General features: G+C 41.4%; 7 protein-coding genes, 1 long non-coding RNA gene and 3 pseudogenes across 14 annotated transcripts in view; 6 read left to right on the top strand and 5 right to left on the bottom strand.

Annotated features, from left to right (window-relative positions):
• Nucleotides 1-2, top strand: part of LOC123466487 (protein ANTAGONIST OF LIKE HETEROCHROMATIN PROTEIN 1-like) — a 4,631-nt gene extending 4,629 nt beyond the window's left edge. For all 6 annotated transcript variants that reach the window (XM_045172239.1, XM_045172242.1, XM_045172241.1 and 3 more), the window contains one exon: nt 1-2. This exon is cut by the window's left edge and continues 259 nt beyond it. The gene's annotated coding sequence lies outside the window, so the exon portion shown is untranslated.
• A 209-nt stretch (nt 3-211) lies between these two features.
• Nucleotides 212-1,640, bottom strand: LOC123471215. Of its 2 annotated transcripts, none has more exons than XM_045172244.1 (5): nt 1,471-1,640; nt 1,048-1,380; nt 762-973; nt 484-668; nt 212-418 (listed from the first exon to the last, which is right to left on the bottom strand). In XM_045172244.1, the coding sequence occupies exons 1-4, from the start codon at nt 1,551-1,553 to the stop codon at nt 511-513; spliced, it is 786 nt and encodes a 261-aa protein (XP_045028179.1). In that variant the 5' UTR covers nt 1,554-1,640; the 3' UTR covers nt 212-418; nt 484-510. The 2 variants fall into 2 exon arrangements, with proteins under 2 accessions (XP_045028179.1, XP_045028178.1); XM_045172243.1 differs by having other exon boundaries at nt 762-976; nt 1,471-1,639.
• Nucleotides 1,641-30,021: 28,381 nt separating this feature from the next.
• LOC123471355 lies at nt 30,022-35,765 on the top strand (annotated as a pseudogene).
• Nucleotides 35,766-38,020: 2,255 nt separating this feature from the next.
• Nucleotides 38,021-38,532, bottom strand: LOC123471432. Its single transcript, XR_006645895.1, has 2 exons — nt 38,396-38,532; nt 38,021-38,318 (listed from the first exon to the last, which is right to left on the bottom strand). It is a non-coding gene; the product is annotated as an uncharacterized LOC123471432 (long non-coding RNA).
• Nucleotides 38,533-45,603: 7,071 nt separating this feature from the next.
• Nucleotides 45,604-46,597, top strand: LOC116920634 (annotated as a pseudogene).
• Nucleotides 46,598-69,176: 22,579 nt separating this feature from the next.
• On the top strand, nt 69,177-70,852 carry LOC123471129. The gene has a single exon (XM_045172050.1). It carries the CDS (start codon nt 69,268-69,270, stop codon nt 69,985-69,987), a length of 720 nt encoding a protein of 239 aa, XP_045027985.1. The 5' UTR covers nt 69,177-69,267; the 3' UTR covers nt 69,988-70,852.
• A 31,080-nt stretch (nt 70,853-101,932) lies between these two features.
• Nucleotides 101,933-103,422, bottom strand: LOC123471289 (uncharacterized protein K02A2.6-like). Its single transcript, XM_045172454.1, has one exon. The coding sequence runs from the start codon at nt 103,362-103,364 to the stop codon at nt 101,997-101,999; it is 1,368 nt and encodes a 455-aa protein (XP_045028389.1). The 5' UTR covers nt 103,365-103,422; the 3' UTR covers nt 101,933-101,996.
• A 10,756-nt stretch (nt 103,423-114,178) lies between these two features.
• On the bottom strand, nt 114,179-115,072 carry LOC123471354. Its single transcript, XM_045172594.1, has one exon. It carries the CDS (start codon nt 115,070-115,072, stop codon nt 114,179-114,181), a length of 894 nt encoding a protein of 297 aa, XP_045028529.1.
• Nucleotides 115,073-116,816: 1,744 nt separating this feature from the next.
• On the bottom strand, nt 116,817-118,046 carry LOC116920628 (annotated as a pseudogene).
• Nucleotides 118,047-124,323: 6,277 nt separating this feature from the next.
• LOC116922103 (ATP-binding cassette sub-family G member 1) lies at nt 124,324-129,337 on the top strand. The gene is made up of 16 exons (XM_032928522.2): nt 124,324-124,594; nt 125,277-125,504; nt 125,604-125,734; nt 125,884-125,958; nt 126,032-126,074; nt 126,147-126,336; nt 126,412-126,557; nt 126,653-126,711; nt 126,806-126,985; nt 127,113-127,149; nt 127,218-127,336; nt 127,424-127,617; nt 127,692-127,860; nt 127,944-128,044; nt 128,138-128,293; nt 128,387-129,337. Exons 2-16 carry the CDS (start codon nt 125,371-125,373, stop codon nt 128,729-128,731), a joined length of 2,079 nt encoding a protein of 692 aa, XP_032784413.1. The 5' UTR covers nt 124,324-124,594; nt 125,277-125,370; the 3' UTR covers nt 128,732-129,337.
• Nucleotides 129,338-132,651: 3,314 nt separating this feature from the next.
• LOC123471353 (PDZ domain-containing RING finger protein 4-like) overlaps nt 132,652-144,179 on the top strand; it is an 11,762-nt gene continuing 234 nt past the window's right edge. The window contains exons 1-6 of the mRNA XM_045172593.1: nt 132,652-132,873; nt 134,071-134,243; nt 140,787-140,924; nt 141,550-141,786; nt 143,532-143,851; nt 144,110-144,131. Coding sequence (XP_045028528.1) covers nt 134,223-134,243; nt 140,787-140,924; nt 141,550-141,786; nt 143,532-143,851; nt 144,110-144,131 — 738 coding nt within the window. The 5' untranslated portion in view covers nt 132,652-132,873; nt 134,071-134,222. The remainder of the gene's footprint in view (nt 132,874-134,070; nt 134,244-140,786; nt 140,925-141,549; nt 141,787-143,531; nt 143,852-144,109; nt 144,132-144,179) is intronic.

Genomic DNA, 144,179 nt, shown 5'->3' with positions numbered 1-144,179 from the left:
TCGAGAATGTTTAAGATTGATTTAACCTATCTTCTTCCTTCATCTTCCTCATCTTTGACTTTTCCTTCTCTTTCTTCCCTGCTTCATATAACAATTGTTCCATTTTGAATCGTATTTCGTCCTTTATGCTATTACTCTTGATCTTAGCAACTATAAAGGAAAAGATTGATGGGTTATTAATTAAACTTGTACGTTAATTGAGAATTGCATAGCACTTATAACTTTATCGGCAAAAACTTTGCAATAATTTCTCCACTCCTTTGTCACTGCGTCAAGTTCTTCTGTTTTCTCTATCACAGTATGATTTGGTTTATCATTAATCAACTGCGACACCAGCGATGAAATATTTTTTCCGCTTCAGACTCTTCTAATTTCCGTTTGCGCTTTATACGGCTATCAGGATAACTTGGAAGAGCATCTACAGGGGAAATGAAATAATGTAAGTACATATCATTTACAAATTTAGTAACAATCCCACTGTACCAGACGATGAAGTTGAAGGAGTGGGTGTCAATGTTTTTGGAAAGGCTTGTGGTCGACTTTCAGTTGATGTCTTTGAGTCAATAATAGTAGTAGGTTTGCCAGCTTTCTGGCTTTGACTTGAAGAAATGGAATCCAGTTTTTTTTTGCTGTCAGTACATTTTTCGTACACGATCTATTCATGAAATCTGTATACAATCGTAATTGGAATTTACATTAAACAGATTCAATAAAAAAAAAGAAAACGATGTAAATGAAAACATTGCTACACACATGTGTACCTGAAATTTGTAGAGAATCTTCGCTGTTAACAAGGGATTCGTTGTCTAGAGTTAGTGACTGTGTATCGTTTACTGATACGAAGGACACGTCATTCCAATAGAGTACATTGTCTTTGTCAGTATTTCCAATTTCTTCATTCTCCATTTGATCCACACCACGTTCTTGAACTAAATCAATATGTAGTACCTTTGCTGAAGAAAGATTGGTAAACCTGCTGTAAGGTAAAAGATAATATTGCTGAAGGTGTGCCTTGTTATTTAAATAAACAATTGTAACAATTTTTACGCTCTCTGTTTAATGTGTTCGTCCAGAAAAGACATTGTGTGGTACAAGTCCCACTGCGGAAGTTGGTGCCTTGAATCTTCTGTGGAAGTCCCTGTTGGATCCTCGATGTTGGACACCTTCCTAACTCTTCTGAATTTATCTACAAGCTGTGTCCACTGAGTGGTCACATCTTCCACAGTGCAATTTTCAAAAAGGTGTGAAATCTCTAACTTGGCGTTTGTTTTCACTGTTATGTCTTTGTAGGATTTGGAGTTTGTGTCATAGAGACACGGGTATTTCTTGACTGCTTCTATTAAAAGTTCACGTTCTTCCTCACACCATTTTCTTGAAGACCTGAAATGTATTTCCAGCACATTATTTCATCAGAACAATGGGTTTTGAATATAACAATGCGATTTGAACCAACAGAAATGAAATGGTTACTTGTTTCTTTTCTTTGGTGACTTCTTTTTTGGCGAGTTGAAGTTTTTTGACGGGGACTGTTTGTTAACACCTGGAGGAGACATAGTAATTCAGTAAACAACTATCCAGAAAAGAATAGCAGAATTTTAAAATTGAGATCACAGAAGTCAACACTAGCGAGATTTAAGTTATAAGAACAGACTATAAACAACAGTAATACTAAAAAAAACAAAAGAATGAAGACAAGCGTGTTATATTTTGACTACGTAGTGCGAAAACGTTCAAAAATCTTATGTAAAAATGAGATCAATCTCATTTTTACGTAGTTACGTTTTGACTTCGTTTTCACTCCGTTTTGAGTTTACGAATTACGTACTACGTAAAGCGTTGTGTGTGAACAGTTTTCCGTTTCGACAAACGCAATTCGTAACGCAAAAACGCAATACGTAGTACGTAAGATTGTACGTAAGACTGTCGTTCTGAACGTACCTTAACCCCACTAATCCCCAAGAATAACAAAAACGGTGTTGGACGAAACTCTTTAGTTAGGATAGGAAACCAGAGAAAAAGCGGTTAGACAAAATATTTCAAAAAAAGACCTGACAATTCTAAAAATATTATGAAATTATCTGTTGTGTATCGAAAAAGACTATAGAAAATTTAAGCATTTTAAACAACAAATACTGTTAAGTAAATTATTCACAATCCCTGTGTGTGAAGCACGTAATCAATAGTAAAATGGAAAAATTGCTGAATTTTTCCCCACAAACCCCTAGCAGCAAGCTCAAGCATAGCTTTTCCGGTTCCTCGCAGCCTTATGATGACTGTCATGGTTTTTACTGATGAAGTACCAATGTTTGAGAAAATTTCTCATTTAAAGAGGAATAAGATAATAATTATATTACCATTCGTTGTAAAGTAGTCATTTCCTTTAACGACTTTTCAAGCAATTGATATTGAGCAAGCTCACAAGCGGCTGCCGTGGCCACCATTTTAACCTTTAAAACGTCTTTATCATTTCCACAGGTCACTGCTATGTACGTCACCGTTTCTCTTTCCCTGTTCGTCTATGGCTCCCACTTCCGCTACCAAATATTTTTCCACGGATGTTGCTGTGGTTACTGAATGATTTAATGACGAAGGAACTTGCGATGTTGTGTGAGAACACAGATTTTCTTTTTCAATTAGTGCTCTTGAACTATTCATAGGTGTTTTGTCACAATGGTTTCAAAAACTGACATAATATTTGTCCTTTGAGGGAGCCAGTGTGGAAATATTTTCTGCCAATGATACATGTATATCGAGGAACAAAATACAATGACCATTTTCCGAATTCTGAATCTCTTACGTTACCTCTGCCAGAAGATTTGGTTGATGAAGGTACAGTACCTACCAGAACTCTTTGGAAGCCTGAGAGAACCTTATTTTTACCCACCATTCCCATTAAAATAAAATTGGGTAAAAAATTAGGGACGTTCTCACTATTTATGAGAACATACACACAAAAATAGTACCATTTGGGTGAAAAGTGTATTTCTAAGCGAACCGCAAAAACGGCGTTTTTGCATAAGGTACTCTCAGGCTTCCAAAGAGTTCTGGTAGGTACTGTAAATTAAGATTTGTTCCTGTAACTAGATCCTTTTGTACCTAAAAAGGAAAGATTGCAGTTAGTTGTAGTGGACGTATAGTAAAAAAATGTGGGAAAATTACCGTGAATATCAATATTTGGAACTACAGCTCCATTGCCACATGTAGACGGACGACTATAGTTTTGGGTGAAACTAAAGATATGCAAACTAAACCCTACGGCATCATTGTCTTCACCAAAAACCTCGGGAGAAGAAAAAGACCTATTCATCATTTCCTCAAGAACAGTATAAGAAACGGTATACTGAATTTTGTTGTACGAGAATCTTTTCTTAGAATGAGATGTTTGCTTCTTTGTCTTATCGATGGCTAGGGCCTCCCACACAGCACACTGAAATTTTTTTAAGGATTTTTATTCATCCTTACGGTAATACTAGGATTTCTTTATTCTCTCCTGAAATCCTACAATAACTACTATAAGATGATTTTTGAAGGTGTCAATGACCGACCAAAACTGCTGAATTAAAAGGATTTTTATGGTCACCGATGCTTTCGTTTAGGCATTCACTGGGACGACTTTTTGCTCTAGCAAAAAAAACCTATAAACTTTCTTCTGCCATTTTTTTGTAAAATCCTCTTTTATTATCAGTTGATTTTCATTAATAAACAATAAACAGGAGGGCAGGAGAACCGCTGTATTCGTTTCCGTATAAGGCTCGAAATTTGGCCTTAAAACGAGCGTAATTCTTCGGATTTCCATCGAACGGCTGGCTCGTGAAGCTCGGGGTACGTGGAGGACTACAGCAACCACCATGAGAAGGGTTTGAGCTGCCATTAGGCTGGTGCTCAGGGGACGTGTCCGAAGAGGTGTCGTCCCCAATGGAAGGGCCGCAGGCTGGATGCATGATAGGCAGTGGTCTTGAAGGCTGCTCTCGTGAAGAGGTATCGGCGTCAAGCAGAGTTCTGCGATGCAGTACCGTGGCTTCGAGGGACTTCAAGGTAGACCGGGTGGAAACGTCTTGTCTAGCTGATAGAGTCTGTGGTCGGCTAGGAATGCGTGCTCCTTGGTCAATGACTTGCTCCTGAATCGTTCTCAGGTGGACCTTGCTGACGCTAATCTCCGTTCGAAGACCCTTGATCTGTGCGTTTAAGTCTAACTTAACTGTTTCAATCTTCTGATCCATATCGTGCAACGTCTTACTTGAGTCTTTAACCAACTGTGTGTTGGCGACGATTTCAGTGGACATGACATGGGACCTGTCTATGAGATTGTCTAGTTTCTCACCCATACCCTTTAAAGCATTACTCAACGTTTCCGTGACTGATGTTGCGTTGGCTTCCATCTGGATATTTGTTTGTTCCAACTTTACTTCCAGCTCCAGCATTTGCTTTTGGATGTACAGGTCTAGCGGGCTGATTTGTCTGGGAAGATCGGTTGGCGCCGACCGAGTATACCTCTTCTGACACAACGTTGTGCCAATCGTGACGTCTGAAGCCGACGTCCCAATAGAACTGACTGAATGACGAGACGACGTGGCATACCTAATGGCGAAGTTGAGGCAAACAGGCGACTGCAACAGGCGACTGCTGTAGACCAAACGTTGCCGACGAGACCCATGTGCGACCTTGCTTCACTTAGCCGGTGTTCTATGGCCGTAGAACACGGCATATTAGCGCCTGCTAAGTTCTGCATTGTTTTTTGCCTAGTCTTCGTTCGGCTGGTAACCAAAAACGTCCTTGGATAACTCTACTGCTGATTTGTGAAATGGTAAGTTGTAATTATTCAATATTACAGTGACTGCTAATTAATATTACAGCTACTGTCACTTCACAGTGACAGTAGCGAAGAAGGTGATTGACGAACTAAATGTCCCTATTGAGCAGAAGTATTCTCTTTTCTTACTTACAACTTTTATCACGTAATTTTTTCCAGGAAACATTCATGGTGATCCAAACGAGATGAAAAGTATGCCAACTTACTGGAATGATTCGCAGATGACTCCTCTTTCCACTCCCCGTCCATCGCCATCACCAGGTCCATATGAGCCATCGTACAGCAGTCAACAAAATTATTCAGGAAATTCAAAAAAGAATGGTAAACATTTTATCTATTAATAGACAAATAACTTTCACACTTTAAAGTTGTTTGTAATATTAAATTAGAGTATTGATGTTCTTACAGTGGACAAAGGTGGTATGGTTGCCAAGGCCGTCCTATCAATAACTTAATAAAACCTTTATATCTATGCAAACTATCAGCCTTACCATTCTTCCTTTTATTTCTTAGCGTAGAAGGTTGCAGAGAAAGCTTGGTAGCTCCAGATGAAAATTTTTTTAAATAGGTGTAGTTGTTCTTCAACGTTGACTTTGTTGTTTGAGTTAAACTCTCATTTTCTTCTTCACTGTCTTAATCAGTCGTTGAAATTTCACCAGGTAGTTTTCTACTTTTTTCAATCCTTTTTCGATAACCTCTTCCAATTTCAGATGCACTAGTGATAATTGGTAAGCCTTTCTCAGCTCGTGGGAGATTTGCTCTTGCTTCTTCATATGAGTTTAAAAGGAACAAATTCTATCACTAAATAAAAGATTATTGAACAAAACTTAAAGCTGCATTATCAAATTGGTGGATAACTTTAAAAGAAGGATTGCATTCCCAAGTTTGAATATCTGGGTCCTTTCCATTGAAAAGTAAGCTCTGTTTATATGCAAGAGAATAAGAATGGTCTGCTGTGTACAAAACGTCTTTCAATATCCAATTCTTGGCAACCATATAGATCCAGCATCTTTTTAACGGAGGTTCTTTCGGTACTTCAATCATAAAATGCGACATTTCTTTAACCTTTATCTGAACATGTTCATACAGCTAACGAGTCATTAACGCAATCAACTCCGACAGACGCTTCCAAAATGGTGGCAGTTTAAAAACCATGCTTCGAGTTGCCTTTCTTTCAACATTTTCAATAAATTTTTAAAAAAGGTAAATTTTGCTATTACGTAAAAATGTTAAAAACGTAATGATGTGTAAAGTATTTTTTTTTTTAAATTAAAACAAGCATATGAGTTATTAACACAAACGCCGAAAGTATGAATGATGCAACACTAGTTTGATATCGATTAGTTATCCACACTCTGTCGTCAATGATGCCATAATGACGCTACTCATAATTGTGAGTGATTATTTCGGATATTATCATATATATTTACAACAATCGGAAATTTCAATGGCATAAGTACACATTACGTTTCAATATGAATATAATAAGGCATCTTCTGTAAGTTAACCAAATATTTATGTTTATATTTCAGTTTTATGTGATCTGAATTGGCTTCCTATTAAAGAACTTTCAATAAAGGAAATTTGTCTTTACCTATTTCCAACACCTTGTATATTGTTACAATTGCCGAAAGATATCAACAAGGTACAAAGCTATTTATTTATTTTAGTACTCCAGCTTTTGATGTAATTTTTTTCTTTGCATTTCTTTAGGTGTAAATGGAGCAACCTCTATCTTTCCATTTCTGATTGTGAAGAAGAAATTCCAACGTCAGAGCACGATATAATAGTAAGGTACACTATCGCCTATCCCAAAACCGGTGAGTGTTCATAAGGTGGTTCTAGGATTTCCCGCTAGGTTCCCTATCCTAGGAGGCTGGTCATCTACAGGGGTGATAGAGCAAAAAACCTTTTTTTATTTTTAGAATTTGTTATTATCAGTTCGTGTGCTAGAAAACTAAATTGACTAGGGCTCCTTTTTATTCCCGATTTTTGGGACATAAATCAAAATTACGGTGCAATTTGGGAATTTTTTATTTATTTTTTATATTCATCCTATTTTTAAAAATTGAGCCGTTTGCGGCGTTGCCTAGTTTTCAACATCATGTTTTGTATTGTATGACTCGAACAATGAGGCAGTGGCTATGAGTGGGACAGAGTGGGAGATAGACTCGGCCGACTAGACGTTTTTGGTATTGGCTGACACCGTATACGTTATGTTTCTGCTTTGAAATAAAAAACTAAAAGAATTATGCAATGTCGCAAACGGCGCAATTTTTTGCCGTAGACTAAATATTCCTAAGTGAAATACAGGTAATTTTCAATGCTATAAGTTTTTGTGTTAATATAATAACGTTCGTCTCGTTTTAGAAGCCATATAGGATACTCCCATAAGACAATTTTCCCCATATAGTTGCAAAAAGAAAAGTATGCTCAAAGTGATCTCCAAATCAAATTATTTCGCAGTGTATATTTTTCTAATATACCTTATACATTTGAAGAAATTCAATTTGATTTCATGCTAATTTACGCTTGTTTCGCTTAATAATAAAATTTGTTTTCGCATGTTGAAGTTAAGCATTAAGAAGATTGCCACAATTGAAAGATATCTATTATGAGATGTATTACGGATAGTTACCCTCTTTCACATTTAAATATCTAGTTACATCTATAGCATAGATATCTTTAACATATCTTTATTTAAGATGAGAGTAATCAGATAGGATTATATCTTTAAGATATCTAGAAGTTTTTCTGTTCTACTATGAGATGGACGGATAGGGGGCATCCCTGGCGAATCAATTGGATATCAGAAAGCACCCCAGCCACCTCCAATCCGTTGAGGATTGACATTTCTTCTACAGAATACATATTCTGTAACCAACGGACGAAAGTAATTGGATAGCGCACGAAAGCATTGTAATAGCATACCCCGAACCGTAATGTTGGAAGAGTCATGACATCCCTGGTCATCAACTAATGGAATGACAACTCTATTAAGTATTAGATTATCAAAAATCAATCTATTAGGTACCCCACCTTTTTTATGTGGCTTTATGGATGATGATAGTGTCTGCCTCTATCGTCTCGCTAAAACAGATGTCATGACTTTGTAGTCACAATTCAAAAGAGATAGTAGCCGAAAATTAGAAATTCCACAAAGCCCTGAAGACTTGAGAATTAGGCTAAACGCCGCTTGGCTCAGAGATTCCCTTTCAAGGATATGGTTGAACATATCCAGATAATGGGGTGCGATCACGTCCCAAAATTCGACGTAAAACTCGAAAGGAATGCCATCGGTGCCAGGGGGCTTGATTGGTTTCACCGATATTAGAGCAGCTGTAATCTCAAGGAGGGATATTGTTGCTGTCAGGTTTGAGGTTGGTTTAAAGCAATCTCTCACTCCCTCAAAAAGATCAGTACCTGCCAGTGTGTAAGGAGAAGGTTAATTTTTAAAAATTTTACTGATATGTGAAACAATCTCTCCTGAAATTTCCTCTTTCGTCGATAAGCATGTGCCATTAGAGGCAATGAATCAATCAATATGACACTTTCAGTAGTTAATTCTAGCCCTATTTACGCGAAAAATATTGGCTTCCTTAGGGTGTTTCATATTTTACTTATGGGGAAAAAAATTTCTATTTCACTTATGGGAAAATTTTTATTTTCTACGATATTATTCCTGGATCGTGAGCAAAAAGAATTTTTTTTCCATTTTTGGCATTTTTTCATGTTTTTATCAAGAAGGGAGGGGTAAAAAAATTTTTTTTTTAAGAGCTCAAACTTGGTATACGTTTTTTTTTCATAAAATTTAATACCCCAATACAAAAGTTCGTAAAAATAAAAAAATAAAAGTCAAACCGGAAACACCCTAGGCTTCCTCTACTTATTGACCTTCAAAGCAGCGGGAATGAATCCCATGCCCTTTAAGTGTGCTCTCCTTCCAAGACTTTGAGAATTTCCTCAACTGGTGAAAGGCAACCCAATCAAAGGTATCTGCTTCGGCCAACTCCTGAATACAGGACTGGTAGCAAAACTTCGTTTCCCTAATCATTTAAGCTCTTTGCCTAGAATAATCTACCGAAATGCGTTTGATACCTGGTTTTAGAAAACTCTCCAACCAATTTGCACCATTACTTTCCGTAAGAGGATGATTGGCAGATTCTTGAATAAAATTTGTTACATTTTTCTGATAACCACCTTCTGATAATATGAGAGTATTTAATTTACACAAACTAGCAGGAGATCTACTACGATGTGGGAGACCGAGATTGCAAGTAAAAATGGACTGTACCGACTGATGATCACTAACCGATAAAGATTGCAAACAAATATTTAAAAAAAATTCTGCAAAAGATCGACTAGCATATATCATATCAATCCGAGAAGAACCGGAGGTAAATGGTGTGCCCCGGTTCACTATCATTTAGCTTTTTCCAGATGTCTACCAGATCAAGACGAATAACCATCTCTTTCAAAGCATAGCTGACGATATTACTTTGGGAAAGAAAGGAGTCGGAAGTTGCCTTATCTTGGATGTCGTCACGCAGTAATTATCACCCATCAACCCGATGGGCAGTCGAGTAGTAATTGTGTAAAAAGGGACGGTTTGACGAAAGAAGTTGCTTCTCTCGGTTTTTACGTGACTACCTGACGGGGCATTGATAGTAATGAACGTGAAACATTTCACGTCAATACTATCCCTGATGACTACATTAACTTCTTTCCCCTCCAATTCTGTCCTGACAATACCACTGTGTTGGGACAAAAAATTTGAGGTGTATGCCTCTGACGTAAACGTAGTTCTAGCGACCTGATTTCTCGTATCTAGTACAGCAACTAGGCCTAAGAGATCCTGTGGCTCAACCTTCAAACTAACACTTCAACTAACGCATACTCAATCTCGGGTATTGAAGCCAAAAATTGACATCGACACTATTGAGCCACTTGGCAGCCATTGTCCCCTAGACAATGAAAAAAACTGCCAAGGGGATAGGAAGATCCCCACACAAGTAAAGAAAACAGCGAAAAGGACAAATTTAAGGAAACACGAGAAAACTGTTGGGGACTGGTGCAACCATCTCATTATCGGCATTAGTCAGATGTTGTTCAGACAAACGTTTGATTCACCCGGCACTGTCCCTATTTCGCATACAACGTGTGTTTCTACTACTTACTATTACATCTAGTTTAATCTATCATCGTATAATATATCTAGTTAAGTAATTAAAATACTTTCATCACATGAGATGACGTGTAATTCCAATAAGACACGATGATGGTTATTAGAAATTAATGGTATTAATTTTTGTCTAGTGCCAACAGGTTATGGGCCGACCGACAACACCCGAAAACTGTCATATTTCCACTAACAGGTGATGAGTGAAACAGAAGAAGTAGTAATTCCAAATTCTCAAACAATTATGGAGTAGAAACGAAAGTATTTCCAAGCTCGAGTCTATCTATTATCCACTATTGACGAATCACAGCAAAGACTGCTTCTTGACTGCCATAATGCTAACCAGGTGTAAGAAGCACTGACAGCCCAACAGATAGAGCACGCGGCTGATAATTAGTACAGCCTTCAAGCTCGAATATTCGTATATCAATACGAACCTGGTTAAGGGATAAAAGCACCTGTTTCGAAAGTAAAGAATCTCGCTCACTTACTAGCTGATGCAGGTGTCCCACTCACCGAATGGCAAATCGTAACGAAAATTGTATGCACTCTACCACAAGCCTACCACATGTTCGTATCATCATGGCGACGTGTATCAGTGGAAGGTCAAACCATTGCCTCTCTTACAACAGGCATATTCTAAGAAGAGCGATCACGTGTAAAGGACGGGGACAATGGAGGCTAATCAGAGCTCTTCAACTTCAGATGCTGCATTTCTCGTCCAACCATCAACAACCACATTCTCCTCCTCGTCCAATTTTTCTCGAGACTCATGTAAAAAGAAGATGGGAGCATATCATTTCCTACGTGGTAGCTACTCAAGTGGAAGACAGAATAATTTACAACAAACAAGAAACGATAATCAAAGCTATGACGGCCAAACATGCGGATATTGTGGACAAACCAATCACATGGAACCTGAATGCCGTACTAAACAGCGACATGAAAGGCCAAAGAAAGAAATGGCAGATTTAGACGCACGTGTGGAAAAAGAGAAGAGAGCTATGGCCAAAGACACTTTAAATCTGGATGTGGCCATCATGGACCAAGATTACAGCCTTCTATCCGCAACTTCCCATTTTAACACAAGAAGTACGGGGGACTATTTCGCAGACTAGGGTGCAACCCGACATATGACTGATCAAAGGAATACCATCTGAACTTTCACGCCGGTTTATGACGGCTCATGGCCCGTAAATGGTATCGGATCATGAAACTATCCAATTGAAGGTTCTAAAGATGTCGACATATGGAGTTATGTGAATGGAGTACGAAAAGCTGTCACTATTATAAATGTACATACCAGGTCTCAGAACAAACCTTATTTCAACTGCAGTAGTTACTGAACTTGGGTAGACGATGACCTTTTCCTGGCCTAAAGTACGTTTTGTATCCAAAGAAGATGACGTGGTAATGGTTGGTGATCGAGTGGGTAAAACTCTATACCTATTTGCCATCAGATAGAAACCACTCAAAGAAACAAATGGATGATGCTTTTCAATCGTATTTGTCATTGGGGCTTACCACCTGCCATCGACGACTTACACATGCTAACTACAAAACCATTATTAAAATGGCATCAAAAGATTTAGTTGACAGACTTGACCTAGCCAATAATGACATCCCTTCTCATCCAGGCACGGGTTGTGCATTTGGCAAACACCAACAATCGCCATTCAAAACTGGACGCAACCGAGCAAAATACACTAGTCAATGGATTCATTCAGATCTATGCGGACTGATAGAAAAGGCGATGCCAAACGGTGCACTGTATTTTTCCCCCTTCATTGACGACTTTAGTGGATGGCGGTTTATCTACTTCCTGAAGAAAAAGTCTGAGACCACTCAACGTTTCATGGATCTTTTTTGTGTTATCCGCAGTGAGACGGAAAACCTAGTCCGAATTTTTCGTACGGATGGTGGAAGTTAATAAGCTGGATCTGAATTTGCCCAGTGGCTAAACAAAAAAGGTATACGGCACGAGACTAGTGCACCCCACACACCAGAACAAGACGGTGTTTCTGAACGCGGGATACGAATAGTATCCGAAGACACTCAAAGCTGCATCTACGACTACTTACTACTACTTGAACCATGGGCAGAAGGAGTGTCCAATAGTACAAAAGGACTTGTTAACGAATGTCACTTACCTTTTTACCTATGGGGAGGGGCCGCCTCATACACTGTGTATACGCTAAACCGTGTCCTGTGCCTATAAGACATCACCTATAACACCGTTGGAAGCATGGCATAACAAACAACCGAATGTTGCCCTTCTCCACCCGTTTGGCTCAATCGCATTTGCACACATACCAGGCAGGCAGAGCGCAAAAAATCGGATCCGAAAAGTTTGCGGTGCAAACTCGTTGGCTACAGCCCAAACTAAAAGGCCTACCGATTCTGGGACCCATTAAACCGCACGGTGAAGATAAGCCGTGATGCAAAATGGCGAACATCATCGACTCGTCAACGTTCCCAAAGAGCAGCCATATGTTGCACAGTAAATGGAGCGAACCGAGACGATTCCACCAAATATAAACGAATAAAAAAAACCTTTAACTACGGAGGAGATCAACACGCTCGTGAAAGTTAACAAAACCACCGTTCCTGTAGAACAACCACGCCGCTCTCTCCGTGGCCATATTCCTAAGCGACAATGGGATGTGTTGCTGGCTAATGACATGCACGGCTATGGTGATTGGTATGAGCTTAGCAGTTACACCGATTCCATCACCTGCTTAGATGCAGACCAATGGCACATAGCAATTGGAGAAGAATACAAGTCCCTAATGGCAAATCGAACCTGTTCATTTATGCCATGCCCACCCGGACGAAGACCAATAAAATCCCGCTGGGTCTTCAGCGTAAAACCTGCAGCAAATGGTGATCCCGCTCGACACAAAGCCTGATTCGTGGTGAACGACTTCAGCCAAAGATCGGGCATTGACTACACTGAAACCTACGCATCTGTTGTGACCCATGACACGCTTCGGCTAGTTATGGCCAGCATTGCTGTGAAGGACATGAGCATGGTACAATTAGACGTCAAAACTGCTTTTCTTCATGGCAACCTGAGAGATTTATATGGACCAACCAGATGGATTTATTGTACCAGGCAGGGAAACGGAAGTATGTCACCTAAAAAGGAGCATTTACGGCCTAAAACAGTCATCTTGAGTTTGGGGTACACATTTCAGCGATTTTCTCGTCGTCACTATTCTCGTTCCTCATCAATCATGCAGATGATGGAGGTATTTTTATTCTACTGGCCGGCATCATGATTAGTTGGTCTACGTTTTGGAGTTAATCAAACTCCCGCACTCGATAGACGCGTTGCTCAAGACCGTCGATCATGAACTTATGTTCATGAAGAGCATCAAACCTACTACGCATTGTTCCATAACTTCTTGAACGACAATAAACTCTTGCAGGAATGGTTAATGTATGATGTGATGTAATGATAATGATTTGCCTGTCGTCCTCGACGAGAACATTAACTACTACGGTGGCCTGGCAGATCAACAGCCTGTTCAGCCTGGACGATATCAAAAAGGTCTACGGCTACCACCCTCGAATATTTTAAGCTTTAAGCTTTCTTCTTCTTGTCGGAGCTTTTTGAAAAGCGTGCTGCTGATGCTTTTTCCTTCTCCGCTATCTACTAGTGCGTGGAATGAACAATTCCCTACTTGCAACCTAATTTTCGAAGTGTAGGTGTTTTTGGATATGAACTAGAAAAATTGTTTTGGCTTAGGTTATCCACCGAGTGGCCCAATATACGGTTCGGTGGCTTTCGTTTTCCGCCTGAGCCCGCAGAATGCCTGCTCGTTCTTGGGGCACTTCGTGGTGACTTTCAAAGGGTGGCGGGGGTCTCGGGATTTTAATAGTGGGGCAGAAATTGTGGCGACGGTTTACTTCCCTGCAGGTGGTGCATGTTTCGTTCCGTTACTGATACTTCGTAAAACAATTTTCTGCCGTGTGGAACCCGTTGTTGTTTTGGAAATCACAGAACATGGATGCTCTTCTGAAGGCTTCTGGTTGTACGAGGTTATGGTGCCTTGCTTTTGGATTGGACCCGGGATGACGTGGCGCCAGCTGGCAATACAATGTCCGCGAGGCTCACGCTGAAATTCCGACGTCTATGCGGAAGCGGTTCTGTCGATTTTTCTGTTTAATTTCTCTAGGGCTTCGAGTACCCCTCGCTAACTTGTTTCGGTTGTTCGGAATTTTAGGTGAGCTGTACGTTGCATGTGCGCGTACATGTATTTTGTTTTCCTCAATAGCCATTGTGGCCAGTTCAGCCTTGTCGATCAACATTTCGAAAGAGTTAAACTGTTTGTGTTTCAGGTGGGTTTGCAAGTCATATTGAAGGCCTTCTATTAACCTATTCATCATTATTTGTTCCCTAAAAGCGGTGGTTACCGCTTCTAGGACGCCTTCCATGGGGTACGCTATACAGAATGCCTTCCGGATGCGGTTAGCGTAACAACGCATATTTTCTTCTGGTTCTCTCTTCATATAATAGAATTCCTTGCTCCGCTGGGATTTTATCTCAGTTGAGTGGAATATCTTTAGTAATCTTTTTTTGACAACTGAATAGTCCTGTGCTCGTATGGGGTTATCTAATTTGAATTTATCGAATTCCTCCACTGTTTCACCATACAGCTTTGAGCGCATGAGGCGGAGTTAACGCGCCTCTTAGAAGTTTCCCAAATCTAGCGTGGCTTCGTGTGGGCCGTCCAATCGTCAAAACGGCCGGACCTCTGTCTATCGCAAAAAATAGCAGCTGATTTAAAAGCTTGTATTGTTTGTTTCTGATGAGTCCTCTCTATCTTATCGTCTACGGTTACGTTAGTTACTGTTAAGTGGCAGCTGGGACTCAGGATTCCTCGGAGTGAGGTGATTGGCGGTTGAGTGTTTAACCAGCGAGGGTTTTGTTGCCAACTCAACTGCGGGTTAACTGGGGTCGAAGCTACGAAACCTGGAGGGGGGGGGGATACTCTGAGAGGGTTGTCCGGATGGAGAGAACGTGTGTGTGGGGGATGTATTATAGCCCCACTGTGGAACGGATAATGGGGTGACCGCTTTTAGCGTTGAAGACGGACATGGTGTTGTTGTTTCTTGTAGAGGTTCCGCTGTTAGTGCGGGTCGTGTCTGTTTCACTTGGGTCAGAGTTCGGGTGGTATTGATCACTGTCCTCATATCTAGGCCGTCTTCTAAAAGCAGGGTTAACTCCTTTTTGTACGCCTCGGAGAATGTCCTTGTCTGCGCTGGGGGCGATTTACTTGTCACCGGCCAAACACGGGAAGAACCGGTGTGAATGACAATTTTCAGTTCGACAGTGTCTTCATTCACGAGGAGCACGGAGGTCCAGATACCGGTGTCGGGTGTATGGTGTGGTGGTGAGACATGGTGGGTGGGACAAGTGGGGGGCGTCGGGCTATCTACGGGTTGGGGAGAGGTGGATTTTGTTGATAGAACTCGGTTGGTTGTTTAGGGCTTAGTTCGTATTTTCTGGGTTCTTGGGGGCTTGTTGGATGGAATCTAGCGTTTGAACGTCGATCAGTCATTCTTCGGTGCTTTGGACCGGGTCCACTGAGTATCCAGTAAGGGGTAAAGTGTAAGTAGGACAAATAGCGCGACGGTTGCATGTTCGTCGGCCAAGTAAATCGGTAGTTAGCTTCCAAATGATGTTGGAGCTCGAAGACGAGTTCTTTCACCGGACGCCGGGGATTGGGGTGTTCCAGTACTGGCTGTGAAACGAGGTTCTTGTTGTATGGCCGGGTGTGAGCGAAATGTCAGTCTCGTAAAGGAGGGTGCTCGCTTGAAGCAATAGCTCTTTCCTTTCTTCCTCGGTGTCTCTGTTTTTAATGATCGAAGCTATGGTGAACTGTCCAGGTTTTTGTTACGGTCCAGGCTTATTTCTGTTTCTTCCCTGATCCTGTTAGGAGGACTATTGAGGTTCACAGGGGTGTGGTTGGTTGGGGGCCGAAGGTTTTTTTTCTGATGCTTAAACGTACCCCGTCAATTTCGTTGGCGTACTCACGTACTTCCTGTATAGTGAGGTAACCGACTTCCGATCCCTGAATTTCTTTGCAGCTGTTGAAGAACTTCTCTTATTGTTCGTCGATATATTTCTGATTGGTTGCGTCTGGGCTGTTTCCGTCCTAAAGGATGGAAAATTTGGCGGAAGGATTTCCCCCAACGTTTAAGAAGTGTTACCTTCTTTCCTGCACTGCCTTCTTCCCTCACCATCACTATGCTCTTGGGAGTGGAGTAGTGTACGACAGTCGGGGCCCTGGGTATGTAGGAACGATGGAACTCGACGTAAAGCGGCTAGGCTCGAAGGGAATGTTCTTTTATTCCAAATGTTTAATACCCTGCGCGGTGTTACTAGGTCAGAGGAGACAATAAACCACTCTTTGGGAATCTTCCACTTCTGCGTAAGCGATCATCGATCCCCTTATCTTCTCCAAACGGGGCATGCACGAACGATCAAAACGGCAAAGCAGGGGAAAAGGCAGCTATGTCTAGCACTTTGAGTGTCGAGGGTCGGCATGACTCGGCGTGAGTACCTTTAAAGCAAAGCTATTGATCCAGGACATCAATCCCTATGTAGGTTCTTTTTAGCTGGTAAACGACAGAAAACTCCTCTTCGTGAATTTTCACTTCCGCGTGAGTGTCATGGAACGCACTACACGGCAAAATAGGAGAATGGTATAGAAATAAAAACGGTAGTTTCTGAATCGCAAGTCCGTCTGACCGAACTCTAACAAAAACAGATGAGCGTTCGATGAGCAAGCGCAATATAAATTAGCTCGGACGGCTCGCACGTTCAATCACGCCGCATGGAAAACTACCCGACGTCCGTTCATTAAATGCACATGCGAAGCATAGTGTCCGCACCACGAGGCCTAAAAGAGTGAATCATCGGTTGGAAGCGGGCTCGAGTCGGTAAAAAAACACGAGGTTACGGTTCGACTTCGCTGCAACCAGATGCAATAATCGGTTAGTCATGTCTGACGTGACTTATTTAATCGCTCAACACAAAACGCTCGAAAAGTACAAGGTTAGTTTATGCAAGAACAAGGGACAGATTCTGGTCCGACTGTAATGGGTGGTATACAAATGGGGTTTATGATCCGTTAGCCAGTAACGTCAGCTGCCCGGATATGAAGAGAACAATTAACAGAAAGAGAGGAGGGATAGATCATCGATTACTCAAGATTTGGGAGACATCGTCCTGGCGTCGAGCAAAGCAGCACGGTGACTGCGTTGGTACGGCTGGCAAGTGGTTGGGCTGACTCTGCGGGATGGTGCTCACAGGAAAGATGGAGACAACAAGTTAGGCACCGAAGAATTTTTTTTTCTCACCACTTCGTGAAACAAGTTAAAGCACTGAACACTACGACCAACTACTACGAGCGCTAGCTAAAAGGGAACTAACTCCGTGAGCGAAAGAGATGTGGGTTTTATACCGCACCTCAACCTGGAGATGTTAAAGTTAGTATGGGTCATAAAACATAGAAAACAAAGGCCCCCAGTTCATGAAGGAATGTGAACTGGTGTGACAAATAAACAAGGTCAAGAGATCAGGCTGAGGCATTGACACCTCGGTTAAGCGGAAGAAAATAATAAAACAATCAATAGCAATAGCGGAGAAAATAGGATCAAATGAAGGGAAAGCGGCGTACAAAATTCCCGCTGAACAACTTTTAATTTAAAGTGTTTTAACATAAGTTAAAAGTCCTTACAATATGAAGAAACTGATTGGAAAATTTTAAATACAATTATAAAGAACGTTTGCGATTTAAAAAAATCTATGACATTGAATAGTGTTTCATGTTACTCTTCGATACGTAACCCATTTGAAAGAAGTTATACCATCAGTACTAAATTAAACAATAACTGTTTGATGTTTTTAATTGCTGATTGGCGTGCATTTATAAACTTCGCCTTTAAACTATCGATATTTAGCGGTGTTTACATTTATTTTAATGAATTGGCAAAGCAGCAATGTTTAGCAGACGAATTTGACCTATCAAATAATTTCATTTATTTAAGACTATGAGTTTATTTCCTGAGCAGCAATATAGAAAAACTTTTTTTAAGAAGACAAAAACCAAACAAGTTAAAGCGTTTCTACAGTCAAATAAAACACGTAGAACAAGAATTCATCCAATCAAATACAACAAGAATGGAAGATCTATGTAAACTTCAACTATACTGACCACATTCGATACTGATCGACATTTTCTTATAGATGAAGACTTTGAAGGCGGTTTCAGTATATCATCTCTTGATAAAAACGAATTTTTTTCGTCAAGTGACGGCTATTGAAGTTCTGATTAGAGGTGACATTTCTGGTGATTTCCTAAGAAATGGCGATTACAATAACTCATTTTCATCAAACGATTTTCTCGAAAAATTGCAAGAAGAGATTTTTATTGGATCACAAGATTTTGCAACACAGAGTTGACTTGGCCACTCACAAGGTGTTGGTCGCGCCACACTGTTGTGGTTTGTCATGGCTCACTTTTTCCACGGCTGTACCAGGGATACTGCCGTAACATCCTGAACCATCTCTTTTGCTAAAATTTAATTAAAAATTTTTTTTTAATATTTTTTTGAATCTTGCGAATACGGTGTGGCTAGCTAACCAAAATTTGTGCTCACGAAATTTCACATAATGTGGCAGATAAAATTTCTTGATTAGTGAAGAACCAGAAAAAAGAAAGGTAAAACAAAACTTATCAAGAAAACAAAGCAGAAAAATAAAAGATATTTGCTAATAAGAGAAACAATTGAACGATTGCAGCTTTCACCTCAACAGAGGAAGCCGAGGTTTAAGCAGCTTCAGCAGTAAAGAAGGCATCAGTCGCAGAACATGGTAATGAGCTAGCGTAATAAATTAAGTACTAGTTACTAATTTCTGAATTTATTTCATATTTAGATGATGTGAACAGTGCGCTACAAAAGGCTGTTTGAATGGGATTCAACGATGTCATTTCAAAAGAGGAAGTTTTAGTCAGTGTTGCTGGCCAAGTCAACTCTGTGTTGAGAGCTTAGTGTTGGAAAGTTGGAGCTGAGGTATTTCCTAGTAAGATGAGCATTATACAGCCAATCCACTTATGCTGCAACAAATTCTATGTTAACCGGAATACGGGAGTTGAAACAACAGTAATTTTCTTAGTCATCTTTCGAAGGATTCTTGCATTTAACTCCATACGCCAAGAATAATACATCTGCAAGAAATAGGCGTTGAAAAGTATCATCACTTCGGAATTCGAAAATGCTTGCCAGACCAAGTACGACGAATTTTGCTGTCTCCCATCACCAAGCCAGTGCAATTGTTATTTAATATTGATGGAATTTCGTTTCGTTCGTTTTAGCAATAAGTTGTAAAATTACATTCTGGCCTCTGCTAGGTCTCATCAAAGGAGAACCCAATCTATTTTTCATCGGTGTATTTCATGTGATTAGTAAACCTGAAGATATGAACGCGCACTTTATCTTATTCATTAAGGAAATGAATTCAATACGAATGAAAGAGGGGGCATCAATCTGGAAGTGCCATCTGGAGAAATTCAACGAATACCAATTAAGATTGCAGCTTTAGCAGGAGACAATCCGGATAAGTATACTGGCACTGGAACAGCCACTGGAACAGCCACGCCACTAAGGTAACGATTTACGACGACCAAAGTAAAGCAAGGATTGTATGTTTTAATAATTTCTTTTACCTGCCATGGTTTTACAGAATTCGTCTTCCAAATGCACAAATAAAGGGTGTAGCTTGGGGGAACAATTCAAGATGATAAAATATGTAATTCTAGATTAGATGATTGTAGTTTATTAAAGTTGCACGCAAAAATTACTTCAATTTTGGGTTAAACAGGATACCCGTTGCCATTTGATAACGAAAGCTTACCTGCTGCGAATATCTAGAAAACTAACAAATATGAGAAAGAATGTACCCTTGGAATTCGTGCGACGTCCTCGTTCATTTAGTGAGCTGCCACGATGCAAGGCAGCTGAACTTAGGCAGTTTTCACTTTACACAGTACCCGTTGTGTCGGAAATTCCGACGAGTGAGACTCATCGAACGGAAATGGACGACCGAAAGCAAGACGAAGAGGAGCGGCGAAGATTAAGTGAACAGCCGCAGAAGGGAAGCGAGAATCCAATTGTCCAGGGAAAAAGGAATAGGCAGCTAAGGAGAAAGGGAAAGTCCGTTGGAAGGAGGAATAAAATAAATAAACCGAACAAAGAAAGCCGGAGTCGATTACAATGATATTGAAACTATCGGGCAGCTTTTACATATATATATGGAGACACCTGTTGAGACGAAAAGAAACGACGAGGAATTGGAGCTGAAGCCATACGGAAGTAGCATGAGTTCAACCCGCCAGATAGTCAGGATATTTCCGCAGGAAAAGTCCAATTATCAATTGCTACCGATTCGACAACGGTCAATGCAGGTGCCTCCTAAACATGAATAATAATTCCGCAGGAGGAATTATTTTATCAAGACAATGGTGTAGTTTTTCATGCATATAAGAACGCGTTCGTCTTTAGCAATACACGCATTTTTTTCACCGAGTATTGTGTCGCGCTGTTCTTTCTCATATGTCCAGCATGAAAGTGTCACCACCATTTGAACTATCTTCCTATGGCTGCAGCCGCTGTACCGCTACCAGTAAGTACGTTAACGGCAGCTGCATAGGCGATAGCCAACTATTCAATAGGTGGAACCGGCCAACGGACGATCTTACAAATCGCCCGCGTCAAGCCCAGGACAACCGGGCACTTTCTTACGCACGCCGCCGGCCATCAAGGGTATCTCCTCTGAGACAGCAGTAACTGGCCCTTCGAAGACAGAAATTCCGATACGTTGTTCTGAAATACCAGCTACCAGGTCCACTGTACTTTATTTGTTTACATAACGTGATTAAGTTACTGTCTTCCCCGCTACTGTCTTCCCGATGAAGTTATCCTTCCCCTTTTGATAGAGAAACAGTATGGCCTTATTTCTTTTAGCCTTCTAAGGAATTTTGTCCAGGAATCCCTGAAGCTATATTGCTGGCATTTTGTCACTATAAATACATGACTCCTTCTTAATAGGGATGTCAATTATCGATATATCGCATCGGAAAAAATGAAAAAATCTTTTGTGATATATCACATCGAAAAATCCGATATCCGAATAGTGATACCGATCTTACTTACCGCCATCTACCGGTCAACATCTAAAGCTAAACAGCCATTTACCGGTCAAAATAGGCACTACGTTATCATTTCCCCGCTCTTTTCGACAATAGATTACAAAATTGGACGGTATTAGCCAATGGGTAGATTTCTTAAGTTAGGGTAATTACTGTTTGTTTGTAAACGTTTGTTTTGACAGTCGCTTTTTCCGTAGCTAATACTGCTAGTTCACTATACACCAGCGTTTTGAAATTTTCCAAAAATAAGGAACAATAGGAGCTTATTGTGGAATTATTTTGTTAGGTCCGATACCTATGCTGTAGATCATAAAGTAACATGTAATGCGTGCAAAAAAGCTATATTGACTAGTTGAAACACGTCAAACATGAAAATTAATTTCCAAACTCGTCATTCCGAGCAAGAAGATAACATTTATCAAACATATGTGGATGAAGAGGCCGAAAAGGCCCTGCAAAACTCAGCAGCATCCACTTCTAGACCCACTGTGGAAAGTAACGAAGGTAAACTTTGATAAATTATGAATAAATCTCTAACAATATTATAGATTAACAACTTTTTTATAAGAAAGGTGCACCGAGTATTGCAAAGACATCGGCCACTAGCCGTCGGCTTCACAGAGACGATAATAACACTGATGTTGTTCCCTATCCAACTGAGGGAGTTTTCATGGAAGGGTTCATAAAAAACTTGTTGGATTTATCGCTAAAGATATGCAACCCATTAAAGCAGTTGAGAATGGAGGTATGTTTTGACACTTATGTTAATGCTATTTGAAGTTTTTGGCTATCTCTTTTCTCACTCTTTGCAGGCTTTGAATATATGGTGCGTTACCTTGATCCTCAGGTTACGCTGCCGTCAAGAACAAACATAGCAACCACTTTGATTCCACGGGAATTTGAAAGTGCAAAAGCTGCTTTGTTTCTGCAACTCAAATCTGTTACTTATGTGTCTTTGACAACAGATTGTTGGTCATCTCGGCGCATGGAATCGCTTATGACAGTTACTCTCCATTTCATCGTGAATGGACAGTTCAAATCACGCGTTTTGGTTACCTGCCCCATGATCGGTTCGCATAAAGCAAATAACCTGAGTAGTAAGCTGGAAACGATTGCATCTGAATGGGGTATCACCGAAAAAGTAGTTTGTGTTGTTACTGACAATGACGTCGAACATTGTTGCGGCTATAAACTTGCTGACACACAAGTACAGGGAAAAAGGTATGAGAAGTTTAAACTCTAAAATAAGCCAGAAATAACGTACTAATCTGATGTATTTTTAGGTCTTTGGAATCACCTTCCATGTGTTGCTCACACCTTACATCTTACTGTAATAGATCCCATTAACAACACCCTTGTACAGTATCCTGCCTAAAAACAGGCTGGTCGCGGGGAAATATGTATTCCTTAGTCCATAATCGTGGCTGTACTTTTCCTTATGGCTCAAGCAGCCGAGGTGCCCGGAATGGCAACTAGTGCCACCTTTCTAGCTGAATAATTTTATGAAACGGCGAACCACGTGCTTCAGCTGTTTTTTGTTTTTTGTTTTTTCGGTGAAATTTCGCCTGTTTATATGCTAATTTAAAGCTTTAAATAAAAAAGAATTGTAGAAAGAAATTAAATAGTGATGGATGACTTGAGCAACGATGAAAATGACATGAATGAAGGGGAACCAGAGAGAAAACGCACTAGAAAGAGGGGGAAATATAACAAAAATGGGAAATATTTTAGAAGGAATGACCGTAAAACATCTGATTACAATGCGAATCAAAAGCGTTTAGATCACATCGAATTTCTGGTATTGCTTTCTATTACTATTACTTTTCTGTGTTTAATAACTGCTTTTTCTGTTGTTTTAGGCCAACCAAATAAGTAGGGATGTCAATACAGAAATATTACTATTCACCTACTTTCCGAACAAAAAAGTTGGGACGTGTGGGTATAAAGAATTTGGAAAGAAAACCTAAAACATGGATTAATGTTTAAGACCACTTCAAGATTTCAAGAATTATTGGTTGATGATAACTCAAAGGCTCGTGTAATTTTTGTTTTTTTTAAACATTCATAGCAGTGTTTCGGAATTTCTAAATTTGCCGGATTTGACTCAAATCCAAATCATTGCGTGTGTTTTGAAATCCGTTCCAAATCCTAAGCTCGAAAAAATGAGCAAAATCCAATCCAAATCAAATCCAAATCCAAATCCAAATCCAAATCATTTTAAATTTGAGAAAATCCGATCCAAATCCGATCCAAATCCAATCCAATTCACAATAAATTGTTAATTTTATGATTGCAACATGTAACACATAGTTACATACAAGTTCTTATACATATTTCTGTGTCAAGGTAAAAAATTTTAAATTTCCTTTTAATTTTTTTGACTTTAATCCCTACTTTAATATCAAATAAAAACCCAAGACTTAAATGGATTAGTTTACTTTTTAATAGAAGTTTTGCTAAAAAGTCTGTTCGACTTTTGATTTCTTACAAAATCCATATTTTTTAAAACTATAATAACAGGTTCCTTTAGATTTATTAAGTTGGATTAAATCTTTTTATTTCTGAGTATTCTGACTGACAATGGTGAAAAGAGCAAAAAAGTAAGTACAAGAGTCACAACAACTATTTTTTAGTGACCATAAAATAAAGATATGGCTGCCTAGTCCCTAGTGGAAAAAACGGCTAACTGGTAGCATTCCTCACCTTCTAATAGTTTTAATATACGATGACGAAATCACGAAATTTTTCAATCTAATAAAACGGTAAAGAGTATATGTCTTGTCTTAAACACGATGGAGGTAAGAGGATCAAGTGCAGAGTCTGCAGACGACAAGAAAGATAAATACTAAACAGTGGCTGGGTGGTACAGGAAAAAAATTCTAAATTGGAAAAAAATCCGAAACAAATCTTTATAAAGGATTTGGATTTGATTTGAAAAAATCCGGGTTTTTTTGTGTGGGGATCAAATCCGATCCAAATCCAAGCCATTGAAAAATTAGGCAAATCCAAATCCCTTAAAAATCCGGGAGGATTTGGATTTGATTGGATTTGGATTTGATTTGAAAAAAAAAATCCGAAACACTGATTCATAGTTATGTTTTTTTACATTCATATTGTTCGTTACAGGTCTCCGGAATGCTAAACAAGTTCCTGAAAACTTATTTGACCTTGCTGATTGTGAAGACCACGATTGTGAAATAAATTCAATTTGCTCAGTTGAAGAAGGTAAACACAATTAGTATAAGAGATCTCGAAATATTGTTATCGAAATGACATGGCTATAGTTTTATAGTGCTTTTTCCAGTTTGGCCATGCAGTGTTTATATATAGGTAAAATATTGATCATTTTAGGAGTAAAGTATATCAATATCTTTGTTTTAGCAGTTTTATAAGTTGTGTTTAAGCACAGCATTTTATATATCGAATGTCCCCCCACCTTTAAAATTAAAATTGTTAATTGGGTAGGCTATTTACTCAACTAAGTAGACATATAAGCGTACAATAAAACTTGAAAAGTTGATTTACAATTTCGAAACTTTATTTTAGGTGAAGTTTACAAACATCCTAATACATGTGGGACAGCAAATAAATCTACTACTGGAAACGACCCACTAACTTCCAGACTACATAGATATCATTGGAATCCACCAATCTGTCAAACTGCAATAACCCAGAATTGCAAGAAAATCAGTCAGTAATAACAACAACGTCATCGAGCTCTAACCTCATATTATCAGAAACTGGATCGACAGAATGTCTGGTTGGCCAGACTGCGACTATCACCGAAAAGAACTGTCGAAGAAACTTCAATTCGTCCCACGTCCAAGCAGGCTTCAAAACTGTGCCTTCGTCAATCTGCCTCAGTCAAAACGACAGAATGTCTGGTTGGCCAGACTGCGACTAACACCGTGAAGATTGTCGAAGAAACTTCAATCCGTCCCACGTCCAAGCAGGCTTCAAACCTGCGCCGCCGTTAATCTGCCTCAGTCAAAACGCGAGAAATTTTGGTTGAAAATGATTTCGCAATTCCTTCAATCTGTGCTAATCTACTGTCAAGGTATAGCGGGTGTAGCTATATATTAGGTTACGATTCGTAATGTATATATATTGTATTCGAATGCAATCTTCTGTTTTTAAAACGACAGAAAACCACCAGAAGGAAACTTTGCTTGCTTTGAAGCTATCCAACAAATTGCCAATCAGCGTCCAGGTCCAGATACCATTGACGGCAGATCTTGCAGCCCTACCATTTCGACATTCTGGGTATAAATTTGCTTTATCCCTGAGGGATTTAGTTTACTAAATTATCGAAGATTTAGGGGCTCTTAACGCAGCACAAGTTACAATAGTCTGCTGAGAGAGGCACCCCGAAAGTCTTAATTGGTAATTTTCTCGACCAATCAGAATCTAGGAAATCCGGAAAACACGATTTAGGGTATTTTTAAGGTAAAGTTTTTAACTATAAGGCATGACAAAGTTAGGTATAGAGCTTATTAGACACTGCATAACCTAAAGAAAGAAACTATGTGATTCTTTTAACCTTTTCGATGCATTTAAACAGTGAAGTAGCAGCTATTGACTTTTTGATAGCTGTTGTTTTCTGAGATAGTTCATAATTTGACAGCAGATGGCGTTACAAACTTCAACCTAGTAGCAACTAACTAAACAAAACCTAAATCCCGAAGTCGCCCAAGGGGCTTTATCTAATAATACGTAAGATCAAAATTACGTTTATATCATTTTTATTTCAGCTGAATTTGACGATTGGTGTGACGAAAAGGAAAGAAATAAATCTCCTGCCGGAAACGACGAGTTATTAACTCTAAGGCCAATTTCATCTCAGCAGATGATCAGGTCACAAGAAAAATCATCATCGTCGACTAAGGCTAACGTCACATCCACAAACGGATTGGAGCGATTTTCAGTTACACCATCTCGCACTATGAGAACCGGTGAAGAAATCAGAGGTTATCTGACCAACAAAACAATTAGTGATTCCCGTCAAACTTTTGGTGAAATAAGTGAACCCCTGACTCTTCCAATAAGCACTGTTGAACTGTCGAGGTATTATCTTTTAAAATCTTGTTTGAATGAAGAATAATGTAGCGTATTTTCTTATAATAATAGAGAAACATCTGTAAGGTCTCCTTTTCAAATCCAGGAAATGGTAAAAGTGTCTTCACTGTGTGATGAGCACACCTTGTTTAACAAAAGTCGTATCGAGTACATACCCGTAAATATATTTTCTAGGCATTTTTGATATTCGTAATGTAACGCGTTTTTTTTTAAATTTTAAAATCCTTCAATAACAACGAATCTATTTCCACTCAAGAAATGGGAACGACAATCGAATCAAGAGGAGTGATAAAAAGCAAAAAAGGTACTTACTATCCCAGCTGGTGTTGTACCTATTCAGTTGGTCAGCCGGAAACCCTTGTAACTGAGAATTCACTGGATGACCCCAATTTTAAAAAATCTGTGTGTGTTTCCAAGAATAGCTTTTTTAACCGTGATCGATCAAACCTAATTTTTTTATCGATTAAACGATCGGGAGATCAAATCTATTTCAATTTTTGTAAGTTGGAAATGATTTCTCTTTGCACAAACTAAAATTAGTTGGGTCGAAGTCAAAATTTACCGAATACTAGGGACGAGTTCATCAAATAAGTTTCGAACAATAAATTGCATCAAATGAGTTTCCGTTCTAGTGTTTTCGTAATTCGAAATAATTCGATAAAGTCATTCTCAGTGTTTTGTAAAATTTGACACTCAATCCAACTATTTTTAGTTTGTGTACAAGAAATAATTTTCAGCTATAAAAACTGAAATTGATTTGATTATTTGAGACCTTGATGATATGAGTTGATAACAAATTAAGTTGGACGGTTACATAGATGTGGCGCGGGAATAACGTGCCATGTATCCTGAAGTATGTAATTTATTCTAATGTGCTGTTGTCAATGTATGATGATAAGTGTGCTGGTTTATTCTGTATGGGTTTCTTCACAAAGTCAATTTCAGTAAAAAGAAATATAAATGTCCTAGGAATTTTCGTATCGTGTGTTTTAATTAATTGAAAAGTATACATGCAATAAACGATTCCGATTAGCATATTAAGGTTTACCAGAATGACAGATGAGGTAATATATTCAGTGTTTTAGTCTAAGTGTAGAGTTTGCAAGAAAAACTAATGGAAAAGGTTTAAAGGGTAGGGTTTTTTCCGAAGTTCGAATTCTGCGCCTTAAAAAAATGGTCGCTATTGTGGACTTCAAAAGATTGATTTATTCAAGCGACATTACCTGATTGAGAAATAAAAATATAAAACTATATTGTAACGAGTTATCGCCAGTGTTCGGTGTTCGGTGTTCAATCTCGGTGTATTCAATCTCTTCAACACTCAAGCACTACACAAAGTAAACATAACTGTTCTAGTAAACTACTGGTGACGAAGGTCTACACTACAGTCCCATTTATAGTCTTTCAGGCGTGGGAAAGAGTCAGTCGGCGAATCCGATGCATCAGCAATCGGATGACACTCGAATGACACTTCCGTCGGTCTTCCGTCGGTCTATCCGTTACAGCTGTAACGGATGGCGAGAGTTCTCTTACGAATGATGCGTGAACGCTACAATATCTTTATACCTCCGTGTTCCTAACATCTCGAGGAACATAAATATTATATCGTTTATGTATTAAGACGAAGTATAAGTACCGACAATCGGTGCAAAGATTCGTCATTTTTACTTCCTTCCCCCCTCCACAAATCCATTGAAAACCTTCAAAGTTATTTTGTGGGCGAAATAAACCTCCAAACTTGATAATTTTTACGGCAATTGATAGTTCGTGATAAGGGCTATCGATTTCTGTGAAATTTATTTTAGAATTTTTAAAGTGTAAAAAGTTTCAGAAAGATTTTTTTTTTCTGTTTGATCGGTTGGGTCCCGTATGGCTCGAGATCGGAAAAATGAAAAATAAACAAATCTTCTTTTTTCAGTCATCGTTGTTTTTTTTTGTGACCATGTCTATTTTAGACAGTATTGCGTTAGACAAGGAATTTGCTACCTTTGAGGATATCGAGAAAACAATAAAGGAATTAGAAACAGTGCTTTTCTATCCTCTGCAGTTTCGTTACGCAAAAACTATAGGAATGTCGGACGATTCGGCAAAAACCATTTCGGCAAATTGCCGAAAACCATTTCGGCAAAGTTGCCGAATTGTCACCTATGAAATTACCGATTCGGCAAAAGTCGATTCGGCAACTGTGCAAATGTAAATTGGCGGCAAATACTGTTGAATACACTGATAAAAGAATAGCCTACTACTTAGTCTACCTTATTGTAATGTCAAGTGAAGTTGATTGTGATTCTTATTAAGGAAAATTATAGTTCTGAAATGGGTGATGACAAAATTTGCGTTATTTGCAATGATGGATTTACTGGTAGAATCATTCAGTATGTTTCGTGTGTGGAGGGGGGTGAAGGAAACGCTTCCTGAGGTTAATATTATTGGGTGTGGCTTCCACTGGTGTCAGGCTGTATTTAGAAATCTAAAAAAGATTGGCCTTGTTGGATTGTATAGAAGTAACGCAAATGTACATAAATATCTAAAATACCTCGAAAAGAAGATTATTTCTCTTTGGGAGACGGATGAGGAATTAAAAAAGAAGAAAACACAACTAGCACTAGTCAAAAAATTTGTTTCCTATATGCGTGCCAATTGGATCGTAAGTAAAGTCTGGCCCCCTGCAAAATGGTGTGTTTTCAACCAGCCAATCCGCACTAACAACGACACAGAGGGTTGGCATAATCGCATCAATTGCCACAATAAGGATAAAATGAATTTTTACTCACTGGTACCCATACTTTATCAGGAGTCCAAATTAATTCCCCTCTATAAGAAATTACTATGCGGAAACAAACTAATTAAGCGCACACTGAAACTAACCGATTCTGTAAACAAAAAATTGTTTGAGTTGTGGAATTCCTACCCTGAACAGATTAATGGAAAACAACTTCTAAAAGCTGTTTCTGAAGTGTATGCCGAATCAAATGTGTTAAATGAAGCTATGTGTTTGGACGATGAAAAAGATGATGTGAGTGAATGATTGTATTGAAGGGAAAATGAGAGTGTTACGACAGACAGTATAATTCGCGTGTTGGTGGTGGCGCTGATTACCCGAAACCCACACAGCTAGCGCCACTGGCCTTACAACGGCATTTTAAACAATTTTGCTGAATTGGTTTTTTACCGAATTGGTATGTACGATTCGGAAAAAAACAAAGTCAACCAATTCGGCAAAAACCAATTCGGCAAACGTCAAATTTGCCGAATCGTCCGTATACCAACTATAGTTGCATACAAAAAATCGGTAAGTAATGAAATTTTGGTAATAAAGGTAAAACCCATCCATTATCGTTTTTTCAGATAAAAAACCCATTGGATGAAAAGTGGCGGTACAAACATGTACATGTACAATGCTCACATTTTGGCAAGCACAAGTCTAGATCAGCTGGAATTAGGCCGAATCAAAGCGTTTACTCAGTTAAGTGCCCTTTCCACTTCAGGGTAGTTTTCTTTCCCTTGCTTGACAAGTTTAAGCTTTCTTCTTGTAATTTGGAGCAAAAAAACCATCCTATTTTAAAGGATCATATCGACCTATACCGTAGAAAACAGTAAAAATATATTTATTTTGTCATTTCTCATGTGTTCCTAATCCGAATGTAGGAAGTTTAAAGAAAACCCTGCTGCGTATCAATTTGCCAATTCCGCTTTAGCTGTTGGAGGGAATGCAACGCTAACTAGAAAAAAAAATGAGCCAAACCTGGGGCCATTTCTTGAAAAGCAATGACCTTCAAAACATGAAACAGGCAATGACAGGTAAAAGCTATGAAAAATAAATATTGTTCATTTATTTATCACGAATTATGTTATACACATTAGGAGTGTCTTCGTAAGTGTGGCAATCTACTACGGAAATACTTGCTAAATTGACAAGCAATACAGAAAACATCGTGAACGTAACCTCCGACGAAAAAGGGGAAATAAAATGCATTTACGCCCAATTGTCGGAGCAAAGAAGATTTTATCAACGCTATGGCGAAGTGCTTCAACTCGATGGAACCCATAGCGTTACTAACACACCCATGCCGTTGTACACATTAATTGTGAAGAACAATTACGGAGTCGGCCAACCGGTTGCTTTTTTTTCAAAAGGGAAGAAACCGGTGCTACGATTGCCATCGGTCTTAAGCAGTTTTGCGAGGTAAAACAACGCGAAGTGTTTTATATAGCAGAAAGACTCACATTTATTATTATTTGCATAACAACGATAATTTCATCACACAGGTGTTTCTCACAGATAAGGACTGCGCTGAGATATCTGCCATTAAATGTCATTTCTCTAACTCCAAACATCGTCTTTGCCACTTCCATGCTCTAAGAGCACTACCAGCTCTGAGAGTAGATCGCCGTCTCAATGAGACTGACCTTTCTAAAGGATTGAAAGAAGAAATCTACCGGGTTTTCACGACACCGAATACGCCCAGACCAATGAGGCATTCATTGAAGGACAGGAATACCTTTGCGCACTAGGTTAGATTATATTTTATGTTACCTATAAATGTTTTTTAAAGAACGTTTCTATGTTTGCGCAGAGAATGACAGTCTTGGCCATTATTTTGACACCTTTTGGTTTAATACCGATTGGGTAACTACGTGGCCCATTATTCACCGCCGAAACCTTTGCACGTTAGGAGATAACACTACCAGTAGAATAGAAAGGTAAAATGCATTCAGTTGGATGCATGTATTTTGGATTAATACGGTTTGTCTTGTATACTTCCAGGTATCATTTGACCATTAAAAACGTACTTAATCGAAAAGGACGGAAATTTAACACAGTCCTACCCTCCCCCTTTAGAAAAAAACAAAAAACCCGCTACCCCGCCAATAGGTGGCTTTAAAAAATTAAATCGGTGTTCGGATTTTTGTGCAGGATACTGTACTTCCGGTTGCTGTGATTGCCGAATCACCGCGAATATGTTTAAAACGAAAACTTGGTACATGCACTCTTCCACAAACCAAGAAACGAGCAGAAAACCACGGTTGGTAAAAGCCCTAGACCATTACAAATTAAGACCAAAACTATTTGCGGAGAAAAATAAAGAGGAACAAGCGCTGAGTATTAGAATTTCAAACGATAGATTTTACATGTAAATTTACGTTGTCTTCTTTAGTGGTCCTCACCTGGCTTACTGGCGCTAGCTATGCAGAAGCAGCAATAAAGAACAAAAAAAGGCAACTGAAGATCATTTAAGGACCCTACCCGCTCAGGTGAGTACTGCTATGCTTGAAGAAGACGTAGAGAAAGAGATACATACAATGAAGCAATACTTCGATGAAGACGCATGGGAAGCTGTCAACAGCTTATGTAAGTTGTTGTTTATTTCCACTTTAGCATCATTTAAAATTTATTGAACTTTAGTGAAAATGATGAAGAAATTAAAAGAGAACAACAAGTTAGGATATTCCTGTCCCAAATGCACTGATGTAATTGACGACCTATCGACGGATCCAAAGGTAGAAAACTCCCTTCTTTGCAATGTTTGGTGCCAATGACGACACGCGGCTATACCGTCGGATAACTTGGCTGTAACTTGGGTCCCTTTCTCACCCCTCGACCCTCTCCCATACCCGACGGCATAACCGCGGGTAGGGACAACGAATGCAGCACATGTCGGGGGTGATCCAATATTTTAAAATGACCCTTTTTCCCATATAACAACTATACTTTTTACAAATAAAAAATCAGAAAGATAAAGATGAGGTCTTTATCTTTCTGATTTTAAAAAATTAACCTCGTACGAGCAATTTTAGTATTTAAAAAAAATTCACGTGCGAGACACCATTAGGCCTATCTCGCGCGGGTTAAAACGCCTTTTTTGGACCGAGGTGATCCAATACCTGGCGTGGGTACTGTATGAAAATACTTACACATCAATTGTGACATGATCTTGTGAGGCTGAAGGCTGACAATCAGTATTATTAGCAGTAGAACAAGCCATCTAATCTAAATTCTAAACCAGTACAGATACAAACAAATGCGGGCATGCGGCCATGAGTAAATAAACACCATAAATTATGATTTATGATAGAAATACCTGAATAAGAAAGAAAGATCCACACACAGGGAAAACGACGTTAGGCTAAGGCCACATGAAACACGTGAATAGTGCATAATGTCGTCTGAAAAAATCAAATCGTGTGGGGGAAAAGAACTATTTGTAAGAGCTTCGTGAACGACCCATAGATGGTGCTACAATCGGAAAGATCATTGATCAAGACCATTTGGATCTCAATCTCGATCCAAATTTCGGGTTGAGATAAATGATCTCGATCTCGATCGCAAAAAAGTGATGGATCAATCATCGATCTCGATTATTTCAATCGATCGCGGCAGCTCTGAGCAAATGTAGTGCTGCAAGACTGGATCTTGGCAATCAGTACACCAAGAAGCTACAAAATATTGTGAAGAGACGAATGCTTCAGGAAAATTCTGCTTTACAGATGCCCAGTCTTGGTTGATTTCACTCATTCTGTGAGTCCAGTTTGATTTAGGAATTTTACTTTCTTCAGCTTCCTCAGCAATGTCTTGGAAAAATCTATTGGCCCCCGGATTCCGGGGGACGCTTTCAAAGCCATTGCTTGCTACAAGGAACAGAGGTTGCTCTAGTGCTAAAAATGTTATTCCATTTCCACTTTATTTTGCTTCTTTTTATTTAATTCTAATATTCAGATATTCTACTTTTCTACCAAAATAAGATTGTCACGTGGAGATCACGTGACATACGCGTGAGGCATACCCCACACTCATCTCCTTCTTGGAAACAAGCAAGGGTGAATGTACGAGTACATTCGACCTTGCTTTGTCTGAATGTTGCGTCAGCAACACAGGACGTTTACACCTTCTCTAACGCTTCGGGGAAACAAGCAAGGGTGAATGTACTCAAACGTTCGGCCTTGCTTTGTAGTAAATGGTTGAGGGTATCTTTTTCTTTTGTAGAAACAAGCAAGGACGGATGTACTCGTACAACCGGTCTTGCTCAGTAATAAGTCATACGGGTTATCTCGATTGTTCGTAGAAACAGCAAGGGCGAAAGCACTCGATGATTCTACCTTGCTGTTCGCCTACCATAAATAGACGATGTAGTGTCTCTTGAATGTAATGTTCTTACTTGACGTCCTAAATTGTGGACGTCCTTATACACTCGTGTTACACATCACCCTCAAGTGTAACAAGATTTTGTATTTGTGTTTCTCATAAAATTTTCTGTCATAGACTACTTTTGTATTAGATAAATAAATTTTTTTTATACGGAGTTACGGACATCAAATTTCAAATACAGTTGACTACTGAGTCAGAATCATAGACAATGTCAACGGCAAAATAGACAACGTCATATTTTCATCCAGCAATAACATTTCATAATCTGTAAAACGATAAAACTTCAAAATAAAACTTTGAAATAATTGGCGGCATTAGTATGAAATGCAGATTGTGATAATGGCTACTATGGCGCACTCCAGAGAGAAAAATGTGTACCTTTTTTGAAAGCCGACGAGACCTTTTGAAAACATCGATTCAAATCAAGCTACAAGGTACAGGTACAGATATTAATACTCATATATTCATATACTGGCTAACTTGAATATAATGCGCTATTCGTGTTTGTTGTAGACTAATATTATACTACTTCCGCTTGTTCATGCCGTCGTGGTTTTCCCTGCCGAAGCAACCGAAGCGAGACTTATGCGCTGTAATGAGTGTTACGAATGCCCAAATGTGCATTGATAACCATTTTTATTGAACGATTTGTAACATCGGAAAATATATATTGCTTACTGAAAGAATCCTTACGTTTGAGAACTTTGATGCTTCACACCCTTCTCCAAACTGTGAGATTATGGGGATCAGGAATTCGGATTATTAGGATTGAGGAATACAATTCTAGAGTCGCGTTCTTTGATTAATACTTTTAATTCCGGTAATTTAAGATTATTTTGGACTACAATTGTAGAACTTTGCTACTTCACACCCTTCTCCAAACTTTAGATTATGGGGATTAGGGATTAGGGATTCGGATTATTATGATTGAGGAATACAATTCTAGAGGCGCGTTCTTTGATTAATACTTCACACCCTTCTCCAAACTGTGGGATTATGGGGGTTAGGGATTCGGATTGTTTTGGATTAAGATTATGGCGGTGCGCTCTCTGATTCGACCAAATGATACAGAAACTTTTCTGCTTTGTGTATCATTAGGGATAATGGTTTCAGTAATGGCTCTTAAATCCACACCTAGGAAGCAGGAAGAGATTAAAAATTGAACCAATAGAAAAAAAGGTGAAAAACAGTAGATATAAGACGGAAGGAAATGGATATCCTCAATAGAGTTTAGCCTTTTGTTGAAGAATGTTCATCCTTAGTTCTCTCTTGAAGTCGAGTTCGTTTGATAGTTTTGACGAGATTTTACTATTAATAAAGCTTTTTAAGGAGGAAAAATCTGTGTATTTACGTTTAGATAAATCCGTGTAGACAGTTAAGAGTTGGAATAACAGTGTTAAAAGTGAAGAAAAGAAGATTGACGAGCGTTATGTTTACAAAGAAGTGACCTATGTGTTTCCCCATTCTGTAAACCGTAAGTCACCATCCGGTAAAGAAATGCGTCTCGAGCAGAATGTAATGTTTTGTGGTTGTCCTGTGCGAATCCATTTCAGACTAAACATTTTTAAAGAAAAGTTTGAAATTGTGAAAATGGAATTGGAACATAAAAATCATCCCATTTCCGAATTGCATGTTCAAACCTACGCAAGGAAGAAGTAAGTACAATTGAACTGTTATACAGTTAGACGGTACCTACAAGACAACGAAAGCCGGTTTCGCCCTTTACCACCTGCTAATTCAAGATAATAACGGAAAAGGTCAGCCCATCGCTTTTTTATCAAGGAAGAAACGACAGAGGCAATTTCTGAATGCCTGCAGATTTTTACCGAGGTAAATAAGAAAATAAGATAATATAGATTACGACATTTTTTATTAAAATTAAATTTTTAGAAGAGCGACGTCTCACTGACTGAAGTTACCATTACGGATAAAGATTGCGCTGAGATTTCCGCTCTATCGAAATTTTTTCCAAAGGCGTCTGGAATGTTTTGTCAGTTTCACGTACTTAAAGCGGTTGACACTCATCTGCAAAATAAGTTTAAAAAATCAGGGGACAAAAAGAATAAAATCCGTAAATTGTTTCGGTCTGTTGTTTACGCCGCATCGGAGGCGGAATTTTCCGAAGCTAAATCGCAACTACAGGCACTAGGTATTTAAAATTTTAAGTTAAACGTACAAAAAAATTTTTACGAAAATTAATATTTCCAAGGAAAAGAGATTGCAGCTTACTTTGATGGGAATTGCTTTAACATTCCAGATAAGTGGACCTATCTTGGACGTCACCAACTATCAACATTTGGCAACAACACTACCAACCGCCTGGAACGCTAAATAAAATAAGATTTCCTACTGGTTAAATTTTAATGAATTTTTTTTTTAATTAGCTATAGCCATACCTTTAAGGAAGTTCTCCAGAAGAACAGGCGATTACCAGAAGTAATCAGAAGATCAGTTAATCTCGTTAGGCTGCGCCTTAGTGACAGGCAACTAAAGCAATCCATACGAGAGGTGAGGTTTAACACCAAGGGAAAGCACCCGGTGCTGAAGACCTTTTCAGATACTGTCTCCCCTTATGCCTGTAAACTTCTGGAGGGAGAAATGAAAATTGTTCAGTGGAAAGCATATGAATTTGTCCTCAATGAAGTAAGTAAATTAGCTACTATTGCTTTTCTAACGGATTAACGGATTCTTATTATTTCAGGAACTGGACACGTACAGCATTGCCTCTCGTCACACAACGTACAGTTTGAAACGATACTTTCTTGCTTGTACTTGTAATTTTTTCATGGATTTTGGGCTCCCTTGTCGTCATATCATCAGCTGCCACATCAAGAACAACATGGAAATTCCTGCTGGATCATTCCTGGATCATTGGCGGAATGTATTCAATTTTAAAAAATGAAATGTTTCTTTTTACCTAAAATCATTACATATAACAGAATGATGCAGTTGTTCCAGCTTGCGTGTCTTCAGCAACTGTAACGCATTATTCCAAGAAGCTTAGAAGGAAGCCCATTACCGACAAGGACCAGTTCAACTTTGCCACTACTTTTTTTTGTAAAGTTGCAGACACGCTCAGCCAACTGGCTCAGTCGAACTTCGAAGAAAAAATGCAACTCTTCGACAAGATACACGTTTTGATCAAAGAAGGGAAGCCGGTACAGTTGATCCAGTCTGTGGCCCCTACAGAAATAGTTCCACCAAGTTCTCCGGTTGAAAATTTGACTGATCTAGTGATTGATTGAGTCTCTTCTGCTGCTTACGAATCTCATGAAGTCACTTCGAAATCTAAAACGGAGAACAAGGTAAATAAAGTTTAAGTGTAAATGAATTTCTGTTCTAATTTTATGTTTTCTTACGAATAGGTGTTACATCCTTCTTGGAATTTCCTCCATCTTCCTTCAGCGCCACAAAAAAGAGGTCGTCCTAGAAACAACAACGGATATTTCCCCTCATACCACAAATACGCTAAAAATGCGAAAGATGACGTGGAATTTCTAGATCTGCTGGATGAGATGTTTCTGCGGGAGGAAGCTGAACATCTGAGGGTTGGCCTTAGTGATATGCCGGAATTAGACCGCGAAGTTGCTATGGAGGACTCGTTCTCACCAACTTCGCCCGATTTGGTAATCATACCTGTTGAGGTAAATTCAAAAATTGCTTTAATTTTTTCAATTTATTAATTAATTTCTTTTACTAATTATCAGGAGTCTCAGTTAACTACATGTGTGCCAATCCGGGATCCGGTTATCAAGAACAAATTGCTCGGTACCGGCATAGTCAACCTGGCAATGAAGATTCTGAAGCTACAACATCCAGCGATCAGTGGTTTTTATTTCAGTTCCCTTGGTGGATCACTGGAGTTTCCTAGTGCAACAGGCCAGCAATGGCTGCAAATTGTGCATGATAGGGCAAACCACTGGTTGTTGGAAAAGCCAAGGGTTTTTCCTTGCCGGTAAATGTTTTTGTTTATGACAGCAGCCCTGGAGTAAATGCACGTTCTGAGCTGCATGGCATCTTTGCTACAAACCCCTAAGCCGACAATGACATACGTAGTTAGGGGATGTCAAAAACAAGGGCATATTTTTGTTTGCGGTGTCTTTGCTATTGCATTCGCTACTAGTTTAGCAATTGGACAAGACCCTTCAGTAATTCTTTCTGATCCCGTGAAACTTCGTGACCACCTCAGGACATGTACAGACACCGAAGTGCTTTCCCAATTTCCGTCCAACCTACTGTTGCCCAAGGAATCGTGGGTAGAAAATTCAAAGCATCGATGTCTTTTGTTATTGCAGAAGAACCGATTACGCGTCTGATTGTAAGCCAGCTTCATTGGAAAGGGTAGCTTGTGACAAAAGGGAAAGCAATTGTGTAATTTGGGTGCATAAAATGTGTGACGACTTTTACTTTTTTTTAGTTACTATTTTTAATGACTTAAATTTTACTTAAAATTTATACCAATTTTAACTGTATTTACCATTTGACATAACACTTCGTTGCAATTTCTAGTCTTCTAATTTTTTAAGTACTGATAGATTTTAATGACTCTTAATTTTACTTTAAATTTTTAATGATTTTAGAATTTCTCGTCCTTATCTTTTATTGTGTCTTAAAATTTTTATGTTTACTGGTTTTTCCTTCGGAGGAGAGAGCATTGGCTTCAGGTTTTCTAATTGAGATAATAGGATTTCTTTTAATGAAAGACTCCAACCAGTCCTTTCCTGCAGCGAAATTAGTCTCCCATGATCCAAGAATTTTCAACTTAAGATGGTCAGCATAGTTGTAAGCTAATTTCCTAACTTCAATGGGAATTAATCCGAAGTAGATATCGCTTGCCTTTTTAATGTAAGCTACAAGTTCTGCCTCTTCGTCTACGCTGAAAATCTAGTTGAATAAATGTACACATTAATTTTTTCAACTAAGTATTAAGTATAAAGAAGTACTTAGTATTATATATTTACTTTTCTTGAAGAAGTATAGCCAACACTTACAGCTGGTGTTGGTGAGTCACTGTAAATATCTGCTTCTTCCATACTGGCGCAGTATCGAGCAAGAATTCTTTCATTAAGGTTGAACTCTCTGGCAGCACGTACAGTATCATGCACAAAAATCCGAACACCGATTTAATTTTTTAAAGCCACCTATTGGTGGGGTAAAGGGTTTTTTTTTTGGTTTGTTTTTCTTTAAGGGGGAGGGTAGACGGGGTGATGGACACATAGGGCAGGGTTGGGTAAGTCTAGACATTTTTTTTATGCCTTAAGGTATTACGCTTTAAGGCAAGTAACAGGTCGGGACATTTTTGCAACCCCCAGGGTGGTGTGTTTTTTTAAACGACAGTTGGAAATGTTGGACTTAGGCTGTGTTATATTCTATACCCAAATAAATTAGATAGCTGCCTGTGCTGAATGTTTTCAATACCGATTGCATATGTGTAGAGGATCTGTTTGCGACGCAGTAGATCAGTGTTCGATTCCCGATACGGAATTGCGAAAATGTTTGGTATCGTTAAAACATTCTTCATTCGAATTTGCTGGGAATAATAATTACTTCAAAACGAAGGGGTTTATTATTTTTAAAATTATAAAATAAAAAAAAAGCACATTTTGCTCGATAAAAATTTGTTTCATATATAATCGAGAATTTCTCGTAAGGTATCCTCAGTTATTTAACACCTCATCTGGAATCGAACACCGATCTCCAGCATCCCACTCAGAAACGCTACAACTACGCCATTGACAACGACGTAAATCTTCACAGGCAGCTGAAACATAAGCTAAATTGTTTCGGTAAGAAACATTACTAAGCCCAAGCCCTAAATTTCCAACTGTCGTTTTAAAAAAAAAACCACCCTGGGGGTTGCAAAAATGTCCCGACCTGTAACTTGCCTTAAAGCGTAATACTTTAAGGCACTTTTTTAAAATGTCTAGACTTACCCAACCCTGCCCTGACGTGTCCATCACCCCGTCTACCCTCCCCCTTAAAGAAAAACAAACAAAAAACCCACTACCTTGCCAATAGGTGGCTTAAAAAAATTAAATCGGTGTTCGGATTTTTGTGCAGGATACTGTACTATTCTCAAATTCTCAATTTTAACCAAACGTACGGCTTTCTTGACGATTTGAGGGGTAATAGTATTACTATTGTGGTTTCACGTTGGTAATTTCTCATCTGAAACAAACAGAAAATAAGTCAGGCCGTCGTTTCTATTTAAGACAACATGCCCTGTCAAATTTCGGCAAACTTACCCTACAACGTGTTTTCCAACAAAAATATAAATAACTTTTTAGCTATTAAATGTAGAGCTGTACGTTTTTTTATTAAAAGTTAGATAGAATATTGAGACAAATACATGAATTTTTTTACAATCCAGGTGGATTTTGCTCTGCAGCACACAAAAGGTCCTGACAGGCACTAAACAGACTGTTGACAACAACGCACATGGTTTTTGCAATAACTTCTGCTCTGTGCGTCGTTTTGTTTTAAAATTATGTTAGTGCCTTCTAGATATGGTTCTTCATATTTTGTGCTAAAGGTCAGATTTGTTTACATTCCTAAGGGGCCTTACTAAAAAAAGTCAACTTGCCCAACTGAAAACTAGCCCCACTCTCCCCTACTCCCAATAAATTCCAAATAAATTGTAGGGTTGTGACCCGTTACATCCAGTAGTTACAACTTTAGCATTCTCTTCTTCTTGTATTAGTAAAGCTTTCATCACAATACTTTGTAGTTTTTTGCCTATCGCTGCGCTTTTTTAAACGAACACAAAGATTGGTTGTATCGACCGATCCTTGAAAGACCGAAATACCAGTACAAGCGCATAATCTGCCAAATCTGGATTTAATGGCTCATCGTGAACAGTAGCCTCTTTACCAATCTTCATTCAGAGCTGATATATTGTTTTCGTCTTCCTCCATTTCATTAGGGCTATGATATAATTATGAAAATCCGTTCAAATCAAAGGAATTGTTGTCAAAGCGAATATCTTGTAGAATATCCTTTTCATCCCACATCAACGAACCAAACCTCTCAGCTATTGGCTAATTTTGAAAAAGTTTTATAATACATTGAATTTTGAAATCATTAAATTCATATTCCGATGAAAGGCAAATAGTGTTAATAGTGTCTTTGTTCGATAAAGGTAGTATGTTGTTTATCCTTAGATGTTCATACCTAGCGGGACTTTTTGCTCTTATAAGGAAACGCTATAGAAGCCATTCAACCTCGTATCTCATGTCCCAAAATTTCTTGTCTTTACATCTTGCATTCAGAATAATGATGTTAACCAAAAGTTTTTCCTGTAAAAGAAAAGAATATTTTAAATTTAACACACTGTAATGCAAAGCAATTACAGACATTTCCTTGGGCAATACAAATTACAATAGAAGAATCAATAACCATGTTAAAACATCATTGATAGTATAATAAATTGTATCTTGTGAAAGGATTAAAGAAATATTGTTAAGAAGCCTAACTTATTGAAACAGTTTTCTCTTAAAAAGTAACGTAAACAAGTCGAACGTAGTAAGAAGATAAAGAAACACAGGATACGACTACGAGTAAAATTTAAAATAGGTTACAAAATACTTCACCTGTAATAGGAAAAGTCATAGTAATTTCGGAACAGATATACTAGGAAAGAAGGTCAAAAAGAATAAAGATAATACCTTATCATCAAGTTCTTGGAGGATGCATTGAAGTTTTTCCTTTTAAAGAGATGCTATATCAGTACGAAGATCCTTTATCTTCAACTTGAGTACCTACTAATTTAGAAAATATGGTAACAATCTGTGATGGGAATCGAAATATAAGCCCACACAATACACTGACGTTTTTTAAAGGATATTTATTCATCCTTACCGCACTACTAGGATTTCTTTATTCTGTCTGTGAAATCCAACAAGACAATGACGACTTAAAGATGATTTTAGCAGGTATTGATATCCGGCAAAAACTGTTCTTATACACGGATTTTTATGGTCATCAAAGCTCTCATTTTAGCGTTCACTGGGACGACTTTTTTCTCTCCTTAAAAAAAACGCTAAGACATTATTCTGCCATCGGATTCGAACATGCGTCTCACGTATGACAGTCGAGTAGTTTACCATATAAGCAACATTCAATACTTTTATAGGCGTTTTTGAACTGACAAACCATACAGCGAAATAATTTGGCTTCCATCATTAAGAAATGAACTTTTGAATAAAATTTAGCATTTACTAAATCAAAACTTTGTGCTCTTTGACCAAAATACCAGAAGATAAACATAATTGTTATGAGATTCAATCATTAGACTCCCGCATCTAGACAGAGTTTCTTCTTCTTAACCAATCACTACGTATTGAAAAAAGCAATTCTAGATTATTATTCGATGTGGTGTACGTCGTTCTTACAAAGTTGAACCCAAACGCTACACTGTAAATTGTGGCAACGTGAATTTTAAAGAAATGGATCAAAATAAGACGTCTTCTGAGGGACGTGATTTATTTTTTAAAACGACCGTGGCCTAAGCGCGTTCTTATACCGTTCTTTGTCGGTCCAGTACTGCACGTCCTATTGCAATAATTTGGCCAGTCACGTCAGACGTGACTGGTTTATTACCACAAAAACACTCAAAAGGTACAGGATTAGTCAAGTACAAGGGGGAAGATTCTGGACAGACTTGTCATGGGTGGTACATAGGTTATAGTGTTGTGATACGTCAGCCAGTAACGTCGGCTGCCTGGATATGAAAAGAACAATTAATAGAAAGAGAGGAAGAACAGATCATGGATTACTCATGGTTTGGGAGACATCGTTCCGGCGTCGAGTAGGGTTGTACGGTGACTGCTGTGGCACGGCTGACAGACGAACGGGGCTGGCACTGCGGAATGACTGGAAAAAAGAAACTGGACCGCCAACAACTCTTTTTCAATTTTTGAATTCCGCTTTTGGGTAACGGTGAGGGACGTGGACGAGTACGCGATCGGTTGGTTATTTTAGAGCAACACTGCACCGCTTCCTACGGGAGACGCATCAACCGACACGACCAAGGGTAGCGAGTGGTCAAACAGGCGTAGCACTGGAAGCGACGACAGGGCACTTTTTAGCTGATGAAGGGCCATCTGATGAGGCTCTTCCGAAACCCATGCTGCGTCTGCCTTGAGTAGGTCCCGTAGGGGTCTTTTCAGACCCGCAGATTTTGGCAGAACTTATCCAGGCAAGTTACCGTGCCCAGGAGGCGGACGAGATCTGCCGGACAAGCCGGATCTGGCATTTCCACATTTTCACGAAAACCTTAAGAGGGTCCGGTTTCAAAGTTCCTTGGCCAACGACATGGCCTAGCCATGGGAGATCCCGGAGGAAGAATTTGCACTTCTTTAACTGTAGCTTTAGGTCGTGGAGGTGGCAACGTACAAATACTTGACGAAGGTTGGCGAGAATCTCCTCTTCTGTTTCACCCGGAACAAGGAAATCATCAAAGTAGATGAGCACGCCGGGCAGGTCCCCAAACCAGTCATTCATCATCTGAAGATAAATTTCAGGAGCCGATTTTAACTCGAACGGCAACCTGAGGAAGCGATAGCGGCTTTTTTGGAGTTGCCATAGTACACAGATAGGACGCTGTATTAGACAAAGGCAGCTGAGCTGGAACTTTTCTGAGTTATTGGCTCCAGCACGTCCTCGTTTCCAATTCGATAAAAACAAAAATGGTACCTAATAATACAATATTATTTTTTGGAAATGGATGGCAGTAAGATTTTATATAACACATCTATTACATGAACTTGTTAGTTTTCACACGACGGATACCTCCGTTAATTTTCCACAAGAATTCTACATTGTTGAGCTTCTGTTATGAGCTGGTTTGACATGATTTTCCCTGGTTTCCCAACTAACTTTGAATGTTTCATGGATCACCTGAAAATCCTCCTCTCTGATACAGTTTAAAAAAATTATGGTATTAATTTCAAATTGAAACAAGAATGTAAAAACATTTAAAATTGCACTAATAAAGAATTATCTTCCATTTTGTTAACACTTGTAAAAGTGTTCACTCTCATGATGAGACTTTCTCGTTTCTTTTGGCAGCACATCCTCCAAGATTCACAAGTGTGGGTTCCCCTAAAAGCCCATAAAGATCCACCACCTCGGAAGGGGGTGGCATTAGCTCTCTTAACAGTCTTGGGATAGGCCTATCAAGAGCCTCCACCTTCGCAGATGGTGGCTCTCTTAGCGAGCCTGGGACAGGCCCATCAAGAGCCTCCACCTTTGTAGGTGGTGGCTTATGGTTATTATTGTTATCGTTCCAAGACGAGAACGCCATAAAACAAGAATGTTAACATTCATATAGTACAAAGAAGCAGAAACAATTTGTTTTGGTAAAACGTAAATTTAAAGTGTAACGTTGTAATTGAAACGTTATCGATACTGAAACGAAGAAGTTTATAACGAAGGAAAGAGAGAGGAACGCAAGGGGTTACTGTCTCATTAATTCGTCAATTCTTTATCACTGCCGCAGAGTCCCTGTGGAAATAAACGTTTATTCCAGCAAGAAGTTCATCTTCGGTTCACATAAACGTTTACCCCGGCGAGAAGTTCATCCTCAATTGATATTTGGTAGTTGCGCAGTGAAAATTGTTAGAAAATGCGTGAGCATCAACAAACTGAGAACTATGGTTGAATTTCCGAAGATGAAGATAACAATGAATATGAAGTTGCAGACATTATTGATAGAAAGTAGGTAATATTTTTCTCCACCACTTCAGTTCTGTTATTCTCATTTTCAAACTGTATTATTTTCCCTTTCGGATGAGTGATCACCTTTTACATAAGTAGGTTGATTCCAAATGAAAACGGGAGGCTAAGAGTGTGGTATATGGTAAAATTTAAAAATTATCCATCCAGTGACAATCAGTGGGTAGCAGAGAAAACGGCAAAACTACATTCTTTGATAAGGAAGTATGGTGGTCTCCAAAAAACCAAAAGAAGGTGACCTTGTTGACATATTGTTATTATTCTCTAAATTGGTATATCAGAACTGAAAATTAAAATGTTCGTATAATGCAGGGAAACGGAGTCGAATGGAACCGCTGACCCTAGTTGTTTAACAGTTTTGCCTTTGCAGTCGACACCAAAACCATGTGTCAATGAAACAACAGTAACCAGTACCAGTGACGGCCTCGATGAAACTGAACCGACGGATCCTCCCACTTCCTTTCGCCATTTGGCTGAGAAACAATTCGTTCCCATCGAGAAATCTGGTGATCCGGTCGCGATGCCTTTCAACCCCATTAACATTTCTTCCTCTTCAACTATATTATGTGTCGATAACACTAATGTGCTATTGGAACCAAGTATCCTAGTTGGTTCACAGAGTCAATCCTTAAATAAAAAATGAAAAGGCCTATCGTGCACAGGTTACGACAAGTAAATTCAATAGAATGAGTACGAATACTTGACTTTCAATATTTCGTCATCACTTTAATAGTTTTTTCCTTGTGTTAAGTAAAGAAAAGAGCCACTGGGGTAAATATTTTCGTTGACAAACTGTTGTCAACAGCCTTGGCTTCTATCCGAAATGTTTAAGACTAAACAATAACGATTGCGATTTTGAGTTAGATTGTAGTTGTTTTACGTCATCATGCCTATCCTTTTAAAATTTTATTCTCGTAACCATCTAGCGGTAAAAGTAAAAGAAGAGATCCGTTGGCGTCTAACGCTTGGTGTAAGGAACGGCCAGCCACGAATATTTTTTGACCACCGATTTCACACCTCCGATGCGTGACCTCGGTTCCCACGGAGAACCCTAACCCGAAAACGCTCACCCGATACCTTTTCACACCTTAGTGTTAAATTTACATTAAAATATTCTCTACCTTTCCCCGTATGTTTAATGAACCTGACCTTGTTCTCCCGAATAAAATGTCCCTCAAAAAATTCTACCAAAATCCTTCTTTTTCTGGGGCTCAACTCGACAAGTCCTTTTTAATTTTGTAAGTGTAATTGTACAGCGAATTCATTCGCTCGATCCTAAGGGTGCAGCCTTATTTTATTACACAAAATCCAGCTATTTAAAGCCAATACAAGGTTACAGAAAACAAAAAAAAGGGTACCCTTCCCAACCGCACCTTTCCTCCTTGCATTTCCACCCACCTTGCCTCAGACTTATTTTTGCTGTCGCCAAGAGAAGATGTCAGGTAATAGGGAGTTTTTCGGTCCTCGTTGCCAGCCCCGCGTTTACCGTGGCTATAGAGAGCAAGGGTTTTATGGCTTTAGGGACAGTTTGGATGATCGACAGCTAGTATTCAGAGAATGTTCGCCACTCCGTGGAGATCCCAAGGCCCGTCAAGTTTACGACTACTGCGTTTACGGTTATCAAGGAAGGTTCCACCATCGAGAGTTTGATCCGAGAGCGTAGGAAGCTTACGAAACAGATTTTCATCAAGAAGATGGCCGTTTCAAGAGGAGCAGGAGCTTTAGGAAGAAAGCTTGCGATACGAGGAAAATGTAAAAGAAGGTTTAGGTGAAGAAGGTAGAGAATTCGATCAGCGAGAGTGGAATAGATCGTGGAGACCAGTCGGATTGGCCAGAGGACAAGAAATGCAGCCGATGCAGCCACAACAACCGATGCAGGTAAAGGCGCGGCCTTTTTTTTTGTGTCTAAAGAGATCACAGATGAGCTTACGGTTTGGCTGACTAAAAGTATGCAGGGAGAGGAGTCGAAAGCGATTTTGAAACGGTTTCCTTTACAGTTTGAAGATGAATCGTTCGCAGTGAGACCACCTAAGCTCGACGGCTATATGCAGCGTAGGGCGAGCGACAAGAATGTTTTGAAAAGTGTAAATAGTGTGGAGGAAATTTTGATTGCCGTCCAGCACAAGGTATGTGAGACATTGCGCCTCCACTTGTTGATTTATATGCACGTGTTTCGACCCTGGAAGGGGGAGACAATGTTGAGGCGGCCAAAGATTCAGTGAGGTCGGTGCTGCGCCAATGAGTGAGGGCCTGGCTTCATGTTACAAAACAAAGAAGACGGGGGGTGGTTGACCTAGTGGAGCCATCGTTTGAGTTTCTTCTGGCTGGACAAGATTCATTTGCGGCAGGAGCAGAGGCTAGAGAGAAATTGTTCACGGGAAAATTTCTCGAATCGATGTTCAAAGAGGCCACGCAGGATGCGACACTAGCCCAAAAAGACGCAGTGGCAAGACCAGCAGGTCGAGTGGGCCGGCCAGCCAGGGGCAGGGGACGGATGGTGAGATAATCGGCTGTCTTCCAGCAGCCTTATCCACGCCCAGGGGTAGCAGGAGCCAGCCTAGCTGCGACTAGACGCCCCCATTTTCGAGGAGCTTGGAATGCCGGTGACAGTTGGTCACGCATCGGAAAAAAAAACGCCAGGCACAAAAAAAAACCAATTTTTGTTCCTATCAATGTTTGCTCGCATGACGATCAAGTGGGTGCGAGACTGTTAAGATTTTCTTAAAATTGGGAGCGCATCACTAACGATAGGTGGATTTTAGACTCTGTAGCATCGGGAGCAAAATTTTATTTTCTCAGTCAACCTCGTCAAAATTCTATCCCGTCCCCAATTAAAATGTCGAGTGAAATGGTTGCCGTCTGCGATCAGGAAGTTAGAGATTTGATTTTGAAAAAAGCAGTTAGGGAAGTTTCGGATGGGTCAGAGGGGTTTGTTTGCTCTTTATTCGTGATTCCTAAAATAATGGGGGGCCTCAGACCAATTGTTAATCTCAAACCCCTTAAAAAATTTATAAAATACGAGCATTTCAAAATGGAGAACTTACAAGCAGTCTGTTTTTTGTTAAGGGAAGGGGATTGGATGGTAAAAGTGGATCTCAAGGATGCCTATCTCACCGTGCCCATCTATGCCTCCCACCAAAAGTTCGTCCGGTTTCAATGGCAGGCGCATATTTTCAAATTTGCATGTCTGGCCTTTGGCCTTGCGCCGGGCCCAAGGATATTCACTAAGATCCTTAAGGTAGTCATGGCCCTTGTTAAAGAAAAAGGGGGTAAGGCTGGTAATTTATTTAGATGATATCCTGATTATTAATGAATCTAAAGAGGGAGCGCTCGCAGATTTGGAACTGGTGGTGGAATTGTTGCGAGATTTTGGCTTCATTTGGAACGTAGAAAAGTCCATTTTTGAGCCCACGCGAGTATTGAATTTTTTGGGGTGATAGTATATTCGCTAAAATTATCGTCTGCTCTTCCCCCCAGTAAAAAGCAGACGGTTACGGATCTCTGTCGCACGGTTTTGAGGCGGTATTTCATATCGCTCAGAGGTATCGCGTGTATAATGGGTAATTTTACATGGGCCGTACCCACCATGCCTTTTGCCCAAGCACATTATCGCAGCATGCAGCGATTCTATATTGATCAAGCACAAAGAGTAGATTTTATTTTGGCAGGTAAATGTATTTTATCGCCGGAAGCGAAGGCAGATTTAGAATGATGGGTCGCAAATTTGTCGTTTCAGATGGGAAAGCGGTTTTGTCCTGGACTGCCGGATCTGTAAATCTATACAGATGCCTCGCTGACAGGCTGGGGAGTGGTTTGCAATGGCGTTACCACTTACGGGTCTTGGACAGTATCCGATAGCCGCAGACACATTAATGAATTAGAATGAATTGGGGCGCTATTTGCTATACAAGCTTTTGTGGGGCACTCGTCGGGTATAGCGGTAAGATTAATTTTGGATAATTCCACAGCAGTGGCATACATAAACCATGGAGGTGGTACTAGATCGTTGGCTATCACAGCAATAGCGAAGGAACTAGTTGCCTGGTGCGAGAAGAAAGAAATGCCGGTAGAGGCAGTGCATATCGCGGGAAAGTTAAATGTTAAGGCGGATGCGGAATCGATAGCGGAGCCTGACGCTAGCGACTGGAAATTGGATGAGGAAGTGTTTAGAAATATTTATAGATTGTGGCCAACTAATATTGATCTTTTCGCGTCGCCTTGGAATCGAGATCGAGGCCTGACGCTAGCGACTGGAAATTGGATGAGGAAGTGTTTAGAAAGATTTATCGACTGTGGCCAATTAATATTGATCTTTTCGCGTCGCCTTAGAAAACGCAGCTGGACACGTTTGTTTCATGGAAGCCGCAATCTGGAGCCTTAGCATCAAACGCGTTTACCTGAAATTGGGAAAAGTGGGCCGCGTTTGTCTTTTCCTCCCTTTTCTCTGATTTTTCGTCGTCTCCAAAAGATAAGTAGGGAAAAAGCAACCGTTGTATTTGTTTGTCCAGTCTGGACCGGCCAGCCCTGGTATCCGTTGTTACTGGAGCTTTGCTGCGACCAACCACGGCCCCTGCGATCGGAGCGTTGGCTTCTGACCTCGCCGTTGGACGATCTGCATCCCCTGCTAAGAATGGGAGGATTGCTATTAGCCGCGTGGAAGCTCTCGGGCGATGTTACCTCCTGCAGGGATTTTCGGCGGAAGTGGTCCAGCTTCTCTTGGACGGATTCCACCCCAGCACTGAGTCGGCCTACGAATCGGCATGGCGCAATTGGATGCGTTGGTGCATGGAGAGGGGTAAAGATCCCTTGTCGACTGATTTAGGAAATATCCTAGAATTTCTTTCAAGTCTACGAGTCGCGGGGAAAGCGTACAGAACTATCAACGTTCATCGATCGATGCTTTCCATGACTCTGGACTCGATAGAAGGGGGGCCGATCAGAGAGCACTCGTTGGTGATAAGATTGATGAAAGAATGCTATAATTAAAAAAACCCACAACCTAAGTATCCAGTAATGTGGAGTCCCGACAAAATTTTGTTCTATCTTTCCTCGCTAGGTTCAAATAATTCATTGCCACTCCCAGTGCTGACAGGAAAGGTGGTTACCCTAGTGGCCTCCTTTATGAGGGTGGCGGAAATAGCGGCAATGGATCTGAAATCATTGGTTTTTTCAGAAAACGCGGTCATTTTTTCATTATCAACTCTCCGCAAAACGCAGCGATCCGGTCCTTTGATGTCCATTTCGATTTAAAAATTTGAAAACCCCCTACTGTGTCCGGTAGAGGCCATTAGGAAGTTTGTTAGCGCCACGGCTGCTTTTCGGTCGGGTTTGGCGGAGGAGAAGCTATGGGTAAGCGATAGGGCGCCGCACGGGCAGGTATCATCCAACACAATTGCGAGGTGGATAAAAGCAGTCATGAAGGAGTCGGGCATTGACACAGGCATTTTTCTGCCCATTCCACTAGGAGTGCGGCTTCGTTGCAGGCGGCAAAAGAAGGATGGTCGATAGAGAGGATTTTAAAAACAGTTAGTTGGGCGCGAGAATCAATATTTAACCGATTCTACAATTAGGTGGGATTGTATCGAACACAGCGACCGAGATCACGGGGAGCAAAAATGGGAATCATAATTAAGTTTTCAACAGCTTTAAAGTCACCCTTAGGGTCGAGCGAATGAATTCGCTGTACAATTGGAAATTGCTAGACGGATCACGCAGTGATCTCGAAAGACAATTAGAATTGTACTACAAGAATGAAGAGAAGACCGCCCCATATCCCTCCCAAGTTGTTTTTGTATTTTTTGAACCTTAATTCAATTTGGTTTATTTCTTTGCGACGGAGTAGAATCCAGCCGCACAGAAATACCAAAGAAGGAAGGAAGGAGTAATCCAAGGTGGCCAGTTCGAGCGAGACAAAGAAATTTTCATTTTTTGTTTGTCTGTCTTTCTCCCAATTATTATGGTTGTATTTGTACAGTATCCTGCACAAAAATCCGAACACCGATTTAATTGTTTAAAGCCACCTATTGGCGGGGTAGCGGGTTTTTTTTTTTTTAAAGGGGGAGGGTAGACGGGGTGATAGACACGACAGGGCAGGGTTGGGTAAGTCTAGACATTTAAAAAATGCCTTAAGGTATTACACTTTAAGGCAAGTTACAGGTCAGGACATTTTTGCAACCCCCAGGGTGGTGTGTTTTTTTAAACGACAGTTGGAAATTTAGGGCTTGGGCTTGGTAATGTTGCTTACCGAAACAATTTAGCTTATGTTTCAGCTGCCTGTGAACGTTTGCGTCGTTGTCAATGGCGTAGGTGTATCCTTTATTAATGAGATGCTGGAGATCGGTTTTCGATTCCAGATAAGGTGATGAATTATTGTAAACACCTTACGAGAAATTTTCGTTCATAAATAAAACAAGTTTTCATCGAGCAATATGTGCATTTTTTTTTATTAAATAACTTAAAAATATTAATATTCCCAGCGTATTCGAATGAAGAATATTGTAAAGATACGAAATATTTCGCAATTTCTTATCGGGAATCGAATACTGATCTACGGTGTCGCAATCAGAGGCTCTACACATATGCCATAGGTATCAATATATTTGTGCACAGGCAGCTATATAATTTATTTTGGGAAAGGAATATTACACAGCCTGAATCCAACATGTCCAACTGTCGTTAAAAAAAAACATCACCCTGGGGGTTGCAAAAATGTCCCAACCTGTTACTTGCCTTAAAGCGTAATACCTTAAGGCATTTTAAAAAAATTTTAGACTTACCCAACCCAGCCCTATGTGTCCATCACCCCGTCTACCCTCCCTCTTAAAGAAAAACAAACAAAAACCCTTTACCCCGCCAATAGGTGGCTTTAAAAAATTAAATCGGTGTTCGGATTTTTGTGCAGGATACTGTACATGTCAAGCTTGGTCACCAATGTTCTTGAGCACAGTATTTTTGGCCTGAAACAAGTTTTTTTTTTCTGGCTCAATCTAATAATTTTCATGTGCACGGGAGATTGTGCAATTTGTTAACCCACCCGCCCACATCCATGTTTTGTATTTTTTAAGTAAGTCTGATGCAAGGTGGGTGGAAATGCAAGGAAGAAAGGTGCGGTTGGGAAGGGTAACCTCTTTTTTTTTGTTTTCTTTAACCTTGTATTGGGTTTAAATAGCTGGATTTTGTGGAATAAAATAAGTCTACACCCTTAAGGTCTTCTCTCTATTCGTGTATTACAATTCTAATTGCCTTTCGGGATCACTTCGTGATCCCTCTGGCAATTTCCAAGTGTTGTGTATTGAATAAACTGTTTGGTGCCCCGACCCACCGCGTTCTACTCTGTCAACGCTAGTTGTCACTATGCGCACACTGTAATTTAACCTAAATCCCCATCTCTATCTCGTTTTATTCTGGAAGCTGACTCTCACCCAGAGAGTCGACCTTCACATTGGTAACAGCGAAGGGATTCGAACCCCAAACCTCTGCTAGACACTTAAATTTTCTTATATCTTTCCAGCACCTCAGATAGGACCACCTTTAATTTTTTCCCACATTGCCAAATATTTTTCAATTTTTTGCCAATAAGCACCACTGCTAAAAGAAATTAAAACTTATTACCTAAAAAAGTAAATGGATAATTTTACAAAAGTATTTCGAAGCGCTGGGAAAATAGTTCAGGATTCGCAACCAAAAATAAAGCAACCAGAAAAAATCAGGATCCTACAAGTGAAATAGTCTATTCTCAGATACAGCCACAAAATCCCCAGATAACGAATCCGCAAGCAACATCAACCTACTAACGGAAAACGAAGTAGAAGAACACAACCTCGTCGCTCAGTGGGATAGAATTAGGGAAGAAGAAACAACGCACCTAAAAAGCGACCAATACGAAACACCCCCTTTGGAAATTCTAAGACAAGTTATTGAAGTTACGGAGTATTTTCAATAATACACACGAAGTTGTAGAGATATCAGCACGTATATCCAGAAGTAGAGCACAGTACGTAGTAACCACACACGTGTCAGAGCTAGCAGACGAGAAAGAGGCGTAACATTTCTCAAGTTGAGACAGGTCTGTTGACCACAGCACCACCACCTCAATCGGGTTCAGCAATTTACCGGTGTTTTACTTCAATACAAGCTCAAGCACTTATCACAGAAGATCGAAGTCAGCAGGGAATAGAAAACGAAGCAACACAACTTTTCTTCGACGAGATACAACACTAAAAACAGACACAACAGGCACACCAAGCTTTAACAAACGATACGCCGATTTACAACTTGAAGACGTACCAGAAGAAGAGATTTTACAAAAAATACAATTTTTGAGGGAACTTAATTGTCAATCTGAATTGTCTTACGAACAAATCAGAAAATCATACCGAGCAGTGATACAGTAGTACGGTGAACATTTCTATACACCAAGGGAACTCTTCCGATTTTTGAACCTCAGAACATACCTCACTCCGATACCGGAAGCTCTTTACCCAAACCCTTCACCAGTAACCACAGGTCAGACGGAATCAACCACACTGGCTTTCCGACAAAATCCCGACCTGGAATTAACCAGTTTTAAGGCAGAAATACCGTACTCCGCCTTCGCACCACACCCAAACCATGAAACTAGTAGAGAAAACCCCTTTTTACAAGCCAGGGCCAAGAAACTGGGGCAAAAGGCAAAACAACAAGCAGACTAGCAGAAAGAGAGTTGAGATCTACAGTAGCAACAAATAAGGAAACGCCGATAAACGCAGAAATCCTCCCACCTCCGGTTCCAAAAAGAGTATCATTCACCCCTCAATTATCAACGACAACAAGACAGGACATCACAAACACAATGAACTATAACCCGCGCCCTCAAGCCAGTATTAACCCAAGCAATCCCGAAGACAACTTGGTAGCAGTATTCAGAGCTTGAACCAGAAATAACTAGTCAACTGACGAAACCTCAAGCTTCGTAGCCACCCTAGTAAGAAACAACACAACCCGAACGTCCAACCCTCCCTAGTATACGTCTAAACCGAACCCATCCTTGTGGCAAAAGCCGATGACCAGTGCCATCGCCCCTCCCTGGCATAACTACCGAACGATGCCATCAACAATAACCCCTCAACCAAGCTACATGACTTCAAGCACGCACCAGCCACAACCTCACTACGGACACCACCAATCAATAATCAGCGAACTTGGCATACAAGCAACACGGCTGCTGACACAAATTAGCGTATTCTCAACACCAGGAAACAACACCGACTTCAACTCTTGGCTAAGGCATTTCGAGAATACCTTAGACATTGGCGATTACGAAGAATCAAAAATATTTAATATCTCCGATCCAAACTAGTGGGTCCAGCCGGAAACTTCATTGAACAGTACCAACTCGATCACCCAGTCGAAGCAACCTGCTATGAAACCCTCAAACGAGCACCCAAAGAAAGATTTATGGGAAAAAACATGGAACACAAATACCGAACCTCGTTCAACAGCTGCAAAAGGAAACCTGGAAAGTCAATCAGGAACTTCGCACACCGAATCCAGAAACTTGCAAGAGGAGGCTACCCGAACGTAAGCCATGAAGTGACAATTGAGCAGAGATAAATTCATGAACGGACTAGCTCCTAAACTTCATGACCGACTGTTCTGCAAGGATTTCCCCTCATTCAACCAGATGATCGAGATAGCAGAACGACACGATTTAGCTATGAAACTCATAAATTCAAGAGAAAACCAAGGCGCAGGAGACGCAGCAGGGCCCCTAGCGAAAAAAGAAGATGAAGCACAGGACATCTCTGACCTCATGAGGGAAGTAATTAGATCAGAACTCGCCAAGAACGCCGAGACGAGGAAACCAGAGAGAAGGGAACAGAGAAATGGGCAATACGACACGTTCGAAAAATTCTGCACGTACCACAACATGTACGGACACGACACCACCTGTGCAGTGAGGCAATACCAGATGAGACTAGTGTGTGAAATATGCAGACGTAGAGGACACAGTCGCAATTCCTGTCGCGCTCCCGGAAACCAACCATCAGCAGGGCAGCAACCTCCAAACAATCCACCGCCGAGGGACTATTATAATCAGCCCCCAAGACAGCAGCAGCAACAAACACCACAATACCCATCATCTACTGCCAACAACCCTCAACAAATAACTCCGTAACCGAACAGTTAATCGAGTAACCACCGATAGACATGTTGGGCAAAACGGTGGAAATGCTCCTAAGCCCCGCCAATACGTAAAAAGTGTGAAAAATAAAGTCGGACCTCCAAGAATAACAATAAAAGCAGGGGAAGTAACATTCAAAGTCCTTTTCGATAGTGGTGCAGCAAAAAACTTACTAAACAAAAATTTATACTCAGCACTTGGTGGAAACGTAGTGAATTTTTCTCCAGAAGTAGCAGTAGAGCTATTTGATATAAATAACAGGCGCTTCAAAACCCTGGGTACAGTAACCCTTCAATTTCACCTAGTGGACGAAGAAAGTCCCGATCTCCTAGTTCAATCGTTCATCGTAGTGGACGGTATTACCGAGAACTGCATACTAGGTTTAGACGCACTCTACGGTCACAAGTTCATTTTCGACGGCAGTGAGCTGACGATTTATCGGATGAGAAAACCGGATCATCCTACTCACGAGCCCATTATGATAACTCCGCCCAAAATCACTATTCCTCTATACATATCCCAAGTGGTGGAGAGCCAACGGGGGAGGGGACGAAAAGCTACCCCAAAACGTCACCTGTTCATTTATACCCGCTCCAGAACTCCCGAAGGGAGTCCGCCTTGACCCTTTCGTTTCAAAGACACATGAGGAATGAACTATTTCACATCGTAATCATCAATGAGACCGACAATCAAATCATGATAGCAGCCTTTTGAGTATTAGGTACAGTAGTCTACACCGAAGAAAAATCACAGCACAGAGTTGCCTCCTGCTCCTACCAAAGCACGTCGACTGAACCTAACGTCTTCGACGAAGCCCTGGCAGAAATTCCGAGCAAAGAAAAACAATCCATACGAGAGCTCCTCGAAAATCATGCCCATCTGTTTGCTTTTAAAACAGAAGATCTCGGAAAGACATGACTAGTCAGGTACACGATTGACACGCAAGGCAAAGGACCTATCCGCTCACGGCTCTATCGGAACTCCCTACGACCAAAAGAAGTCGCGGAGGAAATCATCCAAGAATTACTCAGACACAAGATTATACGACCATCTGTTTCTTCATGGTCATCACCCATTGTTTTGGTACGGAAAAAATCGGGAGAAGAGAAACTGTGCATCGACTACAGGAAACTGCCATCACGAAAAATTTCCGCTGCCAAGAATCGACGACGTATTAGACCTCCTGCAAGGACAGAAACTATTCTCCACCTTGAATCTCGCTTCAGGGTACTGGCAAATAGAGATGGATGAGCAATTCAAGTAAAAGACTGCTTTTGTTGTGGACAATAATTTGTACGAATGGAATAGATTAGCATTCGGGCCAACAAACGCGCCAGGAACATTTCAACGTTTGATGAATTTTGTGTTAACAAGCGTCCTCGGTAAAAGTTGCCTCGTTTACGTAGACGATATTATAGTATTTTACAAAACCATCGAATAACACGTTATGCACCTGCGAGAAATTTTAGAACTATTGGAGTATTGGGGGGCATTACTAGGTACCTAGTTTTGACAAATACGAATCGGTGCGGCTGATATCAATAGATCTGATAACTATTTTCATTACAGCCGCTTTTGTTACACTTGACCAAAATGGACTATTTTTTTTTAAATAAAAGTGGCAATATCTGGGAGGTCACACACAGGGAAAAGCCGCGGTAATTTCTGTTTGTCAAAACTACGTAGTAAAAACAAAACTAGTTTGCGACCAATATATTGGAGAGAGCTAACCTAAAACTGAAGTTTTCTAAATGCAAATTCTTGCAAAAGAAGGTACATTATCTTGGCCACATCATATCAACCGAAGGAGTCGACCCCGATCCAAAAAAAATTGTAGCAATAGCCAATTACAAACGCCCACGCACCGTGAGAGAACTTTAATCATTCCTAGGACTAGCTTCATACTACCGTCGGTTCATCGAATAATTTTAAACCATTGTACACCCCCTGCTAGTGCAGTCAAAAGGGCAACCCAAAAATTAGATCAAATGGGGATTGGAGGAGGGGGAAAAAGCCTTTGAAGCCATCAGGAAGAGCCTGATAACAGAACCAGTGCTGTCGTACCCGGATTTTGGCAAAGAGTTCATAATCTTCACGGACGCAGGAAATCGCGGACTCGGAGCCGTCCTATCTCAAGATATCGACGGGATAGACAAGCCAATTGCGTACGCCAGCAGACATCTTAACGACAATGAAAGAAAATACTCAACGGTAGAAAAAGAAGCAGCAGCCCTATTATTCGGGATAAAACGTTTCAAATATTACCTACAAGACGAGCCATTCGTGATAGTAAGCGATCACTGGCCACTGCAATAGCTTCAGACCTTCAAGGATGAAACAGGGAGACTTAGCAGATGGGCGATAATGCTCGGTAACCTAAAATACTCGGTTCGATATCACCAAGAACGGGTAAACGAAAACGCCGACTTCCTATCACGGATACCAGTGGTAGCCGTGCAAGTGCAGCCCGAAGACGCCTATAGTATAACAGAAGAACAAAGGAACGACCCCTTATGCCAAGACATCCAGGCGTATCTAGAAAACGGGCTTTTATGGGAAGAAGATCGACGACAAAAAACAACCTGGGCAAGAGAAATTGAACTATTCACCGTCGAGGATGGCATATTATACAGATCGTGCATCCCTCACTCCGAAAAGAGGCTACAATTTGTGCAAAAACAAGTAGTGGTACCAGCATCCCTACGACAGGCGCTAGTGGAGTATTATTGGCCAAGCATGCACGTAGACGTTAAAAAATACTGCCAGAAATGTGAAAAGTGCGCTCGACAACGACGATCAGACAACAGAGCACTTCTACACTCGTTCCAACCCGCACAAGCCCCATTCGAAACATTGGGACTAGATTTCTTGGGTTCTATTAACCCTACCTCTTTCGAAGGAAGCAAGCACATACTTGTGATAACGGATTACTTCACCAAGTGGGTGGAGTTCGTTGCACTTCCAGACCAAACCGCAATAACAACATGTAAGGCATTAGTGGACAAATTCATAAACTACCATGGCCCTCCCCGGGTAATCATCTCAAATCGTGGCACGAATTTTACATCGGAGCTATTCAACGAACTCTGCAAGGCTCTCCGCATCAAACACTGCACCACCACCGCGTATCATCCACAAACCAATGGATTAACTGAACGTTTCAATAAAACCGTCGTAGAAATGCTAATAAAGTACATCTCTGAAAGATACGAAGATTGGGGAGACATGTTGGGACACGTAGCATTCGCTTATCGTCATCCGATCAACTATTCGACGGACGAAACACCATATTTCCTGAATGATGAGCGGGACGCAGTCATGCCTATCGACCGACAGTTACAGCCAACTCCCTCCGATCCTATTACACCGCAAGACTACAAGAGCCAAATCATGAAACGCCTCTTCAAGGCTTTCGACCTCGTGAAGGAAAACCTAGAAAAAGCAAGAGCACAGCAAAAGGGACAATACAACAAACGAAATGTTCGAATCCCAAATAAGGGATAAAGTACCCCTCGACGTACGAACCGTTAAACCCGGGACCAGCCGTAAACTAAATATCAGATACCAAGGCCCCTACCGAGTGACAAAAATTAATCCGAACCACACAGTGGAGATACAGGCAACACCAGGGACGGCCCCGCAGCTAGTTCACACCAACCGTATCAAACCATTGCTAGAAGCTATGATCTGGAAGGACGACCCCAGTCCCGACTTTGAAGACCTCCACCTCTTTTGTTACCTCTCTCGTTTTGTTATCGGTTCTATGGTTCTTTGTAAAACACTGTACTACAATAAAACTCATCATCATATACAACTATTCCCAATATTAAAAGTAAGGAAAGCGGAAACACACTCTACTTTCCTACTCTCTATTTTCCTTCCCCGTCCTTACATTGGTCCCCAACAATGTTATCGAAACGTCACTTATAATTTTATGAAAAGCTCATCGAATTTCATTTCTTAATAAGACTAGTAGGTAATTTCTTGTAAAGTTTGTCAACAGCCTTAGCTGCTTTTATCTGAATTGTTTAAGACTCAGCAATAATGGCCTTGGGAATTTATGGCGAACAGGTAACTAAAAAAATCTTTAATGATAATCATTCATTTATAATTGATTAAACAAAAGGATGATTGTAAATATTCCAGTTTCGTTTTCAGGCAATAGACGATAAGGCCAACCTTTTACCAAAGTCAAGCCAAGCTTTCGAAAGAGCAGCATATCGAAAGTCACTTTTACTAGCCGGATAAACGACGACATTTCAAAAGCCTCGGTAATTTCATGTTGGAGCATGTGAAATGCAACAGTATTACTCACTACTTTTTGAAATAGCGTTTCTCAGCCGGTGGACCCATTTTGGCTAGATCTAATTTCATTGAGTTCGATTGCGGTGATGATGCATCGTGCCCAAGTGGTATGGAATTATTATTGGTGAGCAGGTTATTAAAATAGGAAAACCATCTGTGAAGGTGATCAATAATTCATAATTGATGACCAAAAAAATTACGAATAGAGAGTCATTAAGCTTAATTTTGACCCCTATTCTTAAATATGATTTTTGAAGACGTCCACCGCATGGATGTGGCGTTTACAGGATTTTACGACGGGATAATGTTTTGGGGGTTCATCAGTCAATTTTCTAGAATTTCGCAAAGGATGCGTTGGAGTTGGAGTATCATTCTCTTGGAAATTGGAAGTGAAGTACGGCGATTCAATGTCTGTTCTTGGTATATATGTTCTTGCTGTGAGTACATCTTCATTTCTTGTTGCGTTCCCCACAGATGGCTTTTCCAAAGTAAATCGGTGTTCACCTTTTTGTGCAGGATACTGTACATCGCCATCCTTCTGGATGTGCCATTAAATTGTAAGGCTCTGTTGGGGTGAGCCGCGAAGGACGTCTCAGTTTAAAAGCTACTGGGTTGACGGATGTCGAGTTTTGTTTAAATTTTATAGGTATGATCCCTATGTTCTTTTTTTTTTAAATCATACACAGTACCTACCAACGAAACTGGTGCAGTGTACCAATTTCGGCCGCTTTTAACACGGCGTCTTATGGCGCTACATGTCACTTGTTTTTATTTAATATAAAAAAAACTATTGTTTTTTTTTTTACTTTTTTGAGTTTAAGGTTGAAACTAAATTAGTTCCAGGATGTGGGGGTCGGCTTTATAATATTTTCATTTCCCTAACCCCTGTACATGGGATCACCTATACCGATTTCGCCGAGCTAAATTTTGGGTGTTCGCCGTGCATTCCTTATGGCGCTACGCAAAAGGGGCCCTATTTTCAAAAAAAATTTTTAATCACCCTTTGAAGTTGCAAACCTCTAACTTTTACCAATAAGTTTGAGAATAGACAAACTATGGGACCATTAATCAAATTTATTATTTCTTAAAAAATATAACTGCTAAAAATTGAATTGAAAAAAGGGTGTGTAAATTTTTATCCCTAAAAAGCGTAGTAACTTGCATAGCCACCAGAGGTTCTGCCTGTTGTATATGCTTTTAACTATTTTTCATATTGGTTATTTAATCGATTTCATTTTTTTTTGCTTACATCAACACTTTGTCATTTTTATAATTGTAAGTGATTTATTTTCTTTTTTACAAGAAATTGTAAGTATTTCCAAGCAAAAACTATATTAATTTTAATTTCTAATGAATATCTGTATTTAGGAATACCAATTAAAAATTACTGTTTATTTCTATAATTACCAATTAAATGCTTTCATTTCGTGGTAAGTTGTTTTTACTGTTACTTGTCAAGAATATTTTAATATTTATATACCTTTTTTCATTTCATATACAAAATAATGTGATTTCATTGATTATAAAGTGAGTCCCATTCATTTTTAGTGGACAACACAAGTTTTATCCTCAGAAGTGGTCAGTGGTCAGAAGTTGTCGACAAAAAATTTCTTAGCTATATTCATACTTTCAATTTCTCTACAGTATAAATATTTTACTTTGTAATATTAAACTATAATAGTTTTCAAATACATTTATAGAAAATTCTATTACAAATTGAATCATCCCAAACAAAACACTGTATTTGTAACATGAGTAAGACCCCATATAGCACATTTCGGCCGTCGGATGTCCGAATCATGGCCGAACATCCGTTAGATATCTATGAACTCAATTGGTAGTTCCAGGGATGTCCATCGGCTAGTCACCTTGGAAGTGCAATGGATGTGCGAAAATTATATTCTACGGACCTCCTTCCAACAGCCAAGAAGATTTTCAATTGTTTCATTTAAGGATTGGCCTCGAGCCAATCGGGGCGCTTTTTTGCCAATCGGGTTTCTCATTTGAGGCCATTGACGCGTGGCTCATGGTGGAAAATTCTTCTCCCCGAATTCAATTGGGGTTTAATCGAGGTACTTAATCAGTGAAGGTACCCCGATTGCAATCAATCGATTCATCAATGCCAAAAATATTATCGATTGACGGTTTCACCCGATCGATCCGATAACAACCCCGAAACTAGCTCGTTCTACCCGCTTGCCCCGATTTCTACTCTGAAACCGAAAGAACGGCATTTTTAAAAATTGCGTCGGGGCAACAGTTTAACCTCAAATTTTACCCCGCACCGCCCCGGTTGAAAAAGTGGCATCTCAATTCGGCCCCGAATGCACTTTATCGGTGCGGGGCGGTTAACTCGATTAGAACTAATTGGGGCCGATCGCTAAGTTTCTTTATTAATTGTCAAAATATCTTTGTTTCCAAAAGTGGAGAACTTTACCGTGTTAAAATTTTTCCCTTGAACGTATTTTTATTTTAAGTCCGGCATTTAATAAAAAAAAAAGGGGTAGTTATCTATTTGCCGGATGGTTTATTTTTTTATTTACTACAAAAAATGAATAAAATATATGTAAGTCGTGAGTTTGTTTGCACAGACTTGCCGTTTAGCTTACGGGAACCAAGCCATTGGAAATTAACTTACAGGAAATAAATATTATTCGGCATTTAATAATATTTAAAGCATGTATACTTATGGTGGGATTTTAATTTCAAATAATAAATGACTACTTTAAACTTAATATATCATGCTGAAGTTTAAAATTTAAAAAATATTTAGCATAAATTGTTTAATTGCAATTTATTCACTTCTGGTTTAACCTAAGTTCGACATCATCTTGACTTCTTAAAAATCCTTCTGGTGATTTGTTATCGAAAAAAACTCAAGTGTTTTACAACAATTCGATTGGATTGTTCAAAAATGTTAATTAGTATAACTGTAGATTAGCACAGTGGAATAATATTCGACTGTAGTGCGGGAGATCCGAGATCGAATACTGATATAGTCTAATATTTTTTCAAGATTAGATGTCCAATACATGTCATAATTATAGCCAAATGAAAGCCCGTTCGGATATCCTTAGAATGTCCGACGGCGTTGTTGAGGGCGGTCAAAACCAAAAAAAAATACATCCATAGGACATCCAAATCGGATATCGGGCTGACCGGAGGATATCAAAAAGATGTAGGGTCAATCCACGCCGATCCGTCAGATCTTGGGCGCGGGTAAGTCACGGATTTTGTTTAAATTTGGACAGTGGATTCATATAGTTATGAAACACTGATTTTCAAAATTTTATTGTATTTTTCCCAGTAGTTTCTGAGTTATCGCAAAATGAAAAACGTTTTTTTCATTTTGCCGTAGAGCATTTTTTACCGGTGTTTTTTTATTTTTCAATTTTTGTCCCTATTATTTTATTTTTTGAGAAATTTAAATACAAGTTTCTTATCCAGTTTTTCATTAGCTTTCGTTTGGTTACATTTATTTTAGTAAAAAATTAGTTCTAAGTATAGTAATTTAACTTTTAAATTTGCAAACCCTTCCTTATTCAAAAATCGGTAGCCAAAATCTGCGACTTCATAGAGTAGCGGTTTTTTTTTTAATTATTCATTAAATATCAATTAACCATATGTATTAAATTCAAAGGACTTAAATTTATACTTTGGCCGAAACAAATCGGCAAAGTTCATGAATATTTTGGATTTTCTACTTCATTTTATGCCTAACGGAAAGGGTTGGCTTAGCGGAACATAGGTGGCCTTTCCCCTTTACATTACCCTTTACCCTTTACATTAACCCTTTCTGACTATACATGAAAGCCCGTTAGGCAATAGAGTTCAGGCTTTTAATAGAAAATGACGATCCTAGATTCCTTTGCAAAAGGAAAGACATTAGATAGTGTCGAGAAATTATTGAGTATTGCTTCTTTGTGAGCATGTACAATCAGTCAAATTTTACAATGATGACGTAAAAAAATGGATCCAAAGTGCTAATATGATAGTTTCACGTAACAATGTGCACATTTTGGTGCTCATAGGGTAAGTGCAAAAAACAGTATCGTACAAAAAGAATGTTATTTCAAATGCTGCTCTGTGGAAATCCAGTTTACTTTCTGCAACAAAATTTTAAGTAACCAAGTTGCATCTAGAGCAAAAAAATCACCCGCTTTCGGAAAGAGATTAGAAAATCTCTGTGCGCAAAAAGTAAATTAGTTGTGATCCTTTTTTATGAATAATAGATTAACCTTATATGGTCTGATCTGAACGTATATTTATGGCTCCCGAAGCATTGAAATTTTAGAACTGATGACAAAAACATTATACTATTTTCAAATAGTTACAGAAAAATCCGAAGAAGAGTGAAGGAATACTGTCCGAGTTCCTCGTCGATCTACAAAAAAAAACCAATAACATCGTGAAGGTTTTAGACAATGGAGATGGTGAAGTTGCTGCCATATTTGTCTTGCTTGAGAGACAGCTATGTCAAAAATTAGATAAAATCTTAGAAATGGACGGAATATACAAGAAGACAAGAGCTGGCTTCACCCTTTACCATATTTTTATTGAAGATAACAATTTCCCGATAGGGATTCTATCAAAACTCGTATATTCCCACCCCCCTTATCAGGCACCTCTACCATTCTACAACGACCGATGGACCGACCGACACTTTTTCTGAGACTTTACCCCAGAGATGGCCCTGATGGCGCGGCGATTTCAGGGGTGTCGGCACTAATCTTTCGTTCGTTTTTTTATTTTAGATGCTGTGCCGCTGAGATTGGTCTCCTTTTGTAGAGGAAAAACGCAGCAGCTCCCGGTCGAGTCCCCGTTTTTATCGACTGAACGGCGAAGGAGTGTGGAGCATTTTAGATGCTGCATTTAAGATGCTGTGTCGCAAAACTTGACGTCGTCTTGTAGAAGAGATAACGCGGAGATTAACAAACGGGTCGTGTTAATTATCGGCTCAACGATAAACGAACGCGAAGCAATCTAAGAGCGACCCGAAGTTTTGGGGGATTTTTTTTCAGAGAGATGGCGCGTCGGTCATGAAGATAGGGAAAAATCAGGCCACGAAGTTATTTTTCAAGGCAAGGCTTTGTGCGTCGCCCGGCAACGGACTGGTTTTTCCACAGGCCATGTGAACTCCATTGTTTCGATCATGGTCGTCTGCATAAAAAGGGGCAACTTCGATTTCATTTTTAGCAGCTAGCATGGAGCAGTTCAGTTAGAATCTTAGTTGGCGATTTATCTGAAATCAGTAAGTATAATCTGAAATCAGTAAGTATATGTTGATCTTCTGTATCAATTTAGTTGTATGTGTATACATTTAGTTGTATATGTTAGTCGAAAAGCCAGAATGACATTCTCGTCATTTTATGATGACATTGTTTCGTTAATATTTTTGTACTTTTGGGAACAAAGAACATAGGATGTCTTGATGCCAACCAAGTGTCATTGGAAAGACTGTAAAAAGATGTTTAAGGTATTTGACGAATGTGTAATTATCTTAGTAAAGTGACTTTTTTGGTATTCTTAAATTGGCAGGAAAAACCTAAAGCTGGAGAACTATACATTTGTTTCTCGTTACTTGTTTGGTAAATTGGTAAAATGAAACGACATATGACCTGTTACTTTAGATCAATTATTTTCACAAGTGAAGATTGATTCCACAATCTTCCACTTCTCAGACAGACACCCATCCAGAAAGGATGGGGGATAGATGATATGAAATTTGATTAATTAAAAAATTCATATTTTAGTTTATTGATTGCAGAGTCAGAGAACAATGTGTGGAATTTGATATTCAATCCCTCGAAACCCCAGCTTTCCTTCTGCTTCAACAAGGCAATAAAGAAATTATAATTTCGGGAGGTAAACATTGAAACCCAAAATAAATCAGACTTTTTTTGCTGGCTTTTTTGCTTAATTTTATTATTAAACTTAACTTTTGAAAACATGAAGCGTATACATATGTTTAGGGTCAAGTTAACGAAATGGTTGAGTAGAGTGAAACATGAATTTTACATTACTTTTGAACAGGTCCCAGTGGGGCATCCCAGTTAACGCAGCGAGATGCCCCACAATACGACCCAGCAATCTTTATTACTGGCGGTCTTCCACTGCCGGGAATTTGTTATGCATGCAATTACTCAACATGGAATAAGGTAACCAATTCTGTTTTATATCAAATTTGTATTATTCAAATTATTTCACAGCAGTATTCAACATGTCAGAAATAAAAATTATGCCATAAAATAACAAAACAGAGTGCCCGTTGCTTAAAGGCTTAGAGACTCGGGGCAAATGGTGTTACTGATCCATGGTGACAGCGTCGATAAGGTTGTAGAAAGGGTTCGTTGCGTCGCAAAATCTTCGCGTCATATTAATTCCGCCATTGCTGATACTGAACGCCGTTTTATGGGAGTCTAGTTCCATCCTGAAGCGGATTTGACTGAAAACGGCATGTTGGATTCCTTTACATTAAGTGCAAAACATAGATCTTGATGGCTGGTGTAAAAATTACAGGACGAAAAATGTTGCATAACTTCTTGTTCGACAACTGTGAATTGCAAGGTTTCACATTGGAGAAACGCGAGCAGCATCATCGGGTAACTTAAAAGATACTTCTCCGGATCGTTCAGAATCTCATTATTTGCCGCGTTTGATATGATATTAATGGATCCATCTCCCTGTAACACGGCGCAGATGGTAATTGGTTCAATGTTAGTACATTTATCGTGACAATTTATTGGTGAATTTCCCGACCAGAGTGATTGTGTATTGCAGCTTATGTGACGTCACGACAGTATCGTTTTTGACCGCATGGCTGCGCACGGCACTACCCAGTTGACTCTTGACGCCTGTTTGGCCTAACATTTTGCCAGGTTCTAATTCGTTGTCATCAAAAGGCATCTGACATTTAATTATTGATTGGAGGTGAAATTCTCGCTCTATCGGTCCTTTTCATGATAGCGATCGTGATTTATGGGAAATTGAGCTGGTTTTTTGTTTTTGTTTTTGGAAATTTTTTTCGCCATACTCTAGTCGGTCCTTGTCATGGTAGCAATCGTGATTGATGGGCCACTGAGCGGTGTATTTTGAGTTTTTGTCCTTTTGAGTATTTGTCGGCAACAAGTGTCCGTCTTTTTTCCGAGCTGGAGGAAGTGAGTGAATGGCTTGACATTGGCTGGCTTTGGGGCAATTACTGCAACATGGCGACTACGGCATTCAAGCCGTATGGGAGACCTCCTCCTTTTGATTTAGATGAATACAAAGACTCTTTTGAATTATGGCACAAGAAATGGACAATTTTTCTCAGTTTGTCGACGATTGATTCGGCACTCGACGCAGGTGATCGGGGCTTATACAAGGCTCATACTCTGCTATCGTGTTTATCAACCGACACACTTCAAGCTGTACTTTCCATGGGCCTCACCGACGCTCAGCTTGACGACCATACGGTTGTCATCGACCATCTCCGTGCTCGTTGCAATGCCGGCCGCAACCGCCACGTGTGGCGCCAACAGTTTGCCGCCAAAAAGCAAGGCAGTCAACAAGCAGCAGACGATTGGTTGTGTGAGTTGCGGGATTTAGCCCGTAAATGTGAATTTGCTACAGATTGTTGTGCTAGCTGTGAACCGACCCGCATATTAGGCCAACTAATTTTCGGCGTAGAAAGTGACGAAGTTCGTGTTAAACTACTTGAACACGGAGCAACTTTATCACTTGATCAGGCACTGACAATTATTCGAACTGCAGAAGCCTCCAACAAGCAGTCGAAGAATTTAAAGACAGGTGATGCTGCGGCAATTCAAGGCGCGACTTCTTCTTACAAGCGTTTCAAACAAAAATCCAGCAATCCGCCAGCAGGTGGCAGCAGTTCAGCAGGCGCAAAATTCACGGGCTGCTGGAATTGCGGATCAAAGACACGTTGTAAGCCTTTGACGGCCTGTCCGGCCCAAGGGAAAGAGTGTAAAAAGTGCGGCCTACTGAACCATTACTTTAGAGTTTGCCGGAACCCAAAAACAGTTAAAAAACAACAGGGCATTTACATTGACCCCTCCCCTCCGACAGTGGGGGCTGTGAACGCGAGTGATTTAGTGGAACTGGCCGTCAATCCGGAAAAATGGACATCATCGTTATTGATCAATTTTCTCCCAGATACAGGTGCTGACCTAGACGCCATCCCAGAATCCCTCTACAAGCGGAAGTTAAACAAGGTGGCGCTGCAAAAAGGTGTACAACCAGTTACAGCAGTGGGGAGCCCGATTATCAGCATTGGCGTGTTTAGTGCGGTTATTGTGTGGACGACACGTGACAAAGTGTCCCGATCAGTAAACACCGCCGTTCACGTGTTGCGCGAATTGAAGCAGCCAGTGTTGTCCAAAAGGAGCCAACAGACGTTGGGAATGCTTCCAGCCGCCTATCCGCATGCATACGTTGGAATTGTGGCGAGCCCGCCACCTACTGACAAACAACGACATGCCGATCTCAAAACTCTCATGAACGAATGCCCGCGGATTTTTGACGGAACCTGCCACCAGATGTCGGGACCACCATGCCATTTCCAGTTGATGGAGAACTCGCAGCCTGTGGCAATGAGGGGCTCTCGCCCAATATCCGTCCCGTTGCTGCCAAGAGTTAAGGCAGAGTTGGACAATCTCGAATCTGCTAACATCATTCGAAGAGTGGTAAAGCCCACAGCCTGGGTACATCCGTTTATAGCTCTTCCGAAGAAAAACGGTGACATCCGTCTGGTAATCGACTTTCGTGAGTTGAACAAGTGCATAATTAGGCCGAATTTTGAAACGGCCACACCTTTTCAGGCAGTGCGCACCATTCCGCCCGGAATGAAATTTTTTACAGTCATTGATGCACTGAAAGGGTATCATCAGGTACCGCTAGATGACGAATCGATCGACCTGACAACATTTTCTACTCCTTTCGGGCGATATCAGTACCTTCGTCTTCCGTTTGGCGTCTCGCATGCAGGTGACGACTACTGCCGTCGAGTGTCGGAAGTTTTTGATGATCTCCTGAATTGTCGACGCATCGTTGAAGATATTCTCGTATACTCCGCAACGTACGATGAGCACATCGAAGCGGTACGAAAATTATTCCATCGAGCAGCAGCTCACAACGTTGCCATCAACACCACCAAAATAGTGTTCGCCCAGCCCGCTGTTACTTTTGGCGGTTACGTCGTCGATGCTGACGGTTTTCGCCCGGATCCAGAGCTCACCCGAGCTATCCGCGAGTTTCCAACACCCGGCTCCATTACAGACGTCCGTTCATTTTTTGGACTTTGCCAGCAAGTTGGCAATTTTTCTGACCAGCTGGCCGCTGCATTAGATCCATTATCCCCACTGCTCAAAACTGGCTACACATGGGAATGGACCACTAAACATGAAGAAGCTTTCACGGCAGCAAGAACACTCTTGTCTACCGTTCGTGATTTAGCGTTTTACGACCCAAAGCGCCCGACAAGTCTTCATGTTGATGCATCACGGCTTAATGGACTCGGATTTTTACTTAAACAGCTCGACGATTCAAAAGTGTGGCGTGTTGTGCAAGCGGGATCTCGTTTTCTCTCTAGTGCTGAAACACGTTATGCCATGATCGAACTCGAGTGTTTAAGTGCGGCATGGGCTATGAATAAGTGTCGTCAGTTTCTTGAAGGACTTCCTTCGTTTGAATTAGTGACGGACCACAAACCATTAGTGCCCATTCTGAACAGTTATGCTCTAGACAAACTAGACAACCCCCGTTTGCTTCCTTTACGCCTTAAGATGCAGCGCTACTCATTTATTGCTCGTTGGGTGCCCGGAAAACAAAACTCCGATGCTGATGCCCTCTCTCGAGCGCCGGTCGATAAAGCAACCACTAGTGATGAACTGGGTGAAGGATTGCCATCTTTTCAGGGAAAAATTGCTCTGATGAGTCTTTCCGGCAATCAGCTATCACAAACTGATCCGAATCTCGACCCAGTGTTAGAAAAGATTAAGTGTGCTGCAGCCATCGATCCGGTTATGGTAAAACTGAGAAATCAAATCATCTCAGGTTTTCCAAACGACAAGTGTAATTTAGACAGTGACTTGCGTCCCTTTTGGAGTGTAAAAGAACGTTTAGCAATCGATGACTCAGATGACATGATTGTAATGGGACCTCGTGTCGTTATTCCGCATTCTATTCGTGCAAACATCCTGCGTGATTTAGTGCAGATGCACCAAGGTGCAACAAAAACACGTCAACGAGCCCGTTTATCGGTATACTGGCCGAACATTGATAATGACATTGTGAACGCCACCAGAAATTGTAAAACATGTACAAAACATCTACCTTCACAGCAACCAGAGCCGTTTCGAGTCCGTCCACCAGCAACGCGTCCGTTTGAACAAATCCATGCGGATCTAGGCGAGGTGAATGGCCGCCATTTTTAGTGATGGTGGATTCATTCAGTGGTTGGCCTCATGTGGTTGCATTTCGTGACAGAAAAACAACAGCACACAATGTCATTGGCCATATCCGTAATTTTTTTCTAGCGTAGGAGCTCCAGTCACCTTTTGGTCCGACAACGGGCCGCAGTTTGGTGCAGCAGAGTTCCAGCGTTTTCTCACGGATTGGGGGATTACTTCCCTCATGTCTTCACCATATTATGCTCAATCCAATGGCCGGGCTGAAGCAGAAATCGACTCAATGAAGACGCTCATCCGTGGATCATGGACAGCTGGCGCATTTAACGAAGAGAAATTCGCCAAAAGTATCCTGCTTTTCCGAAACGCGCCGCGATCTGGCGGAGCAAGTCCAGCACAGTTGATTTTCAACCGTCCGGTGCGTGACTGTCTGCCAGCTCATCGCCGCTCATTCGCACCAGAATGGCAAAAAGCAGCCGATGTACTTGAGAAACGGGCGAGACGGTCCAAGGAGCTGCAAATAGCTCATTACAACAAGCACACGCGACCCCTCGCTCCGTTTATCATAGGCAACCATGTCCTGATCCAGCATCCCATCAGTAAGCTGTGGTGTACCCCTGGAGTAATCGTAGAAGTCGGCCATCATCGAGACTACCTCATTAAGACTCCAGCCGGGCGGATTTTTCGGCGCAATCGGCGTTTTCTTCGCCCTCGCGTACCCGTATTTCCAGCTACTACACCAGCTACTACACCAGCTACTACACCGGCTACTACACCAGTCCAGCCGGAAGTCGTTCAACCGCCGCAACAGGAACCAACCGAGCCACCGGAACGAGAGAATCCTGCTCCACCGGTACAAGAAAATGCTGTTCCACCGGTGTTACGCCGTTCAACAAGAAAAAAACAGCCGCGGCGCCACTTCTTCCCAGCCGAGTGGACACAATAACACCCATCCCAGTCTCATGTTTACTTATTCATGGCTATGTGTGTGTTGTGTGTCCCCAGTTATTATTTTTCCCTAACATGTTTAAAAAGCAAAGTTAACAATGTACGTTATCTTTGCTCATTGAAAGGGGCGTGTGATGACGCCATCTGGCAACACCGCACCCGTCGGCTCTATATATAGGGGAGAACCCCTTCCCTCTGGGTCAGTCTCTGTCTGCTCTTCATAGAGCACTGGTCGCAGGTGTATCCAATACACGTTGATCCAAGCCGCATCCTATTTTCTAAGTTTCACAGTTTCACAGTTTCTCAGTTTCACCTCCTCATTCTAAGTTCATCACAATCTCAAAATCTACGGTTTATAATTTTTATTCTATGACCTAATTCCTTTACAGACAGTGGCTTCTCGTTTTTTCTTCATACCAGCGATCACATTTGATGCCTCCAATGGTTTTGAGTTGTTAGAGCAAGTTTTACTTTCTACCATGCTTCCACCAACGTGCATCGTCAGCAAACTTTGTCGTTGTGTCGGACTTCCAATCCGGAAGAAAAACGTCAAATTATCGGCGATACGTTTGTCAAAGTAGCAGATAGAACGACTAACGATTTAAATCTCACTTGGAATACTCTACTTCTCAGACAAGGTATTAACCTTCCTTTTTTTGTTATTGCATGTATTAGACTATATTGCCTGTCATCATAAATGAAAATAATACAGGTACTTCGAGGCCGGATTTAATTGAGTCCACTTAGCATATGGCTTCTTCGCGCGGTTTGTTAATACTAATCGTTTGCGCCGAAGAACTTTTCATGGAAGCTGGTTTCGGTGAGACGCATTCAAGAGATGTCGTTTTTGGCCGATTTTAACAAAAGTGGGAAGGCCATACCCTTCCCACTTTTTCATTTTTGGCCAAATTTCAAATTTTGCTTAAAATACATGATTTCGATTCAGAATTGAATGAAAATCTAATACAATTGAATGAAAATCATGGAAATCAGGTTAATTTTTCTATTGGTCTTATAGTTTCGGATTTAAACGTTAATTTAAGTTGGTGCGCTAACAGCGCTGTTTTCGTTAATTTTTAAAACGGCTAGTTTAAAGGAAAACCCATGACTAAATCGAAATCAGCGTTCAATTTTGATTATGCCGTGTGATTTTTGGAGAATTTCAAGAGATGTCATTTTTGGCCGATTTTGACAAAAGTGGGAAGGCGGGATGAAGGCGGGGATGATCACCGCTCGCTTCATAGGACATGTATACGGAGTCAGTTTTGCTGGAAGAGCAAACGGTTTCCGAGATATTATGGCGAATTGGCGACCAGGCCGTAACCTATCGGGAACTTCCTGAACTGAGTGAGGGCCCCTAGTTTTTACGTCAAAACAGTTCTTCATAAAAAAAGAAAGAAGAAACCATTGAAGCAATAGCAGAATGCCGGCGGGTGTTTTCAGAGGTTTTTTTAGATTGACATAATAAAATTTTAAAAATATAATTATTTAACTTGGGAATGACGTCTCTGCTTAACAGAGACCTCACGGTAACAGGGTCTTTGATCGTTGGTAACAGAGTCTGTTATTAAATAAACATAGACTGATAAGGACTGCGTTGAAATCTCCGCTCTAGGAATACATTTTCCCTTTGCAACTCACTTGCTCTGTCAATTTCACACGTTGAAGTCCGCAGATTTCCACTCCAACAAAGTGAATGACGGTAAGCGTGTTGATATTGGAATACGGCACAAAATTCGTAAGTATTTTCATGCGGCTATGTATGCTACAACGCAAGCTGATTTGGATTAAGCTTAAACGTAACTGTTGATCCAAGGTAATTAAATAATAATAATTATTTATTAGTTAACTGAGATAATATCATAATAATTTCTTGCAAAATAGTGGCGGAAAAGGTTAGTTACAAGTATACTACATACTTCCGAGACCATCATTTTACACATTACGACCGAGTTCAACATTCACACAAGGTGGACACATCGTGGCCGCCGACATTTACCTACATTCGGCAAGAGTACAACTAATCACTTTGAACGACACTGAACTACAGTTACATCTAACGAATGAATCCTGAACGATACATCAACTAAAGTTGATGATTCTTCAGTGGATAATTCAACTAAACATGACGAAACTATGAAGAACTGAAAAAAGCTAAAAAGGTGAAAATATAATATTTGGGAATTTTCCAAAGTTTTCTATACTTACTACACTCTATAACAATTACTTTTAGGATTCGTCCCACCCATATCCTCATCTTCAACTTCCAGCTGCTCTCAAAAAAAGAGGATGCCCGAAAGAAAACGATGGATAATTCAGTTCTTACCGTAAGAAAAAGAAATTGGAGCCGAAAAATTTCGAAGAAGGATTTAAAGACGAAGAAGATACGATAATGATGGCGTCAAAGGTGAATTCCACAAAAAAAAGCTACGGTAGCAATAGAAGAAACTATCATTGAAATGGCTTTTCTCTATCTCTATTGCATTCACCTTGTGTTTTAACTACAGAATGGTAATAAAAAAATATAATTAACCGAAAATTTTTACTTGGTACAGTTTTTATATTATCTTAATAGGTCCAGAAGTTAGCTATATTTGAAATGGCTTCTTCCTCCCCGTTGGCTAAACCAAGCGTAAAAGTCATACCTGTCCAGGTAATTAAAAACGATAGTAATCTTTACCTCAACTACTTTAAGTCGTCTATTCAATTATACCCTTACCGTTGTAGGTTCAGAAATTGTATACATGGGCACCGAAATGCCTTCTAGTTAGGCGAATGTTGTTTTTCGACAAGATTGAACCTCTTACTAAAACCAGCAAGCTCTGTTCGGCGTACGTTTACAGACCTCAAGAAATCCTAAGACAACAACATCGCATGATCAGTGGATTGAATTGCGCACCGTAGGACGAACTCTTGAGTGTCCAAAGTAAGCGGAGGAAAATTGATGCAGGTTGTTTTATGAAGTTCCAGGCGATCTTGGTTGGTGAGAGTCTTAAACTCCTCACATTCCGCAATCTTCAAAGTGCAGTGATATGATCCCGGCTTCTCCAGATGGCAAGAAACAGCGGATGGTCGGGGTGTGACGGGGCACAACGTACTTCGGGGCGTCGGGAATTGGAACCGTTACGTGCACGTTTTCGGCTACCTCTTTTTCCCGAATCTTGCGCAGCAGGTCTCCAACAAATCTGCTCAGCATTTTCTCCCTCTCAGTTCGGTAATGGACCTGACCGTTGACGAGGTCTTCTGCTCCCTTAGCGATTTCTTCGTTCAGGCGAAGAACCACGCGCTGATGGGCGTAAATAACGTTTACAGCTTCTTTTCGGGCTTGAACCAACTGAAGTTGGTTTTCCTTTAGGTTCCGCACGCACTCCTCTTCTGTTTCACGCGACTCCTTCAATTTGCTTTTGATGGATGTGGCGGATTCGGCTGGATTTTAGGCCATAGTAAACGTCGATGGCGAGGAATTTCTTTCACTTTTAGCACACACCAAAGTCAAGGGGTAACTGTCGCCTGCTGTTCGTAAGGGACTAAACAGTTTCCCTAATCGGTCAAGGGTTAAACAGCCGGCGACCTAATTTCCCTTTGCCCTTTGAACTAAATATAGGTGACGTTGCTATCGGAAATTTTACATTGGGATTTTGGGTTCACAAATTTTTACAGTTATTACATATGACTATATATACACCAATTTGACATTTGACATTTTGAAATTTGACATTTTACAATTCTACATTAAATCTGACCTCACAACCCCGATTTTTACTCTGACGACCCCATATTTTCACTTTTTACGTAGACGTCCTGCTCTTTGGCCGTGGCCATAACCCAGAGCTTACTCACTGGACGAATACAGGGGTTTTTGTGATTGCTAATTTGCACTTTCACCGCTCGTACAACGTTATCTGACTCACTGGGAAGAACCTCTATCACTTTTCCCAACGGCCACTGTCCACGTAGAGTATTCGGCTCAATGACGAGTACTAGGTCTCCGACGGTAACGTTTGGCCGATTTTCCGTCCATTTCCTCCTTTCCGTGAGGTGCGGAACGTACTCGCGAAGCCATCTGTTCCAGAAATGTTGTAGGATGGCCTGACTTTGAAGGAACTGTTTTGCTGTGACGTCCAGGTTATCAGCATCTCCCAACTTTAGCGGAACGTAGGGACGGGCTCCTCCGTGGAGAAAATGATTTGGTGTTAGCGGGTCGGGATCTTCTGGATCCATGCTGACGTGCGTTAGTGGCCGAGCGTTCAAAAGGGCTGCTACTTCTGCGATCACCGTTCTTAGGACCCGGTCGGTGACTAAGCTATTTCCGACGCTGACTTTCATGGCTCGCTTGCACGATTGCACGAGCCTCTCCCAAACTCCACCGAAATGGGATCCGTGAGGAGAAGAGAAATGCCACTCTATTTGTTGGCATGCCATCTTCGACTGCAACTCCTGGTGTTGTTTGACTAACTCCGTTAGAGCTTGGTGGAGTTTTTGTTCCCCAGCGACGAGATTAGTTCCGTTGTCACTGTAAAGAACGTTCGGCTTTCCACGTAGACTCACGAATCGATTGAAACATAGCATGAATTCTTCTAGACTGAGTCCATCGGAGACTTCTAGGTGAACGGCTCTCGTTGTTAGGCACGTAAACAAGCACACCCAGCGTTTTTCGTGTCTACATCCTCTTCCACCGATTCGTACTGTTAGGGAGCCAAAGTAATCGACTCCAGTGTAGGTAAAAGGTGGAAGATAGGTAGTGAGCCGATGTACTGGTAGTGATGCCATAAGAGGAGGAACGGGCTTTGACGATCTACGTTTGCAAGGCCAGCAAGTGTTGACAACTGATTTGACGACGTCGCGTCCAGCGATTATCCAGTAACGTGTACGCAACTCCGTCAACAATCTTTCGGACTTGATGTGGAGTTTCCGCGTATGGTAATACCATACAATCCGCCGCGTCGCAAGTTGATCAGCTGGAAGCAGGATGGGATGCTTTGTAGAATAATCTACTGGAGCTTGCAAAATACTTCCTCCTACACGCAACTGTCCGGTTTCATCCAAAAAAGGGCTGAACGTGAGAAGTTTTGACTTCACAGGTAACTCCAAGCCTTTCGTTAGGGCGTAAATTTCTTCCGCAAAAGCCAGTTCTTGTGTACGTTTTATGCAAAGTGGGAGGGCCGTCAACATTTCATCGGCCGTCAACTCTCCAACGATGGGCTTGCAAATTCCCATTTTTGCTCTAACGTTTGTCGCGAAACTCCGGCACCAAGCGATGACCCTCTGGATCCTCAGCAGACTAGAGTATCTTCTTACGCAGTCATCAATCGGGTGATTTTCGTCCTCCGTTTTGACAGCGAAGACCCGAATCACGTTTACGTCACTCTCCTCCGGTTCCACGATCTCTTCCCAAATATCTTACTCCGACGGATCGAGTTTCAGGAACGATGGACCTTCGTGAAATTTCACCAACTCGTCAACGTTCTTCGGGTCGATGCCACGACTACACAGGTCCGCGGAATTGTTAATTCCGGAAACGTGACGCCATTGTCTTCGGTTCGGGTTCCGGAGGATATTGCCAACCCGATTGTTTACAAATGTTTCAAATCGGCAGGTGCGGGAATGGATCCAACGTAGAACGGTTTGCGAGTCGGTGTGGAAAGTAACTCCACGTAAATCGATTTCCAGCTCCCGACAGATCACTAGCGCGATATTTAGGCCTTCAACAGCAGCCTGCAACTCCAATCTCGGGATCGTGAGGCTTTTTACTGGTGTTTCGTGAGTTTTAGCCATGACGAAGGATACGTCGATCGACTGGTCCTCGAAGACAAAGCGGAAATACGCCACAGCTCCATATCCTTTTGTGCTTGCATCCGTGAATATGTGCAGGTTCTGTTGCGTCCAACGTCCACGTTGATGTCGAAAGCATCTTGGCACCATCAGCAACTCCAGGTTTTCCAGATGCTCGTACCAGTAGTGGAAACGTTGTTCTAATTCTTTGGGAATAGGATCATCCCAGCCGATTCTTTTCTCGTATGTCCAGATGTCTTGCAGAAGTGCCTTCATGAGGAAGACAAGCGACGAGTCCCAACGGGTCGTATACACTGGAGATTATACTAAGGAAGTTCCTTTTGGTGAGAACGTCATGGCTGCGCTGCTTCCGTATCTTGAACGTCAACATATCCGTTTCCCCGTTCCACATTACTCCAAGTGTTCGCTCGATGGGTAACTTCTCCAAATCAAGGTCCAATTTTGGTGAGGCCAAACTGAACTCACGTAGAGCCGATATAACCTTCCTTGATGAGGACGTTCACTTTGTTAGGTTGAAACCACCAAGTTGCAAGAGTTTCTTCATTTGGCGGGCCCGATTGACTGCCCCGTCTTCGGAATCGAAGGAATCGAGGTAGTTGTCAACGTAAAAGTTTCTTCGAAAGCTCTCTGCAGCCTCCGGATACTGGTCACGATTATCGTCTGCAGTCCGATTGAGGGCGAAGATACAGGTCGTTGGGGAAGATACGGATCCAGAGACGTGGACTGTCATTTGGTACGTTAACGGTGCTTGATTACTGCCAGGCGTTCAATAGACAAACCGATGGGCCACCTGGTCTTCTACTGGGACCTTCACTTGGTGAAACATCTTCTCGATATCCGCACCAACTGATATCAGGTTTCTGCGGAAGCGCACACCGAGTAGACTTACGAGAAGATTTGGTCCACGTAACAGGTTCTGGTTGATTGACGTCCCTCCATACTCAGCGGCTCCGTCGAAAACAGCTCGAACTTTCGTCGTAGAGCTGGAAGGGCTTACGACGCCGTGGTGCGGTAAATACCACGTTTTACTTGATTTCTTCCGTAACTCGTCGGTCGTGAGGAGTCTAGCATGATCCAGGCCGATGTACTCCTTAACCACTGCATCATACTTCCTGGCGAAATCTTCATCTCGTTGAAATCGCCTTTCTCCAGAGAAAAAAGTCTCTTCAATGCAGTTGCCCGATTGTCCGGAAGGTTTACGTTGTCGGTTTTCCACATAAGTCCGACTTGATACCGGTTTCCAATATTTTTTACTGTTGATTCGAGGATACGTTGCCCACGTAAATCGTCTTCGGGGAGAACAGGCTGCTCCATGTCTACGTCTTTCGCCTCCAGCTGCCAGAATTTCTTGACTAACTCATTGAGGTCTTCGGGACGTTCTTCAGCTACTAGATGAGCGATGAACGGATGTTCATCTTGTGGCGGGCCCGTTTGACCAACCAGGCACCAACCAAACGGTGTTTTGAAGGCGATGGGCTTGTTCCAGCCGGCGGCTTGGCGGAATCTATGTGGTCGTGGGCCTCTGCAACGTCCAGTCCAATCAATACACCAACGTCTTCGGGTTGTACGTTCGGCACATCAAGACCGCGTAGGTGTGTCCAGGACTCCATTTGACAAGGGAAGATTGGAGAGTTTTGGCATAACCTTCAAGTTATCAACGGCGTAGGCATGTTTGACTTCAAACAGGCTTGTTCCGTCGACTGACGATAGAGAGAAGTTCACAACCGATGCTTGAACGTTCGACGTGGTTCCATCATAAGAAACAACGTTGATGCGTTTAGGTTGTCCAACTAATCCCAACTTCTTTACCACGTCGCTCCTGATCAGGGTGGTGTCGCTTCCGGTATCCAGGAATCCGAAAGTGTCGACCCATCTTGCACCGACGCTAATACGAACGGGTACGATCTTGAAACGTACACGTCGCTTTACCGTTTGCCTCTGGGTTAGTGTCCCAAGGAATGCAGTCGATGTAAACGCTGATGGAGACGTTGGATCCGATAGTTTCCTCAGAGGGATGAATTCAGATCCGTGAAGCAAGGGATGGTGTCTTGATCCAGTGCATCTACCCATGGTACATTTGATGTCCCTGGGACACTCCATAGTAGACACTTTCCGGACTTAAATACGACTTCAGCCCTTTTCGTGGGCGTGAAAGACATAAACACATTACAGCTGTCCAGGTTGTGAGCCCTCCCGTTGCACGCTAGGCACATCCACTGGTCAGTCTTCTTGGCTGCTTTCTCCTCCATCTTCGGTCGTCTTCCCATAGGAGCGGCGGATGATGGTGATGATGCAGTTGCTTTGGAGCCTTCCTCTGTCGTAACGTGTCCAATGGTTGACGTGTGATTAGCGGTCGATTTCTTGACTGGCTTCTTCTCATCAAACCGTATTGATTTGGACTCAAACGTATTGAGCAAGCGTACGAAGACGTATTGAGCAAGGACTCAAATACGTTTTAACCATGTTGTTTGCTCATGGATTTTACTGTTACCCAGTCGTCCAGGTCCAGAACGTTCAGCTCTGCACCTGTTCTCTTTCGTTTTTCATTCCACTTCTCCTTAAGGTACGTCGTCAGCTTCGCTTCCATTGCCATCAGAGTAGTACGGCTATGAAGCTCATGTGCATATCTTGATTGTTAGAGCGTCATCACTGCTCCATGCAACCGGTTTGCAAACGTCTTGAGGCTCGCCGCGTCTTGGTTCTTCAGAGGTGGAATCTGCAGTAGATCGTCGAGGTACGTTTGATCCATGACTTCGGTGCGGCCGTAAACTGCATCGAGTCATTCCCACACCACGGAGTACATGGCCTCATCGGCGAGGCAATCGCCGATCTCATTCCGGACCTCCTTCGACAGCAGCTCTTCCAACATGAACAGTAGGGCAGGAGAACCGATGTATTCGTGTTCGTATAAGGCTCGAAATTTAGCCTTAAACCGGGCGTAGTTCTTCGGATTTCCATCAAATTGCTGGATCGTGAAGTTCGGGGTATGTGGACGACTACAGCAGCCGCGATGAGGATGGTTGGAAGGGCCAGCGGTAGGTGGAGGTTCAGGGGTCGTGTCCGAAGACGTATCGTCCCAAGGGGGTGGGCATGGATTGCAGGTTAAGGCATGATGGACAAGGGTCTTTGGGTAGGAACCTGTGCAGAGGTACCGGCTGGAACATAACGATTGGACAAGTCTCTACGGTGCATTACTGTGGCCTCAATTGACTTTAAGGACGCCCGAGCAGGGATGTCTTGTGTAGCAGCGGATGTCTGTGATCGTTTTGGAAGGCGTGTCTCTTGGTCCAGAACTTTCTCTTGTATCGTTCTCAGATGGATCTTGTTGACTTCCATCGTCGTTTTTAGACATTAAATCTGAGCATTTAGATCCAAGTTAACCTCTTTGATCTTCTGATCCATTGCACGTAGACTCTGACGTGAATCTTTCACCAAGTTTGTGTTAGCGGCGATTTCCGATGACGTTCTTTCCGCGCTGTCAACGAGTTTGCTTAGCTGCTCACCCATGCCTTTCAGCACCTTGCTTAACGTTTCCGTAGCCGACGTGGTGCTCGCTTTCATCTGGATTCTTGCACGCTCCATCTTGACTTCCAGTTCCAACATCTGTTTCTGTATGCACAAATCACGCTGGCTGGGTTGACCAAGGGAAACATTTGACGCTGAACGGGTAGACCTCTTCTATGATAGCGTGGTGCTAACTGTGACGTCTGAAGCTGTCGTACCAATAGAGCTGGCTGACTGACGTGACGACGTGGCATACCTAATGGTGAACTGGAGGATTTCCACATGGTCGGTATAGAATTGGACCTCCCATTTTTCACATGCTTGTCGTTGCGGGTCCGTAATATCGGGCAGACTGTCCATATACTTATGGTGAAGGTCTTTGACGTCTTCGTAAATGCGAGTTAACTCGTCTCACCATGCTGCAACTTGCAACTTCTTGAGTCTGATGGCTCCCATCTTGTGATCTGCCACTGCTTTCCTGAGCTGATTCGTTAATTTCGTGTGGGCCGCCTTTCTTCTCCCACGTTTCTGCTTGAGATCGTTGTCTGGGAGGAGGGGGCCGTCATTCTTCACTGCTTCTGGCTTCATTTCGTCTTCTATGGAGATATTGCCGTCCGATTCAATACTCTCGGCTTTTGATACGGCTTCACTCATGACGTAGAAACGTTCAAAAACAAGGAATTAGTCACACGTAAACGGATGTCGATGATTCACGTAGATACAGTGACGATACAGTCAGATACGTAAAGACGTGGTAGACTGGGTTTTGCCTTCAGGATGGCGTGGACGTGTGTCAAAGTCTTACAAAGGGGAATACCCGACAATTTTACTGAATCTAACAAGTTTTACTAGGGATAACAAGAGAAATGCACGTGTTCGTTAAATCCCGGGTTTCGGCACCATTTGTTACGAAGGTTAACGTGCATGTAACGTCGTAGCAGAAAATGAGGGATGACAGGATGAATGAAAAAGATGGAAAAGATGACGGATGGGAAAAACCACTTTATTTCTTAGTAAATGCGGTAGGGGAGACAATTTTTACCGACGTGGTAACAGAGGACAATTGAAATGACTTTCTTACTTGATTACTAAAAGGATACTGAACTAAAAAGGGGGCAAGGGCTCTTAATTTTAACATAAATTTAGAAGGCCCTTGCCACCCACGATCCTGCCCGTGAGGGAAGCACCGTAGGTGACAACCTGTTAGGAGAAAATGGAAAGAAAGTGCATTTCTTTCCATGACGAAAGGATGAGAATGTAATTGAGCTCTGGTTCAATCAATTTTCATCTAACAGCACAGTCACTGGTTATTTTGTTTCCCGGTGGTGTTCCCCGGTGGTCTTTGTTTCCCGAATATTTTGAGGACTTGGAAAGTTGGGAAGAACCAAATTTTTTAGGGGATTTTTTTTTCTGTTTAGCTACTTGTATTCCAAGTATCCGCATAAATACTAAAGTTTCATTTTATAATGTCGATTTATCTGTTTCAAATTATAATGACAATTCAATTAAATTAAGTTATCATTATCAATATAACAAAACAATCTTGATGAATAGTTGATGTTCAAAAACTAAATTCTAGCACGTAAAATAAAATTTTTCCAAGTCTTGAAAAAATTTTCAAAAATTTTTCTATCACCTAACGCACTTGAATTTAATTCGAATAGATATGTTTATCAACCGGTATCGTAAGGTGGCACAATTGGTAGCACGTTGGACTACCCCAATATAGTTTTCTGTTGTTCAAAACCCATTGAGTTCAATTCCTCCGTGTCCCAATTTGTTATTTTAAGTAAGCTAGTATACTACAATTGGGACATAATCAATTATTCCATTTATCAAAAATAATATTTGAGACTTGATTATGATTCAACACATAATTTATATTGTCATGAAGTGTCCCAATATAATCTTGTATTAAAACAACCAATAAATTGTTTCGGATTTTTGGCTTGGGTACTACCTTATAATTCTGAAATGGCACTTGTTTCACTTTCTTCATCTATAGAAGTAGAGAATGTCATCGTAAATGGTGGTTTGTTTCCCCCGATTGACTTAGTAAACATTTCGAAATTAACTTACCGTAAAGTTCATTTTCTTACTGCTGATTTTGAACTTGGTAGACTAGTGACCTGACTAATGATTCGCAGTTGCTAACTGATGGTGATTTAATACTCTACCCACATCTGTAGGACTTAATACCTGAAATCAAAGTGGTAATTGGCAATCCTCATTGAGCTTGTTAACCATTTCATTCTTTATCTGATTAATGTTAAGCTTATTTACTTACTGCAAATCGTATACTTGTTAGGCTACTGACCTGATTTTGGAATTTGCACCTGAAGATGATTTAAATGGGCGTTCCACACCTCTATGGATGAATTCCGTCAACCTCACTAAGAATTTGAAATCATCCTTATGCTCAGTAAGTGCCATAGTCTTATCTTGTTTCATAAGTCATTAACTATGTAAAATTTTTCTACTTGGTAGGCTAGTGACCAGGCTATCGACATTTCACATGGAGATGATTTAAATAGGCGTTCCACATCACAACCGAGTGACACTTTTGACCTTTGTGGTGATTTTGAATAATCTTTATGTTCGGTATTTTAAAGTTTTTATTTACATATGATGATATGATTACAATTTTTCTCTGTGCCTGCGAAGGTATTGCATAACAACAAATCAAGAACTCAAAAACGAAAACTTCCCCAAAGGATTCATTAAATTATTAAGGAAATTTCGTCATCAAGCTCACAATCTTGAAAAACAATTGAAGAAATTGCAAGATTTAGTAGGATTACCAGTAATAAATCTACGTCAGTGTGACAAACGAATAGCTTTTGCTGTCATATTATTGGTGGGCGTTTCTGAAGAAGAATTAGATAAAGATTCTGATGGAAATTCAAAAGCATCATTTTTATTGTGTCAGGTAATAGATAAGTTTAGTAATAGATAATAGTTGGTAATCCATGGCAATCTTAAATCTAATAACCTAATTACAACATATAAAAATAAAAATAAGTTTACTTTTAGTTGTTAAACTTCAACATAGATCCCAAATGAGCCAGATATTGTAAATGGACATTGAAATATTCAATTGAAATACAAGGACTAAGTCCTACTTTATACACATTTGTTAGAAAGCCACTTGCTAACACTTCCTGTCTGACAATGATTCTTCGCTCCACCGGAACAACTAATGGATTGTAGGAATAACTAACGTCAACCTGACGTGATTGAAAATGATTTTTAATAATCTCAAAGAAGAACACGAGAAAAAAGTTAAGGTTAAGATCGACGATATAGCATGCAAATGGCTTTTACTTTGGATTCAATCCAGACAGCAATTTGTAGGAGAAAACGGACTTCTGAGAGGTTTCAATGAATACAGATTTTCATAAATAGGTGAACCACGATGTACCAGGAGAGGTGGGCAAACGCGAGAGGAAAGAACTGTGCCAAGTTTCAGTTCTTATTCTCACTTCTGCCGCTAGGTTCTCTAGTGTGAGTGGCCCTCAAACCTGGCGCCAAGTTTAACCATTGTGGATAAAGCATCGTGGTTTAAGGGTGTTTTAGTTCAGTAACAATAAAATTAACACAATGCTAGTTTCTAATAACGTAAAATCAATTAAAATTTATTGATTTTTTTCAGAATAATTGTTAATTCTTGTTTGTTTTTATCACTTTTGAAATGTAACCAAAAAAAATGCAATAAAAATTACGATTTTGATCACAATTTGGACAGTTTTCTTGACTTGTGTCGCATACTCGACTTTTTGGCCACATCCATCTCATTTTTTTTCCATTTAGCTTGAAAGCGAAAACGAAGGACAATGTATTCATAGACTAGAAATGGAATCGTCACACGTTGATGTATTTCGCAGCAAACAGAGTAGAAGCTGAATTTTGACACCTTTTCAATAACCGACTCAAAAGAATCCCTGATATTAATCAAAATAAAAGGATATAATGCACTGAGTGTATATTGTTGGCGACACCATGGATACACAAAGCAACATTAGAGACACACATACGAAACACAGAGCACATACAGCGTTACCACACTCCACGAGATCACCGACCAGAAGGAAGAATAAAGGAAGCCCCCCCTTTTCTAAGATGACTCCCACCCACGTTGCCAGACTAAAAGAAAAGCCTGGCGTCGTCACTTGCTCAAAGGAGGGGAAGGGGGTAAAGTGGGTTTGCCAAATGGACAGCCGTTTCTAATACCCTCTCTCAAACCCGTACCTCCTCAATTCTTCTCGTATGGTCCTACCCCGATGCGTTCACGTAACTCTTGGAACCTTGGCGCTGGCAAAGCCTTCGTGAAGATGTCGGCCAGTTGGTCTTTGGAGCTAACGAATTCGACGGCGATCTTGTTGTTTTCTTGCAGCTGTCTTACAAAGTGATATCTCACGTCAATGTGTTTTGATCGCCGCGGATGGACCGGATTTTTGACCAGACAAATAGCACTTTGATTGTCGCAATACATCTTAACGGGATTTGGTGGTACCTCGTCGCCTGAAGACTTTTCCATTGGGACCGGAGACGAGTTTAGGCCGTTAGCCAGCGCGTTGAGCCAAAGAGCTGTCTTCGCTCCATCTGATAAGGACACATATTCCGACTCGGTAGTCGAGATGGACACACATTCTTGTCTCCTGCACGACCATGCGACTGGCCCTCCCTTGTAGAAAGCGATGCATCCTGAGATGGATTTTCGGTCGTCTACATCACTGGCGTAGTCGGCGTCGGTATAGACTACGGCTCCTTCATCCTTCCGTCCACCCAGCCATATACCGAAGTCGAGCGTACCTTTCAGATAAGCGAATATACGTTTGACTGCGTTCCAGTGCGCCGGCTGTGGGTTTTCACAGAATTTAGACACTTGTCCAACGCCGTAGGCAATGTCCGGTCTAGTGGTAGATGAGAGATAGAGCAGGAATCCAACTGCCGCACGGTAGGGGATTAAAGACATGTCCACTTTCCCCTCGTTGCGTGGCACCATCGAACTAGAAAGGTGAACGCTGGATTCGGCTGGGGTCAGCTTGGGACGGCTATCCGTCATGCCGAACTGTTCCAGTGCCTTGAGTATCGAGTGCTGCTGCGAGAGAAATACTTGTCTATTTTCCCTGTCGTACTCGATGTTCATACCAACGAATCTGGTCGGGGGGAGACATCTTACTTCAAATTCGTTACCGATCCAAGTAGCGAAGCGTTGACACTCCTCATCAGAACTGCTAGAAAACCATCCGTCATCTACCCAGATGAAGAGATATGACACGATGCTATTGTTGACCAGGATGAACACGCACATATCTGCGTCCAGTGCCTTAAAACCATATCTGAGTAGGGCGGCGATGAAGGTCTTGCACCAAAGACGGGGAGCCTGCTTTATGCCGTAGACCGCTTTCAAAAGCTTACACACGTGATCCTCTTTTCCAGACACCACGAATCCTTCGGGTTGGGTCATGAAAATTGGTTTGTCAACATCCGCGTTCAGAAACGCAGTGGCCACATCGAACTGAAATGATTTGTATCCGAGTGATGCGGTGAGTGATAGAACAGATCGAATTGAGTCAAGGCGTGGCACAGGTGCGTACGTTTCTTCGTAGTCGACGCCGTACTGCTGGTGACATCCAACAACTGTTAATCTTCCTTTAAAGCGTGGGGCCACGAAATCTGGCTGCAGTGGGTCTCCATAGCCCGGCTTATATTTCCCAACCCATTTGTGAGGCAGTATAGCGCACTCAGTTGGTACATGGGATTTTGGGATGAGCACCCACGATTTGTTCTTGATCTGAGAGTCATACTCCGACTTGAAAGCTGGTAACCACTGTTCCGCATATCTTGATTCCACCGCTTGTTTGTAGGTTTGTGGTTCATCAACTTCTAGTTCGAAAAATGAAGAGCGCTTAGGGGCTGGATCAGTGGATGCTGCATTTCCGAATGATTCCATATATTCCATGTATCGATCCGTGTATCTTGGCACGCGGCCGGATCTTGTTGGTCTTCGATAATTGTGTGAATCGTGAATCGATATTGGTGGGGCGTCAACGTTGGGGACTTCATCCACTTCTTGATTCTTGTTGGCGTGATCAGGAGTCACAGCGTGAACAGGTTCCGCATTCGCAACGTCGAGGACTTCCGTACCCTCTTCATTTCTGCCGCCAGGAGCCCGTTCAATCTCCTCCTCTAAGGCCTCGACTTAGGGAGCTTCTTCGACTGATGCATCTTGATTATCGGGAGTGTCTTGGCTTTCATCTACACCTTCGATTAGTTGAGTCTGGTGGATAAAAAAAACGGATATATATATAAAATATATATATACATATATGAATGTATACATACACATACATAAATATATATACACAAAAAATATATTTGGTTTGTTTATGTATGGCTACTAGTATAAGCGAGATACCTGATTAAGTACTTCTACTAATAGTTGCATTGGTTCCATTGGGCTATTGCCCTTTTCAGCTGTGAGTGGGTGATCTCCAATCAGGATTGTTTCATCGAAGGTCACATCACGGGAAACGATTATTTTCCTCTCAACAGGGTTCCAAAGTCGCCAGGCCTTTTGATTTTCACCGTAGCCGACCATCCAACATGCTTCGCCTTTAGGATCTAGTTTCTTGCGTAGCTGGTCGGGAACGTGGGCGTATGCGCGGCAGCCGAGAACCCTTAGGTGGGCAACCGATGGTTTCTTGCCGAATAATTTCTCGAACGGAGTGACTTCTGTGTGGCTGGTGAGAGTCCGGTTGAATATGTAAACGATAGACAGAAGAAATTCGCCCCAGAGTTCTCTGACTTCATTTCTGATGTTGCACGGAAGTTGGTTGCTGTTGTCGTTAGTGTACAGGCCACTTCTCACGGCCTCTACAACTGTACGCATCGTTCTCTCGGAACGAGAGTTTTGTTGTGGAGTGTACCTAGCAGTAGTTTGATGAATAAGACCAGTACGTTTTTTGTATTCGCTAAAGTTTCCACCGAGGATGTCGGTTCCTTGGTCCGTCCTGAGTATTTTTATTGGCCTTCCGGTTTGGGTTTTCATCATTTCTGCAAATTCCATGAAATGCGTGCCAGCTTCATTTTTCGTCTTCATGAGTTTGGCTACTGTATAACTGCTGTTGTCGTCTTTGAAGATGACGAAGAAGCGATGGCCTTCAGGAGTTGGCACGTGTAATGGACCCCCGACATCGGAGTGGATCAAGTCGCCGATATTTTCCACGCGGCCGCATCCGGTTGGGAACTTGCTACGCTGGAGCTTTCCAAAGATGCAACCTTCGCATATGAGTGGTTTTTTTACGTCGTTGAGGTGCAGGCCGTATACTGCTTTAGATTTGTTGATCTTTAAAATGTCTTGACAGTTGAGATGGCCGAATCTTCTATGCCAAAGTTCGAGGGACGCCTTGGTACTCCCATTACCAACACCGTAGAGCGCTGTTGAAGATTCTTCGTTCAGTTCCGTTGGGTTTTTGGTCGTAGCGCATAATCTGTAGAGGGAGTTTTCGACACGAGAGCCAGTCATGAATTTTTCGTTAGTTTCCTTATTAGCGAAAAAGACCTGTTGGTAACGAAATATTTATAAACATAAATCTGGAGTCACGACTGCAAAGTTTACGAGTTGTATCATACCTGTGTATCAGTGAACTCAACATTGACGTTACAGTCGGTGGCTGCTCCAATTGAAAAAAGATTAATTCCAAGACCGGGAACGTATAACACGTCGTGGAATGTTCCTTCAAGCTTCACACCATCTACTTCTGTAATGACGTCGATGTTTCCTATACCAAGGGCTTGTAGTTCAACACCACCAATTCCATTGATTTTCCATGTTCCGGGTGGAATTATTTTGAAAGTGGTGAAGAAGGACCGTTGATCAGTCATGTGATTGGTTGCGCCCGAATCAGCGTTCCAGACCTTGTGTTCCCGTGCAACCAGACACAATGACGAAGAGATACAACCAAAACCTCTTTTCTTGTTGAAATTTTCTTGTCTCGCCTGACCACGTTCTTCTTCTCTTTTTGTTGGACACTGATAAGCTTTGTGTCCGTTTCCATTGCAGTTGAAGCAGACGACTGAGCCGGCATGTTGGCTGCTTTGCTGCTGATCGTTTTGTTGTTGTCCATCTTTTCGTGCGTATGAGTGGTTGTGCGGATTGGAGCTGCCACCACCTCTACCTCCTCTTCCTCCTCTTCCTCTGCCGCGTCCTCGCCATTCGCCCGTAAAGTAGGGGCCTCGTCCACGGCCACGGAATCCCCCTTGCGCGTGTGCTGCGTTGTCGAAACTTTGCCCTGGGGGTGTCTTTGCAGCGCTCTCCCCGGCGAAAGCAGCTGCCTTAGGCGAGTGGAACGCAAAGAAGGCCGTATCGGTCGGATCCATCGCGCCGTTGTTGGCCGCTCTGCTGATGGCTTCTTCGTTTACCAGTCTTGGTGTTAGGTTTGCTATTGTTTGCTCGTTCCTTGGTAGATTGTCCCAAGCCGAACGGAATGAGCGAAAACTGGGGGCAGTGTTTGGATAATTTTCACAACGAGTTGTTGTTCAGTGACAGGTGATTCCAAGTTTCTCAGCTCTTCTGCCAAGTTTGTGTATACTGCAACATGATCCAGCACTCTGTGCTCTGTGAACGGTAATCATGTGTGAGTCAACAAGATTCTTTAGCTTTATGAACTGTATAGTTAGTATACCAGGATTGTATTTGTAGTTGAAAAATTTCTCTAGCAGTAAATTGCCGTTGATAGGAGCAGCGTTGGCGTATTGCAGTATCAGACGCTCCCACATTTCCGCGGAGGACGCACATCCTTCGATGAGAGTTTGCTGTGGCCCCTCAACGTTGCAGAATATTATAATTCTCGCCTCTGCATCCTTCATGTCCCAAGCGTCTATCAGATTTTGGTTCGCGACCTCCTGGTTCTCATTGAGGTTCTGTCAATAATTGAACATATCGTTAATTAACTGGCGTGCGTAATATGCCGCGTCTGCGTATGTGAGCTCTCAAGGAACAGCATAATTATGTGTGAGTTCTCAATAGAACAAACAGTGGTACTCTGTCGTGTCCTGGTACGCGCATAAAATATGTATACATACATATATTTATATATAAATATATATTTATATTTTGTTTTAATCAAACGATCGTGACTTTCACCACTCGTTAGATGCGAGTGTGGCGTATGTGAGGCCTGAGTGACGTGAACGAGAATTTGTCCCAAGCAAATGCGTTTACCCGACTTACAACGACATAAAATTTCTTCACAATTCATGCTAGAATGGCAGTATAGTGTTTCGATTTCAGACAGAGGCTATATAGTGAGAGGATTAATTCAGACTGCTTTGGCCGGCTGAAAACAAAGTCAAGCTTACAGGTATCATGTGAATTGCCTATCTGATAGAAACACTATTTACGACTGCAAACTTGAACAATAAGCCAAGCATTTAATGTTTTTCCATCATCAGGTAGTGTCATATTTCTATACCAACACGTGGCTGCAAAGAAGCAAGTCTGGCCCCACAATTACTGTAATACGTTTCATAATTTAAAAAAAAACTGGTCATTGACTTCATTCTGAGCAGCCGTTGGATAGAAACATCACTTACAACTACTCGTCAAATCAAATCTCTTTCTTCTATGTCCAGGAAAAAGCTTAGTCTTTCGCCATCATTACAATTTTCGTCTCTCTCATTTTCTTTTGTAAAGAAAAATTCTCAAAATTCAAGCTTTGTTCTTTGTCTCGCAAGACGTCTACATAGAAAGACAATAATTACCAGTTCGGGTCGAGGTTCAAGTCTCGTGACGACGTTGAGAACACGTGCTCGTTGCAGCAGCAGTGTACACCCATATCTAAACGAGGTCCATTTTTCCGGACCGCTTAACTTCGTTATTCTGTTGACTTCTCTCGAGGCTTCGTGATTCATTCTTGTCGATTAATTGGCGTGTTCTGGGCCCATAACCTAATAAAAATAAAAGGATATAATGCACTGAGTGTATATTGTTGGCGACACCATGGATACACAAAGCAACATTAGAGACACACATACGAAACACAGAGCACATACAGCGTTACCACACTCCACGAGATCACCGACCAAAAGGAAGAATAAAGGAAGCCCCCCCTTTTCTAAGATGACTCCCACCCACGTTGCCAGACTAAAAGAAAAGCCTGGCGTCGTCACTTGCTCAAAGGAGGGGAAGGGGGTAAAGCGGGTTTGCCAAATGGACAGCCGTTTCTAATAGATATAGCTGTAATTTCCATCGAAGTGTTTGATCAGCAAATTCTCCACACAAGAAATTAAAAAAAAAATTCTGGGTAACTTTTTTAGCCCACCCTTATCTCTGAGAATTACGAGGTTGTCTGGATATTCAGAATCATTTGGGATATCTTCTTTTGTGATTAACTTGTCCATACATTCTTTGCAATTTTCAATCCTTTTTCGTCGTGCATGTATCAAATACAAAGAAAGATCATATACTACATGATCAATGTAGGTGTTGTACGCTCCAATTTTGTGTACCTCACCATTGATTATTGACAGTCCTTTTGCCTTTGATTTTTTACCCCAGAAAATGAATTGCCTTTCTTCTTTGGGTGGTTTCAATACCTTAGTATCATTTTCTTTGGCTGATTTGTATCCCGTAGAACATCCAACCACAAAGCATTTAACCATTTCGCAACAAAATTTATCAAAAACACATTACTACCCTAAGTTAAAGAACGAAATGATCAAATGAAACAACGAAAAGGAATCTAATATCGCCAAGATGGCAGAAGCTTTACTTCTGATAATTCGCGCCAAATCTGAGGGCCACTCACACTAGAGAACCTAGCGGCAGAAGTGAGAACAAGTACCAAAAATTGGCACAGTTTTAAGCGGGGAAGCCCTACTGCGTTTGCCCACCTCTCCTGGTACATCGTGGTTGAACGAAGACTTTGGTGAAGAAGTAATAGATAGGGCTCGGCCCCGATTACCTGAACCCCAAAAAACCGCACTGACCTACCTGAAAAATGGCCGATCGGTTGCGACACGGGTATGTACTTTTCAAGCGGTTCGGTTCAGTGCGATGAACCCGTAGTAATCGGGTACGAACCGCCGCCATCTTGCAAAATGAAGCTAAAAGGGTTGGAAATTCTAAAGTTGGAGCCTGATTGGCTGATTCAAGTAGACGCGTTTAGACGCTGAGTGGAGTGAGTGCTGATCGTTGGCGTTAGGCAACAGCATCAAAAGTTTTCCTCTCTCTTCTTTTTTTCAAGAAAGTCAAAAGGAAGTAAAGCCACTTGAAATATGACGACGAAAACATCTTTAACGAATTCAGTGGAACAGAATAGACCGATTTCAGCCACATCGAGTATTTCAGATGGAAGTTTAGTGAGCATTATAATTGATTTGGATGACACTGGTGAAACAAATGTCGAAAGTGAGCACAGAATGAATTCCTCCACACCAAAAGGTATTTTATTTTCTGAATCCAAAATCACCATTTAGTTATTACAATTTTAAAACAGGTTCATCTACATCTACATGTGTTCGTGAAAGTGAACTTGCTGGAACTCATTCTGCAACGAAGGTTAAGGAGAAAAAGTCTTGGGTTTGGTTACACTTTGATCAAATTAAGAACTCAAATTCAAGCAAGTGCAAGTATTGCTCGAGTACTTTTGTGATCAGTGGAACTGGCACTATGTCTAAGCACTTATATGCTAAGCACTCTACTTATGTTGACGAAGACAAATCAAAGCAGTTTGAATAGTATGGGGAAAATTATCAAGCCGTTCAAGGTAAGACCTATTATTTACAAGCAATATCTTTAGACCTACAGCTTAAAAATAATACCAATGAATTATTTTGATTTAAATTCTAGTATAATCCAGGTAGTGCTCACGACGCATTTATCAAGTTCATTGCCACTAATAACCACGCTTTTACACTCGGGGAAGAATCAGCGTTTCGGAAATTTACGTCAAAATTACAGCCACTGTACAAACCCCTTGGAGCGACTGCTGTAAAGGATAGGTTAATGCGTACCTATATTAAAATGAAGCAGAAAATTATCGAACAACTCGGCAAAGCAAATGTGGCCCTCACTACTGATTTGTTGACGTCCCCCAATAACTACTCCTTCATGGGCATAACTATTGCAATGTGGAATGAAAAGTTCCAACCTATTGATGTAATTATTGGCTTCAAACATGTGCTGGGTGATCATTCTGGTGTCAATTTAGCTGAGACTTTCTACAACAACCTTACTTCTTATCAGCTAAATGACAAGGTGAGTATATTGAATAGTATTATTTAAAAACTATGTTCTATCAAAAATTGTATTCCTTCCTACAGATATTGGCCATCACCACGGATAATGCAAGTTCTAATGCAACGTTCATTGAACATATCATTTATTTAACAAGGAACACCTCACGTCCTTTTAAAAGAGAAAAATGGATCCGTTGTTTTGCGCATGTCATAAACCTTACCGTGAAATCTGCTCTTAACGAAATGACCGTCCTGATTCAAAAAGTATTTGAATGACTTATATTTTTCATTTAAAAATTTTTTCAGGTTTTCTTTTGTGTTTTTCAGCTCCGTGATCTCGTTGTGGCAATCAGATCTTCACCACAACGGATTCAAAAATTCAAATCCATCTTTAAAAGTTGCATATTTGGGACTTCCGATTTACTCTATGAAGAAGACGAGCTTTTTTCATCAGATGGTGGCGTCGTACCCCAAGATTTGCTTCCAATATTGGACTGTCCAACGCGGTGGAGTTCCACATATTTTTTCCTGAAACGTGGTTTTAAAGTAAGATATGCAATTGATAAAATTGCAATGGATGTGGATCTACGAAAAAACGAGCTGCAGGATGGGGAATGGCAGATCCTTCGGCAAGTGTTTTCCTTCCTAGAGGACTTCGCTGTCGCAACAACTTACATTGAAGCAAGTCAGTATCCGACGCTTTTCCTCGTTGTACCGATGTACAATCGATTACTGAATTTGTTGGAAGAAGCATCAACTGACCGAAGCAAGCATCCGCTGTTGGTAAAGGGAGCTGCAGCCGGGTTTCAGAAATTGTCTTCTTACTACGACAAAGTCTCCTGTGGTCATGGCAGCCACATTTATTGATCCATGGTGCAAAATGCAATATTTTATCCGTAATGGATGGAGTTGTGCTGTGAAATGACTAACTCCTATTCTGGTATCGATGAAAACCTAATTATAACGCGTGTTATGCCAGCGTAAGTAATATTTGATGTTATATTTTTCATTTCAACTTTTACTTCTTATATTTATATTATATATTCATATATATTTTAGAATTCAACGTGTTTGGAAAGATTATTACATGCAAACCAGCCGCAGTCTGCCATTGTCTAGTAACGACGGTACCGTTACTAGAAGCGATTCTGGGAATCGGTACAAAAGCGGAACTAGTACAAAGTCAAAAATCGACAATGACTACATCGCCAAGGTTTTTTTTTTATCTTCCCTCCAGCCAAACGAGCCTCGTCGGGCCGACAGAGATGAGCTCAGGGAATACGAGGAAGTCTTCCTTCTTTTTAGTCCAAAATTGTGGCTGGGTTTTGAAAGGACACTGTATCAGACCAACACTTAGCAACTTTTCAATATAAGATAACTTCTCTTCCAGGGGTAATCCCAACGCATATGCAGACAAATCTATTTCTTGCATATCGGGACTGTGACAACAAAAACACTCTGAAAACGTAAACAACACGTTTCATTAATTTATTTTTAAAAAACGTGAATTAAAAAAAAAATACATCAAAATATTCCTTATTCATTTACCAATTTAATCACTGCTGTAGATTTGTTCAAAGATAAACTAGGAAGAAACCACACACTATATTCCAAGAGACCCTCCCAAAACCCATTAGAGCTCCACATCGTCCCAAAATTGAAAGTAGGTGAATGATGGCAGCCGCGACGTTGCCATGGCTGGGGTACGCGTCATTGGTTTGCTCTATAGACCATTGTTCACTTGAAAAGTAAGTATTTTAAGCATATTTTAACAATTTATGAGCTAATTTTTATTTAATATTTTATATAATGTAATATTTTATTAAATATATATTATATTTGGTAAAATCTATTGGAGTCCGTAATACGGACTCCTCTAGCGTCAAAACTGTCTATTGGAGTCCGTAATCTCAGATGGCTCTGGTGTCGTGCCTAGCGCTAGCAGACCTTTTTGAATTGTAATGTTGAGAACAGAATAGTTTCCGAGTTAAACATGTGTATTGTAGACTGGTATCTGAATTATTCACATTATTGTGAGCTGGCTTGTTTATGCCGCTGGTGCGGTAACCCTTTCATGTAAGAGTATGCCGTGTCCTCGAACCTGTCTATTTCTGACCTTGTAAAGCAGTGCTGCTTGCACTTCTGATTCAAGTGTAACATCGAGGAGACAGGTAGACTGTGACAAATAAATGATTTGCCCGAACTTAGGCAATTAACGACACGAAATGTAATGTTTGTCAGAACCGTTTATTTCAAATTGAACGGAATAGTTTGTTGCACAAAGTCAAGTAAAATGAGACAGTATTTTTCATTTTCTACATCAGGAAATAGGGTAACACGCAAATAATGCAGCGAGATTTCATGTTTTGCAAGCTATTTTCCGCTTTTTTCAGTGAAAAATTCATTGCCATCGAAAAATTCGATTGCCTTGCACATAAATATTTTACAAACAGAATTGCGAAATCTCCAAAAAGACTGCAGTGTGAACTTAAGTTAAGACGCTCTGTAATTTACATAAAAACAGATATTTTAGATCATTGTCACTGTCACAAAGTGTCACAATATATATGTTTTATGGTTAACCGGTAAGGCTTAGTTGCTATAATAGCTCATTTCATGTAAAAGTAAGAATTATTCTGTAAATGTGCCACTTAGTATTTCTTTAATTTAGTTTATTAATGCTTTCTTGATTTGATTACGGAAATATCACCAAATATTATCATTTTAAACGCAAAAAAGTTTACGGACTCCAATAGCACTTTTTGCCGTTAGAGGGATCCGTATTACGGACTCCATTAGCAACTTTTGACATTGGACGAGTCCATATTACGGACTCCAATAGGCGTCACCTTATATTTTAAACTTTTTTAGAAAGAAGAAAACCATTACAACTCAACCACCAGTCCCATCCAATTCACCCACCATTCCACAATTCACACCACCACCACCCTCACCCAATCCTTCTATTTCTTCATTCCCACCACCACCACCTCCATCCAGTTCATCCGTATCTTCGTTCAATCCAACACCCCCTTCACCCAGTTCTCCTATCCCTGCTGAAGAAGTGGTAACCGGTTCCCAACTGCTGCTGCCAGAAAAAAAAAACAATAAAATAGAAAGAGATCCTTGGAAAGGAAGAAAAAAAAAATGTTTTAAGTTAGGTTCCAAAATATTTTTGTAATCATTTCATCTTTTAATAATTTGTTTGTGTGTCTATTGAAGGTCCATTTTTACAAGGACTGCCCAAAGTGGGCCAATTCTGCAGTGGTCAATTCTGGAACCAATGTTTATTTTACTTGTTTTTTTTTATTGAAAAATTTGAAATAAACTGAATGGTGCCGTTTCGGTATTCTACATTATGGCGTTTGTCGCGACCAAAGCTCTGCAATGGGGATCCTGCACAAAAAGTTGAAGACCAATTTATTTTGAAAAAGCTATCTGTGGATAGTAAATATTAATAGTTTACCTTTTTAAGGAGAGGTAGGGCGGTTTTGGCACAAAATCATCATGGGGGCTGGGTAATGTCAGTCCAGACACCTTTTTTTCCCTAGGTAATAAATGTCTGGAAAAAAGTGTAGACTGTATTATTGGTAGACTCCCCTACCCCCCGGCTAAGTAGAACAATTTCTGCAATACAAAACAGAGTCTTTCCAATACTCCTTATTGTCATTATCGGGTCGGGTAATCGGGCAGCATATGATGCCTATTTTCAAAGTGGCACCACTGGTTCTGCGAAAAAAGCCAGTCTGTCACTCCCTGATATCGTTCAGTTCAGAGGTCTGCACAAGCAAGATTTTCTTGCTTGATTAATTGGTAGATTTTCGACACAATTGTTTGCTTGGGGTCAACTAATTGCAAACAATGTTCGAACAAAGTGGATTTTGTTTTTGTCTTAAAATTGTTTGAAAATTTTTTAAGCAATTGTTCGATTAATTTTTGTTTGCTAGAAAAAAGGGACTGTTTATAGCATCCCAAGCAGAAAATGAAAAAAAAACTGAAAATTCCATGTTTTCCCGCTTGGTGCATGATCGAACTCAGTTTTGACTGTGTTCTTTAATTGGGTGAGGGCATTAGAATCCCAGATTGCCTGCCGACAGTGAAACAGGAGGGTCTCCTTGCATGATATCCGTCTGAATTTTAAAAGGCTCCAAGAAAGACACCAACTGCAAAATAACGGTCATATCCGAAGATGACAATATAAACTCTGAACCATCAACCTCGAGGATATCGTTAATAACGATTTTGTTGACTAAAATTGACTTAAGAAGTGTTAGGCAAGAATTCCATCTGGTGGGAACCATTTCTTTCAGACTGGTGTTCCCAATGTCATCGGAGGAGACGTTAACGGCGTAGGTATGATCGGCCCCTTTAATGAATGTGGAATAGAATTCTTTCAGTTCAGCTTGACGTTGGGAAACCACTGCACTTTTAAATCTGAGAAGTTTCACGATGGCCTTGCATTTCTTGATAAGCCTGTTGAACTCAGGGACCGCTTTTAATCCATACGTAAACAAACAGAGATTTAGGTTGTGGGCAAAGCAAGAGACGCGGTGCCATCCGAGTAAAGTAACGGCGGCTTTAATGTTGGCACCACCGTCAGTCACAATCATGTAACTTTTGTCCTTAAGTCCCCAATCCCAAACGACTTCCAATAGTGCAGCGGCTATGTTTTGAACGGTGTGCTTCACGGTAAATATTTTGGTACAAAGCACCATAGAGCGCATCTGCCAGTCACCATTGATGAAGTGGGCTGTCACAGTAGGGTGTTTCACTTACGCAAAATTTTCGAATTTTGCTTCAACAGTTGGAATTGGGGTGTAGTTAGTCATAAATAGCTCACTGATTTTTTTTTTTTTAAAATGAAATATAGACCCCTCACACCTCCTTTTTATTCAAAATAGCCTGAATTTTAATGTAAAATGGGTGCGCTTGGTAGGACGGGAATAGAATTTTTTTACAAAAGTTTTACATAGTGTTAAACATTGTTTGATCTTCAACTTGACCAAAAATAAACAGGATCCGAAGAAATTTAGACCCCCACAATCATTTCATTCACGATGACATACTGAAATATGACAAAAAATCGACCTTAGTTTCTCTATTTCTAGCCAATTATGCCAAGGTTTATAAAAAATTGTTAAATTTATCATAATAGACAACGCTGCTTCAAGGTAAGCAGTAAAAGCAACAATCAATTGAGTGGTGACGTAATAAATAACTCCTTGTCAGTTTTTGCAAACTAGCAGAAAGAATGAATCTGAGAAGTGAATCAAAAGATCCCTTTATTCAACGTTTGGAACATCGCAGTTTAGCCGAAGGTATTAGGTTGCCAACAAATCGTCAAATTATTGGCAGATTTTTGTGTTTGAGAGATAATAACAAACTTCTTCCATCAAAAGAAATCATTCAAACTGTCGTCAGTGAAGTAGAGGAAATCTGGAAACGGGCATTTATTCCCATCAAAGCAACAACAACTGTCTTTTTTTTGGTAAAATCACTGCATCATAATTGGGAATCGATGAAAAAATATGGTTCAAGATTGATCCACCCTAACGAAAATCTTAATAAGAAGATCAGTGATTTTCACACCATGTTAGATCGTCTATTTGACGTAGCCAGTGCTGACGCTTTTGAAAAATTGAAAGCTTCGCGTCGATCAACGTGGAAAGAATATTGGCAATTTCTTTTAAATCAAAGAGGCAGCAGAACTGGCTACATGGCCGGCGTCGATAGAGAAGTATCAAAACTTGAACAACGAAGAACCCAGCGCAACAAAACGAAACAAGGAAAGCAGTCAGCTCTAAGTAATTCGGACATTGAAAAGACTCTTAGCGACATTAGCGACGAACCCAGCGAAGATTTTGAAGATAGAGAAGAAAATTATATTCCGACTCCGAATAAAAGAAAGGAAACGCAAGACAGTACTTGCCTCACTGTGCCAACAACAAAGCTTTTACAAGCAACCAGTGAAGTATCTGACCGGTGCGGCTTATCGATCAGAGATCAAGTGTTGCTAACATCAAGAATGGTCAATGTTGGGGGAAGAAGTATTGCGGAATTTTTCTTATCTGTATCGTCAGCTTGGTGTCAGCGCAATGCGGCACGTGAAAAATTAGCAAAGGAGATCAAAGAAAAGTGACTAGAAGACAAACCAAAATATGCTGTTCTTCATTGGGACTCAAAAGTGCTAACTTTTTTCTCTGGGAAAAAGGAAGAACGAGTAGCTATTCTCGTCAGTGGCGCATCTTCTGGGTATTAATTTTTATTGTCTTTCTATTTTTATCATCAGTAGCCTAACAAATTACCAACTGCTGAACAATTTTAGCCCTAAGATAATCGGGATCCCACCCATAGGTGATGCAACTGGAATCTCCCAAAAGAACGCGGTCATCAAGATGTTAGAAGATTGGAAGGTTAAAGAAAATGTTATTGCTTTGGTGTTTGACACCACGGCAAGCAACACCGGGCTCCGGAACGACTGCGCAGTTCTTATAGAAAATGATTTAAATCGCTCACTTTTGTGGCTTGCTTGTCGTCATCACGTGTATGAAGTACACATGAAAAACATTTGGCAGGATCTGTCTGGAAAAACTGCCGGACCTGATGAACTACTCTTTAAGCGTTTCCAGTCTAATTGGAATAGTTTCAGTCATGACCTTAACGATCTGAAGCTATTTGAATGGCTTATCGACAACACATCTAACATCTGGAACCAAGTTTCAGAAGTGATAAGCTGGGGAGAAGAATGTGTTAGAAAAACACCTTCCCAAGAGAAGATTATAGGGAACTACTGGAATTGACTCTGGTTTTTTTTTACAGGAGATGTGACTGGCAAACATCGATTCCAATTCCGGAAGCCGGGTGCTCTACATCACGCAAGATTTTTGAGCAAAGCCATCTATTTTCTAAAGATTTTCATGATGTCTGAGCGTTTTGAACTGGATGAAATTGAATACTCCCAGGTAAAAAAAAATGGCAAATTTCATTGCGTTGTTCTACACCAAAACCTTTCTTCGTTCTCGAATTGCGTGCTTTGCCCCAGTCGACGATTTTAACTTTTTAAAGGCCATGTTGTGGTAAAAAGAAGGCTGCGATGACATTGCCAATTCCGCTTTGAAATCGTTTTATAGACATTGCTGGTACCTGACAGAGGAACTGGTCATTTTTGCCATCTTCAATGAAAATCTGTCTAGCTTCACTCGTTCTTTACTTGCCAAAAAATTGTTTAACACTCCGAAGCCAAAAAATTTTATGCTAGGAAAGCCAAAGTTTCCCGTTTTTACAACGGATCTTCCATTCTTATCTTCATTAATCGGTCCAAGATCATGGCTGCTTTTTTCATTGATGAGACTCAGTAACTGCCAAACCGACTGGCTACAATGGCCTGTGGAATATTGGGATTTAATGGAGAATTATCGCACAATTAAGAACTTTATTAATCAGCTGGAAGTTGTTAACGATTCTGCGGAACGAGGGATAAAAATAATCTGTGATTACAAAGACGTTTGTAGAAACGATGAACAGTTAAATTATGTCATTCAAACTGTTGAGAATCACCGCCTCCATGTATCATCGCTTGAGAAGATTAATTGGTCAAATGTCTAAATTTAACAATTAAAAGTAATCCTGTAGCAGAGATAAGGAGATGGCTCACTCCACGTAAAGCCCAGCAGTCGACATTTTCCCTCCTCCCCCTCTCTAGCAGACGAATTCGACCGCGCTGCTCCTTTCGGCCAGCTCCGGAATCATGGCTGTACTTGGCGGTAAGGACGGTATGGTTTAAAACGTGAAGGGGGAGCGCTACTGGGAAATCCTTACCGCCAAGTACAGCCATGATTCCGGAGCTGGCCGAAAGGAGCAGCGCGGTCGAATTCGTCTGCTAGAGAGGGGGAGGAGGGAAAATGTCGACTGCTGGGCTTTACGTGGAGTGAGCCATCTCCTTATCTCTGTCCTGTAGTTCATACAAATAAAACAAGAGTAATCAGCTGAATAAAAATAAAAATATTGGTATTTATGTGTTAGCAAAGTCGTTTTTCCCGCATTTTTAGTCAACTTAAAACCGCGTATAAATCTGTGGGGGGTCTAAATTTATTCGGATCTTGTTCATTTTTGGTCAAGTTGAAGATCAAATAATATTTAACAATATGTATAACTTTTGTAAAAAAATTTTATCCCCGTCCTACCAAGCGCACCCATTTTACATTAAAATTAAGGCTATTTTGAATAAAAAGGAGGTGTGGGGGGTCTAAATTTTATTTTTTTTTTTTAAATTAGTAAGTTATTTATGACTAACTACACCCCAATTCCAACTGTTGAAGCAAAGTTCGAACATTTTGCGGATGTGAAACACCCTACTGTCACAGCCATTTAGGAATTATTCCGATAGTCATCGGTCCACCTGTCAGTAGTCAGGACTACTCGGATCGAGCAGGCCACCTCTTCAGTGCTTTGTTTTTTCAGTCGGTCGTAGGCGGACGGGATATGAGATCGTCCAAAAGATGTTGGATTACGAATGACGTATCTTGGCTCGGTGAGTTGCATGAGATGTTTAAAACCATTTCCGGCCACAACGTCAACCGGTAGCATGTCTCCGACGATAAACTTCGTAATGGCACTAGTGACAACTGCACTTCTTTCTTTTGATACTTTCTTGACGTAAACTTCCATTTTGGACTGCTTGCCAAAACCCACCTCGATAGAGTTTTTTTTTCCAGCCTATGACAGTTTTTGAGATGATACGATAAAGAAGTAGTTGCCCCTTTTGATGCAAATTTCTTGTGGCAAAGTTATTATTGGCTTCTGTCTGAATCTGGGCCATCCAGCTTCGTAAAATAGTTATGCACCCATGATGTTTCCTTCTTCTCTTTTACTTCTTTATCTGTAACATCGGCCTTAGAAGCCTCTTGAGAGTTTCCTTCATCACTGCACAAAGATTCTTCATGAATGTTGGAAGCCATATCTAAATATATGAAGAAACGTCAGTTTATATATTGATGCAAAATACATAGATCTTTTAGTTTTAGTAAACCTGTAAGGGAAAATGTGATGGTGCGCTCGTATGGCTGAGCTATGGTTTTCAGAAGTCTAAGAATAAAATAAGTCAATATGGTCTCTCGGGTTAAAATATCATATAAAAAATTACCTTTTTCTGTATCCTGCTGCTAAAAACTTACAAAACTACAGGCATAATTTCGAATTTTTGATATACGTTTTTAAAACGCTGTCTGCTTCTGCTAGTGAAATAATTTTTTTTTAGTTTTTTAACTTTGAAGTTGAGCTACAACAATTAATTGTATTTTGAAAGTAAAAGTCCCAAATTACGTGAAAATTGTTTGGAAATTGTTTGAATTTTACTTGCAAATAAATGACAAACAATGATGAAAAATTGTTCGAACATCACTTGACAATTGTTTGATTAATTGCCAATTAATCAAACAATCGTTGTTTGTGCAGAACTCTGGTTCAGTTAATTATCGTCAAACTCTTTCAACTACTTGAAGGCCAACTGATAAGGACGACTACAGATTAATATATCCAGATGATTGATCAAGAATGTTGTATGTCTCGCATGACTATACGCATATCGTAAAAAACTTTAGAAATCAACTTATTGATCGTCAGTGTTGTATTCTCCAGTGTGAGACCAAGACTGTCTGTATTGAGGTCTGAGTTGCCCGTACATCCCCCATCAGTCAGTGGCGACATCTGGCGAGATGCAGATGAATCGTACACATTATAACATCTTCCTTCTCGCAAAACACAAACAAAAGAGAAAAGACAGGAGTATGATACGGAAAGTGACAATGAAAGCGGATATGAGAATGACTATGTGAATGGGGAGTGTGAACGAGATGAATACATGGAGATTATGAAACAGACGAGGAAAATGAGCATCCGACAAGAAGGAAATGAAAATCTGAAAAAAACACAGAAACTTGTGAAGCCATAACATATAACGAAAATAAGGAAACTTTTGGACGACGGGCAATCAGCAGGCTACTGGCCACCTTTAGGAATGGAGATTCCAAAGCGAGCCACAGACCTGGTAGTTCCAAAATTTTCAGTATGAGAAGAGCCGGGCTGGGCACATGTTGAAACTGTTGGACCGGGCACAACCTCCGCCAAAGGATCCAGCTGGCCCTGCAGCAATCGTCGTGGCACCCCGTGACTACAGCCAACCAATCGAACTGGGCGAGGCGACTGACATCCCAGTGGTGTCGCAGGGTTGTTGGGTATTCCAGGGCGATCCATCCCAACCGGAAAACTAGGCGTTTGGCGGACACCAGACGGAATCGACGTAGGAACCGCCGACGGTGACGATGAAACTGGCGTCGGAACTGGATGAGCAGCCGATTTACCGGGGCGCGCGCCTGGACCAGGATCAGCAGGCTGGGTGGATTTCGGCGCCATCATCGGTACTCTGACTGCCGGAACGCCCTTGTCCGTGTTGACGGCCCAGCGTGTTCACCGAAACAAACGTCCATCATCCAGCTGAATGACATAAGACTGCGGTCCCGAACAGACGGAACTGACTGCCCCAGGAAGCCAGCGATCTTTGATGAGGGCCCGCACTCGCTGACCAATCTGAAGAGCTGACATCCGAGCACTTGGCGATCTATTTTGACCAAAGGCAGCCCTGGCCTGTCTAGTTGAGAGTTCACGTTGCACCACTGAAGCAGGAACAAATTTGGGCGCAAGTTCCGACGGAAGAAATGGCAAACTGCTCCGAAGATTCCTGCCCTGCAATAAAATGGACGGCGCCGGAAGGGAGGATGAGACTGGAGTCGAACGTATAGCTGCGAGAGACTCCCATAAAGTTTTCCCGTCTTCAAACATTTTCAGCAGCGTTTGTTTAACTGTTTGAATGTGTCTCTCTGCCAGACCATTCCCTTGTGCAAATTCCGGGCTTGACGACACCTGACGTACACCGAATTGACGACAGAATTCACGAAATTCAGCGCTTGAAAATTGGGTTCCATTATCGGATTCCAGTTCCTCCGGGCGACCGAAATCGCAGAAAAATCGCGACATTTCACCAATTACGGCACTTGACGTAGTGGACTTCAACGGCACAACACAAGGCCACTTGCTGTAAGCGTCGACTAAAAGTAAATAATTGACCCGGGAAAATTCAAACAGATCAGCCGACAGGAACTGGAACGCATATTCTGGGACGCGAGTCGGAAACAAAGGGAACTTAGGATTTTTTCGCCTGTGTTCTTGACAATTTCGGCAGCTGGCCACAGCGTTTCGTACTTGGTCCTCCCAGCCAGGCCAGTACACCGAAGACTTGGCCCGCAAAATTCTCTTCGACTCGCCGAAGTGACCGTCATGCACTCCATCCAGCGCTTCACGGCGTAAAGAGTTAGGCACTACCAACCTGGTCCCACAAAGAACAATGCCTCCCACGGTAGACAGGTCATGTCTTACGGGCCAATAAGGCTTCACAGATATAGGGCACTGACTTTTGCGCTCCGGCCATCCCGACTTCATGACCGATTGAAGCGACTGTAGAGTGGGATCCAATAACGTTGCACTGGCGTATTTACGACGTGTAGAATCAACGGGCACAACACTTTGAATCACATGATGAACTTGCTCCTCGCACTCAGCCGTCACATCGTCATCAAACAGACGAGGAGAAGGGGCTCTGCTGAGCGTGTCAGCAATGAAGAGCTCTCTTCCCGGCTTGTAAACAAGACTAAAGTCAAATCTTTGAAGCTGCAGCCTCATGCGCTGAATCCGCGGGGAGCAACTGGCGATCGGTTTATCCAACAAACCCACCAACGGTTTGTGGTCGGATTCCACAATGACGTGTTGGTCGGATTCCATAATGACGTGTTGGCCGTATACATACTGCCGAAATCGGAGGAGCCCGAACTGGACGGCCAGCAGCTCCTTTTCAATTTGACAGTACCGTCGCTGTGTTGGGGTTAAAGTCGTCGAATAGAATGCCACAGGCTGACCCTCCTGCATTAAAACAGCTCACAATCCAACAGATGACGCGTCCACCGAGACAAGCACCGGCTGAGACACATCAAAGAGACGCAGCACTGGCAAAGAGGACAACGTCGACTTCAATTCTGCCATAGCTTTCCGCTGTTGAGCCTCCCAACACCACGCAGAGTCTTTCTTCAAAATGTCACGGAGAGGTCGAGTCAGAGTCACGAGACCCTGGCAAAATTTGTCTAAATAAGTCACCATGCCGAGTAGACGCTGTAAACTCAGCTTATCCGTTGGGTCAGGCATATTCACAATGGCGTCGATCATCTCTGGATCTGGACAAAGAGTACCATGACCGATGACGTGTCCAAGCCAGGGCAGCTGCTGTAAAAATAATTGGCACTTCTTTAGATTGAGCTTTAAATTGTGCTCACGGCACCGCACAAACACTGCACGTAAGTTGATTTCCAGGTCAGCCATCGTGTCACCAGTGACAAGGAAGTCATCAAAGTATATAATGAGACCGGGCAGATCCCCGAACAGGTCGGACATTACTTGCAAGTAGGCTCCACCACCGGAACAATGATTTTATCCGAAACCATTTGATCCAACTTTTTATAAACTTTTTCTTCCAGCAGAAACGGCAGGCGTCCCTCAGCACACACAACAGGATCCACATACTTATCACCAGAGGCCAATTTAATGTCATGTTCAACAGGTAGTCTTCCAATTCCCTTCAACACATCCGCAAACTCGGTGACTATCGGTGGCAACTCAGTAGGATGTTCCGAGGTGACAGCGTCAATTCGTTTGATGAGTTTCATCTGTCTGCACGTCGGGAGGCCTAGTATAGGCGACTGTCCAGGCTCATCCATAACCACTAATTTCACTGAATATGTTGAGCCACGGCAGACCACTGACCCTTCACATGTCCCCAACACTTTAAGATATTGTAACAGTATGTTGTATTGCCGGTTCACAAGACTAAGACTGGGGGCTTGATACACGACAACGGGGGACTATATATGGGGGGGGAACACTGACGTCACACGTCCGGTAGCATTCCATACCGGATCACATAACGTGGTCATTGACCACGTGACATCCCCCCCTCTAGCTGCATTCGTCCCCGAATGCATTACTAAAAAAAACAAACATTACAAAAAAAGATATACCGAAAGAAAACCGGGAACATTGGTACATGATATAGGCCACATGACACCCCCCCAAAAAAAAAACATCATCCTTTTTTTTTCGGCGGTACTCCACCGCCGCGCACGTCGCTTCTTAGCTTCTTCTTCTTCGAACTCCTCCACTATCCGTAGGCGTTCCCGAAGGTCGGCCCTATTAACGTCTCCTTTTCTCCCGTGGCACCACTGGATGCTGAACACAGCCACACTGGCCATGAACAACGCTGCTCCCGCACCCCATAGCTCGAATGGGTATGTATGATGTTCCGCCGCTCGTTTTTCCCTCTCCGAGTCGTCTACTGAGTCGTCTACCGACCGCAGTTGAGTAGGTGGGAAAAGTTCCCCCATCCGCGGTCCTAGTAGTCCTAGCAGAAGGAGAAAAGCCCCCACTGCCACCTGCGGCATTTGTCCGTATCGTACTGGTGGCATCCGGACTCGTGTCGATCGACGCACCTGATCGTCCACCCTTTCATTTCGAGCTTCTTGCACCTCCTCGTCCAGGGGTATAGTCTCTCTAGTTTCAGCCTCTCGGTCACGGATGTCCTTTCCCCTGGCCTCTATTGTCTGCCCTGCTGCCGTACACAGTCCTAGTTGGTCTCCGGGCCACGAAAAATAGTCGCCATATTCCACTAACACTTCTCGGATCTTTTCTCTGTCTGTCGGCATTAATCCTTCTCCAATCCTGCTGTCAAATTTGTGCTCTCGGCGCGCTTTCTTCTCTGCCTCTGCTGTCGCGACGGCTACTGGCGTGTCTCCCTCCTTGATTTCGGTCACTGGCTCGATTATTCCTAACACCGTCCCCTCTTCGATCCATTGTTTGTGGTCCGATAAGTGGGTTATCGCCATCTGTCCGATTGTTCCCACTCCGCTAACTAGGACCTTTCCCGTCGACACCCTTTTCGTCCTCTGCAATGGTTGGGATGGTTCCACCAGTGCACCTTCGCCAAACCCATTCAAATCTAGTGGTTGAGTTGCGACCACTTTCCTCCATCGGGGTGGGACCCAGCATCCATTCTGGACTACTAGTTTCGGTGCTTCCTCCGTCATCTCTTCCACCGGTGCTCCCATGGCAGTGTCTCCAATGAAGATCTCCGGTAGCGCCCCAATTTTCATCCGCGTTCCAAGTTTTTCCAACATGTCCTTCCCCAGAAGTAAGTCGATGTCGCCGTCCAGAACCAAAGCCTCCCCCTCAACGGTCATCCTCCCATCTGATACTGACAGCATTGCGGCTCCTCCCGGTTGAATCTCCTTGCCGTCAACTGATACTAGACGATTTGCGCGCCATGGTGTCACTGTTATCCCTAGTTCTCTTACTAATTTGGGCGAACACACGGACACTCCCGCCCCTGTATCTATCACGGCAGCCACCCGTTTTCCCCAGCACCACACATCCAGTACTACCATCCTCTGGATGTCGATTTTCAGAATTGGCCATGCTACTACCTCCGGGTCTACATGCTGTGTCCCTACTAGACCAATTACTTGCCTACCCTCTCCAGCGAATCGCACCTGCCGTTGCTGTTGTGGTGCCCCTCCTTCTCGCTGGGAGCTCGGGCAGTCACGACGTATGTGTCCTATCCCTTCACACCCGTAGCATACGACCTGTCCGTCCGGCGTCCGACCCCTCAGGCCTCCCTGACCGTATGTTCTTGTTGGACACTCTCTCCCGATGTGTCCCTCCGTCTTACATCTGCTGCAGATAGGTTCCCCATCCGAAGTCCATTTCAGTATCGATCGGTTATCCGACCGATACTGTTGACTCTCCGCTCTTTCTCCTTGCTGTTCGGCTGCCCCTGATGCGTTCCTCAATGCAACGGCTCCCATCAGTCCCTCTAGCAATTTTTCTAATCGATCCATTCTCTCATTTCCCGCCGTTGGTGTTTGTTTTCCGACCACGCCCATCGCCCATTCCTCGTGTCTTGCTCGGGAAGTCATTTCCTGATACCGCTTAATTTCTTGAAGGAATTCGTCACATGAGTTGGGTTTAAAACTCCAGAGTTTCTCTAGTAAACTTGGCTTGAGTCCTCTCCATAGATGCGCCAATCTCGTAGCTTCGGACATATTCGGGTCTACTCTGCGGCATAAATCCAGGATGTCGTAAAAATACTCGATCGTGGATTCTTCGATTCCTTGTTTGCGTTCTCTCAGTTTCGCTTCATTGAATCGATTCTGATTGACTGGCTTGAATTGCTCCAACAGCTGTGTTTTAACTCCTGGTACAATTGGCGGTCCTGCATCATCCTCCCATTCGGCTGCTAGTTGTCCCGCGGCCTCTTTGTATGAGTACCACTTCTGTGCTGCCCCGGACAGCGACAGCTCCACGTGGTCGCGAAGTTCCTCATCTCCCCATCGATTATATCTCCCGATTCTTTCGTATCGATGCATCCACTCCATTGCGTTTTCCTTTGGCGTGCCCCGGAACTTTTCCGGCTCCTTGTAGTGAAACATTGGGCGTTCCGCCATGTCTTCCTCCTCTTCCAAAAACGGGTCCCACTCGAGTTCAGGATCTTCCAGAGACTGTCGGCTTGGCGATCCTCCTACGCTGACTCCGTCGCGTCCCTGTCTCACCGCCGCCGCTTCCTGTGGAGTACTAAACGTTCTAGGCCGTAGGCCTTCGCGCAGGCTTCTTCTTTCCAAGCCCACCCCTTGCTGCTCGTCGTTCCTCGCTTCCAACGGCTGTCCGCTGTCGCTACCCGACGATCTGTTGATGAACCCGGAGGTATCGGCTTCCACGCTAACTATGCATTTTCTGTCGGCAGCGTCTTCCGCCCACGCCGACCCCTGCCACACCTCTCGGTTTCCGGTCACCGACCCCTGCGTTCCGAGCGAATTTGGGTCGTACGACTTCCTCCGCTGCTCGTCGATCCTTTCCTGGACACTGGAGACTGACACCTGCGGGATAAGCGACTCGCGGTCGTCGAACTCCGCCTGACGCGTGCGCGATCCCTGATCACGATCGACGACCCGCACTTCCTGTCGCTTCTCGTTACCCGCTCCGGTACGTGCGTTAACCCCTCCTTCGTTCCCTACCTCACGAGCCCCCTCGTGCTGCTTACGTGCAGCTACGGACTCGTATGTCCCTTCCGTCATAGCCCCCCCCTGCTTCCGGATTCCCAGAATCCTGGCAGCTCTGTGCGTCCTCGAATTCCTCGTCCCGTGGCTCGGAATCAGACTGGAATTGTGACGGATCTGGAACCTCCCGCGGTAGGGAAACTTCCCTGGACAACCACGTACCTTTCTGTCCCAAAGTGAGGTCACTCACTTCTCCAGGAGGGCCTCTCGAACGGCCCTTTGACCGAGATGAAGCAGCGCTTGCTGCCTGCAATCCTGTTGAAGATCGTGCTAGAGGTGTTGCCGCCCTCAAACCCAAGTAATAGGTCTGAATCTCCTTGGCGGCCTCTTCTGCTGCTCGTCTACGGCTCCTTTCCCCAGCGTCTATTATCACACCTCTCCCGTGTGACATTCACACGAGGATCCGCTGCGATCCCACTTCCAAATACACGCTCTCCCAGACCGTTGCTGTGGTCTCGTGCCCGGCAATAAATTGCCGAGTTCGATTTCCAGAGACCCCTCACAGCGAACGCCTACCTGAGTTAAAACGTGTACCTGATCAGTGAACAACGCAGTAGCATCTCCACCATGTAACAGTATGTTGTATTGCCGGTTCACAAGACTAAGACTGGGGGCTTGATACACGACAACGGGGGACTATATATGGGGGGGGAACACTGACGTCACACGTCCGGTAGCATTCCATACCGGATCACATAACGTGGTCATTGACCACGTGACAATATCCACCTCTCGCCCCATAATTGCGTACTCTAGGACCTGGACACAGCGAAACTGATTGGCCAATGGCTCTGTATGACTCTAGTGGCAATACGTTGCAGGTGGCGCCAGAGTCAAGTTTGAAACGAACTTTTGCACTGCCATCTATATCTAGTACTTCATACCACTCTTCCCCTTCATCGGAACTCTTCAGCTCGTGAGTGACATATTCTTCATCAAGAAACCCATCAGCCCCCACCGGCACTAAATCATCAACTTCTTCAATGGAGTGCAATTGCTGTTGCATGTAAGTTCCTCGCTGAGCTGGTATTGGTTGAGGAGGTTTGGTGGAATGACTGGTAGGCGGCGCCATCTGGCGGCCATCAGTGTAACTACGTCGCTGTTGAGTCGAAGGCTGAGAACATCGTCTTGCGTAATGACCAGTTTGACCACACCTGTAACACGTGATTCCCGAGGCTGAGCAATCACCTTTCCTGTGACGCCGGCCACAATTGGAGCAGTTCACGAACCCATTCTGCGTAGTTGTACCGGGAGAATTTAGGCGGGAATGGTCTCGAGGCGGCTTTTCCTAGACAGCATGAACAGCATCAGTACGCAGCGTGATTTGACTGAGTTGGCGGGATGAAGACTCACACGCTCGAACAATGGCGCATGCACCGGGCAGCGGAAGGCCATGATCATACAATAATTTCTCTCGAACAGCATCACTGGCCACTCCAAGCACAATTTGGTCTCGTAAGATTGAATTAACCGTTGCCTCGTTCCCATAGTTACAGGACTTCACCAAGCTCCTTAACTCAACAAGCCACGAGTCAAACGGCTCGCCTGGCTGCTGATGTCGTTTATGAAAATGAAAACGATCAAAAACTTCACACTTGATCGGCTCAAAATAGTCAAAGAAATTGTCCAGAACTGGCTTGATCTTTTTTGCATCCAGGGCGTCCGCAAACACAAATGTCTCGTAAATTTTTACGCCATCACGGCCAAGCAAGGTCAACAACACACCAACAAGCACGTCTTCATCTTTCTCGCCTTTTCTCGTCGCCATGATAAACCACTCAAACTGCTTTCTCCATTGACTCCACTCCAAGGCAAGGTTCGACGCCGTAAAATTGAATGGGTCGGGAAACTTCAATGAAGACGCCATGCTGAACACCAAAGAGAAATAGTCACCACAATTCAGCAAGATTCACCAGCGGATGGCAGAGATAGGCACGGATACAGCGTGCAAACCACGTGGGAAGAACCAACTTAAAGCGTTACCACACACACTTCTGACACCATGTTGTAGTCTCCAGTGTGAGACCAACACTGTCTGTATTGAGGTCTGAGTTGCCCGTACATCCCCCATCAGTCAGTGGCGACATCTGGCGAGATGCAGGTGAATCGTACACATTATAACAGTCAGTTAACATTGAACGGAAATAGGATGGATTTTGTTGTGATCAAGTTACTTTTTGCGAGATAAACGACAACTTATCATTGTATCGTTTTTTCCCCCAGAAATCAAGTAGATCCTACAAATTTTGAAAAAACAAATGTTGTATATTCTAAGGATATTTTTAGGCCGGAGGTTATTCCAGCCTAGCTAAGCATGCACGATTTGTACGAAAAAAAATCATAAAACGTTGAATCCTTTTGTTGTTTTCTGGAATTTTTCTGGAAGTGGTACAATTACCATGGTGTATGTAATTTGTTACAGCATTATAACCAAACGCTAGATATTAAAAAACATTTTTCTGATCCTAGTTATAAAAAATTATTAGAACTAAACGAAGAAATACCAAAAATGCTTATAAAATGGAATAAAGAAAAGAAAAATGCACTGAAATGTTTTACGGAGGAAACCTTAGATGCAATAATATTAACATCTCGTTCTAAGTCCAACTGCATGACACATCTTCTCAACAGTGGTCTATAATTCGTTCTTTCAAGACGTTTTTCAATGTCAATATTGAGCGTTTTCATGGCGCAAACGGAACTTCTGTGGAAACAATGTTTATACTATGGCCTTTGTCTGAGTGCCATGGAAAAAATCAATCGAACCCAATTGGAAATTGCATCAATGTATTGAAACACCTCTGTTAACTGAGGCAGTTTTTCGAAATTCAGATCCAGATCCGTTAACTGTGAACGATAGAAAAAGGGAAAAACAAAAAATTGAGAGCAAGGGAATTATTGAGAAGGACAGATAAAGTCAATTTTAATGTGTTGCAAAGTCTTAAATGTTTACCATGTATGATAGTATGAAAATTAGTTTCGACAAAGTTGTAGGATAAACACAATATTTTTAGACCACTTTCCTTTTAGCAGAGACATTATCATGTGTTTACAATGAATTGTGTATTTACCATTAAAATGACTGGCTATTCCAGACATGCCGTTTGATCACCAAAAACTGATTGATCGCTCGTTCATTGATCATTCAAGAAAACTGGTTAATCGCTCGCTCAATTGATCACATTTTCAAATTGATCAATCGCTCGCTCAATCGATCATTTTTCGATCAAAGAATTTTTAGAATTTAATTTTCCTGGCGTTACACGTATAATTTACAAGCTGATTACTTACTTATACCCAAAAATGACTCGTCAAGCTCCACCCCTTTCCCACGTAAACTACTCCCGTTATCGCTATTTAGGGATTTTAAAAATGGCCAAAAAATGTTCACTATTTAGCAATTTGAACGCACAACTTTCCCAGGTTACGGCGTCAATGAAAATTATGTATTTTAGACGCAAATTGCAATTTTAATAAACAAAAAATGAAAAACGAGGTTGGGAAATAAAGGGTGTCTAGACCCTCTTGGTAAAACAAATGGGAATTAAAGAGACCTCTATCAAACTAAAATCTACCACTAACTTATCTGATTTTGGCATATGTATCTGCAAAGACAATATGAAATTGCTTTTGCGAATCATAGATGGCGTTCTGATAGTAATCCAAATTGATCAATGACGTTTCGATCTCGATCTCGATCTGAGTAGTTAATCAATCGCTCGCTAACGATCAGAATAAAGCGATCGATTGATCAAGTTGATCTCGATCAAAAAACGATCGCGAAATGTTTGGCTATGCCCTATTTAAGTATGGACAACTTGACAATTTCTGCATCATCGTTCACCAAATTGTTGACGGCTAAATGTAACGCAAGGTACCATCGGTTGGTAAAACATCTCGGTAAGTAAATGTTAACATACATGTTTTTACCTTTTCCGGACAATCCGTGTTCAAATCCAGGCAGATCCACACCTAGACTTCTGAAAATTTTAAATGTTTGGGTAAAATTTCCCCCTACGCCTCACGGGGAAAGGGGTAAAATTGGGGTGGGGTACACGGGTATAACCCCGCCAGACGCGTGGGGAAGCTACGGAAAATGAATACTTTTTTAATGGATTTACTACCTTAAAACATAATTTGCATCCCCATAAACTAGGTATGGTTAAATTCGTCTAATTAAGACGAATCTTTCTATGCTAATTATAAGTTTCTATCTAAAAGTTAGGGATATTAGGATACTGCCGAGGATTGAAATATCCATGTGAAGCACTTGCATCGCGAATGTGGACTGAATATTTTATTCACAAGAGTATTTCCTGAATTAATGAATCGTAGAAAAATTTTCCATGATTTGGTGGAATGTATTCTTCCTTTTACAGTACCCACCCAAATTATTGTGCACTTTGTCGTTTTTCGTCCTTTTTTACATGGCCTCTTATGGCACTATGTCCCCCCCCCCTTTTTTTTTACTTTACGGATCAGGCGTAAAAGATACGAAAATAAAAAAAAATCAGCATACTCATCGATGAGTTTGCTATTATTTGATGTGTGGCGCATCTATGAGCGTGTTATATCCTGAACGGTATATGTGCGTTCAGGTGTACAAAATTCCCCCCTTTTCCCAGTTTCGCGCCGCCATTACTTTTGTTAGTGTACCCCCCAAAAATGTCCCTTTTTTCTTTCGTGCATATCTTTGAAACAAAAAGTCGCACGAACTTGTAATTTTTTCCCAAGTGATGACTTAAATCTAAACAATGGTTTTACTCGAACAAAAAGGGGACAACCATTACCAAAAGTTGGAGAAGCGTCTGAAGACCTCCAGGGAACTCCTCTAACGGAGCCCAGCTCAGGGAGCTCACCCGATGGAGACTCATCTAACGCAGATTCGGGGCAGCGTTTTATACCGTCGCGCGAATTACTCCCATTCCGAACTGCGTATCTGCGTATCTTTCTTAGAGCGGACTTCTCCCGATAATTTCTTCACCACGATCGCAGCGTTGTCCAAGGAGCGGATGACTCATCTCTGCGAAGAGATAACCAATCTCCCTTCTCACCCGTGACAATATTGTCACACTGGACTTTAAGCACTTTATTTACTTGAAACAGAAAAAAGAATACACGGAATACAAGAAGTGAAAGAGTTACACTTTACCCAACGTCTACACGTCTACACGTCTAGCGGAAGAAGAGCGCCACTAAAGGAAAAATAATGGTGGATTTTATACTAGCTTGGAATTTATGCCCTCTCCCTGAGGCTATCCAATTTTACTGTGCTTTTTAAGGCTATTCTGAAATTTCTACTTAATAAGGAGTAATGCCCGATGACATCACAGAAAGTTTTAACATGCGTAACTACAGCGTCGAGTGAAGCGTCTCTAGGAAGAGATAAGCACAACTCCTGTTGTCCCCCCACGACAATATATTATTGATCATTAAACTAGAGAGAAATGTTCATATAAACACGACTTTCAAAAATTGTACTTCGCTTCTAGAAAACAGAAACTTTGGCTGTTCATCATAACTCTTGGTTTTCTGGGTCTCATGTTTAAGTCGGAAGTTTTAGTTTTTTCATGTTATTATGGTGGTACAAATATCTTATCTATACAATCTTATCTATTTGTAGTCTGCTTGCCCCCTATTCAGTACAGTCTCATAGTAATCACGTGGGCAGATCATTAAAAAGTATATTTGCGTTAATTTGTGTATTTTACGTCAATACAAGTGTGTCTTTTGTGTAATTGAATTCTCTGCTTTCTTTTGAATTTTTTGAATTTTTGGTAATTGGGTGTGTCAACGTGGGAAAAAATGGTAACTACTTATAATTAGTACCTTAACGTATTTATTATCAGGATAACCCTTGTACTTTCTTCGTGTTGAATAAAGTTTTTTTCTGTCCGCTATTTGTTCAAGTTTCAGGTCTTTTTTGGCCAACACCATTGTTTTCTCTTTTCATTTAGCTAACCACTTATATCCAATATTTTTTTTTCTCGTTACCTCTCCGACCACACATTGTACACCGTTTTTTTCCGTCAGCTACCTACTTTCTTTTTGTGGGTCGTTTTTGTTGAGACTCGTGTCACGGTGTCTATTCATCTTACACGAGGCGAGGAATTAATACAAAGATAGCACGGAAGTGAGATGGGCCTACGATGCGACTGTACGCTGTGCTGGCGCGTGTAGACTGCACGGCCATCTCCTCGGTCTCGGACAAGATGGCGGGTCGGGTGTGAGCCCTCTGTCGAGCAAGGTTACAACATGTCTTTTTCTTTCTTTCTTTTTTTTTCTAAGGCGCGTCCCTTCTGGTGCTTCTGGGGAGAGAATAGCGCTTTAAACAGTGAAAAGGACATTTACTAAACATGATGAACATGAATGAAACATAAACATGATATTATTATTCTAGGTTGGTTGAATTTGCTTCTGATTTTGTTATGCATTCCACTCTTACGCCAGGTATCGGTTGCTAGGCAAGCTAATGCGGGTTGACTGGCGCGTGGGCGGGATCCGGCCGCGTTCTCGGCCGCATCCAACTTCAACTTTCTGGCCCTGCTGCCCGTCTGTTCTTTTCTCCGGCTTTGCTGTGGTGATGGGTGCTGCTCTTTCAGTGGCGGGGGCTGGTTGAATTGGTTCCACCGCTGCTGTTGGCGCGTTTTCGGCTGGTGGAATCGTTCCCGGCATTACCACCGTCTTTTTGCGGAGCATACGGCGATTCCGCAGGAAAATTCGGCCAAATGGTGTTTTGACCATGTAGTCCCAGTTTGGGCCAGTTTCCACTACCACTCCGGGTGTAACCCATCGCTTGGAATCCGGATTTTGGATGAGTACGTGATCGCCTACGCTTAGCTCTGGCAAGTCCTTCGCGTCGCGGTTGTAGTGCGTTGTTGACTTTTCCAATATCTTGTGCTGCCTCTGCTCAATCTCCCTGGCTTCCTTTTGCCATTCCGACGCGAAAGATCTCCTGTGTGCCGGTAATCCGTCGCGGATGGGTCGGTTGAAGATTAGTTGAGGGGGCGACTGGAGGCCAATGCGCGGTGCATTCCGGTAGAGGAGGAGCGCTTTGGCCATTTTGTTTTGGTCGAATGCGCCGCCCGTTCGTGATCTGGCAACGAGAGCTTTAATGGCATTGATCCCTGCTTCGGCTCTGCCGTTTGATTGCGGGTAATGCGGCGATGATGACCCCCATCCGACGTTCCAATCACGCAGGAAGTCCTGGAGCTCGACCGCGGGGAATAGGCTGTTGTCGGACCTGATTTTGATCGGCACGCCTCCTATTGAGACGAAGAAGCTGCGGAATTCGTCGATGAGACACCGTTCCGTGGTTTTCTTGTTTGGGAACATAGCAAAATGGGGCCACCCACTGAATTGGTCAACGATGACTAAAAAATGCCGTCCGTTGTTCTCCTAGATCCGCGTGTAAGAATTCGAAGGGGCGCGTGGCTGGTTCGTGGGGGCGGATGGTTTCCTTTGGTTAGGACGCTAGACGGCTGGTGGTTGAGTCGTAGGCGGCTGCCGCGTTGGCTATGTCGACATCCATCCCTGGCCAGAACACGGATAAACGGGCCCTCTGGCGCATCTTGCTGGCTCCTTGGTGCATACCTAGCAGGACTTGGATCGTTTGACGGACCATGGAGCGTGGTATGACGACGCGAGGGCCCATTACGATTGTTCCGTCGTCCTCGTCGATGGCCCTGCTGTTGGCGAGCATTCAAGAATGGGCGCAGTGGTTCTTGCAAGTTGCACTTGTCGTTCGAGAAGCCGCCTATGATTGTCTCGCGGAGTTATGTCATGACGGGATCGGCCTCTGGTGCCACCTGGACGGCTTTCAGGTTCAAGTCGGGTGACTGGTTGGACGATCCAGCTATGAGTCCGATTAATACGTCTTTCACCCGGAAGGTACTGGGTCCTTCTGTTAGCTCGTCCGCTTCTGACGCGCGTTCGATCGGCGATCTTGAGAGTGCGTCTGCTTCCACGTTCATCTTGCCCGGGACCCATTTTGCTGTAAATATGAAGCGGGTCATTTGTAGGCGGAGGCGGAGCAGGCGCGGGTTGTCCAGTTTGTCGAGTGAATACTCGTTGAGGATTGGAATCAGCGGCCGGTGGTCTGTGACGAGGTCAAACGCTGGTAATTCCTCGAGGAATGGACTGCATTTCTTCATGGCCCACGCTGCCGTGAGGCCTTCCAGCTCTATCATTGCATTCCTGGATTCGGCCGATGAAAGGAAACGGGATCCAGCTTGAACTAAATGCCACTTACTGGTTGCTTGGTCTTGTTGCTTTAGGATGAAGCCTAGGCTGTGAAGACGAAATGCGTCGACGTGGGTGGACGTGATCCTGTCCGGGTTGTAAAACGCGAGCTCTTGTACCTGCGCGAGCTCCTTTCTTGCGATCTGGAAAGCTGATTCTTGCTGCGTGCCCCAGCTCCATTCCAAGTTTTTCTTTAGCAATGGGGAGAGGGGGGCTAGTGCTGTGGCTATTTTGCTGCTAAAGTTTCCGACCTGTTGACAAAGCCCGTAGATTGACCGAAGGTCGGGGACGTTTCGTGACTGTGGGAATTCTCTAATGGCTCACGTCAAATCTGGACTTGGGCGAAACCCCTCTTCCGACACTGTGTATCCGGCGAATTTGCCGGTAGGCTCTGCGAAGGTCATCTTGGTGCGGTTGAATCCGACGTTGTGGTCAGCTGCGGAAACTGCGCTGACTAATTCTACATGCTCTTCGTACGTGGCGGAGTAGATAATGAGGTCTTCCAGTCATCTGGCTGTGTTACGGAGGTGGACGAAAATGTCGTGGAATCGCCGTCCATAATCGTCTCCGGCGTGGCAGATTCCCATTGGCAGTCAAGTGTATTGGTGTAGGCCTTCCGGGATGGCAAAAGTTATTAAGGCCATGGAGGCTTCGTCTAGCGCGCATTCGTAGTACCCTTTCCGTGCGTCTACTAGTTAAAAGAAGTTCATGCCTCTGGGGATTGTTCGGACCGCTTGAAATGGTGTCGGGTTGTCGAATTTGGCTCCGAACAGCCCCTGGTTCAGCGGCCGATAATCCAGGCAAATTCTTATGCCTCCTTTCTTTTTCGGTACCAGGACTACACCGTGGATCCATGGCGTTGTGGTGTCTGGCGGAATTTTCCGGATGATGCCTAGAGCCCTTTGCTCAGCCAGTTATTCTCGGGATGGTTTCTTCAATGGCTCCGACACTGGGCGGGATCCGTGCATTTTTATTGGGGTGGCTCCTTCCTTTAAGGAGAAGGGGCACGGTGGGCCGGACATCACTCTGCAAATTCCGTCGAATACGTGCGGATGTTCGTCCATTAGGCCGGACAGGTCTGTTTTCTTCTTTGCGAGTAAGAAGTGGCTCCTCAGCACGCTGACTTTTGCTCTTGGATATCCGTCGTGTACCATGCCCAGCCTCCGCTGCGTGGTTGTGCAAATGGCCGCTTGCTTTAGTTTTTCTAGCACGTGAACCGTTGTCGTTGCTGGGCTGGACTCGTTGACATCGACGGGCCAGTAGATTGTTGCTTGGAAGGTACCCAACCATATGATGGGGGGCTACCGGTTGCTGACTGGGCCGGGTTATTGGGCCTTAGAAGTATCTCTCGGAAGTAGGCGTAGTATACCTTGTCGGGGATGGCGTCGATATCTGATCCGGTGTCAGCGAGTGTTGGTATGGACGCTTTTTTCATTCCTTCTTTGGATGTAAACTCCATCACAAGTGGCTCGTTCCCTTCCATTGGCTTCTTTTCGAATATGGATCCTACTCTCTTCTTGGAGCCATCTTCGCATGAACTGGCGAAGTGGTTGTCTCTTCCACAGTTGTGGCATTTCTTTCCCCAAGCAGGGCAGTCGCGTCTGATGTGATGGGACGGTCCGCCGCAAAGTCGGCATGATGGGGGGCTGTCTTTCTTTTCTTCAAAAGGTTTTGCTGGGCCGGGGTTGGATTCGGTTGCTTTCTTGGCTTGGTATGTTGACCGCTGGATGGCGTTGATTGAAGACTCATCTCTTAGGTTGGCTGCTTGAAGCTGGGACGTTTCAGCCGTGCGCAGGATCGTGATCACCCCGTCAAGTGTGAGGGTGTCTCCTTGTTCTAGCAGCTTTATTCGGACTTCGTTATCCGCCACGCCAGTGACCACTTGTCCAAGAATTCTCGTCGCATCGCATCTAGCGCAACAATCGCCGATGAAGTCGCATTTCCTTCTGATGTCACGCAGCTCGCAAAGCCAGTTGTCCGCTTGTTGGTTAGGTCGCTGTGTGCATAACGCCATCTGGTGGCGCCATATGTGGCGGTTCTTTCCGGCATTGCAACGTGTCCGCAACATCCCGATGATTTGGTCTTGATCAGCTAACTGGGCTTGCGAGAGGCCTGCTGATAGCACTGTTTGCAGTGTTTGGGTGGAGAAGCAAGACAGTAGCAGGTTGATTTTGTAAGTTGGGCGGAGACCGGCATCTAGCACCTCGTCGATGGTTGACAAGGCGATGAATATCTCCCACCTCCTGACCCAGGTGTCGAAAGAGTCTTTTTCTGCTTCTAGGTCGAATGGTGGTGGGTTCCCTTATGGTTTAAATGCTCTTGGTTGGGTTGGCGCTGCTACTGCATTCGCTGCTCCGACTGCTGGGTTTGCTGATCCGGCTATTGCGATTCCTGTCATCTTGTGGTTCGCCTCTGCTTGCCTGGCGAGAATGTCGCCCTCGGGTTTTGGCTTGACTGAGCTTGCGATGGTTTTGTTTGTTTGTTGCCCGCCTTACGCTCGTCTTGAATGATGATGTTTTGTGATGATGTTGGATGATGGTGACGGATGATACGACCGATAGGCACTTCGTTTCTGGTTTTGCGACTTGGTTGTTGCGTGCCCCATGGACGATTGTGAAACTACTGGCTCGAAAAATTAGGCGTGACTGTATCTTGTTGAGTGGGTTCTTGCCTGTCGATGTCCTCATGGTTTTCTAGACGTTTGTGGGTTGCTTGGGGCCTGATGTCTTTGGTTGTTTCGCTGGATCATCTGGGTGACAGAAAGATAAGGGGGGTTTCGTTAAATCAACTGCGCCATGTTGATGGCATGGCATTGCAAAATAATTTTCAACAAGCTTTTAATGTGTATTATATTATGAAATTGCAAAAATGTTAATAAAATAAACTAACTAACTACAGCATAGCCTTTACGTCTTATTACGTACTCCTGCAGAGAAAATTTGCAGCTCTGTAAGACTGGTCTGTCTACAAGACAACAAATGGGGGTTTAAAGTTGCGACCGCTAGATAAAAGAGCATAAAAAAAAGGAAACAAAAAAAATATTTTTTATGGGTTAAACGGATTGCCATAGAGGGCAAACCGGTTGCCATATCTACGTAGTTGAACGAATTTCAGAAGGGGGAGTGGGGGCCCATAACTTCAACGAATTTTACAAGGGGGGGGCTGGTGTCGTCTTTTGTGCAACACCACCCCCCCATCACATAGTGGGGGAACAATGTCGGGGGAGGCTGGTGTCGGGGGGAGGGGCTGGTGTCGGGGGGGCTGGTGTCGGGATGGGGCTGGTGTCGGGGTGGGGCTAGTGTAGGGGGGGCTAGTGTCGGGGTAGGGGTGGGGGGCTGGTGTCGGGGGTCCAATGTCGCATTCCCCCGTTAAGCTATTACAGATTTTTCACAACCAAAATTAATAGCATGTCATTTTGTGTAGTCTGCTGCAGTCTGCTATCCGGAATTAGCATCATGGGAGTTTATGCAAAAAACAAAGGAAACTCAATTACAGAAATGTAAGGAATTGCAAAAAAATCCCTCTTAAACCTAGGCAAAGTGGTAAAACAAAAGTTAAATAGTGAAATCTATTGATATTTTGTTAAAATTTCTACGAAAATATGTGTCTGAATAAGAGAGAACGTATTCGAAAGGATTAGTCGTTTCCTAGTTAACAGGGCATAGTAAAATTAGGTAATTGTCTTCTAAAAAAACAAAAACCCTATTGGCTTTAATATTATTTAATTGTTTATGAATCAATGAAAATTTATTTTTAAAAAGATTTTTATGGATGAGCTCAGGCTAGATCCAGAGTCATTAATGTATGTTTCTGTGAATTGCGTCAAAAGGACACAAGAAAACATAAAAAAATTGTATATTAATCGATTTGTCTTTAAATTCTGCGTTGATTAATGTAAAAATATCAATACAATTTTTTTTCAAATTTTTTTCAAAAATGTGTCCGACATTAGCATTGTCTGTCCGAAATTAGCAAAAATGGGTGTCTCTTTATATTGCTGAAATTATGATTAATTTGGCACTTCATCAGCCAGACTTGGACGCATTTTAAAGAACTTTTCATATTCTACAATTTGATATTGTCACACGAGTTGTATTTGAACAAGCACAAATGAATACAACAAGTGATGACTTAAATCTAAACAATGGTTTTACTTACACAAAAAGGGGATAACTATTACCAAAAGTTGGAGAAGCGTCTAAAGACCTCTAGGGAAACCAGGGAACTCGTCTAACGGAGCCCAGCTCCGGGAGTTCACCTGATGGAAACTCCTCTAACGCAGTTTCGGGGCAGCGTTTTATACCGTCGCACGAATTACTCCTCTTCCGAACTGCGTATCTGCGTATCTTCCTTAGAGCGGACTTTTCCTGATAATTTCTTGACCACGATCGCAACGTTGTCCTAGGAGTGGGTGACTCATCTCTGCGAAGAGATAACCAATCTCGCTTTTCACCCGCGACAATATAATTATTTTAAGGATTCATACATTTTTTTTCTTCGATATTTTTTGTGCCGTCGGAGAGTTAGCTAGTAGCTAGTACACAATCTAGACAGGTCATCTGCAAGCAAAACGACTAGATGTTATTTAGCATTTTCTCGGGTATTACAAGGATTTATAAGTTGTTTTTTAGTTGAATAACGCATTTCCCCTTTTACTTTTAATTTTTCCCATTATATTTTGTATTAAATCTTCTTTGCCCCTGCAATAATAGCATGGCAAAAAAAGTATTTTTGTGTCTGGAATTAGCAAGAACCTGCCCTATGTCCGATTTCACGTTTTTACCTAATCCCGTATAATCCTAATTACCGTTAGGGATCGCTGAGCGATCCCTCTGGTAATTTTCAATTCAAATACGCGTTTTCCAAAGAAAAGCTCGAAAAAATTGCTAAGTTCTAAGTACAGCTCTAAAGCTAAAGTTAATGAGCACGAGCTGCTCAATTTCTGAAATGGTGAGCTATGAGCGCGTTTTGGGGGTAGGAGCGGATAGCTCTGAGCGCGCTCCAAAATCGACGAGCTTCTTTCAACTCTGTCCTATAGGGTAAGTAACTTGGAAAGACATACCTTCCAGACCCAAGTGGAAGAGATCCTTGAAGCCTACCTTATAAACTCTCTTCAAGCTCCTGGTCGAACCCGTCGTCATGGTTTGTTTATGAATCAATTGTCGTCGTTTGAACTTGTAATAATGCGCGGTGTTTATCGTACAACACGAATCGATAATTTTCTAGATTATTTAATTGGAAGGGGGGGGAAAGTTTTATCTCGATTTAAATAGTCGGTACTGTCGAACCCCGTTGGTGAAGCCAGTCAACCTAAAACCACCTTCATAACACCTGACGGTTTCTACGAGTGAAAACGCCTTTCATCTTGGTCGCTGTAACACTCCCGCTACATTCCAGCGGATAATGGACGATAATGTTAGTCTTGTTTACCTGGATGACCTAGTAGTCTGTGGAAAACATTTGGTGACCATCGCGACCAATAACAGTCAGTCAGCCAGTTAACAGTGCTGCTCTTGAAAATCCGATCTTACCTTGAGTCTGAAAAGTGTTTGAGCAAGACGAGATTATGTGCCTTGGACATGAAGTAACCACCGATAGGATTCGCCAAGATCCCTCGAAGCTATCCACTATTATGGATTCTTCATCCCCCAAAATAAGTCAAATTTCACAAAGACTAACAACTCTACGCAATTTTCTGGTCGTTTTCTATTAACAACGTTAAGACTAGGGGGATCCTTGTGCAACAAACAACGCGGAGAAGAAGGGGTGCCATATTTTTGTAATTGAGAATGGTAAAGAGGGAATTGCCTCTTATTGAATTCGAGGTGGCACCGTGCACTGCATTCCCCGCACCGGATCGATGAAAAAGCTCCCCGATCTACGCACGGCCGAACCCTAGCAGACTTTGTAAAAATATTAGTTTAACGGTTACGAAAGATGAAAAAGCAGAAAGAATTGCCAAGCCAAAATATATACATATGGAACTAAATAACAAATGATATAGATTTTCTCACCACATTGCCATCTTATTGAAAAAAAATAGAGAAGAATCTATGGATTGTGGTGTCATAATCAAGAGGGAGAACGATGCTCTGTAACGTTGTGTGAAGAAGGAGGAAGAGATACTTTAAAATGTCGAAAATGGTTTGACGACGCGTATGTAGCACCCCATGGTCACGAGACCAACCGGAAGACCCTATGAGAAGACTGGACATGGTGCAGTATTTAGTCTTTGCGGGTACCTACGTACGCGGAGACCATGGTATCTTTCAAGGATTTTTGCTTAAATCCCCCCTCCCTTGTGTTAAGTCACTTGCTTGTTAATGAAGAACGTGGACACGAACGTTCTGAAGTACCATTAGAGTTAAGAATTGAAGCCGTTAGCAGTAACCCACTAGCCGTTGGCGATTTATGGACGAAACAATCTCTTGTCATTGTCGACACAGATCGCTCTAAAAAAAATCAAGGACAATTTTCGGATGCTACAATTAAGGAGAAATCGCCATGAATTTCCGGTGCCGCCCACAGAATATACTGCTTCAAGCTTAAGTGGAATAGTTTGCTATAATATATAGTTGTCGTTTTTTTTAGCAAATCCTCCTCGTTGTCTAGCTGCAGCTACTCATCAAGTTCGTACATTTTATTCACCTTAACAAAATCAAGGTTCAATTACGTGAGGAGCCAATATATACGTCATCTCATCTTATGTTCTTAACTGGATTCATGGCTTGTGTAACACAGGTCAATGGCGCATGAAAGAAATGAATCTATGTTCGTATTGATTTTAGATTGATCCACTCCTGGCAAGGTAAGTTACATGGTAGCTCTAGCTATCAGCTCAAGCTTTTGCTTCGCTTACTTTTTTTTCTTAACTATACCCATAATGGCGATATAATCAATAGCACTTGTATCGATTGCTCGCTACGTCTTGTTTTTAATGACAAACAAGAGCAGAAGTTGCTGATACAAATACTTTACTGTAGTTTGACCCTCTATAACGACCACGCAAAGGATATCAAGCAGGAATCGTGCAAATAGGGCGTACTATGCATAATAAATAGACAGGATTTCCCTATGTAAAGCTGGTATGGGTTAGAGTGTGGGTGAAAGGAGAGGGTTTGAGGTTATCCGGTGCAGCTGCACTGAATGTTGAATCACTGCGTGAATCAAGCTTATGATATCGTTGTTGAGAGCCTGCAGTAATTGTGTAAAATATGAATCCGGGTTGAAATTTCTACTTGGGATTAAAATTAAAACTTAGTCAGAAATTCTCAGATAGCGCATAATGGTTCAATTTTAATGAGGGCATTCCTTCGTTGGCTTGATTAAAAGAATTTGAAATGAAAAAAATAACTTGATTTTTCCGACCGCAAGCAGATAGCAAAATTTAATTCAGAATAGCTAAAATCACTTAGAATATGACTGCCATATTCTCAGTATTTCCTTTTATTGAGGCTAAGGTTTCTTAATCAAAGTAAGTATGACGGCATGTAAATTTGCGTTTCTGAAAGTAGCTACATACGCATTGCGTAATAGGCAATTCTACTTACGTCTAGAAGTTTCTAAAATTGATTTTCGAATCGTGATGACATGGGGGTATTCCGAATCGATATTGCCACCTTTTTGATTCAGAATAAACACGTGCTTCTGTTTACAATGAAGTACGGGAAAACGGCTGTGGGTGCAACTGCCCTTGGAATCAGGTACACATGCACCGACGCGTCGCTTCTGGCCTGAACCTGTGGTAGTACACACACTGCAGCTGCAGATCCTCCCAATGATATATAAAACCCTAGTTTTAGTTGAAAGCTACTTTTGAATCAAAATGAACAGATGGTAAGCAGAAAGTTGTTTCTTCACGCAAGAAATTTAACACAATTGAGCAACCCGTCTCCATCGTCATTTGGCGCTTTATTGAAAAAAAAAAAAAAGTAAAGCAGTCGTATATCACAACACACGAAGTTTCGCAAATGTGCCACAAACTACACATTCAAGAATAGAAAACAATAAAATAATAAAAACCAAAGAAATAAAGGTAGAATGAAACAAAATAAAAACAAGGCATAACGGTAAAATGATATCGATTAACATGCCAGAGGTATTAGCATACATTGATATGTGTAGGTATGTCATTTTTTTCACTGATTTCTATTTGAAAGTAAAAATATTTGAGGGAAAAAAAAATGAAAAAGTACAGAGAAAGGGGAGAGGAATGGCCAACAAGAACTCTAGGGACATTGAGTGCGCGTGCACCGGAGCTAGTTGAAGTCTACGTCACAAAGAACTCCCTTTTTCGCTCCTCCCCTTCCCTGGATGCTTTTGTTGAAATCCCCTGTCAGCTGGAGTTTGTTGGTTATTCGTGAGACTACCACCATCTGAAAAGGAGTGAGAGGAAATTCCTTGGAGCTACTTTGTGCTAGCCTTCAATTCCAGTCTTATTTTTCTAACGTAGTTAATTTCTTCAAACAAAGAATACTCGCCATGTTAGCCCTCTCCCACTTCCCTGTTCAAATCTGAGGTTGTTCTCCCTAGCCCAATTCGTCCTTGGTTTCTAACGTCTCTTAAGTGTGAATTTTCGTCCTCGAAGGAAGTTTATTCATCAAATCTTAATTTACGGTAAGAAAGTTTCACAATTGGGACCTTAACCTCTAAATCAAAACATGCTCATTTAGCTAATGAAAAGTCACACTTGCCAACCTAGTAGTCTATTGTTACTTGTGTGATTATGGTCTTCCGACTTTTGTTACCGAATAAAGCACCATAGAAACGAATAGGAATCTGCTATTTGTTTAGTTCTTTGACTTCGTTTATTGAAGAAAAAAAAAATTATACAAGCAATGCGCAAACAAAAGCGACAGTGAAACCTTACGGCACCCAGGTAAAAAGTCTCTGCAAATTCTGTAGCAATGGCGAAACTGGTGCATCACATTTCGCCAACTCGCCCGTGTTTATTTTATCGATTCGTATTTTTACAACAAAAAATAAAAAAACAATACCTCTGGAGGTCGAATTATCTTGAAGGAGGCCTGTAATAGAAAGTGTTCCAGTTGCTTGCGGTCAGCATCATTTCGAAGAAGGAAAGTTGGCTAATTGCTATACGATGGGCTTAATCTTTCATTTTCAGATAACTCTAGTAAGAGCCAGGCTAGCTCGCAAATTGCTCTCGTCTAAAACCGATTTTTGTTTTTGTTTTTGTTTTGTGAAACAAATGAAAGTAGTCTATTACAAAACTGTTTATTCGTGTGTGTGTGTGTGTGTGTATGGAAAGCGTGTTCTTAATGGTATTGTACCTTTACAGCTGTGAGCAGGAAACTGTTGTCAGCCATCGCTGGAGAAAGCTTACGGAGAAATTAAGAAAAAGTGAGCCTAAATTTCATAGGAATTCTCAGAGAATGGCTGGCTTGACAAAGAAGAAAAACTTCTCGGTGAACGAAGACTGTGTGACAAAGATTTCGAATTGCTCTGCCGTGGCGCATCTCACATCTGGCCACGTTACCTTGCATCACCCTCCAGCATCAGCTCCTCTGTAAGTTAAAAATATATACAGTACATAGGGACTCACGTAGAGAAATTACAGCTTTGACGGCCCTCACCCAAATTATCTTTTTTCTCCCCTCGACCCCAGGGGTGTCGTTATGAAGAAAGTACCCAACAACTCTGCCAAGCGGGCTGCCCTCACTCATCTTGTTCGCAGGAAAGCCGTCAATATCGAATTCAATGATGTTTCGTATTCAGTTTCGGAGGGTAGGCGAAAAGGTAAATATCCATTTTTTATTTTATTATTTATTTTATTTGTGTGTGTGTGGGTGTGTGTGTGTGTGTTTGTTTGTGTGGAATATAATGTAAAACGACACAGTAACGCCACCACTGATTAAATTGAGCTAATATTTTTAATTTTTTTTAAGGATACAAAACCTTGTTGAAATCGATCAGTGGGAAATTTAATTCCGGAGAGCTGACGGCAATTATGGGACCATCAGGTAAAATTTGCCATAATCAATTAGTAATTCTATTTTCTTTGTATTTCCACGTGGATAATTCTGTTGGTTTCAGGTGCAGGGAAAAGCACTCTGATGAATATCTTGGCTGGATTCAAGTAAGTGACAGCTATTTATATTTTTCCTTTGACACTGACAACAAATGAATCATTTTCTCAAATGTTTTTAAGGGGTTCCAACATGACGGGTGAAGTATTGGTGAATGGCGTTGAGCGCGATCCCCGAATATTTCGAAAAATGTCTTGCTACATAATGCAGCATGATGAATTGTGTCCCCACTTGACGGTGATGGAAGCAATGATGTGTTCGGCGAATCTGAAACTGGCTGACCGAATCACGCACGCGGAAAAACAGTTGGTGGTAATATTATTATAACATCCGTATAATTTAGGTAGTATGAAATATGTCAATTCTCTGCTTGACGAATGCCTTCAGGTTTACGAAATTCTCGAAACGATGGGACTTAAAGATTGCGAAAACACCCGAACGTTGAACCTATCAGGTGGACAGCGCAAACGTTTGGCTATTGCTCAAGAATTAGTCAACAATCCTCCCGTGATGTTTTTCGACGAACCTACCAGGTATGGCCAAATCAACTGTGTAGCGCACGAACACTGTGAATTTATACGAAGTTTTATTTATTCATTTTTGTTTTTTTCTTGATTTGATACAAAAGCGGGTTGGATAGCTCTTCCTGCATGCAGTGCATCCTGCTGCTAAAGCAACTCGCTCAAGGTAAGGGTTTGGCTGCCAGTGGTAACCAAACGAAGAAAAGGAAATTTCGCCCCGTAAAAGGACACGATACAAAATAATTGTCATTTATTTTTAGGAGGGCGAACAATCATTTGCACGATTCATCAACCAAGTGCTCGGCTATTCGAGAAATTTGATCGACTTTATCTGCTAGCCGAAGGACAGTGCATCTACAGAGGCTTAACTGGAGGGCTGGTGCAGTTTTTGTCTTCATTAGGACTAGATTGCCCCAGTTACCACAACCCCGCTGATTTCGGTAATCATTTCCCCCCCTTTATTTCGAACAACATTTCAATTACTAAGCCCGTTCAATTGGCGAGTTCCTCTCACAAAAGTCTTTTAATCTAAAATATACAACTTCTTTTTTCACATAAAAATAATAGTGATAGAAATCGCCAATGGAGAGTATGGAGACAATGGGTACTGTAAACAAATTGAACAAATTAAGCACTGGCGTGTTTCAATAGTGATTTCTTTCGGTCAAAAAGGATATCTAAACTAGTGGTGGCCGTGCTGAGTGGTAAATGTAACAATTGGAACCAAGACGTCAATCACAAATCTACACCGTCGGTAACCGATGAAACGAAGGCCGTCGACTCTTATGTTGGTGAGTACATTTCCAGAACTCGGGTTATTATCAAGGAGTTCCCTTAATAAGGAAGAGATTGCTCCAACTGAAAATATTTCTGTTCAGATGTGTCTGGGACAAAGACGCATGTCACCGTTTCTATTGGACTTCCGGCGTGTGACAATGTTGCTCGTGCGACAGATTGCCTACTTGATTCGGACGACAACCTACCGTCGCGTTGCTCCACGTTTCCCACGTCATGCTGGGCGCAATTTTTAATTCTTCTTCGCAGGACTTTTATATGCATCATGCGAGACCAAGTACGTGTTGCTTTGTGTTGATCCTCTAAATAGATTTTTTAAATTTTACTTGATGGTTTGATTGATTATTATAGACTTTAACCGGATTAAGGGTCGCTTCTCACCTGATCGTCGGCCTTATTATTGGCATGCTGTATTACGGCATCGGCAATGAAGCGTCGAAAGCGTTTAGCAATTCAGGTTCCTTGTTTTTCGGACAACTTTTTCTCATGTTTACTGCCATGATGCCGACGGTTCTTACTTGTACGTATTACGTCCAACTTTACGTTGTGGTATGTTTACAGTTTGTAATCGTGCTGAGAAAATCTGTCTGTTGAATTCAACAGTTCCAATGGAAATGGCAGTCCTGATGAGAGAACATTTGAATTATTGGTATTCCCTAAAAGCATATTATCTCGCCAAAACAGTGGCAGATCTTCCATTTCAGGTACGTACATGCATGACATGAAACAACCAAGTTCTGAGTAGTGTAGTCCTGTTAGCTTTGGGTAATAATTTGTTTTTCAATTTTGGCAATTAGATTATATTTCCAACACTCTACGTAGTCATCGTCTACTTTATGTCGGACCAACCTTGTGAACCGATGCGTTTCTTTATGTTTTTAACGATGAGTGTTATGACCAGTTTAGTGGCCCAAAGTCTTGGCCTAGTCATAGGAGCAGCTATGGATATTCAAGTATGTTGGCACAAATTTTGCAGATCTACGATAAATACCAAGTGTTGTTTAGATTTTAAAACATCTTACGTACTTTGTGTATCAATGTTCTAGGCGGCTGTGTTCCTCGGGCCCGTCACCACTATCCCGATTTTATTGTTTTCGGGATTCTTTGTAACGTTGGACACGATCCCGCCGTATCTAAGATGGCTGTCTTACGTTGCCTACGTGAGATACGGTTTCGAAGGAACTCTATTGGCAATCTACGGATTCGATCGTCCCAACATGCACTGTTCGGAAGCATATTGCCACTATAGATCTCCGATAAAGTTTCTCGAAGAGTTTGATGTGCGCCATTCTCTTTATTGGGTCGATTTGGTCGTTCTGTCCGGTTTTTTCGTCGTATTGCGATTGATCGCGTTTTTCGTCCTCAAATGGAAGTTGCGGTCTCAACATTGAAACGCGTGTCATGGTCTCGTTTGTTACCTTCCTTTTGCCTCCAAGTGCCACTCTGTATCTTCAGATAACCACGAGACTGTCTGGAGACGGTGTTGTTTACCAACTCTCGCAATCATGCGTTTCCAATCATTTCTCACGGAGTCCTTGCGTGAAATTAAGCTTTCATTTCGTGTTTCTGGACCTAAAAGTCCCAACGTTCTTCGCAATGGGCGGCGGCTAGCTAATTACTGCCTGAATGTTTCTTAATCAAACCATCGAGACAAATCTGGTTCTGGATATGCGCTTCCCCAGTTTTCACTTATTACTACCCACGTTTTCTCGTTACATCTGGACCTTTGATGAGTGTTAGGCTATTCAAGAATAGTCCTGCATGTGAGATAATCCCTCCATTGTCTTTCTCATCTTTTTTTCCTGAGAACATTCCTCCCCCAATATTCTCTGGCTCCCGTCAATATGTAGTTGTTCTTTCATACAAGATTGTGTAACGTTTATTTTGTCGATTTGTTTTGGCGTCACTGTCAGTACTCATCGTTACATCCTCAGCGAAATTAGACACATGTATTAATGGATGACAACCTTTTTGATACACTCGTAATTTCAGTCTTACTTGATATACATGTCAGCTTGGGAAACTGCTTTCACAAAATAGTTTTCGCGATTAAAAGAGTTTTGTACTCACAACTTCTTAAGTGTCTTGGATAATCTTGCTCAGTATTTTGTAGGTTCGATAATCGAGATTGAATTCATGTACGATAATGCGCAACAACATTCAACCGCAAATAAGCTCGCCATTGTTGCCTAGCCGTTTCAACGAAATTATTAGTAGAGTCTTAGTTATAACTGCGATCTGTGCAAGGCAAAACCTTTAAATTAGAGAATCGGGGCTGCGTACTATAAACGAGATAAAATATAGCTACACAGGCCTAAAGTAGAAGTTTGACGTTGTAGCGCTTAGTCATCTTTAGATGTTTAGTTTTTCTTCCTCTTTCACGCCAGACCATTTGATGTTAGAATTTTTTTTTTTTTAAATAGTGTTATCAAATAGGATCATAATAAATAACAGATGATGATAATAAGGAAAACTTAACAATTCAGCTGCTTGGCTCTTATTATTTGAAAACACCAGACACTAGAAGGATTCGTTGCACTTTCACGTTTTCGCAATTTGGTATTTTTTGTGTCTCTAGAAAAATGGATTACTTTGTTTGTTCTTTTGCGAATGCGTGTTGCTATAAAAAATAATGCGAGATATTTACGTGCTTTTTTTACGTGCATAGTTTTCCAAGTCAGAGTTTTTTTGTTGTTTTTCTTTTTTTCCCACTCGCCTGTTTGATTTTCAACGCATTCTATAATAGTACTATTCCCAAATAACTATTATAGGAATGCTCCAAAATATTTCATAGTAAAACAACTTTTTATTTAAGCAGAAAAACACATAAATTCGCAAAATCGATTTAACATGACAGTTTCAGAAATTTGAACAGAATGTCTGACACAAAGTAAAAAAGTGACAGATTCAGTCAATTTTTATTCCCTTTAAAAACTTCCCGTTCGACAGGTTTTTTTGTTTTTTTGTTATTTATTTATTTTTATTTTTTTTTCTTTAGTCGGGACACTTATTACGGCAAATTAAAGTCATTTTCCCATACAAATTTTGCGTCAAAACGAAAAAGTAATTTTTTTGTATTACTACGATGTTAAATCAATACATCAACTAACGTTTGTCTATATGGTTCGAAGTTAAATAAGACAAATGGTTCCTTTCCTGTTTAAGACAGAATCCTGTTCTTCATTCGAAGGAACCGCTTTGCCTTATTTATTTCTTTATACATATATTTTTTTCACATTTTATACATATTTCAGTTCAAAACAGTCGTTGTACACTAAATACGAGTAGAACTCGTCATCGCATGAGATCCTTCCTATCGTATTCCACATGCTCACTAAAATTGTTTTTGAATTAGTCATAGACATCGCGTTACATGAACGTCACTGTCCTAAATTGATGTAACGGCTAAGATCTTACAGACAAACGAAATGAATACAAATCGCAGCTTTTAAGCTGATTAGTATGGTTTAAATTTTCATTTAATTAACGTAACCTTCAAAACAAGCCGGTAACACAAAAGCTTGTCACGTGTTTAAAACGAAATACGCATAACCTACTCGTCGTGTTGATCATAGGTATTTTCATGTGTGAGGTGTAGTACTGGTTGATTGTTTTTCTTCTGGAAAAAAACGGAAAAAAGAAAGAAAGAAGAAATTGAATAAGTTCGCTGTGCCGTTAAGAAAAGCTCAAGTACAAGGTTTACCGTTGTTGTGGAAAATTCAATGAAGCCGTCAAATAACATCGAATTTAAGCAAATAGAAAGAACGGTACTGAATTCGCAAAAAAAAAATAATAATAATAAAAGACTTTTAATGAAAATGCGTTCCCTGAACAGCCATAAAATCGTCCTAAAAAAGGGAATATCTTTTGCACATGACGGAAATTCCAGGTTTTATAGCTTAGCTATCATCGATGTTTACCAAAATGCTGTAATTATCCAGTAAGATACAACAACTACTGTAAACCGAAATTGTTTGCCGTCCGACGAATTTTATGGCTGCGTTTTATTAAAGCCGCCATAGCATGCAATCAATAGCGAACGCAGAGCGTATTAAGACCCAGTAACCAGTCTACTTTACGCAGAATATAAAAAAAAAAAAAAAAGGCTGGAATAAATAATAATGCAATCCCAATCCACTGACTAGGCAATAAATGTGGAAGTTACGAGTGTTCGATTATTTGATAAAATGATCTAAAATGCCCTCAGATTCAAATCTGTTCTTACATTACATTTGCCAGCGATGCAGATTATAATTGATTACAACGCATCCACGCCCTGCAAATGAGTATAGTTTACTAGATATGCAAACGACCGTCTCAGCGTGAATGATGTAAATACAATATACATTTAAAAAATATGAGTTACTCAAAGTGTCTCGATAGCTTCTCCAGTTTGGCTTAGATACAAGATTGGGCGCCATCGGTTCTGGAAAACAATTTGTAATCAACACTTTGATGGGGAGGATCTTATTATCTTCAAGTGTTGCAACTTTTTGGGTCTCGGTACATGTAAGGCTACAAGGGCTACAACGGAAATCGGAGCTTGTAGTGCATCATCATGTCCAATGGTATTGAGGCCAAGGAAAAAGAACAATTTGCCACGGGATTGAGCGGGAAAACTATCCTTACAAAAATATTCTTACCTCACAGACTGACATTTTGTCTGTTTGTCCTTGCTGATTGTGTAGCATTGTGTCCTTTGCATCGTCTGGTTGCTGCCGATAACCTCAATTCTGGAAAGAAAAGGGACCGTGACTGAAGATGTTCGTGCGCATTTGACGGTAAACAGTCATAAACTGTGACACACAAAAACAACCAGGATATGGAAAAGCAAAGAAAAGGACTAAATTGATTCAAGGGAATATTCACTTATTTAACGTTTTCCACACATACACACACAAAAAGAATGAAAAACAAAAATTAAATTAAATAAAAAAGTGTAAGGCAGCGTGAGGCTGAGGCCTGGTTACCAGCTGATAGCAGTGCTATCTATCCTAATCTGTATATTTTCCATTTCTTAGGGATAGGGGGGGGGGAGAAAAAAAAAGAAAAAAGTGTAACACACAGTAAGTGTACGTAACCAGGAAGAATTATTCTTTTCTTCAAGCAAGACGCAATGACTGTTCAAGGTGCAAAGTTTTCCAGTTATTTATTTTGGGGTGTTCCAAACGTCCATCCTGTGTACCGGCTGCTTGGGGGCTTGAGAGCCCTGAGGCTGAGGGCAACCCAGTAAAAAGAACTCGTGTGTGTGCGTGTGTGTGTGTGTGTGTGTGTCTCTTGGACTCTTTAGAGACTGATAGACATGCTTGTTGCAGGAGTCAGAGTCAGTTGAGGTTTTGCCCTCGTACGAGTCGGTTATAGATTCCGAGCAATGGCAGACGCCCAGCCAGAGTTCTAGCCATTGAACTGCAATTCAATAGAACTTCTTTGGTGTGTATTCTCCGATCACGTGCGAAACAGTAGCTGTTTCAAAAGGATAACCCTGTTGTGTAGATATGTGGGACTATTGGCCAGCTGTATAGAACGTTTAACGGTAAGTGACTTCTTTACTCAATCATGTCTGAAAGCATAAAATATGTGAACACTCGGCAAGGGCTTACTCGTGCGTGTTGCCATTGGCCGAACATGTACTGCTGGTGCTATGATACTCAACAACACCATTGCCCAAGTTTTTTTTGTTTTTTTGTTTTTGTTTTTATTTAACAAGCTTAGTTGAAATTTATCACATCGCCATGCGTGTTGTGAAGTGAAAACGGTTTTTATTTCCCGCAAGTGAGATTGGCCAAAGGAAAAAGAAAACTACACGTTACATGATCCTCGTAAATCTGATGCCAAATCTTAAAAATAGGCAATACCTTTTCTTGAACAAGTCAGTCAACTTTCCTCGTTCACTATGGCATGATAAATCTTTTGTCGGAAAGTTATTATATCCCTTTCCATTTTTTTTTTTTTACTTCATATCGAGAAGCTGTTGAACAACGGGCTGAGCATAAGAGTTCTTGAAAGCACCGAAAAAAACAAAAAACTCAACCTACAGCATTCATAACGCAGTCAAGACGCACATAGCCGCCAGGCGTCATTCTCAGCTGGCTCCGAAAAGTCTGAGCGGCTCTCATCTTCATAACTCTTCAAGCCCAGTTGGGTGTGCTGGTGCAGCCCTTTTTCCATCACTCCCCTCGTTTTTCCTTTTTTCCCTATCCACCCGGCACGACAGTCTAAATGAAAAGTTCGTTTAGGACGGCCGAGATCGAAATCAACTGACTCGGATGGACATGGGAAAATATATATATTTTTTTAAGTTCTTTAATAGATAAAAAAAAAAAAACAACAACAACAACAAAACTGACAAATTGTTCTCGAAGAAAAAAATCATTTTATACGTATATGGTATGAAAGCCACATTTCTGTTGTACAGACGACTTCCTGTCTAATTGTTGGCTGATAAAAACCGGAAGAGAAGGGTCAAGTCTTTTGTGACTGGGCGCAGATGTGGTGGAGGATATGCCCGTCACCTTTCCAAGACCTTGTATGGTGTTGGAATCCAAAGACTTTTTTTCTTTTTTACAGCTCCCTCTAATTCACAGCATATAAATGCGCGTTTCCCTTTTTTTTCCGACACTCATAAAACACTTGGAGCAATCTTGTAATCCATCACTGGCTTTCATTCGTTTATGTGTGATTTAAATACGGTAAAATTGACTATAATCTGCTTCTTTTTTTTTCTTTTCAGGTTGTGCGTGCCCCCCCTCCCCCTCAACTTAATTGTAGCCCCTGGTTTGCGTTAGCGGACATGAGTAAATGGTGAAGCACAACATCTGGGAGGAATACTCTTCTTGATTTCGACAGCGCAGGAACTTCAAACAGTGCTGCAAGGGACAAGCAATGGATTTCGTTATTTTACAAGTAAGAACCAAAATTTGCTTTCGTAAACTCGGTTATACGAAGAACTGGTATTTTGAAGGTGTATGAATAATTTCGATACCAAGTGGTGAGGAATCACGATTTGGTCCCACGTATTAAAATAACAAATGAGTTGAAGTTGAATAATATTCAAAACATTGTGTGTGTGTGTGTGTGTGTGTGTGTGTGTGTGTGTGTGTGCATTCGAATAAGCTCTTCGTCGCTCGTGATGGAACGTAAAATATTCATAAAAGGAAAAAACCTCCCGAAGCATACGTGTTCTCGAAATGGTTGAATTTATTTTAATTTTTTATTTTTTCCAGCCCTCCCTGCGATCTTTTGAAAGGGGAAATGGGTTCAATCACATATTTAATATGTATCGTCTTGGAAGAGGAGGGGGGAATCAAAAACATTGTGGGAGGTCCTTTTAAATGCCAACGTCGCACTTGTGATGTTACCTGAAACCACAATAAATACTAGCTTTCGTATAGCTCTTGCACAGCATGTCCCTTTTCGTATCTTTTTTCTTTAGATGGTTCCAAACAGAAAAACAACGGGCTATCCGCCGATCACGAATTTTAACTTGGAATCTTTTTTTTTTTTTTTTTTTGCGCTTGCAGTTTAACTACGTGTCCGATTTGTCAGATACGCATCTGTAAAGTCTGTGAAATACTACCAAAGACTGTACGTTGTATTTTGACAATTTTTATTATTATAATTTGTTTTTTTTTCTCTCGTCATTTGATTAACGTTGATCGTACTCTTTGCCAAGTTAAACAATGCGTGGCTACGGATGTCGAGCTCCAAATACAACACCATGTGGTTACGTGTTAGCGTGAGCCGTCTCAAAACGAGGGTAAATTTTCTTTGTTTACGTAACGGTCAGCTATAAAAAAGAAAATATGTATACATACACATTTTCTTTTTTCTTTTTTACAAGAACTATATTATTATCCAGGCGTTATGATGGCATCCAGGTTTTAAAAAAAAAAAACGAGAAAAAAAAAACGATCTGCTCCAGGCTATTTCCATTTCATCGTCGACTTTGAAAATTGTATCAAACAAGCGATGATTGAGGCACGAAATGCGGTTTCGTTCCATTTTCGACTTCCAGAGGCAATAACGACAGTTGCTGGTTTTCGTCGATTTATTTAATGAATTTCTCGTTGGGCAAAAAAAAATCGTCATTAAGAGACGTCATTCCACGCAATACTTGGCGGAGGGAGAGGGGCGGACCGGGGCATCATCTACGTTATTAGAAGGATTAAGGCTAATATTTTTCGAAGCGTCTGTCAAGGAGAAAATCGAATACATATACCACTTCTGAGGGGCTGACGAGCAGAGGAGGGAGAGGGAGAAGAAAGGGAAACCTTATTTATGCGCTCAAGACGCAATCAACGGACTCCATCTCCGACTTTATGGAAGCTAAGATAGATTTCTCTGTTGGTGCTCGTTCGAGTGAGCAACATGGCTGGAAAAGAAAGAAAAAAACAAGAAGAGAGGGGACGTGAACCGCGTCTATCTGAATCGGCTTTAAAAATTAACTTTCTGTTTTTAGTTTAATGCGCCTTTCCCCCCCTCGGTTTAGCCGAAATTCGACCCTTTCTTCGTCCTCTTCATGCAAATTAAGACTTCGTGATAATAAGCGAATTGTTCAGAAATGCTAGGCCATCTGTTACCGATTCAATGAAATAGCTCGCTCACGCTTACCTCGATTTGTTTCGCCACGAGTCATGAACGTAATCATTTGAGTTTCCTTACCGAAGAAAATTTCAGAAATTTATTCAATGAAGGCGTTTGTTTCATTTTTTTTATGACATTTTTGGTCAGTGTCGTGACGATGGGCTGTGTGAGCAACCATCACGCTGTAGGGTCTACTCGTGTGGTTTCCGTTTCTTCATGGTTGGAAGCTCAGAGTGAACACTTTTGACAAACAACATGTCGTCTTCTCTTGCCCGCCTCATTTATCCTTCGTTTCTTTTTCTTTGAGCGCTTCTTTTTTTTCTTTTTTTTCTTTCTTTCTTTCTTATCTACGGTAGTAAACAATGCACATTTTTGTGTTGTTGTTGTTGCAGGAGAAGAGAAAGTAAGCATCACAGTTTATGGTTGATCGATTCAATTATATTACACCTCACGTTTGGGTGGCCTATCCGTTTACTTTCTTTTGTTCACTTGTGAGTCACATGCTTATTGAACAGACACGGTCCTTTTCGGATGGCTAGTCACAGCCACAACGAAGAATTAGCACCCAAGAAAACACGCAGTGAATAAGGACATTGACGCCAAAGGGTCGCAAACTCTAATCGACTTGCAGTTTGTTCGTTGAAGCTGCCATTGAGGTTCCTGTATGGGAAATCAGCATTTTGTTTTTCTTCTCCGGTTGCTTTCTCTTAGGAGCGTTTTCAATTGAATCTTGTTACAAGTTTCTTTATTTTCACGCCCAAAGTCTCTCCGGTCGTTACAAGTATGGCAGCCTCCCTTTTTTTCTTTTTTCTTTTTCGGCCTGGCCACGCGACCCATGCATTGCCATGAGAGGACCCAGAGAGGTTCTAATGTTTTCTTTCCCCCTGCCTTTTTTTTTTTCCTTTTTCTTATTTCCTAGTTGGCTACAGCCTACCAGATTTTATGTTACTTTTTTCTGCCTCTCACAGTTTCTCCCCCTTTTTCTTCTCATTTCACTCCCCGCTTTTCATTTTTTTTTCCCCCTTGTTTCTTTCCGTTTTCTCTTTCCTCCCTCTTTTCGTCATCTTTTCCCTCGTCCACATTGGGCGTGCATACAAAGAACAAGAATAGCTTTAAATGGCTTTGAAGAAGGGCTCATTTTAATGACAACATTTTTTGTTTTGTTTGTTTATAAGAAAACAAAACAAATGTGGATGTTGACTTTCTTATTTTGTACACGACGACGACACACTTTCGAAGAACGACAAGCGCAAACAGTTGATTTCATCACATGATGTCATATTAGCAAACTGATGCGATTCGGAAAGGTTCGAGAAAGAAACGACGGCCATGAGGCAATCGGAAGTTTGAGCCTTGTCTATTTGTACATGCCGTTCATTCGTTTATCGCCGGCCATTTTTTCATGATTTCTATGCCAATAGATAGAAAGCGTAAAAAATTAAACCCCGTGACATTATCGCAGAGTGATAAATATCATAAACGACTAATCAACCCATCTGAAAGCAGCGTTCCGAAACACGTATCATGTTTCATCGATTAGCGATCGACTTGACTAAGATGTATTCACTACAGCTTTTATTGCTGAGTAGAAATCATGCTTAATTCCTCCGCTCGGAAAGTATTCATCCAATAAATAAATTAAAAATTGAATGGGCTTTTTACACTTTGAAAGTCAATTATGAGATTTATTCGCCTTTTGATTATGTAGTACTGCACATGTTCAGCAAACTCGAAATGAGCGGCGGCCTTAGGAACAAGAACCGAAAACCCGTTGGCCCAATTTTGGAATGCGTGATTCAATGCTATTTCAGAATTGCAATCGAAGTGGCCTGGCGTCACGAAATTCAAATCTATTGTATATGGCAGATTGGGTTCATCTAACAGCGAGAAGAAAAGCGGAATGTGACATTGACGTATGCATTTTTAAATGTGTTTTTTATTTATTTATTTTTCAAACCTTATCCGGCATTGCCGCAGCAGGATTAACCGTCGAAATCCCTTTTAACGCGATAAAATTTAAGTATGAAGGCAAGAGAGAACGTGAAATGTCATGCCAATACACGCATGTCATTCAAAAGTTTAGCGCGAAGCAGTTTTGTGTGTGTGTGTGTGTGTGCTGGCTCCTTACAAGACGTGTCACGCTGTTGACCACCATGTATGGATGTTACATTGTCTATGCGCTTCCTTATCTCGTTTGGCTGGAATACCCGGAATTTTCATGCATATAGGTGTCCGATAAAATCACCTTGCCAAAAGATTTAATAGACTTATATGCGTACGATTTTCGCCGTCTTGCGGATCGCTTGCATCGTCAGCACGGCTGATCAAGTAAAAGTATAAAAACCGCAGGAGTCTTTCTAGTTAGAAGATTTCTCCTTTTCAATCCGTCCATGTGTTTCAGCGTGATTCTTATTTTCCTTAATGTATGGCATAGTCGAAATGTTTTTGTGTTTTTTTGTTTTTGAATTTAATGGCCGAAATGATTGCAATGTCAGCAGTTAACCTATTGATTATTTGGAAAACCATTACCAAATATGGTCAAATATAGATAGATTCGAAAATTCATTGCCATAATGTTTGGTTCGAATGCCGCTTTTCTTGCTTTCTGGAATAAGGGAACATGGTTTGGCAATCCTCTTTCGTCAGCTAATGCAGTAATAAATGGTTCCACAACTTCGTTCTATATTGGCTTGGGAACCGTAAAAGGAGCTAAAGGGAAAGTGAAAACATTCGACGTTTTCAGGCAGATACATTAACACAATCTTAACGTTTGAAATCGGCAGCGATAGAACAGAAAAGTCTCTCACATTCCCCGGGAATGTGACGGGGTAAACCGCTCTTGAGCTGCAAAAGTCTTTTTAGAGATCCGTAAAACACAGGGAGCAAAGGGAGAATAGGCTAACTGTAAGTTCTTGATCATTACGTTACGGTCGGATAAACAAAAGAGCCCCACATTGGCGTATGCAAACAGTTTGCGGTAAATGTGGATATCCTCACTCAACGGTTGTCGACCCGATGGTCAAAGTAGGAAAGTTCCATTAAAAAAAAAAAGAGAGAAGGGGGAAAGGCGAAAACTGGAAAGCATAAAAAAAGGCGAAATGCCAACCATAACGGCTGTTATCAGATGTCAACAAGAACCCATCCTTCATACGTGGTAGACTGCTATAAGGGGGTAGCAGATTCATTGAATATGCATAGTCATCGTAAATCATCTTAAGAATGCAGATTGTCCTTCCTGTTGCCTGTTTAACAGTGAATAGTTTCTCGGTGAAAAATTCCCTAAATATCCGCCACAAACTGTGTGTTTTGTTTTTTTGCACTCTAGTCAAAGACATCGAGGGGTATATCGTCAGACTGAAATATTGCTAGGCTCCAAGTGTCGTTTGCCTTTGAACCGATTGGCTTTTTAAATGGAAGGGTCAGATTGGCTGTTCCCTTCATAAATGAAAAGTTTAGCACTATTTATTTGATGGTTTGTGTATTGGGTAAATGGAAGGCTGGCACCCTAGCTCATCGTAAAGAAATAACGGATCAGTCGGAAAGGGCAAACGTTTTGTTAGACATCGTGGACAACATACGGGATGCTTAATTGGCTGCTTCATTTGCTGAACACACAAGTTCTTGAATTGATCCTAATTGCCAATCAACATGGGTTTCAATAACATGTCGGGACATAGCTTTTTTTTATCAAACCGTTTGTCTCTTCAGCTGTGATCAGGTTTCATCGGTAACGTTATAGTCAAATTGATGTACAGATATTACTGGTAGGTCTATATAAGGCAGGACTCATCAAAGACTCGGAAGAACTAAATACCTTTGAAATTCAATGGTTTTGGATGTTGAATTGTTACGCAACCTTATCTTTTCACACATTTAAACCACAGTTGATGAAGTATGCTAATGTTTTAAATTAATAATAATGTCAAGTGCAGAAAAAACAAAAATCTGATAAAAGTTTACGTCTAGAAAACTTCGCAGCCACGTATATTCGATAACTTTGATTCGGTTTGACTTCGTTACTTTGGTCACGACATTCTCCTTTGTCGTTCTAGTTTAAAATGGAGTTGCTATTTAATGATTTCCGGCACTTAAATAGTGTAACCCCTATCGTTACAGCGGTTATAGGCTTCGTGGAGTTGTGCTTCCAGCGTTCTTATTGTTGCCAAAAGCAAACTTTCAAAAGTAAAAAGATTTCTCATAGACAGACCAAAGCTTTCCATTTTCCGGGTTTACTTAAGATTTATAATAATAAACAATACAAAAACAACAAAAAGTTATTTCTATAAGTATTATACTAGATCGTCTTTATGTTTTTGGATGTGTGCGTGTGTGTGTGTGTGTGTGTGTGTTTGCACACAATATGAAAGGAAGACGTTAATGTAAAATATATCAAACGAAAGCCGTTCGCCAAGGCCTTGTTAGTGTAAGCAAAACAGCTGCTTCGTTCTGACATAAAAAATCTGAAAGCGAATCGTGCAAGTCAATTGAGAACGCGGAACTGGTTAACTGGTTTCTATAGACTTTGTTATTCATTAAATGTTTGCTGTCCAGCAAATCACTGCATAAGCCGGGGCATGAACGCTGCTGACGTAAATATTTGTTTAATCATCCTACACGTATCAAATAAATCAAATAAAAATCATTTTCATGCAACAAAAATAATTTAAAAAGAAAAACAATCAAAAACGAAAAGGCTGTTGACCCTAGCAGTGCGAGGCTACCAACTGGCCGCAGCAGGCAAATATAAGAAGAGAAAAACACCGTATGCAAAACAAAACAAAAATTCATTTCATTCGTTGCCTAACATAAGAGAAAAATATATTTGAATCGCAATAACACACGTTTGTTGGTCATTAATTGCAGGTCAATGGCGTGGACGTGTCCAAGTCGTCGCATGAAGAAGCCCTTGGCGTATTTCTATCGGCGTCAGAACCAATATTAGTGCAGATGCTTCGACGTGCTCCTGGTAATTCTTCGTCGTCGGAATTATCTCCAATTAAGGTTAGCCTCATAGTATTTCGCGAATTTCATTCTTAAAGCTAGTTATCTAATAACGCGCGGGCGCTATGTAGAAAACGAATAGTTTTCAGCCAAATCCCAAGAAAGCAAGTTGAGAATCCCAGATGCACAAAATATAAAGCAAAAATATTCCACATATGCTACACCACATCAGCCGCTTCCGGTTAACAACTGATGGATGGGTATTGTCGAATCACGCTATGAAAGTTTAAAACGAGATTCGATGCGCCGCCACATGCTTAAAACGAAAATAAAATGGAACCACTGGGCACATATGGGGCACTCGGTTAAGCTAGACAAATCACCTTTTTTTTTTTTTTTATTCTTGTTCAAAATTTAACATAAATAATGAATTGCACTCACGTGCTAAAACAAATTTTTCAAAAGACTGTGTGCAAAACTTGTTTCATTAACCTAGTCGAGATTTTGAACGGGTTTGTTTGTGCAACTATACACTAACTTCTCAAAACTTCTAAATCTTGTTGACGACAGCATATAAAATCGTTCGAGTTGTTGAGTGTTTTTTTTTTTTTCCGCCATAACTCATGCGTCATGATTTTCTAAAAATTTTAAAAGCGGAAATTATATTTTTCATGTGTAAATGCAGCCGAAATCTACCATAAAAGAAAGCGCCATTTCATCTTCTCCGACATGCAACAGCCAACGGACTTGCTGCCTTCATGAACACGAAGTTTACGGTGGGATCAGAAATAGCGTTCAAGTTCAAACCGACTGGGCAGGAGTGAATCTACCCGTCTGGAGCGCTATTGATTTCTATCACCAAACCGAACAACTCGCCGAAAATGATGACGTAATTGAAGAAGAACAAGAAATGGAATACGAGGTATTTTTTTGTTTTTCCCCAACTATTTCGTCATAAAAGGTAGTTGCGTTTTTCAAAGCCGTTGTCGATACAGCTGAATTATTAAAAACGGCATGCGATAGAAAAATGGAATGAAAATTGACCTGAACGATATGAGGCATTCCTAGTTTTGCCAATTCGCTTTAAAAAAAAACTTCCAATGTATTACGCGAAAATATTTTCGAATAACTTAAAGAATTAAGTTTGTGTGTGTGTGTGTATGTTTGTTTTATAGTATTAAGGGAGGGTCCGATTTTCAGTGGGTTGCCCTTTTGAATGTCAGGATATTAAGTCGGTCGGCCCACGAACGCTCATGTACTCTATTTATGGTAGTCGAGCAGATCCAAACCACGAAAGACCCCACGTAGTGCGTTTCTAATAGCTCTCGAGTAGAAAACCCTGAGACGAAGTCTGGAAAAAAAAAATTGTCGCTGAGAAAAGAAGTTTCAATGCTTGTTTTGTTTGTTTGTTTTTTTTTTTATTATTATTTTATTTTATAAATGCAATAACGAATTAACAATTAGACTAGTGTAATGATTGAAATTTCCGAATAAGAAATCCAAGGAGCGACATTTTGTAGCATGTTGTTTAAAAAAGGGTTGAATGGACTGTGATTTGTTTTTTCTCCTTTCGAAAGACCGAAAACTATATTCAAGAGGGAGGAAAATAATCCACCCCCAAAAAATATAGAGGTACGGTAATAGAAGGAAGCGTGCAGCATGACCACAAATAGTTGGGGCAGGCGCAGCGTGGTTCTTAATCGTACGATGGGTACGAAGTTTTCAACATCGTCACGGGTCAGTCACGTTACAACCAGCCGACAGTATTATTATTATTTTTTTTGTTCCCCCTTCAAGTTCAGTTAGCGATCTGCTTCAAATCCCCCTTGCTCGCCAAACGGCTAGTTGGGAGCTCGGTTGCTTGCTTTACCACCCGTCGAATCCAAACACAGGAAACCGTGCAGAGCAAATAAAATGGGTAAAAAGTCTAACTAGAGCATTGCCCAATATGCGCCTCACCCTCCGCGTGCACACAGTTTACCGAGTCTCTAAACTCTTCAATGCAGCAGTTCTTGTTTACTGTAGGCCACGTGCCCCAGTAGACCCACATTGAGCCACCTAAGCTTTCTTTATATATATACGTACATATTTTTTTTCTGTTTCGCTATTGTTTATACTTCCTTTTAGGCTCTGTTTCTGGGGTTTTTCCCTTTTCTAAAACATGTCTACATTCAATAAGCCTGTTTAAAAAGACAAAAAAAAAAGAAAGAAAAAAATGCGTGTATTTTTATATGAAGACGAAAGTTCAGCACACCCTAGCTTACATTATACTTGCACACGTTAACTTATGCATTGACTCACAATAAGCTCGGTCGTCTTGCTTGTTAGACTTTTTTCGGGATGTCGTGCACAGACAGAAGGCTGCAGCTGCTGACAGCTTGAGTAAACCGGCATGCCTCACACCTATAACACATCGGAAGTTGCTCAATGCCAACTCATAAAAGTCGTTCCCGAATCAAAAATGCTTTTATTTGCTAACTAGTTTTCTGGTTTCGCTAAACATAATTTGAGAAATAAAATACATTTCTACGATATTTTATCTGTAACTTTAACCATTTCCATGTTGCGTTTTAGCAAAGCGTTTTTATTTTAATTAAAAATGCTAATGATAGTAGTTGATTTAAAAGGAAATGGTAAACGAAAATTGCGATGCTATTCTGTTTGTAGGAAATCAAGCTGAAACGGATGAATTCTACGGATAAATTGGGTCTAACATTATGCGATGGTCTGCCAGTATCACGAATAAATTACGATGATACTGGTAAACTGGCGCCAGCGGTGGACACGAGCAATTTCACCGAGAAGAAAACAATGAACAAGATCTATGTTGAAACAAACGACAACGCTACGGAATGTGAAGAGGATGAAGCTTGCGTCGATGAAGACAACACGGAAAGCGAAGATAAAGAAGTCTATATCCAAGCAATCGCCGAAGATAGTCTTGCGGCAGCCGACGGAAGACTTCTTCAAGGCGATGTCCTTTGCAGGTATATACTGTATAAGGACTTAATGTTTTCTTTTAAATGAAAGTCAGAATTCAATTTTTCTTATTGACTTATCTGTGATCTAATTTTATTTTGATTTGTTCTTGGAAAACTTTACTCGGGCATCTTTAGATAAATGGTGTAGATGTTCGAAATTGATATCAAGCCGAGAACTTGTTTGCTACCACTCGACCTGAACTGACGTTGCTCGTATCTCGGCCACATAATCAAGTAAATTAGCCTATTGTTTTATATTTATAGTTTCATCAAGTTGAAATTGTCGGTGAACGAAGATGAGCAAGAGTAAAAACGGGCCGTGAGATTGTTTTGG

This window comes from Daphnia magna, linkage group LG4 (genome assembly GCF_020631705.1).
Source record: "Daphnia magna isolate NIES linkage group LG4, ASM2063170v1.1, whole genome shotgun sequence".
NCBI classification, from domain to species: Eukaryota; Metazoa; Arthropoda; class Branchiopoda; order Diplostraca; family Daphniidae; genus Daphnia; species Daphnia magna.
The sequence above is the reverse complement of the archived record's forward strand: the minus strand, read 5'-3'. Positions and strand labels throughout refer to the sequence as shown.

Excerpts from the sequence above, each read along its gene's own strand:
- LOC123471215 (XM_045172243.1), bottom strand. The coding sequence starts at position 1,553 with ATGTCTCCTCCAGGTGTTAACAAACAGTCCCCGTCAAAAAACTTCAAC. Across the intron at positions 977-1,047 it reads GAACACATTAAACAGAGAGC|CAGGTTTACCAATCTTTCTT; the intron begins GTAAAAATTGTT and ends TTTACCTTACAG. Across the intron at positions 669-761 it reads AGATTCTCTACAAATTTCAG|ATTTCATGAATAGATCGTGT; the intron begins GTACACATGTGT and ends GATTGTATACAG.
- LOC123471129 (XM_045172050.1), top strand. The coding sequence starts at position 69,268 with ATGTCTTCACCATATTATGCTCAATCCAATGGCCGGGCTGAAGCAGAA.
- LOC123471289 (XM_045172454.1), bottom strand. The coding sequence starts at position 103,364 with ATGGAATCCGACCAACACGTCATTGTGGAATCCGACCACAAACCGTTG.
- LOC123471354 (XM_045172594.1), bottom strand. The coding sequence starts at position 115,072 with ATGTTCCCAAACAAGAAAACCACGGAACGGTGTCTCATCGACGAATTC.
- LOC116922103 (XM_032928522.2), top strand. The coding sequence starts at position 125,371 with ATGGCTGGCTTGACAAAGAAGAAAAACTTCTCGGTGAACGAAGACTGT. Across the intron at positions 126,075-126,146 it reads AATATCTTGGCTGGATTCAA|GGGTTCCAACATGACGGGTG; the intron begins GTAAGTGACAGC and ends AATGTTTTTAAG. Across the intron at positions 128,294-128,386 it reads GAGCAGCTATGGATATTCAA|GCGGCTGTGTTCCTCGGGCC; the intron begins GTATGTTGGCAC and ends TCAATGTTCTAG.